The sequence below is a fragment of the Bemisia tabaci genome, chromosome 1 (genome assembly GCF_918797505.1).
Source record: "Bemisia tabaci chromosome 1, PGI_BMITA_v3".
Taxonomy (NCBI): domain Eukaryota; kingdom Metazoa; phylum Arthropoda; class Insecta; order Hemiptera; family Aleyrodidae; genus Bemisia; species Bemisia tabaci.
Window position 1 is genome coordinate 59,257,441 of NC_092793.1, and position 144,179 is coordinate 59,401,619.

The 144,179-nt window shown below is 38.6% G+C and overlaps 7 protein-coding genes across 15 annotated transcripts in view; 4 read left to right on the forward strand and 3 right to left on the reverse strand.

Moving 5' to 3' along the window:
- Window positions 1-215: 215 nt before the first annotated feature.
- LOC109036678 (protein scarlet) lies at window positions 216-35,216 on the reverse strand. 2 transcript variants are annotated; one of them, XM_019051035.2, is made up of 14 exons: window positions 34,987-35,216; window positions 22,797-22,924; window positions 21,857-21,905; window positions 18,335-18,521; window positions 15,928-16,080; window positions 10,249-10,490; window positions 7,298-7,496; window positions 6,138-6,169; window positions 5,258-5,363; window positions 4,599-4,823; window positions 3,713-3,848; window positions 2,137-2,242; window positions 1,677-1,777; window positions 216-1,170 (listed from the first exon to the last, which is right to left on the reverse strand). In XM_019051035.2, coding segments are annotated over exons 1-14 (1,848 nt in total). In that variant the 5' UTR covers window positions 34,989-35,216; the 3' UTR covers window positions 216-988. The 2 variants fall into 2 exon arrangements, with proteins under 2 accessions (XP_018906580.2, XP_018906581.2); XM_019051036.2 differs by lacking the exons at window positions 21,857-21,905; window positions 34,987-35,216 and having other exon boundaries at window positions 22,797-22,923.
- Window positions 35,217-35,285: 69 nt separating this feature from the next.
- LOC109036688 (uncharacterized) lies at window positions 35,286-49,173 on the forward strand. 4 transcript variants are annotated; one of them, XM_072304428.1, is made up of 3 exons: window positions 35,286-35,637; window positions 43,639-43,739; window positions 44,743-49,173. In XM_072304428.1, the coding sequence occupies exons 1-3, from the start codon at window positions 35,433-35,435 to the stop codon at window positions 48,670-48,672; spliced, it is 4,236 nt and encodes a 1,411-aa protein (XP_072160529.1). In that variant the 5' UTR covers window positions 35,286-35,432; the 3' UTR covers window positions 48,673-49,173. The 4 variants fall into 4 exon arrangements, with proteins under 4 accessions (XP_072160529.1, XP_072160542.1, XP_072160533.1 ...); XM_072304441.1 differs by having other exon boundaries at window positions 35,628-35,637; window positions 43,639-43,743; XM_072304432.1 differs by lacking the exon at window positions 35,286-35,637 and adding an exon at window positions 39,904-40,042.
- A 1,091-nt stretch (window positions 49,174-50,264) lies between these two features.
- LOC109036669 (peroxisomal acyl-coenzyme A oxidase 3) lies at window positions 50,265-87,130 on the reverse strand. 2 transcript variants are annotated; one of them, XM_019051020.2, is made up of 15 exons: window positions 86,799-87,130; window positions 85,263-85,394; window positions 64,996-65,154; window positions 64,317-64,472; window positions 63,144-63,291; window positions 62,011-62,182; window positions 60,186-60,301; window positions 59,044-59,207; window positions 58,456-58,584; window positions 57,375-57,495; window positions 56,177-56,416; window positions 55,493-55,647; window positions 54,766-54,895; window positions 53,924-54,078; window positions 50,265-52,283 (listed from the first exon to the last, which is right to left on the reverse strand). In XM_019051020.2, exons 1-15 carry the CDS (start codon window positions 86,880-86,882, stop codon window positions 52,188-52,190), a joined length of 2,157 nt encoding a protein of 718 aa, XP_018906565.2. In that variant the 5' UTR covers window positions 86,883-87,130; the 3' UTR covers window positions 50,265-52,187. The 2 variants fall into 2 exon arrangements, with proteins under 2 accessions (XP_018906565.2, XP_018906568.2); XM_019051023.2 differs by having other exon boundaries at window positions 86,814-87,128.
- Window positions 87,131-95,452: 8,322 nt separating this feature from the next.
- Window positions 95,453-108,924, forward strand: LOC109036642 (cytochrome b5-related protein). Its single transcript, XM_072304498.1, has 6 exons — window positions 95,453-96,089; window positions 100,243-100,467; window positions 101,109-101,500; window positions 103,822-104,013; window positions 107,304-107,507; window positions 108,531-108,924. The coding sequence occupies exons 2-6, from the start codon at window positions 100,258-100,260 to the stop codon at window positions 108,826-108,828; spliced, it is 1,296 nt and encodes a 431-aa protein (XP_072160599.1). The 5' UTR covers window positions 95,453-96,089; window positions 100,243-100,257; the 3' UTR covers window positions 108,829-108,924.
- Window positions 108,925-111,281: 2,357 nt separating this feature from the next.
- LOC109036640 (cytochrome b5-related protein) lies at window positions 111,282-123,534 on the forward strand. Of its 3 annotated transcripts, XM_072304508.1 has the most exons (7): window positions 111,282-111,572; window positions 111,968-112,172; window positions 112,740-112,957; window positions 113,717-114,111; window positions 117,600-117,791; window positions 118,718-118,921; window positions 122,222-123,534. In XM_072304508.1, exons 3-7 carry the CDS (start codon window positions 112,754-112,756, stop codon window positions 122,499-122,501), a joined length of 1,275 nt encoding a protein of 424 aa, XP_072160609.1. In that variant the 5' UTR covers window positions 111,282-111,572; window positions 111,968-112,172; window positions 112,740-112,753; the 3' UTR covers window positions 122,502-123,534. The 3 variants fall into 3 exon arrangements, with proteins under 3 accessions (XP_072160609.1, XP_018906531.2, XP_018906532.2); XM_019050986.2 differs by lacking the exon at window positions 111,968-112,172 and having other exon boundaries at window positions 112,709-112,957; XM_019050987.2 differs by lacking the exon at window positions 111,968-112,172 and having other exon boundaries at window positions 111,287-111,572.
- Window positions 123,535-124,534: 1,000 nt separating this feature from the next.
- On the forward strand, window positions 124,535-129,085 carry Lamtor4 (Late endosomal/lysosomal adaptor, MAPK and MTOR activator 4). Its single transcript, XM_019051005.2, has 5 exons — window positions 124,535-124,836; window positions 125,565-125,653; window positions 126,295-126,403; window positions 127,049-127,208; window positions 128,092-129,085. The coding sequence occupies exons 2-4, from the start codon at window positions 125,585-125,587 to the stop codon at window positions 127,159-127,161; spliced, it is 291 nt and encodes a 96-aa protein (XP_018906550.1). The 5' UTR covers window positions 124,535-124,836; window positions 125,565-125,584; the 3' UTR covers window positions 127,162-127,208; window positions 128,092-129,085.
- Window positions 129,086-130,809: 1,724 nt separating this feature from the next.
- The window catches only part of Gbeta13F (guanine nucleotide-binding protein subunit beta-1), a 51,854-nt gene continuing 38,484 nt past the window's right edge, over window positions 130,810-144,179 (reverse strand). For both annotated transcript variants that reach the window (XM_019050960.2, XM_019050959.2), the window contains exons 5-8: window positions 143,737-143,989; window positions 143,012-143,083; window positions 141,860-142,076; window positions 130,810-138,389 (exon numbers count right to left, since the gene is read on the reverse strand). In XM_019050960.2, coding sequence (XP_018906505.1) covers window positions 138,283-138,389; window positions 141,860-142,076; window positions 143,012-143,083; window positions 143,737-143,989 — 649 coding nt within the window. In that variant the 3' untranslated portion in view covers window positions 130,810-138,282. The remainder of the gene's footprint in view (window positions 138,390-141,859; window positions 142,077-143,011; window positions 143,084-143,736; window positions 143,990-144,179) is intronic.

Below are 144,179 nucleotides of genomic sequence, written 5' to 3' on the forward strand. Positions count from 1 at the left end.
TCAAATTCAACCTACTGGACACACTTCAGCTTTCTTATGCGACAAAAACTAAGAAAATATATTCGAGATACATTGGACGACTGACGACATGTCCACAGACGCATCTAAAAGCTCGAAGACAAAAAACATTCCCCCCGATTTCATTTACATGCGTACATTTAACTTATAAAAAATTGAAGAAACATCACTTATACACGGAGAAAAAATGAACAACGTTTAAAATATACATATTTTTAATTGCTCATGAAAAAGAAGATAATATACACTTTACAGCTTACCATACATCTGTACAATTTTTAATTCTACATACGGTTCCAAACAACGTGAAATCAGAATTCCTTCTCTCTCCAAGTTAACATGCCTCTTCTTTGGAGTGAATTTTACCCGCAGTTGCAAGAAAAACATAAAATATTTTTCGCCACGTCGCTAACACTGCCATGTTACGGAAAAGAGCCATAAGTGCAAACTAGGATAAGCTCAAGGTTGCCAAGTGCAATAATAAGTGGATATTTTACACGGACTTGAATAGGGGAAAGTTCTGCTTTATAGCGCTATCTGGCAACAGTGTATGAAGGCACACGAGAGCATATGCTTACCGTGTCTCATACAAAAATGCACTCACGGCTCTCCTCCGTAACACGATTCACGAAGGAATACTGCCATGTTAACGACCTCTCGCAGAGTGATACGGACTTTGGGAGAATATACTCGCAAGGAGATTACAAAGGAAAATAATGACATGAAAAGAGCGAGGCTAAAATATTAAAAACACCAAAAAGTCGGGACGTGTCGAGCTCACATCGGCCGGCTTGGGGCTGGCGCGCACGGCGTAAAAAGCATAGTGGCGCCTTACAAGACCGCAGGATACTTCATGCATTGCGCGTATACAGCACGGTGTGCGCGAGGCATAGTAGCGCCTTACAAGTCTGCAAGATACTGCATGCATTGCGCGTATACCACGGTGCTCTTCAGATGCGTTGTGGTGGGTTTAGTAGGAAGCCTGCTGCTTACTTCGATTCCTGATTCCCAGGTATCCAATGGTATTTAACACTATGAACATCAAAATGAGCCCCAGGAAATCGAGCTCTATGTCACCAGTTCTATAGCCATATTTTTCCAAAACTTTGTCTGCAGTCAATAGGCACATTATGTCAGGGTTTTGCGGGCAAGCTGGCAAAGAAAAAATAAACGAATTAGTAAGTGAGCGCGTAGTATCAAAATAATATCTGAGACATTTTTGTACTTAACGTTTCCATTATTGATGTGCGATACCTCATCGTGGTAAAATAACATTTGTGCATTATTGGTCAAAAAGTGATGGTCAAAACTTTAAACTACGTATTCCTGCCACCAATCAGAAATTTTTCAGTAAGAGTTCTCTTCCCATGGAAAATATCTAGTTTCTCCACCATGAGCTATTTATAAAGCACGTGAATCATCTATTTTAAACCTGCGTCAGCTTTGGTAGTTTTAGTTAAGCAGCGAATATTGATGGCACAAACCATTGACCTACATCAGTGGCAAAATGAGTCTGTATTAAAGAGAACTTTGGTTGCCAAAACCTACACTTTGGTAGGTACGTGCCTTTTAATAGACATTATATTTAAAGTGACATTAACAAATACACAAATTGTCAGTAAAAATTGTTTTATGATTCATTGGTGTTTAAAACTTACGAATTTCGTCGACTGATGTCCACTGAAGTATGCTGAAGGCTTCAACGCCGTAATAAAACCGAGAAACATATTTCAACCATCGGAGATAAAACGGAACAGAGCTGTAACAGAATAAATAATTCAAGCATGTACATTGCTAAACAGAAAAAAGGTAGTACCTAAAAATAGTCTACTTACCATTTATGCTTGTATTTGGCCACGTACCTAGAAGGTTTTTTGTTTTGTTTTTTCTCATTGTTTTTCGTAAATTTTACGTAAGTTTCCTCTAACTAAACTATTTGCAACTTTCTTTAAATATGACATACCTAAGTAGTTATAGATCTTTCTATCTTCCTTTCTAGAAAATTCAGTTAAAGTATTAGAATTCTTTCGTGCAAGATGTGAGTGAGGATGTATGATCGGTATATCACTGTGAATTCATATCATTCAAATTTTTTATTCCAATGGATCTAACATTTACCTGAGCTGTAGAAACATGCCGGAGAAAGTATATGAAATAAAATCTAGAGGCACCATCAAAAGAGAGGCTGATGACACAGTTTCGAAGTTTGAGGACATTGCACAACCTGAAGAAAAAATAATTCATACGTTCAGTTTGCGGTTTTTGAAATACTCAAGCGACTTATGAGAGATTTGGGTGGAAAAAAAAACGATTCTAAGTTTTCATCGGATTTTTTTCTTCAGACTTTGAGACAACTTTTTCCTTTTACTTTTTTCTATACATTTTAAAAAATGAACAATAACCTCTAAAATCCCTCTTTTCCCTAAACAGGCTGTCACTTGTTCGTTTTTTACATAAGGTTACATACACTTTTAAGTTCTTCGTTTTTTCGATGTGTGCGTAAGGTAAGCTACTTTCACATTGTCTCTCTTTTAATACAATTTTGAATTCGTATATTGCATCTATATAATAATTGAAAAGATTGCAAACTTGTAGTGGCTCTATTTCCCCTTAATTTTACTTCATTTAACAGGAAGGTACACTGACAATATTGAGAGGGCTGCCATACGATGACGGTAACTATAAGTGTTAATATTAAGTGAACATTTTTAGGGAGTACTATCGGGAGGTGGTCCTCTAGGGGCGTAAATGAGGGGTTTGTCGCGGCCACAAAGGAGTCCAATACAGAAGGGCTGTTCAGCTGAGGAAGTGACTTAAATTCACCAAAAATCAAACCTCATTTTGAACGGTAAATATGGCGCTGGCAGATTTCGTCATAAGGAGTATTAACCGCCGAGTATTTTATCCTTCCATCCGCGCTAACTTATTCATACTTGCCTTCTGCGAATGTAACGAAATATTATGTTATGTTTCTCAACCATGCTTGCAATACTTTCGCAATTAAAAATAGAATTTTTTGTTGTTCGAAATAAGATCGTTTGCTCGCAATTTTATCGCGCACGGCAGCCACGTGGCATTGAATTCAAGGTGGTTGAATTCATGGGTCAGCGCCTCAATGCCTCATATCACGCAAGGAAACCTCCAGATCAATGAAATGCTCTTTTCATCACACATATTTTACGTTTTTCTTTCAGTACATAAAAAAAAAAAAAAAAAATGGCGATCCCTCCTCCCTAGACACGCGCACCTTTTCAGTCCTTTCTCGTTTTTACGTGACTCGCGCAGCGAGCACCCACCGCGAGAGGCAAAATGCATTTCCCGAAGTAAAAGCAGGAGTCATGGAATTGTAAGCAGTTGATTTTGCCTATAACTCAAATGAAGGCGCATTACAAGTTTGTTCATTTTCAATCTTAAGTTGGTAGGACGTAAGGCGGTGTTAGTCTTCATCTGACGGTATGCGGTGTGGGAAAATGAATACATGTCTACACCAATGATTTTTCTCTGTCGCCCTCCCACAATGGACTCTCTTCCCTTCTGCTTCAGTCTTTCCATTTTAAGAGTTTTTGAGCTATCTAACTCTAGAAATTGCGTTTCCCGCTAAAAGCTTCGGAAACTTCTGATTTCAAAAATTTCCTGGAATATGCAAAAATATTTTTGAACTTAAGATAAAGAGACGGATGCAAATGAAACAGACCATAGGCTGTGGCTGCCAGACCGCTCACAGCGATTGGAGCGACAAACTGGGGGAAACTCAATGTTCCGCCGCTGAAACCAGTAATCCAGAAAATTGTGAATGAGAAGATGAACGTTTCAACCGAGCAAAGCAGCACCTGTTGGGCATTAAGACAAGTGGTACGTTATAATTTTATTCTTCCATAAAATTTTAAAAAAAAAAACCAAAAACGCCGAAGCAATGAAATATATTAACAAGCCCCAATCTTTTATGGACGGATTTGAACACAATCAGCGTAACTGCACTTGACGGTATCTCATTTTCTCTCGTATTCTAATTTTGGTTAAATAAAAACAAGCAACATTCTGCCTTCAAATTTAGTGAGTACGTTCTCCGCAACGCATAGTGCGACATCCTTATGGACGATGTGGACAAAAATCGGAAAAAACACTTAACTCTAAATAATGAAGATAGTGGCACCGACATAGGAAAACCCTATGGCCCTATCAAAGTAAAACACTTGAGGAATAAGAAAATGTTATATCTCAAGATTTTTAGCGTATTTTTCGAGAAAAGTTGATACGAAGTTGGCAACCTCGAATTAGCCCTTTGTTAACAATGTAAAAGCATCGTGAAACACCCAAACTTGGGAGTGAGAGGTTGTCTTATGAATATAGGTACCTTAAGACGGAGAAGGTGTCAAAAAGTCGGCCAAAATGGCTTGCGTATGATACTTGAACGGGCCCAAAGTGTCAAGGCATGTGCGTGAGTTCCATTAGTGTGGTCGTAAATCAATTATGTATTTTGTGGTTCATTAAATTTCGAATGGAAGAGGCTTTCTAGTGGAAAGATCATAAATACGAAGAGAGAGCCTAAGAGAAAAGTAATCGGACAAGTAGGTACTTACTACGTATATTATCCTTGAAAGGTAGAATGGCCCCACGGAGTAAACTTTATCTTTGGTTTCTCGCAAGAGCACGGGAATCTCCGCTTGAAACGTATACAAAGATCGGTAAGACTGACAGAAAATTGTTTCTGTTATCACATTGTTGAAAAAGCCTTGCAAATTTTGCACTCCGTTCTGGTCGAATATGACACCCCTGTAAGAAGCTGCTATTACAAAACCTGTAAACTGCAAACGAACAAAATTATGACGAACCAAATAAAAGAGGAGTTCTGTTATCCAAAGCTATATACCTGCACCATTTTCAAAGGTCTTTTCTGTACAGCATCATGTAGGTACAAGGGAGGAAAATATTGGTGAGGAGTACTTCCGTTCAAACCTCGACTAATATTTAAACATTAGTGTGGTATACCCCCTGGCCGCTAGACGGCCCAATCTAGCTCGCACTTTCGTAGGCCCGCTTTAAAATAACACGACTCTTCTTTTAGCAGACTCGCTTCTATGGAGCCACAAAATAGAATAATTTATCATACTTATTCGTGATTGAGAATTTAAATTATAGTAAAGTCTTAAGTATAGGCTCTCTATTTTTGCCAGCAAACACATTTTCACCCTCAATCATCAATAAATAATGGAAAATTGAGAAGTGGACCATGACTTACCAAGAATGTGCAAACGCTAATAAAAATTCTATTGACATTTCTTGCTATATTCAGTCCATGCCTCCATGCCAGCAGCCTAAATTGTGTACTTGTATCTGCTCCTTGCCTGCGCATGCAAAAAAGGAACCAAGTAAGTGCTTTATTTTCATCAACAAGGAGGTGAATGTATTTAGTTTTCTTGATTTTCCTTACGGTTCAGTTGAACGAGTTTAGTCGAGTTTGGTCAAAAAATTGTATTTTATGGTTTAAACAAAAATTCCTCTCGGATGTCTGGAGGAATTTGAGGGAGGATTTTTAGCGGTATGGGCTATTTTTTTCGATAGCCGAAGGCGTAAAGTTGTGTTATAATCCAACAATTCCTTACCCTGAGCACGGTAAAATAGAATTTTTAATAAAGTTTTCTCGATACTCCAATTTTTGGGCTGAAATCTACAAGCTGCTACAACATTGGGCTGGTTCAACATCAACATGTTCTGTCCAAAAAAATTTATCCAAACACTTCGTTTCAGCATCGATACCTCTTTAAGTTTTCGAGGACTTAGATCCTTTCCATGCAACCCTCACCACATATATAAATCCTCGAATACCTAGTTGGTTTTTTACTGTGTTTATATGTAATACTTTTGCAGATGCAGTCCAGGAATTGGAAAGGAATCAGGTTGAATTACCTTTTCTGAATGAGATGAAAGTTAAGATTTTGTCACTAAGAATAGCATGCCTCCCTCACCTCGAAGACGCACGATTTGAATTATAGGCACCTTCAGTTAGCACAGTTGGGATGTTAAGTGTTTGTAAAATAAAAATAATCAAAGTAGCCCCCCCCCCCCCCCCCGGTACACTGAGGTTGAAAGAGCACGGACGATCAAAAAAACGTACTTACCATGTGTTAAACCTCAGGAACTGTTTATCTATCTGCAAAGACCAAAAAGGTAGATGATGTTAATGATGCGAATCTCCAACTTTGGTCAAATAAATCTGATCGTTATTCTTATATTCATTAATTTTAATTTGGGTGGTCATCCACCTGCAGGATACTCGATTCCTAGTTTGTAGATATGTATACCTACCTATGTAAATGCGTTTGATTATATTTAGATAGATGCAAATACATTAATAGCTCGTAATAATTATGTTCCATTAACATAGGTAGAATTGTTAAATCCGTTATTCATGACTCGTATCAGTATCGGTTCTTTTATTAACTTCATGTTATCAAGTGATTGCTCTTGACGTGACGCACAGTGGATCGGGTCAATAGGAGAGGTCGGACAAAATCTGTAACCTTCGAAAGCTTATAATTCCGTTTATACCAAACTTTGAGGTTCTAAAAGTGGTTCCATCGGTTTTCTCGTGAAATTTTCTACCATAAGCACCCCTTGAAATTTAAAATGTGACAAAATAAACATCAAAAGTTGCAGTTATAGTAAAAAATGTCATGTCCGACCTCACTAATTGACTCGATCCACTGTATGGCGATACACCTGAGGGCGAAATAGAGGCAAACTGGAGAAATGAAACATAGATAAAAAAAAGTAAACAAAACAACAAACAAAAAACAAAAAAAACGAGCGAACATGCGTCATCGGGTTTGAAAGAATATGCATGCATGAATGATGAGCTGTTATAAGAGATGAGTTTTGATACAAGACTTGACGTAGCAAATAAGAACAAATTCTCACGTGAGAATTTAGTTTTGAAATAAAAGACCTGTTGGTATGACCTGTTGGTATGGTCGTTCTTTAGGATACCAACGAGGGTACTCAAGAGATCAATTTTTTAGATAATAATAATACAATTTTTTTTCTTCAAACCATTTAAAAACCGTAAACTTTGGAGCAGGTCTCATCTACCTTTAAATGGCTTACATGGCAATTTTTTTGGAGCGACTGAGTCTCAGTAGGACATTCAGAATTGATTTCTATAGAATTTCGCATTCCGATTCTTGTAACTTGTAGGTATTCGTGATGATTTTTGACACAAAATCAGGTTGAAAATGAAAATGAAATGCAACAGGAAAAAATATGAGGACATTTAGCTTACCTCGTGCACTATCTGAGTATCATTATAAACTGTATTGACTTCATTGAATTTTTTCTGGAAGATTTTATAAGATTCGGAGGTATCAAACAAGTCGCAAATTTGGTAGACCTCCTTCTTCGTTCGCGTGTCTTCTCTTATGCTAAGCTGTGAAATAAGGAACTCGGCGGTGTTGTAAGCTTTTGGACAGACCATTCCAAGCCTAGAAAAATGTAATGCATTATCTAAGAGTGCATCCTTCCGGTAATAATTGTGTGAAAAACCGAGGGTAATGCGGAAGACGCATAATCCTGCAGGGTGGGAACTATTACGAACTTTTTAAAAATAAAGATCTTGCGTGCCACGGAGATTTGCAATTTGAGAGCTTCATCCTGAAAATTTCGCAGGTAATATAATGGTTTGAAAGATTATCTTAAGATATTTAGATTATTCCGCAATTAAAAAAAGTCATGGTCTAATTTTAACGAGATGAAAAGAAATTATCCTCTCTTACCGTTTTTGGGCAGATTTCAGCTGTTTAAAATTGCAGTTTATCATCTTGTTAAATTTTTCTTGTTTCTAGTAAAACTTAATAGAATTGAATAACTTCTATCGTTTATTATTACCACTGCCCGCCTCTTTATCTACTCAAACGCGCCATGAACAAGTAGGATCAAATACATTAGCAGTGCCATGAATTTTTACCCCTCGCACAATAAAATAAGCACAGTGTAACAAAAATTTTAAAATAAAATTGCGATTTTCCTCCATTAAAATGCACATCATTCGATTAATGAATGCCGCTTCTAAACGGTCAACTAATAGAGTTTCATAAATCAGGAAAATAGGCAATTTGGAATGCAAAGAAAAATTAGAAATTATTCCCGTTTTATCGTCATAGATACAAGGAGTGAGGAGGCCTTCAAAATAGTAAGTACGCAAAATGCACAACAATCAAATGTGGGACGAATAATTATGTCATGAAATCGCAATGCATTGGACCTATGCTTCTTTGGAAACAGCGATGCAAATCGATGGTGAAACTGCAGAAATGCGTACCTCGGTTTATTTCTTGACAAGGCCGGATTTAGGGGTGGCCACATAGGCCGCGGCCCATGGCGGCAAATTTAGGGGGCGACAGATTTTACAGTTTTTTTAAATGTAGCTATAAAGAAAAATCGGATTCAGAAAAAAAATTACAAACGAGAAAAGGTGACAAAATTTCTCATTTCCTGAGAGTATATATCTAATTTTATCGTCTTTCTGTGATTCCATAGACAGCACCTTTAACTAGTCGAGTTAAGACTAAGAGAGAAACCGAACACGGAATTTGGCAGGGAACGGCGCGGCGGCGCAGAGAGCAATGATGACGAGATCTTGAGATGAAAAGGAGAAGCCCTCGGCGCGGCGCACGGCGGTCGGCATGAACACATATTAGCGCCTACAAGACTGCATGAATACTTCACGCATTGCGCCAAAGACAGTGCGATCGCTGCGGATAGCAGCGGGTGGCGTGAAACGCAAAGCGCCTACAAGACTTCATGAATACTTCACGCATTGCGTGCAGCAGCGGTCGGCGTAAAACGCATAGCACATACAAGACTGTAGGAATACTTTATGCATTGCGCCAAACACAGTGCGGTCAGCGCGTTATTAAGCGCGTCAAGTTAAAATTATTAAACCACATTTATGTTAGTTCTTTCATAATTTTTTCGTTCATTTCATATAAATGGAAGGCCTTGTCCAAAAAGAGATAGGTTTACGGAACTTAATTTTTGCGCCAAGTTCCGTGAACTTTTGCTAGTAGTGTTGACAGGGCTTTCGCAAAAAATGTATCCAACACGAGTAAACGCGTCTCATGCACCCCCTCCCCCTCCGGCACGTTCACTTGATGGTTTTTATTGATATTTCAAAACGAATGAGAAGGGAGCGGCAAAATATAGGCGGCCCATGGGCGGCAAGTAGGTAAATCCGGCCCTGTTTCTTGACATACTTTTATTTTCTACATGGAAAACTACTGGACGTCATTTTTTGGAAATTTAAGTGATTGTTCTTCTCTTCATGGAGAATATTCTGTGAAAACTTCAAACCATGGTGTTGGTTCGGCCTCCTTTCATAAAATAAAATAGGAGCGGAGATTTCAAAACACTGCACTGCAACCGAAATACGCAGTTTTGTAGTTTCACCGTCGAAATGCAAGATTATTATTATTGTGTCTTTTTGTTCCTCAGTCGGCCACTTGGATTGCATTTTGCAAGAGGGAACCAAGAGCATTCCAAAGTCGCTAAGATTAAGCAGCTTTTTTTACCTTGTAAAAGTAAACTAATCATCTAAACAAGTTTTATCCTTACTTTAAGCAAACTATTAATTCAAGACAAAAATTGCCTTTTCAAATTTACTTTTTGCATGATTTCAGTGATTATATTGCACAAGATGTAAGTTGCACGATGCTAGCAACAGTGGAATGCTCTTGGTTCCTTCTTGCAAAATGAAATCCACTTATAGTTACGTTTCAGCGTTTAATTGCCTTCTTGATTCTAAAATCGAATCATTTGCGATCAGTGTTCGAAACTCACTTTTGAGTTTTAGGAGCCATCTGGCGCATCAAGCCCGAGGCGCCATTGAAGATTTTTTAGGGGCCGTATTGACTTTTTGCCAATAAATTACGGCGCATTTAGTGAAAATATAGACGCAAGATGTTTTCTTAATAGAACTAGTAAGTATAGTTGTAACTTGGGGAAGACAAAAGCACAAATGATTAAATCGTGAAGAATAGAAAAAGCTTTCACTTGTGATGCTGAAAGTTTCGAATAATAACCTAATACGAAAATTCAGATTTTTAGGGGCCACGTTGGCGCAGAGCCTTCATATTTTAAGCGCCATGACCGATTTTTTAGGTGCATTTGGCGCGTTGGCGCCTGTGAGTTTCGAACACTGTTTGCGATGAATGCTACTTTTCCTTGATGTAGACTTACGTTCTGAAGTGGTCCAGAGCGTCGTTGATGGCCCCCTGGAAGGCAACACGGCCGCCGGCGACCATGAGGATGACCTCGTCGAAGGTCTCGAAGACCCCAGACGTTGGCTGGTGGATGGTGCATACGACTGTTTTTCCATTTTTCGCTAGGGAGCTCAGGCAGGACACCATGCTCAGAGCGTTGAAGCTATCCAGACCGGTTGTCGGCTCGTCGCAGAAAAGAACCGGTGGGTCTGTCAGCAGCTGAAACCGAAAGTTATTATTCATCTTCATATACAGCACCTATACCTATAGATCGCATTCGATACATCAAACGGGTGAGGTTGTATCGATAGACGCTATTAATGGCGCGTCATCATAGGGATTCTCCATAATATCGAATTGGATCAAAAAATAGCATTGGTATAACTCCTTTCAATGCTACGTACCAATGCGAAAAAATCGATATATATCGCTTTTCTATGACGTGGCACTAATAGCGTCTACGTCGATTGGCTCAAAACATAAACATAGCCTCAAGAGTCAATGAGGAATCGGACGGAACGAGTTTTTTTTGTGATAGATTTTTGATTCGTATGAGTACTAATTGGCCAAAAGTAGTGAAATTGCTACGAAATTTCTCATTTTCAGCTTTTCTAACCAAATTCCTAAAATTTTGGTTTGAAGTCATGTTCTGTTGTTTTGAGCCAAACGATACATCGAATCACTATTGAATAGATCCATACAGCCATGAGTCGAATCTTTTAAAGAAGGAAGGTGCATTACAAATATTATACAGTGCAACAAAATTATTGCAATGAAGTTACGATTTATTGCAATAAAATTCTGATAGGTATTTATGATATGAACTTGTGTAAATATATTTTTACATCATTTAGTCAATAAAGGCCGATTTTCAAAAATCAACAAGATGAGTTCCATGTATCAGAAAGGGACGCAATTCGTAATGCAATGAGAAATTGCAACTGAGTTTTGAGTTTTGAGTTTCGTTGACGTCGTGATCGTTGACGCCGTGATCAGATTTCATAAGAATCAGAATTTTTTAATTTTGGATGATCATGGCGTGAACAAAAACTTAGAAGAACTGTTTGTTGACGCAGTAATCGTTGACACCATGCTACATAATCCCTACGTGAGTGGACGTATTTATGCTAAAAGGAACTATGTTGCACGCACACCCTATTCACATAATTCCTCTCAGCGAGAACATGTCCATGTAATCTCCTACCAAAATTTCGAGTCTGCAGAAAATATTTAGTATACGTAACTTTAGCTTGAGGGTGTTTTTTTTTTTCTTTTTTTTTTTCTCATTGGGTCTAACGAGATAATACTTCAAATCAATTTTCCTCCAGCCTGAGTTAGAGTACCTGTATAGGGAGAGTAGCGACAGATCTGAAACTCCGAAAGTCCATCAGGCCTTCACCGATGCCTCCGCGAATAAAGTTAGGGCCCAAAATGGCAGCCAACCTATGAATTTCGAATGTCCAGAGCGATTTACAAATACAGTTGTTACAAGCCGTCGTTTAGAAAGCATGTATTTGGCTTACTTTTTGCATAAATTTACTTATTTTTGCGAAAGAACGCTCATTTATGTACATTCTTAGCCATCTTGGTTAGAATTGAAATCTGTAGGCTGGCAGTGAAATTTTGTGTGTTAGAAGTTGCTCAGAAGGGTGGCTGCACTTTTGGGCCCTAAGCCCTCCATGAACCGATCTGTCGCTACTCTCCCTATACAGGTACTCTAGCCTGAGTCAGAGTAACGTATTAGGTACTCCCTCCCTATACGCTATGAACACTGTCCATTGAGTCCTCTCAGAAGCGTGGCGTGCTTTGCGATGTATCGATTGATCTGTCAGTAAACTCATGGAAAACTATCGATAAACAAGGTGTTCGCAACGAACACCCCAACAATCGATTCTTTACCATAGCTTCAAATGGAGGTATATCGATTAATCGATTATTCACGTCTCGCCACTAGTCCTCTGATTTTCTTCCCCACGATTTTCAAACAAAGCAATCAAAATGCAAATGGATGGAATGAATTGCTCGATTCGGACGCTCAGCTGACAGACCCGTCAGTTTCTGTTTCTAGCGTAATAAAGTACTCAATCGTACGGTTCATCATTTAGACTCAAATTGGTTGAAAAATTCGATTACGTAAGTAACCTCTATTCAGAGACGAGGCCCCACCATTCTCGCTGTCGATACCTACTTATGAATGCCGAGGAAACTCAGCGGATCTCCGCGAATATGGGTCCTCGTAGGCTTACGTAATCTGATGGTAGCAAGGGGGCAGTGCCGAGTGCAGTGACCTCATGTTTTATCCATTGATGTTGAGAGCTATGGAAACGTGTGAGACCGAGTTACCCATTTACTGCCTTCCTCAACAAACCACGAGTTGTGCCCCTCTGACTTGAGGAGAGTTGAACATTCTTTAGTGGCCAATTCCTATGGTAATTTTCTCAACTTCGATGGGTTTCTTTCTCAGGTTCTACCGAACTTTTTTATTTTTTCCCATTGTTTTGTTTGATTTGATTTCTAAAATCCGTGTGAAAAAGTTTCATGTGGACGCTATTTATTTGATTCTTGGTAAAATTTTTAAATGAGGTAACTATCTTATTTTTAATTCGTCCGAATCGACACCGGTCTTTTAATAATTTGCCAATGATCGAATTGGTGTCGATCGGTTCACAGCGACATGGATTCACGAATTTCTTTTTCGATCGACTCATATCGATCGAACCCATTACACCCTTTTTTTTTTTGAGGAAATCTCTCTGATGTGGCCTTCGATGTACTTACTTTCCTACGAGAGCTCGAGTGATAACTTTGGTAACCTTGGAGCCATGCACCCGTGCTAAAGAAGAACGCCGTATGAACATTCGAGAGTTGCCACATTTTCTTCTATAAAACGTTTATTTCTGAAGCAAGTCATGAATATTTTTCCTTGAAATTTTCAGGATCTTCAGGTAAAATTGCGCACAAAATTTTCTGAAAAATTAGAAGGAAAATATTCAAAATTTTACCAGAAAATTCGTGTTTTATTAAAAGAAATTTGGCAACGCCTGGAGGCTCATACGGCGTTTTTCCTTAGCACGGCAGCATGCGTCAGCCACTTCATTAAGATGCTTCTGGCCTATGCGCTTTGGCTCACAATCAGACTTGAGGAGCGGAGTGCAGAGGCGTGTATGCGCTGCTTGCCTCGTTACATAACCCATGGCTCGCATGACCACGTTGTCGCTCAATTAAGAATTATGATATTTGTTCCATCAGTAATGATGCACTTCGGCTCCCAACGAAACGTCTCGTCACGGCAAGGGTTTACACGCACCGAGTTTGCTTGACGGCGTGAAAAAATCGCACACTTTACTTTGAGTCGTACGGGGGAAAATGCTGCGTTTTTAGTACGGTTTGGCAACTATACACATCCGGCCGCGGTCGTCAAAATCACGACGCAAGCCTGCGAACGGATGCAGCTTCGTAGCCGAAGGACCAGGGATATCTGCATTGCCCGGCGAGACTCTAGCTTGGGCAAAAGTTTGAATTAAAGAATTCGGATATGTTCTGAGCGAGTTTAAATTAACTTATCGGAGACGCAAGTCACGTATACTCGACGGCGATGCGGCCTATGGAGTATGTTGGTAGTGTAGTGGTATGGAGTATGCGAGGAGGATGCAGTTGTATGCAGTTGAGTGCAGCGGAATTGTGGGCAATGAGAAAAACGCACTCGTTATCACGAGAATACGGCTCTCTTTGACAGTATCTTCTTGCGCTGAGGAAAATACTCGTGCGTAAAGAAAGCTGTTTATTACGTCGAGTAATTTAGTTGTAACAATGTGTCATTCAACACGTCGGCGACCCACGCAAACAATAGTTCAAAAAACGTTTTTTTAGACTCATTTGCACCATGGACATACGAAAGGGGGAGGGGAGGGGGTCTGGCACCACCAGAAATGAAAATAGTATCAACTACCCCCCCTCCCCAGAAATTCTTGATGGTGGAAAAAACACTTCGTCGGGGATGATTATCTCTTTTAATGTAGGAGTCTTCAGTGAAAACACCGTGTTCATTCAGTTGGTAGATATCTTCTATCATTATCATCATGGAAGCCTACAAATGCGTCCAAATAGAATTGAAATTCCATAAATTTCCGAATCTATCGAATGCAACAATTTGAAAGTATTCTTTGCTGAGAGTAAGAAAATAAACGTAATTTTTCCGCAGAAATTTATGGAAAATCTGCGTCACGGAAGCCTCAAAATGCATCCACATGGGTTTAAAATTTAAAGAATTTTCCGGGAGAGGCCTCCAACCCCCCTTCTCTGGATGGAGCGGGATTCCATGCCCCCCAGGTCCCCGGTGGTAGGGGCACCAGGCCCCTCCTAACAAAATGACCTACGAATGCCTTTGATTTGCGTTTCCCTGGTAAAAATTGGCAGTAGAATCAGTGTTCCAAAATACCATAGACCTACAGCCGGCTGTAAGATTTCTATAGCCGGCAACACAACTTCTTATAGCCTTTTATAGCCAATGGCGATTAAGCAACAGACTGGCGAGAAAGTGTATGCTAACCGTTACTAATTACGGATGCTAGGACTTGGTGAGTTTTTGGATTACCGCTCTCTTTTTGGGCCGCAGTATCTTGATTTAATTTGCGAGGAAAGCTCCGTACTTTTGAAGGATGCCTGCCATTCCTAATATGTTGGAGCGCCTTCAATTTCGTATGATACTGTGCAATACCTTCGGTGTGAAATATTTGCTTCAAGCGCCGTGGTACGCTGCGGCGCGGCGTGGCGGGCGGGCAGCCAGCGCTAAACGCGCACTGGCGCCTTCAAACCTAACAGAGATACTTCACGCATTGCGCAATGCGTGAAGTATCCCTGTTAGGTTTGTAGGCGCCAGTGCGCCGCCGGCCGCTCCGCTTTGTGTTAGACTCTATTATTTAATGTCGTGTAGTCAGCGTTTTTCAACTCATGACTTTGAAATGTTTGCACACTCTGTATGGATTATTCTCATTTTAATTGATGAAAAAAATATGTAGTAAAGGAAAATATAATGTGCGTTTTGTAAATATTAAGGTGATTCCGTACAAACTTAAGGATTTACAAAGCACACGAATTTCTACACAATTTCTTATAGCCTTTTATAGCCGATGGCGAAAAAGCAACAGCCAGGCAATAAAGTGTAAAGCCCGGCGATAGGAACTAAAGCCCGGCGATAGGAACTACAGCCCGGCTGTATAATTTTTTATCGCTTCGTGTAGCCCGGCCGTATGATTTTTCCACTGTCTACAGCCAGCTATATGATTTTCTATCGCCGTCTTCAGTCGGCTATAAGAACTCCTATGGTATTTTGAAACGCAGCTCTTATCGCCAATTTTTACCAGGGTTAGATTTCCTCGCTAATCTACGCGCCAATTTACGCGCAAAGGAGTCTAAAAGTATGTTTTTGAATGTTTGTTACGACAAAAATAAATTCATTCAATTTCATAACAGTTTATATGAGCAGCAAACGGTCAAAAAAAGCATTTTATCGAATGTCTGGACGGATATTCAAAGTGACCAAACTAAAACAAATTTTGACATACGTATCTGTAGATTTAATGATAGAGCACAAACTCAAACTTTAAGAAATTTTTGAACAAATGAAATAAGCTTAATAAAGATCACGATTCCGTACCTGAACCGCCAGTGATACTTTTCTCCTTTCTCCACCAGACAGGAACCGAAGTTGAGAGTGCATGCACTTTCTCAGTCCAAAATCTAAAATTAAATTGTTGATGATCCTATTCCTTTGGTTTTCTGACACTCTAACGTCCATTCGCAGACATCCCTGCAACCAAATCCATCGCCGGTTGAGCCATCGAAAATTATTCATGGAAAACTTACGATGAGAATTTTTAATGTTGGTAATAATCTTGATGTGGGGAATGGTATGAAATAAAATTACGAGCATGCATGCATAAACTGAGAATGCAGTTTGCTAGTTCATCTCATCAATTTATTGTTCTAAAAATACCAAAAATTGAGTTTTTCAGCTTAAAAATTTCATAATTTTCCAGGAGTAGACCTACCTCCTCAGGTAAAAGTCTTGGAGGGGGGGGGGGGGGTCGACTGAGTCAAATTAGGACCGGGGCCCACCGGGCTGATTATTGGAATTGATAGACACAGGTTTGTACACAGACGATAAATGGGAAACGGAGCGATTCTATAGGTCGAAACTTGCGTTATATAGAATACAAGTAGAAAAATGATGGACTGCAATGATGAAGTATAGGATCCTTCGTGGGTTGCCGTTGGATAGTCTATTACTTAGCTCCCTTTGTCCATTGCAACCATTCGTCTCCACCGCACCGGCTCGCTTCATTTGGGCTGTGACCCTTTTTTCCCCATCGATTTGTCCATCAATTGGACGTATTTCTATCAAACAGACCTATGTGGAGGTGAGAAATATGGGGTGTGCTCGTTAGTTCTCTGGCCGTAAGAGTGAACGAGAATAATAGAGCGCCAGTGACGTCAGCGGCAATGCAGAACCTAGATCCGCTCGACGGGGAGACGGTCGTCGGGGCGCTTTAACTCATGAGCCCTGTCCACAACGTTCTCGTCCCATGCCCGCGGCTCATGAATTCCGCATTCAGTTGGCACATAGTACTGTTTGATAGAATGTAATATCCTGCTTTTCCAATTCTTCAAAGGGAATCGCGCCCACTTTTACATTGCTTCTTATGCAGCTTCGACGAGCACACCCCATATTTTTCACCTGCACATAGGTCTGTTTGGTAGAAATACGTCCAATTTAAATAACGAGCCGCCAGACCCCCCTCTGCAAAGCTACTACTTTCTAAGGAGGATTGACTGAGTAAAGTGAAGCTCTTGCATTTGTCAGGAATTTGCAATTTAAATACGGATTCCAATGTAAAATTTTGCGAGAAATACAATAGTTTCACTGCGGTTTTCTAAGAAACAAACTCCAAAACTCAAAAAAAGCTCTCAAAGTTGAGGCCGTTATGGAGGCGTATCCCACGCTATCCTGAGAGTCCACCTTTGTAAGTCAAACTCTCTATGCGAAGATAGGGAGTAAATGCATGAACAGGGTTACCACTTTGTTTCGGGACTCCTTATAACTGAAAACATGGCAACCTTGCTGATGTATTCGCTCCCAATCTTTGCATGGAGAGTTTGACTCAATATAGAGACTGAACCCTCCAGTGGACCCTCAGAATTGTATGGATATCTCATCTCCTCCATTGCGGCCGCAACTTTGAGAGCTTTTTTGAGCTTTGGAGTTTCTTTTAGAGAAAACCAGGGACGCCATCGTGTGCCTCGCGAAATTGTGCATCGTAGTAGGTGCTTGAATCACACATCCCCTTACACATGAAAGAGCTCCATTGGCACTGGGGCCCAGCGGTCCGATTACTGAAAATGATAGACAAAGCTATAGACAAAGATGACAAAAGGAATATGGAGGGATCCTATTGGTGGAAGCGGGTGGTTATGCAATGGACAAAGGAGGAAGACTTACTAACGGCAACCCACACGGAGAAAAAAACTTCGTGCGTGGGACCCGAAGTTAAGGTCATATGGATCTCTGAAGTTTTCGGATCACGTATCTAAAAACTTGAGGTCCAGCTGTCAAAGTTCGGGTCAGACATATGAAGTACTTCGATATATACCGGAGGGTTTGGGTCACACATCTGAAGTACTCCGATACATACCGAAGTGCCTCGATGTCTGACCCGAACTTCGGCAGCTCGACCTCAAGTTTTCGGATGCGTGATCAGAAAACTTCAGAGATCCATATGACCTCAACTTCGGGTCCCATGCACGAAGTTTTTTTCTCCGTGCACCAGAGACTCTATAAATTTAGTCCATTATTTTCTCCCTCAGTCTCTATGAACCACAAATTTTGACCAATAGGATCGCTCCGAGCGACCCCACGTCTTCTTCGTCTATACCATTGTCCATCAATTTCAATAATCAGCACGCTGGGCTTGAATGGGGGGGGGGGGGGTGTCCCGAGTGTGCCCTGCGGGTGAGAAAAGGTGAGGAATGGTGAGAGGCTGGCAGAACGTACCGGAGTAACGTACCATGAACTGCAAATGCTCGAGGACGGTGAGGTTCTCGACGGTGAGGTCGGTCTGTGGCATGAATCCTGAAATCCGAAGCATGAGCTCGGGCTCAACTGGTCGACCGTTGAGCAGGATCTCACCCCGCCGCTCGTTCGCCGATGATCGCCCACTCACCGTTGAGAGCAGCGTTGTTTTCCCCGCACCGCTGTAACACAGTCACACACAGAAAAACTTGTTATAGGTTTTTTTGCAATTCTTGCAGTTTAGAGAGTAGATACGGAAAATAACAACTAAGCGCTGAGCACTAGCACTCTCAGTAAAATAGCACTAACTGCAGTATAGGGCCAAGCCATACACTGCCGTGATAGCGAAGAGAGTATAGTAAGTGCAAAAATGACGTTTTGAGAAAACGGGCTCAGAAGCTTCTGACCGGAAAATTTTATTGAAAGAAGTCTCCGTTCTTTGTTAAATTGCCACTAATCGCCCGAAAGGTTCCTAGAAATCGTTCGGATGATTTGACCCTATTTAGGTATTCACAGAATTTTCCTGAAAATTAGTATATTATTAAATAAATTTGGCAACGTACGAAGGTTCTTATGGTGTTCTTTCCTAGCAGGGCAAAATAGCGGCTACATGGGCCGTAAAGAGCGCCAATCATGTGGCAGGAAAGTCAGTGCAAGGAGAATGCGCGTTTAAATGGGAGCTCAAAATACGCAAATCTGAACCTCTTTTTATGGGATAGTAAGCCTTAAAGAAAAGTCTGGGAAAATTCTTGTAAACTAAGGGCACTCTCATACATTTCAAAAATGCGAGAATTAAAGAGTATTTGAAGCAGTTGATAACCGATAATTTTCAGAGATTTTGAGTTTGGCGATAGTGTTCACATTTTTCAGGTTGAATCTGAGACTCCAACTTGGGTCCGAATGAAAAGAAATTGCCATTTTTTTTCCTTTTTTTTTTTTTACATGTCTTTTTATACATTGAGCCTAGATCACTGAAAAGCAGTAATTAGCAATGTTAAAAGTCTCATTTTTGACCAGAAATGTGTACTCTTGGCATTATCTTGATCCAAAATTAATCTGTATTCCTCAATGCGATTAAGCCTTATTTTTCCGGCAATGGGTGAGGAAGAATGTTCCGTAGGATCTGGTATTTTAGCTGCAAAATCTGCATCACGGGTGTTAGATGAAAACGTGGCGACGCGCCGCAGAAAACCAGAGCACAAAAGAGCCCCTATAAGGAAAAGTGTCTACCTTAATGAGAAAAAGATATTCATGGGGCGGCGCGGAGAAGACAGATAGGCATCAAGAATTTCAGACATGGAGAGCACTCAAAGGTGCATGACACGGTAGAAACGAATATTTGCGCGGCTGAACAGGAAAACGGTTCACTTATATGCTTTTGAAATAAATAAAAAAATAAATAAATAAATAAAAATAATTTTGTTTGCTTGGGTTGGTCGGTTTCGAATTGCCGCGCCTTAATATTTAACTGGGGCTAGGTAGCGTTGCCTTCTTAATTTAAAAAATCGTAATTTTGTATATTTATTTGCAGAAATACTCGTAAAAGAAATAATTGTTCAACATTTTAGTCCAACGCGCATTTAAAGAATGATCATGGAAGTTGTCAAATTAGGCTACATAAATTAACATTCGATTTGAAGGATTAATTTTTTATACTTAAATATGTCGCATTTTATTCCGGATTTTTACTCTTTTATACTAAAAGCACGAGGTAAACGCTGCAGAAAAGCAATGACAGGGTAAGAGATTCGATACACAGTTTTTGGCTAGGTAGGTAGTCTAATTTTATTATCTCCTATTTAGTACGTTGATGCGAGGCAAACGTATCTTTTTTTGGCAAGAAAAAAACAGCGAACACTTTTAGGTGTGTATGCAAAGTAACCCTCCGATGAATGCAGAAGCTAATATCATTTTCGTGCCTAATTTCAGGTCGAACGACGCTCAATTTTGAACTTTACATCGATTCTCATGGATTATAACAAGTTTCAGCTGATGATGCGGAATTGAAAACTGAATTTTCGGTGTCAATTGTTTGCAGAGTTTGCTTTGGTGCAACTTCGTTCGAGAGTAACATTTTCTCAATTTTTTCTAAAACGTCCCTTACTTACTTTCTTCGTTTTGGGTGGGGGCTTCGATCGTAGAGCTGATACAAAATTAGGTTGGAAAAAAAAGTTTGTTACAATTTCTGGGTTGAATTCTGTTCTTCCTGCCCCAGTTAGTTGATTGCATGGTCATTTATCGAGTTCATTACTCTATGATCTATTAAAGGTGATTATCAAGTTATGTGCTGACCGATGTGAGCTTGCTTACGCTTAGTATGCGTATTGTCACTCCTCTGACGAGAGGACGCAATCATATTTTCAAGTGAGCCCAGGAAAGCATAGAGTTATACAGGGCCGGATTAAGGGGGTGGCCACATGGGCCGCGGCTCATGGCGGAAAATCTTAGGGGCGGCAAAAATTTTCAATTTTTTAACGTGTAGGTAAAAAAAAAATCGGATTTATAAAAACAAAATTACAAACGAGAAAGGGCGACAAAATCTCTCATTTCCTGGGAGTATGGTAATTTCTAATTCTGTCTCAGTGATACAAAAGACAGCACCCTCAATAAGTCGAGTTACGAGAGAAACCAAACACGCAATTTGGCCTAGAACGGCGCGACTTAGAGAGAAATGATAACGAGGACTTGAGATGAGAAGGAGAAGCCCTCGGCGCGGCGCGGCGATCGGCATGTAACACATATTAGCGCCTACAAGACTGCACGAATACTTCACGCATTGCATCAAACACAGTGCGGTCATTGCGGTCAGCGCGAAACGGATAGCGCCTACAAGAATGCATGAATACTTCAAGCATTGCGCCAAACACAGTGCGGTCAGCGTGAAACGCATAGCGCCTACAAGACTGCGTCAATACTTCACGCATTGCGTCCAACACGGTGCGGTCTGCGCGGCGGCGCGGCGGCGGAAGTCAAAATAATTGAACCACATTTATGTTTGTCCTCTCATAATTTGTTCGTTCATTTCTTGTGAATGGAAGGCCTTGTCCACACAGAGATAGGTTTACGGAACTTAACTTTTGCGCAAAGTTCCGTGTACTTTTGCTGGTAGTGTTGACAAGGCTTTCCCAAAAAATGCGTTCAACACGAGTAAATGCGTCTTATGCACCCCTCTCCCGCTGACAAGTTCATTTGATGGTTTTTGTCGAGTTTCATAACGAATGAGAGGGGGGCGGCAAAATACAGGCGGCCCATGGGCGGCAAGTAGGTGAATCCGGCCATGGAGTTATACGGATGGGAGGGCTCACTTCAAAGTTTAATTGCACCAAGTTCTAGCGGACAGATAAGTCAAAGATACGGCTTCAACTGTTAGCAGATGAAAGTACATGAGCCCTAGGAAATGCATACTAAGTTCACAGATTTATCTAATGATGCGAAACATTATGGATCCTTCTGTTATAGAAACCAATTACAAACAATGCAAATAAGGATAGGTATACGAAATTGTGGCGAAACAGACCTGGCTCCCATAATGACAGTCAAAGATCCAGCTCTCGCATATCCACTAACTGGAAAAAAACATAAACATAAGGGTGTAGAGATAACATTATAACCGGAAATTTTCTGATTTCTCTATAGTTTACTTGAAAAATTTCAATTGTATGCAGGTTTGGGTGAAGATTGAGAAGGTCTTTCCGTAGGTAATTTTTTTCTGTGGACAGCTTCTATACGAAAAATGGGGAATGCTCTCAGACCGAAGGGGCCAATTTTATAGTCTTTACATTTTTAGAAAACCCATGGAGAGAAGCGGGTGGGGGGGGGGGGGTTGAATACAGACTGGAATCTTTTTAAGAGACCGCCTTTATCTTGTGATGTTGATTATAAAAGAAAGTGAAAAAGAAAGTATTTAGCACAAATTTAAAAACAGCTGTCAGTCTACATATTTTCGAATTTTTAAGCCACCATTTTTACATTGAAAACACAGACAAAAATCCGGGTTTCGCTTGAATTTTCTTCCTTTAATTCCAATAAAATAATTGCTTCGGGAGAGTTGTCAAAAAAAAAGTTAGTACTCTCCTCAGCCGTTTAAAATGTAGTAACCCTCCCCTCCCCCATTCTAGCATATTTTCCCGACAAGGTAGTACAAGGTAAGTAGCGTCTCATTAATTTTTATTACAAGGCTGATTGTTGAAATCTTGTGTGTGTTTATTAGATAAAGCAAGACAAAGGAGAAATGGAGGTATGTGATTGGTTTGACTTTCTTCAGTTGTGCTCAACGTGAAAAATACATTATTAGTTCAGGTTTCAGTTTTGAAAACTCAGTACTCAGAAGATCTCATAGATGTTTCCACAACAGTAAATAATAACCCTATAAACTTCGCTAAATTGCTCACATCACCTGAGATCCACGCCAAGTAAGCAAAGGTCATCTCAATGAGATTTAAAAAAATGTAGATTACCTGAATTAAGAAGACGAGTTCTTTGTACTTTTTGTTGTTTAAAAAGTCCGTCTGCAACCTTCCTATTCGACCATACGCTGAGGTCCTTCCACGATATGCCCACATCCTCTTGAAGATGTAAAGTCGTCCTAAAAAAACACCATAAATGCATGAGATACGCCCATTTAGACTTCAACTTTCATTGATTTTCAAATAGGTATTAAAAATAAATAAAAACAACTAAAGCATGCAAAGAAATTGGATCATGTGCCTACTTTTGAAAAAGGTAATATTATATAGTCCCTCCTAACGCTAGATTCTACGGATGAAATTAATGCTCTATACCAACTCACACTGTATTATCGACTAAATTTGGTGTAAGGCGCCGATACAGCTAGTACGCAAAAGTGATAAGTATGGGTACTGTCGGTGTGCAGCACTAAGTTTGTTAGCCGAGTTAAAATCAGATGTATCATTGGTACGGACCGACTCTTTTTCGAAGTATAATTATAGGGGAAGAATTAAAAATGCGATTGAATGTATGTTGAGCTGCACGATGCCCATTATTGGCGGCACCGGCCTTTGCTTTTAACAAAAAAAGCAACAGCCGGATGGAGCAGCAACGCTATAATAGGTGTTGGTAAATCTAGATTCAAATAAAATAAACCGGACGAAAAAAAAAGTCTAAGTGAATCCAATCAATCGTTGACCAAACGGACTTTTTGATAAAGTTGTTTGAAAGCGACTCGCGCCGATGTTGAAGCTTTCTTCATCAGCGAGCAACTATTTTAACTCCCAAGAGGTCCAATTGCATATCCTCCAAAATGAAGGAATTTTGAACTGACGACGCAGCGATTTGTGTTCTTGGGCACCGCCGCGCGCCGCGGTGTAAGTTTTGCTGTAAGTTCACTTTAACCTTGAGCAACTATCTCTACTCCAAAGAGATCAAATTGCATATCCAACGAAATGAAGGGGTTGGGAAGAATCTACTGTTTCGCGATACTTTTCTGATGGGTAAGTTTCTGTTTTGAATGATACCGACGACTTGCTTCCTTTCCTTCGTACTTCAAAGTTTGTCATCATTTTTAACTTCCCTGATCGAAAATCCGATTGTAAAATTTTAAAACGCAGGGGATAAAGTTTAAATGTGCCGCAGCTGAGCAAAGTGGCTTAATTGCCTTGAGGTGAAAACCCAAATTGTTCAGTACAGTGAGGAAACTACTGCGTTGGAGCAGGGGAAACTCTCTAAGATTGCCAAAAGCACCGGCAAACTTTAACGGCGATTCTCTTAACCCTGGTAAAAATTGGCAGTAGAATGTGTGTTCCAAAATACTATGGACCTAAAGCCGGCTGTAAGATTTCCAATAGCTTCTGTAGCCGGCTGTACAATTTCTTATAGCCTTTTATAGCCGATGGCGATTAAGCAACAGCCAGACAATAAAGTTTATGCCAAACGTTACTAAATACGGATACTAGGACTTAGTTAGTTTTTGGACTACCGCTCTCTTTTTGTGCCGTAGTATCTCGATTTATTTTGCGAGGAAAGATCCGTACTTTTGAAGGATGCCTGTCATTCTTAATATGTTGGAGCGCCTTCCATTTTTTATGATACTGTGCAATACCTCTGGTGTGAAATAGTTGCTTCAAGCGCCGTGGCACGCTGCGGCGCGGCGCGGCAGGCGGGCAGCCAGCGCTGAACGCGAATTGGCGCCTACAAACCTAACAGGGATACTCCACGCATTGCGCAATGCGTGAAGTATCCCTGTTAGGTTTGTAGGCGCCAGTGCGTCGCCGCTTCGCTTTGTGTTAGGCTCTAATATTTAATCTCGCGGAGTCAGCGTTTTTCAACTCATGATTTTGAAATGTTTACACACTCTGTATGGTCTATTTTCATTTTAATTTATGAAAAAAAAATGTGTTTTAAAGGAAAATATAATGTGCGTTTTGTAAATATTAAGGTAGTTCCGTATCAAACTTAATGATTTCCAAAGCACACGAATTTCTTCACAATTTCTTATATCCTTTTATAGCCTATGGCGATAAAGTGTAAAGCTCGGCGATAGGAACTATAGCCCGACTGTATACTTTTTAATAGCTTTGTTTAGCCCGGCTATATGATTTGCTCCGCTTTCTACAGCCAGCTATATGGTTTTCAATAGCTTTCTACAGCCAGTTATATGGTTTTCAATAGCCTTCTTTAGTCGGCTATAAGAACTCCTATGGTATTTTGAAACGCAGCTCCTATCGCCAATTTTTACCGGAAATTTGTTGATTTTTCATGTTTCATGTGTGGTTACTTAAGTTACTTCTCGCAGTTCACTGATTTGCGGCTTATCAGTAGACAATTATTGATTGATAAAACTATGATGCAGATTATGTTTTTTTTTTTTTTTTTTTTTTTTTTTTTTTTTTTTTTTTTTTTTTAAATCAAAATGAATTTGTTCTTGGGGAGGGAAACGAGAGTTCTCTGTGGAACTCATCCTGCTATCATTTTTTACAATCATGTAGAGGAGGGAGCGTCATTTACGAGTGCATTTGCAGCTCTTTCATTTTTACTCCCAACCTCACACTCAAACTCCAAGAAAGGGTACTGCCGACTCAAAGGGTATTTGGAGATTTTGTGCAATGCTGAGAAATGAAACGTGTTCTTGTTTACCTTAAGCACAGTGGACATAAACCCCTCATTATAACTAACTTTTTTGACGTTCTTCGGCATAAATAATGGGAGGGCAAAGGTGCTCGAGTCGTCATAAGAGTCAGGCTCATGATGTAATACAAGTAGATGCGCGCAGAACCCGTAAGTAATTACTGCAAAACTTGTTCCCAGCATAATTGTGGAAGTATCAATTAGTTACCGATGAGCGACAGCTCGCATGCTCCCTCCAACCACTCGCACTAGTCAGATTTCACTCTGAGAGAAAATTCACTGGGAGCAGAAACAGTGGCACGGAGTGTTTTGCGATGTATCGATTGATCTGCCGTTTAAACCTATGGAAAAAGATCGATAAACAGAGTGCTCGCACGAACACCTTGGTAGCCGATTCTTTGCAGAGCTTCAAAAGGGAAAATATCTAGTGATTGCCACGCCTCGCCACTGGTGAGAAATATTCAACTCAACATACATTAAGTACATACAATCGTACAAAAAATGACGTTTTTATTTGTATCTTTTTAATACATTCTTTTAATATTATTTTTTTTTCCAGAAATAGTGTGGAGACAGATGGTTGCAATAAAAATTGCAATGTTAGAGAGTAAAAATGAAACTAAAAAACAGCGAACTGATTAAATCAACTAAAACTAAAATCAACTAAAAAACTCGAATTCGGTTACGTCTTAAAACGCCAGACTATAGTTTCGGGAGCTATCGCTTCCCATCCTCAGTGAATGTTGACGAGTCAACATTCACTGAGGATGGGAAGCGATAGCTCCCGAAACTATAGTCTGGCGTTTTAAGACGTAACCGAATTCGAGTTTTTTAGTTGATTTTAGCTTTAGTTGAAAAATTGCAATGTGTTTAACAAAGACTATGTAGACAGTATCGTGATCCTTTGACCCTTACTTCGTCTGTACACTACTTGTTCAACAGACAGCAGTTTCAACGTTCGAATCACTGAATTAGTCTTGAAAAAAAAGGGGGGGGGATGCTTCACTACCATGCACGGGTTTACGTTGATTGACCGAGGAACTACAACGATCTGGCAACATGTAATCAAACGTCTGATTAAGACTTCAACATGACAGATGACGCTAGTTTGCTAAGCTGATTCGTTTTCACCAACGAGAGAGATGCGTAGATGCGATCTAATATCCTGCAACATTGAAATTTTATATTTTTACTGGCGATGAAATTTAACACAAAAATTATATTCAGCTTCAGAACACAGGTGTGATTCGTCATTCATTTTAGGGACTGTCCATACGTTACGTAACGCTTACTCGTGCTTTTTGAGCATCATCATTCTTGTGTGGCGCTTTTTGTCTAAAAATTACGTAACGCTTGACACATACCTACACGAGGCAGAAAACTTCGGTTACAAGGATCGAACCTCGGTTCAGATGGAACGCAAAAGTTCGGTTACTTATCGAAATTCTTTTTCGTAGAAACTGAACTTCGGTTAACAGATAGGTAATCGAAATCATGGCTAAAGAATGCAAATCTTAGTATTGCTGAGTAAGACTTCAATTACCAGATTTTTAGGAAATTTCAGTCATCTGCAACGGAAAATTCGGTGCGAACCAAAGTTTCCCTTTTCATATAAACCGCGTTCAGCCGAAAGGAACCAAACCCATATCATTTTTTGGCAAATTTAATTGGGCAATTAAATTTTTTTTATAGAGACGGTTGTGCAGATTTTTGTGCGAATTTCAGTGAATTTTTTGCGTAGCACGAAGCAAATTCCTGAACATTTTTAAAAGAATCTGCACAAAAAAAATTTCAAAACTCTCTGGTAAAAAATTGATTTGCCCGTTAAATATGGCGATAGCTGATGTGGCTTGGCTTACTTTGACTTTGGTCATCAAAATATAGCCGAGGGTGGTTTCCCGGCGATAAATTTTCTTAACGCAATAACAACATCTACTACTACCACTAAAAGTCACTCTGATAGCGCTTCTGTGCGCTCTGTGACACCCAATCGCCACTGATAGCGATCCTGCCAGAGTTCCTCCGGCAGATCGCATCTCCTCATTTCCTGCCTTATACCCCCAATCCACGATTCAGCAAGGCGTCCTTTACGATTTCTGTCAGGGGGGACTCAATCCAGAACCTTCTCAATAACAGAATCTAACTTTTTTTATTCGCCGGTCACTGACATCTCACGGAATGGAACGCGGTCTGTCATTCGGATTGACTACACTCGGCATATGTCAATCGGTCTAAGTTAAGATGGATCGGCCTAAAAGCGCGCTAAATAACGTAATTGAGATATATCGGGGTATTTAAAGATTAAACTGTTCAAACCGGGATGAATCTGAGTGCACTATACTTCATCAAAACCACCGAAGACGACTCGACGGACGCAAAAATAGAGACGTAACGCCCTGTGACGCTTTGTAACATTGGTAATGGCTCCTATCATGCGTAACGTTAAATTACGTTATTACGGATGCTCCTTAGTTCCCTCTTAAGCGTCCAGCCCACCAAAGAGGCTCATCGATGGAACTGTTGACTGCTGCCTTTCAAAGATCTTCGGCCCGATATCAACTCTCTTTTACAATATCTAGCGGTAGCCAGTATATACTAAATTAATAAAAAAAAAAAAAAAAATTATTTTGCGCGTTTCATACTATACGGCATTAAATTCACGAGGTCGAGGACGAATAATTTTGGACGAGACAATTTTTCGCTGGAAGAGCTAGCTATTGAAGATCTGAACTGTCAGTTCATTTGGCTCAGACGAAACCTGTTTCCTTTATTAATTGATACATGCTCCAATGCTGGTACAGCTATTCATCAACGTCACTTCTGCACGTTTTTTTAACATAAACACCAGTGTATTATCATTATTCTGCAAGTCTCCCCGAGCGGTATTAACTTCCAAACGTCTATCCTCTCTCAGAATCATGAAATGGTTCTCTTGTGGTGGCGGCACCGGGCAGCGTGTCCATTGTAGGTATGTGTGTAATCCGAAGAGAAAATCAGGTATGTCTTCGATAAGGCCGCGGACAACTATCTTCATACCTAATGCACACATTTGAATCGACTTCCAAAGGGCTGATTGTTGAAATTGGTCGACAAAGCTATATATACAAAGAAGGCAAAAAGGATCTAGAAGGATCCTATTGCTGGAGGTGGGTGATTGTAAAGGACAAAGGAGGTAGGTAATAGACTAACCAACGGCAACCCATGAGAGACCTTTTAATTAGGTAGTCCATTATTTTCTCCCTTAGTCTATAAGAACCACCCATCTCAACCGATAGGATCGTTCCATACTCCTTCTGTATTCTTTGTCTATAGCTTTGGCTATATCATTTTCAACAATCAGCCTGCAGGTGGCGACTCCCCCTGATGAAGTTTAGGTTAATGTCTACTGACATGTATATGTAAACAGAGCTGGATTCACCTACATGCCGCCCATGGGCCGCCTGTATTTTTCCGCCCCCTTCTCACTTGTTTTGAAACATCAATAGATCGTATTCGACAGTGGTTCGATGTATCGTTTGGTTCAAAACAATACAACATAACCTCGAACAAAAATTTTAGGATATAATTTGGAAAAGCTGAAAATGAGAAAATTCCTAACAATTTCACTTCTCATTGCCATTTGGTACTCGAGAGAATAAAAATTCGATCACTTAAGACCCGTTACCTCAGATTTCTAAATTGACTTCTGAGGCTGTGGTTACATATTGAACCAATCGATATCAATATAATGTCACCTGTGTGATCTATCGAATACGATCTATAAAAACTATCAAGTGAACGTGCCGGTGAGGGAGGGGTGTATGAAACGAGTTTACTCGTGTTCGGCACATTTTTTGTGAAAGCCCTGTCAACACTAACAAAAGTTCAGTTCCATAAACCCATCTCCGTTTGGACAAGGCCTTCCATATATAAAAAACGAACAAAAAATTATGAAAGAACAAACATAAAGGTGGTTAAAAATTTTAAATTCCACCGCCGCGCCGACCGCACTGTGTTGGCGCAATGCGCGAAGTATTCATGCAGTCTTGTAGGCTCTATGCTTTTCAAGCCGACTGCTGCTGACCGCAGTGTATTTGACGCAATGCTTGAAGTATTCATGCAGTCTTGTAGGCGCTATGCGGTTCAAGCCGACTGCTGCTGACCGCTGTGTATTTGACGCAATGCGTGAAGTATTCATGCAGTCTTGTAGGCGCTATGTGTTTCATGCCGACCGCCGCGCCGCTCCGTTCCAGGTCAAATTGCGTGTTTGGTTTCTCTCTTAACTCGACTAATTAAAGGTGTTGACTTATCTCTTGTACCACCGAAAGACGACACAATTAGAAACTACTATACTTTTACTCTCAGGAAATGAGAGATTTTGTCGCCTTTTCTCGTTTGTAATTTATTTTCTGAATCCGATTGTTTTCTCTCATTTTCTGATACCTATATTCAAAAAGATTGCAAAATTTGCCGCCCCCTATTTTGCCGCCATGGGCCGTGGCCCATGTGGCCACCCCCTTAATCCGGCCCTGATGTTAAATGAAGTATTTTGAAGTAGAGGTTTCGTTTCTTGATAGGTTTCTTGTTATTAGATAACAGATTGCCTGAGAAGAGGTTCTAGACTAGGTCCTCTTCTAGCAGAAAGCGTAGAGGACGCCCTGTCAAATCGTGGATTGATGGTATAAGGCAGGGTCGCTACCAGTGGAGGATGGGTGTCGTGAAGCGGACGGAAACGCTATATAAAAGCGACATGTTACTTAGTTAGTTAGGTTTTGTTTCTTCAGCTACTTACTTAAGCCGCGGAAAGTGAGGAAACCGTTTTTGAAATTGAATCGGCGTGCATCTAATTAGGTATCCACAAACAATTGGCCTAAAGAAACTCCATAGTTAATAAGGTCCAGACTTTTCCCCATCTGTACGGTGCACCAAATCTTAAAGAGTCACACTTTCAGTGAGCGATAATGGGAGCAATTCTGAGAAAATCACTCGTGCCAAAGAGCGTGCGAAATATCCCTGATAAAAAAATAGTTTCTGGCGATTTATGTGTCACGATTAATTGAGTTGGCTGCGCGAATCGTGGTTTTAAATGCATTTTGCGGCTGTTCGCGCCGGCATTTAAATGGGAACTGGTTTGCGAACATATATTTTAATTCAATGAAAGGAGAAAATGAAGATAAAAAACCTAATAGAGAAAAAGGAAGAAAAATTGCACCTGGTGAGAAGTGACGTAGTGACGAATATTCATTCTGAAGGGAAGTTGGAGAAGAAAAATAAAAGACAGTAATTTTCTTGAATGAGTGCTGACCTAATTCACGCAAGATGGAATTTTAAAACCGCTCTCTTCGTGGAAACAAATACGATGATATTACATCATAGCCACCAGTCGTTGTTTCTGTGATGCAAAAATACTCATTACGAAGAGAAAAAATTCATTAAGACCAAATTTTACATTTTAGAGTTACAGTGTTTGGAGCAAAACTAGGTAACGCTGTTAATTTCATTCATTGTCAATACTCTCTTCCTTGCATCCAGATTCATTAGAGTATTGGCGTATATAAGCTAAAGTTTAAGCCGATGAGCAGCGGAAGCACACGCAGTAGAGCTTTCGCATTTCAATGAGTAACTTTACCCGCAAGTGCAGTCAACTGAAGTTGGTGCAAAAAGATTAGACCGCAACGCTTGATCAAATCTGCTCATGCACATCAACACCCAGCTACCGCTGAGATCAGATTTGCCGCGTCACTGGTTAATCGTAATTGAGCCTTTAGAGGGATTTTACAGCCCAGCCATTTCTGATACTTCAAACGAAGCTCCTACGTCCTATTCTGCCGTGATATGGAACAACCTCGTACGGGTACGCGAATATTGCCAGATCTCGGATAAAATATATATTTCCCGGAAAAGTTATTATTGCGAAACAGCGGATCTCACACACACTAGAATAACTTTTGGCAGACTGGATTGTAATGTTGGTGCCTCAAGAACCGACCCATGGTTGGTTCAAACTTTCGTGACGCGTAAAAAGCTCGATTATTCCTTCTACTTCAAATCGTGAACCAATAATTAAGGAGGAAACATTGTTGCCGCATCGCGTAAAAGCTGAACTGACGCCATTTTTGTGCTGTTTCGACCAGTGTGAGGGCGCTTCTAGGGGGGAAAAAGCTAAAATTCCTTCAATTTTTTGGCTATGCAACACGAACATCCACCGAGCATTAATAAGTGCATTCAACCGTTATTATGAAAGTCACGTAGCGACATCAGCGCATTACTTTGATAGCAAGAAAAACCAAATCGCCTTCAATTTTCCGACTATGCAACACGGACACCCACCGAGCACGAATAATTGCATTCAAGCTTTATTATCAGCGTCGCATCTATCGGCCGAGACTAACTATAAACGCTATCAGTAGATGGACTCGAAAGACATGTATTCCGAGCATTGGCGAATCTAAGTTGAAAATGTAATTAAATGAACATCACTGTGCACCATTTCAGACAATTTCAAAGCTCAAAACACACAGGTAATGGACCAATAGATAATGTAAGACAATAGATACCACAATACCGACTTCCAAATTTTCGGGTAACAATTTGAAACTCTTAATTAAAGCACACTTTGCAAAACTCCATCACATTTAATGATAATAAAAATATAAATAATGTACAGTAGGTATGTGTAATCGATTGTAATACATTAGCTACTCAATATTTTAAAAAAAATGGGTGCACTTTGTGTTACACACTGTCCCTATGTTAAGTAACGCATTTTTCGGCATTTTTTACCCCCCTCCTCCTTGTAACGCTTTTGTGACGTAAGTCCCTATTCTTTAACACGTAAAAACAAAATGGCGTGACGCTCTCATCAACTCCCCTCTCCCTGGAACGGTAGGTACGTAATTTAGGGACGGCCCCTGAATCCAAACTACTTCAGTAATTATTTTGTGACGATAAAACCCAGTGCGGATACTTTGCTACATTGATCAGTAAGCGTGAGTATGACTTTACGGTAATAACTTTTTCAATGTAGTTAATGTACGAAGTATGCGCGATGAGGGAGAAGGGGCAGTGAGATGAGAAGAGGAGCCAGGAGATGACGCACAGTGGATTGAGTCAATGGCTAAGGTCGGACAAGAACCTTTTGACTGAAACTTTCTGTATTTTTGATGTTTGCTTGGTCCAATTTCGAATTTCAGTGGGTGTTTCATACTACAGAAAATTTTACAAGGAGACCAATGAAACCAATTTTAGACCTTAAAATTTTGTTTTATCGGAGGTTAAGCTTTTAAAGTTGTCAAAGTTTGTCCAACAAGTCCGATTGACTCGTTCCATTGTGTGACGGTTGGTTGGAGGCTACCTAGAGGTGCGAAAGGAGGAGCCAGAGAGCGAATAGCTAGTTTTGCGATGTTCAGGCTGGCATTGACTTGGTCATAATATATCCTCGTGTAAATGCATCGTCATCAATCGAGTTATGAGCGAGCAGCGAGATTATAAAAATGAGCAATTCATTAATACGAGGCGAAGTGAACGTCATTACAAATCTATGTACAACTTAAATTTTGAAAAAAGAACCTCTCTTTGTCATAGACACATTTCGACGGTGTAAGTCGGCAATCACATAACTAGGTTTGCAACGTCGCAGACTTCCTGTCATACTTTATTTTTTAAACGGGGAAACTACTCAACGGCAATTCTTCATATCTGTCTTGATTTTTCTTCTCTGTACTAGGAAAATTCAGCAAAAACTTCAAGGAATGAAGTCAAATTGTTCTCTTTTAAAAAAATAATATAGAGACGGAGATTTTCAGACACCGCGAACGAGTTATGTGCATGGCCGGATTTACCAACTTGCCGCCCATTGGTCGCCTGTATTTTGTCGCCCTCTTCTCATTTATTTTGAAACATCAATAAAAACCATCAAGTGAACGTGCTGGAGGGAGAAGGGTGCATAAGACGCGTTCACTCGAGTTGGACACATTTTTTGCGTAAGCCCTGTCAACACTACTAGCAAAAATTCAAGGAACTTCGCGCGAAAGTTCAGTTCCGTAAACCTATCTCTATGGGGACAAGGCCTTTTATTTGTAAGAAATGAACTAAAAAATTAAGAAAGAACAAACATAAATGTGGTTTAATAATTTTAACTTCCGCCGCCGTGCCGCGCTGACCACACTGTGTTTGGCGCAATGCGTGAAGTATTCATGCAGTATCGTAGGCGCTAATATGTGTTACATGCCGACCGCCGCGTCGAGGGCTTCTCCTTTTCATCTCAAGTCCTCGTCATCATTTCTCTTTGCGCCGCGCCGCTCCAGGCCAAATTACGTGTTTGGTTTCTCTCTTAACTCAACTGATTAAAGGTGCGCAGTCTTTTGTATTACCAAAATACGACAAAATTAGAAATGAATGAACTCTTAGGAAATGAGAGATTTTGTCACCTTCTCTTGTTTGTATTTTTTTTCTGAATCCGATTTTTTTGTACCTACATTTAAAAAAAATTGCAAAATTTGCCGCCCCCCCCCCCCAATTTTGCCGACATGGGCCGCGGCCCATGTGGCCACCCCCTTATAATCCGGCCCTGGTTATGTAATTGCCGACTTACACCGTCGATTTGTCTTAGATTTACTTGAACATCGATGGTTAAAGTCGAAAAATGCGTTTCTCCGATTGCGACTTAATAGATAGCCGCTAATACTTGATGTTTTTCTTGTCTCGGCGGAAATGAAAGGTTTAAAGTCTTGATTTAAAATAACGATGGATTTTAAATAAGGATACCTACCTACGCGTTCGCAGACTTTAGCCATCGATGTGGATGCCAAATTGGAGGTAAATCTATAAATACTTAAGTTTGCGAGCCTTGAGCAAGTGGTGCTATATGCACAGGCTCTTATCTCTTAGTATAAAACACTATACGCACTTTTAAGAAACAAAAAAGAAGAAATAACGACCTGTCAAGATGGTGTTCGATTAAAATTATTTTAATTTTTATAAATGGAACAAGTCCTTGGTACTTGGCAAAGGACATGTCTTTTAGACCCTGGGCGTTTCCACTTGAAAATGCTTATAGGTGGGTATAGGTCATGTAAAATTTACATCCGTTTTCATAGATGAAAAGAGTAAAAAATCAGGGATCAACTTTTTTTTTCACCGACTTATAAATGCAGTCCTGTCAATTTTAGTATAAAGTTAACGAAATTTGACGTGTTTATGCTAAAAAGGACTAGAAGCGAAGGAATTATATAAACCAAAAAGAATCATGAAGCACGTAAATCCTGTGCTTGTTCCTTTTGCTTTGATTTACTCGTACATAGTTATTTTAGCATAAATAGTTCGTTTCTGTTCATTTTTCGATGTAAAAATAATCATGATATAAAAATGTACGCACTGTAATATATGGATTATGTAATGCTTAAAAAATTAAATTATATAAATGTATAAGTTGATGAACTTTTAATCAAAACACCGTGTCTTTACACGGTGTAGGAACAACGAATATACAAAATAACGATAACGACTTTTCGTTACTTTGTATATTCGTTGTTCCTTTTTTTAAGTGGAATTAAGTTGTAAATTACAAAATAATTAATTTCTCACATTTTGTCCGCAGGGCCCGTCAAAATGCCGTGTTACATAAAGCTCGTAGATAGGACAAGCACGCTCATGTTGCATAAATTCTCTGGAACACAGGAATATCCAAACGCAGCACTGATTCACACACTTTGACACATAAAAAACAGCACTCCAGGGCGAAACACACGAAAATGTAATCCTGATTTTACCAAGACACCGACGCGGAGAAGCTAGTTCCAAGAAGCGACTTGTCGTAGGTTCGAACTTGCTCTGAGCCGGAGACCTGTTACTTGGAGAAGAATTCGGTCGGTGGCGCTGGCGCTGCGTTGCATAACTGGCCGTTAAAAAATTACGCTTCCTTTGCGACTTGGCTCAGGATCATGTGCTACGTAGTGTCTGGTACCTACATCAATGTCCTTCTCAAGGTGGTAAAAACATAGTGTGTCCCAGACCATTTGGCATTTGGACGTATGTATGCTAAATGGAACTATTTGCAAGTGGAAAGATGGGGTGTGCTCTTCTTGCTGCCACCAATAGGATCCATCCATATCTATTTTGTATTATTTTGTCTATGGCTTTGTCTATCAATTTCAATAATCGGCCCGTTGAGGAGCCCCGCGCGGCCGAGGGGTTTTGGGACCGTGGAATTTGAAATCTTTGGGACTCCTCTTGTAAGTAAGTATATTTTTCTGTGCCTCTACGTTAGTTTAGCGACCTTGCATGTGGTGGGGTCACATGCCTCGTAGTGGGGGCTCTTCCCCTACCCTCCTCCCGCCTTTAGGGGTCAGTATGTTGGACTGAAACGGCCGCCAATTTTGAAATTTATGGTGGCGTTTTTGGTTATACTATCCGTAAGTTCTGATTTTTATACAATCATTTAAAAGTTCCCAGGAATTTTAAAATCAGATTTTCAACCCATCGTTAACTCTACAAGGAAAATTCCGGCACAGGAGATTCAAAATGCCGACATTCGAATTATAGCGAACTCTCCTCGGTTCTCCGGTTCCCGGCTTCGTCCGTTCAAAGTAATAAAGAAAGAAGCCCGTTGCGGGTGATCTGGATCACCCTGTAGAAGCAAGCGACCGCGTGTTTGTAGGAATGAACAGTATTTAAGTCTCGTGAAAAATGACACATTCTTGAGCATATTCAGTTGCATCTCGATATAGGTAACGTCCTTTGAAATAACGTCTTTCCCGGAAAAAAAAAAAAAAAAAAAAAAAAAAAAAAACACGTTCATATTTGCAAAAATAGCGGATTTTTTCCGTCTTAACTTGTACCAGTTATTAATAAGTTCTGCATATAGGTAGGTAATTTGAAGGTTTTTTTCAAAGGAGCTTCCAACATTCGTTGATACTGCTTCCGGACTTCATTCTTGGCAAAATAGTTTATTAAAAGAAAACCAGCGAGAATTCGACATCCTTTTTTGTCAAGGCTGGGTGTTGATTGAATTTGCGCAGCTGCAACGTCCACAAGAACGTCGAGCGTCGTGGCTGGGAGAGCCCCCAATTGTCATACTTACGTGCTATATAAATGCATTTCTACTCATTTATTGCACAACGCGCTATTTGTCATAGAACGTGGACAATGCTAATGAAGAAGGCGTTGGTTAGATTCTTTCTGTATAGGTAACCGAGTTCTCTCGAAGGACAATAAATCCCCTGTGGTTGACCACATAGACAATGCGTCGCGTCGCGTCGTTTTTCCGCGTCGAAAAGAGCGAAACTTCAATTCAACTTTGCGCGATTTTCACTCACAAATCTTATTTTCACCGGGAAACTGTAGCGCGTTTCTACATGAAAATTTTATCAGTTTTTCTTCCGACTACACGCTAAAATCAGAGTACTTTAATTTGGACAGAAAATGCAGTCACATTCTTATAAAATATTTTATGGTTTCAGTTAATTATGCAACCCCAGAATGGAGTTGCGTTCTTTCTTAATGAGAGACGACGTATTCTGTAACCGAAGACGTCTGTTCCTCAGAATTTACATGCAGCTGTAGTATTATTGGCAGGATGTCATGAGTGGCTGACAATTGTGGGGCATAGAGGACAAGGTGCATAAGTGCAGTTTCTGCTATTTCAAGATATACACATTTAAAGTTTTGAAATTACATAGATTCTTACGGCGGAAAGAAAGTTAAAACTAACTTTTTGATGCTTAAAAATTGGATTTCGGGAGCTAATTTTTACAAAATGTGCATACTAAGACTAGTTTTACATGACATTATAAATATCTTAATTTTTTCAAAAGCTGAGCTTATGCGCCTTGTCCTCCACTTGCCCATCAATTCTGCGTGTGCGGCCAGAAAACAATATAAGTAAATCTGAGTTTTTGCTACCATTATTAGTATTAGTATGAATTTACACTGGATGGCTAACAATATGTGACTTCCCATAAATTTTTTCGGTCGAAATTGAAACGAAGAAAAATATTCCACTTCAGTGATGGTGAGATACGAGAAATGATCAACCAGGCGGCGTTATGTGCTACTTACAATCGTTTACTATCTGACTCAGAGGCTTATCGCTGGATTCATTTGTGAGCAATGAAAGCAAAAGATGATTGAAGGGATTCCTTGATTTAAGAGAAAGGGAATGTTTGCTCAATGACAACCCTTCTTTATCGATTGAAAGACTTGGAATTGTAGTCATCTTGCTCGACTATGTAATAAATGACGAATATTGACACAAATGAATGACGAATCAAGTGCGAATTAAGAACGAGTATAACGCTTCGCTGATTTTATCTTTTTCCTCATTTCTCACTGTTTTTTCCGCATGGTTAGGTACTAAGTTTTTGCACTCCAAAAAAATCTCCGACAGAGGAGTTAGACGATAAAACACTTTAAGATCACGAATTTTGGTTCGCGACGCAGCATCTGTTGCAAAAATGACTGATCACTGATATTATTTTTTAAAAAAAATTGTGTACATGACATTTTTTTGCCACTTACGAATATTTTGTTAAAGATTCCTTACGAAAGAATCTGGTAAGTAATAGCTATGATATCGGGTACAATCTGATCGAGCTTTTTCATTCATCACAGTCCCGCTTAAATGCCTTGCTGAGGAAGTAAAAGAGGGTAAAACACATTTTAAAGTGTCAAGTGCTGAGGGCTGTAACAATACGTACGCACGCGATCATTGAGACAGATCAGTTAGTTGACCGGTTCGAACAGGTTTCTTACGAGCTGCGAGCTCCCATGCATGTAAGCAGAGTTTCTAAGACACTGCTCTTGGAGTAATGTCCAAGGTGGTCAAACTACTTTGTCACAAGTGCACACCTTTACGAAGTAATTTTTACGGAGCCTTCACATCGCTCTCGGCTGCCTGCAGAACCCAAATTTAACTATTCGGTTGTGGATTCTTGTTAAGAGACAATAACCGTAAAAGGAGAAAAAAAAGTCGTCTCTTCGTTTTTGGTCCAGGTGACAGAGATTTTTGGACTTAAGAGCATAAAGAAGAAACAGGTATTTGAAATTTTACCAAGACTCTTTTTCTACCGAATTCTTGGGTTATTGGATGCGAAAATCAATTATTTTGGACCGAATGTATCGGTTACCTGAGCGGGGCGATTATTGAAACTGATAGACAAAGCGATAGACAAAGATGACATAGGGGGTATAAAGCAATTCTGTTGGTTGAAATGGGTGGTTCTCATCGACTAAGGGGGAAAATGATAGACTAACTGTCGGGTTTCTCGTGGGTTGCCGTTACTTAGTCGATTACCTACCTCCTTTGTCCATTGCAACAACCCGTTTCCACCAATAGGATCCCTCCAAATCCCTTTTGTCGTCTTTGTCTATCGCTTTATCTATCAGTTTCAATAATCGGTCCGCTGAAGGAGAAATTTCAGTGTGCCTTATAAACTGAAAATAGGGCGGGATTTTTCTCCCGCATGAACAATTTTCGAGTCGAGAAACGACCCAACTTGAGTTGTTGTCGCGTTTTTCTTTTTTGAAGGCGATTATATATAAATAAGTGCATGCCCAAATATTTTTTTATGTATATAAGAATGGAAAGTTCTTAAAAAATTCGTTGAATATCTCAAAGTTGAGTCGTATTGGAATTTGACAATTAAATTATCATTCGAATTTTCTACAGCAAAAATGAAAATGTGCAACCATGAACAGAAAGTGATTACGCTACGAGCGGACATATAACGCGCAAATTACCACCAGTCGCTGTCGCTACCAGTGGATGAAATGCAGATATGGACGTATTTCTACCAAACGGAACTACGATAGTTAAGACATAAGAGAAGCCATAAAGAATATGGCCATAAGCCATAAGAAGCCTGAGAGCCATAAGAATATATGAATAACAGGGCTCACGTCATAATGCACAATTCTCCGTTTGACAGAAATACTTCCATATGATCCTAACACCTTGATGCAACTATTCGTGCTCGGGAGTTGTCCTGGCTGCATACGCACAAAAGTGAAGGCGCTTTGGATATCCTTACCGAACACCGCTGTGCGCGTCACGTTATCATTTTTTGATGCGCCTGTCCGTTGAAATTTCAAAGCGTCCAATCGCATCGAATTTTTGGAAATGAGGTGCGTGTTTTTTAATTCACGATTTTCCTAATATTCTCAATGTTCGAGCGTTTTTCAGCTCCTTCGCCTCAACGAAACGTACCTACATGGTGATATTTTTTCCGACAGAGATTTTTACTTTTTTAAGTATTTCTCAAACGATGCCTAATAATTCAAGTGATCATTAAAAAAAAAAAAAAATGAGAGAAATAAGTAATTATTGTTGTTGTTATTGTTGTCAGTTGATTGGCCTAATTCAAAAAGTTAATTACTTTTAATGTACAAAAGAAAAACGGTGCTAAAACAATCAACACTGAGGAGCGGTTAAAACGCTGATGATTTTGATGTAAGCTGCGAGGCGTGCGCGTGCTTGCATGTATTTCTATTTCTATAGTTACAGAAAATTAACCTTAAAATCCGGATAAAACTGCATAGAAACTTCAACAATTCAATTAGTATTTTGATATTCAATGTCTCTGCTGTAAGTGAAAATGATCTGTAGTGTAAGTGAGCCCGGAAAGATTAAGAAATGGCTTTTCAGGTGAGTTATGCTCTAATTTTTGTGTTTCAATCAGAAGAAATGTCTTACATCGTTGTTCCTAGACATATCAGACAACCTCACTTCAAATTCATGAACGAAGCCTTGTAATTAGGTTGATCACAACAGGTTTCCACTGCACAGAGGGACTTCAGAATAATTGGTGAAAATACCACTGTACAGAAATCAAGGTGCATACTTCCTCGGATTTCAATCCTTTAGCCGCATACAAATGTTCTTAAATCTTCATTCACTCCGGAACATCTATTAGATCAACGGCGATGTTTCCTCAAAAGTGGCAATACAATTTTTCCTCCATTTAAATCCACTGAAAACATCGATTTTAGGTGAAGCAAGGTGCCTCACCAAGAATCGATTGTTTTACATACATTTAAATAGAGGAAAAAGAGTGTTGCCGACTTTTAAGAATCGCCACTGCATTAGATGAGCCTATCAAAAAAGTGTCCCCTTTTGGAAAACGCGGAGATTCCCTTTAAATCCATCCAAAGGTAAAACCGTAAATGATGAGAGAATCCTCCAATGAAAGTTTTGGCTTGTGTTCAAAGCTCTTTCGACAGTACAATATTGCAAAGTTGCATTTTGTACTAATGAAAATGCTAATGTTTTCAAAATGTTTAGTAAAAAAAAAAACAACTTGAATCGATCTTCTTTCTATTTTCTGTGGCACGATTTCATCAGTTGACGTTACTCGGGTCCAGGCTTGGCCGCAAGTTTATGGCGGCGGAAAAACGCCATTTGACGATCCAGACGTTACCAAATTTATCTGATATAACATTATTTTAAAAGAGAGTACGGAATACACTCCATGGACATTTTCAGAATCATTAACTTAAAGTGCGCTGAAAATTCTCTAAACACTTGAAAATGAGAGCCAACAAGTTTCTCCGGAAATTCGCACGCGCTGAGCGCACTATGTTTGACGCAATGCGTGAAGTATTCATGCAATCTTGTAGGCGCTATGCGTTTCATGCTGCGCTGGCCGCACTATCTTTGACGCAATGCGTGAAGTATCCATGCAGTCTTGTAGGCGCTAATATGTGTTACATGACATGCCGACCGCCGCGCCGAGGGCTTCTCCTTTTTATCTCGCAAGTCCTCGTCATCATAGCTCTCTGCACCGCGCCGCTCCAGGCCAAATTGCGTGTTTGGTTTCACTCTTAACTCGACTAATGAAAGGTGCTATCTCTTGTATCACTAAAAGACGACAAAATTAGAAATTACTATACTCTCAGGAAATGAGAGATTTTGTTGCCTTTGCTCGTTTGTAATTTTTCTTCAAAATTCGATTTTTTTTTTTAAAAAAAAATTGCAAAATCTGCCGCCCCCTTGATTTGCCGCCATGGACCGCGGCCCATTTGGCCACCCCCTTAATCCGGCCCTGCACACATTCTTAAAGGCGGCGCGGCGCGCCACAGGCCACACGCTGCTGCGTGCACTGCTTCACGGACAAGGGTGACCGGAGCGCCTTCCATTTTTTCATATGCAACACGCACGTTCACAGAGTGCGAATATTTGTATCAAGGCGTAATTATCTACAACATTGAATGCATTGCTTATGTCGACTGAGATATTGGCATAAAAAGCCATGTATCATCTTATTTTACTTTAGTGTCATTTAAAAATTAAAAATTGGCCTTTTGAAAAATGCTAATATTTTGAAGTTCTCCGGTTAAATATCACCTTAGATCGATCTAGTTCTACTTTATGGGGCTTATTTTCATCAGTGCATGTTCCTCAGGGCTCAAAACTGTTGTTGACACTACGCTCTATCATCAATAATGAGACAGCGTTGCGAAATTTACACAAATGTCCCAGATCACCCATGCCGGGCTTTTTTTCTCGGTTATTTTAGATCGTATGATGTTTGGGACGAGGGAGTCAAATCGTAATTTGTCTGATCCCCCCCCCCCCCCCCCCCCCAGCAGACTTAACACGCTGTTAGAGTAAAGTCTCTGGTCCATTCATATTATATAATCAATCGAGCAGTAAAAAATGCGGAGACAGACTTTAGTAAAAAGACGGTGCCTAATGGACTGGTAGCGCGAACGCAGTGGACAAGCGGACGACAGACTTGCCAGCTATACACTAACTAGAGCTGACAGTGAATAGAGTAGAGGGGCTCCATTAGTGAGCGTCTTGTCAAACAAACTTCGTAGGAGATTACACAGGCTGACCCTCTTGGTGCACTGCCTTGTCACTAAGAGTTAATGTAGCTTTGGCACGAGTGCGAGGATTGGCTCCAACTTGACGACCTTTTCCTTGGAAGAGCAACGATTGTTGCATAGCCACGCAAATGTAGGCGCTCCATACGGTGTGAGACTGCTTCTTTCTACTACAATACTCCGCGGAGAAATTGAGTGGTTTCACTGACAAGGAAGTTGAGAGTTATTTTCGTGATTTAGAAAATAACACGTTTGGAGCCGAAAATTTCTATGAAGCGTTTTCATTATGATAACACGAATGAGCTTTAGTCTGACAGATTCAGATTGTGAGACGCCTTACATAATTATAATTATGTCACGCATTAGAAATTGGAACTGGAAGGAACAGAAATAGAAGTGGAGAAAAAGAAGAAAAAGAGGAGGTAGGAAAACTGAGAAGAAAATAAGGTAAAAGAAGAGGAACAAGACTATTTTTTTATCTTCTTCTCTTTCCTCTTCTACTGCCTCCTCAGTCTCTTCTTCCTCTCGTTTTCCCATCTTCCTTTTCCGTCTGTCTTTCCTTCTTCATCATCAGCCACCTACACTTTTTTCACCTTCTTCTTCTCTGTTTTCTGATTTCTAATGCTTCAACATCTAACATTAACTTATTGGCCTTAAGGTATTGCATATTGAAATGTACCTGAATCTAAAAGATCTGTATCCATTGGGACAGGGGCTCTACCATGCATGAATTCTTATGGGTTCCAGGATCCGTGTCCCGATGGAAGTAGTTTTTTATGATTTAAATACGTCCAGTTTGTTTTTTCAAAAATCCCCTTTTAGGTACAATCCTTCTTCCGCTTGATTTCATCCGATAAAGTGATTCTCGAATCTAAAAGACCTAAGTCGGTAAGATCTGAGTTAAAGTACTTTAGAATATAAAGATGAAAAATTAAGCTATGCTTTCAATATTTTTGAACCTACCCTTGGATAAATTTCACTTAAAATTACATAGATTTCGAATCTTACTGAAAAAGGTACTTGAAGGTCATAAATCTGTAATTCATACCCTTTCGTTTGAATTATCAGTATCAGCAATTATGGACCTTATCAACAGTTAACAGTCAAAGATTTTGAGTCTAATCATGAAAAAGTTGATTGAATCCAATAGAATTGTTTAAAATGATCTTTGGACATGGGATCCAACCAAAACCAACTGCACACATGATTGTGTAAGGACACTTGAGTGTCAATCCACGAGTGGCACAATCATACAAATCATCAGCATCTGTCGTTTTGGAAATCTGTCTTCCTCTTCCTAAGGCAAAATATTACTACTAGTCTCGCCTCCACTACTACTTACTGAAAAAACATGCCAGTTCAGTCAGAATAAAAACTTAACAAAGAACATTTAATTCAACTTTAATACATTTTCAGATGTTGATGGAAGGATCATGCGTCTATTTTTTACCATCACGTCTATTCTGCTACAAGTTGTCACGTCACAATTGAATTCAACAAGTTCACCTAGTCCTCAGGTAGGTAAGTCAAAGGTGACCAAGGTTAAATGGGTTTTTTGATAAAAAAACTTTCGAGCCAGGGTAGGTAAGCAGATATAACAGTGCGCAATACATCAAATTACATAGAGGGTGAGTCAGGGGTCGTTCATAATGCTAAAAATCAGATTTTTCACTCCCCTATTCTCCATCGTGACGCACCCGTAACACAGGTGTGTGTGTACCCCTGCCCTACGCCTACGTAAGTAACGTAGTTTGAAATACCCCTCCTCCCGGTGGTACATCGATGCATAACGCAGGTTTAAACCCATCCCCACCTATAGAACATTAAATATTTTATGAATGGCCCCTTATGAGACACTCAAATTTCAAAAAATATCTTGGAAAATTTACCATACCCATCAAAAGCGGAAAACACAAGACATATTTCAAACATATTCTCTTGGAGGACTAGTTATTTTCGTTTATTTTATTTAATGAGTTAATTATTTATACTTAAATTATTTAAGAAATAAGTACGTTCATTAATTTTCTTCATACAAGGCAAGCTGCATGAGGAGAAACTGAAATAGGTGCTTTAATTCCAATACCATAACTTTTGCGGAGAGCCTTCAGCAGTGCTGCACAAATAATTTGCCACCAAAAAAACATGAAAATTTTAAGACGGACAATGCAGAACTGATCATTCATCAAGAGTTTCCCATACTTTTTCTTGAAAACAAAGAGAGACGAAAATATTTAAGAATGTGAAGTAGCTAAAACCTCTTGTTGGAAGCTAAAATTGTTTGATTTTAATTCAAAGTTGCACAACATTGACGAAACCACTCTAAACTTGACCTCCAGACTAATAAAGAATACTTCAAGCTCAAAACTGGGATAATTCCAATTTTTAGACTAAACATGACAAAGATCAAAATCCTGAAAATTTTTCTTTCTGCACTTAAGTGTCTTTTCCTGTGCAGGATAACGTTGTTTTCTAGCTTACACGAAATTAACTAATCTAAAATGTATCAACTTTTACCAGGAACAAGCAAACACTACGAACGAAACGAAATCAGACCTTGATAAAACGACTATCATGCTCTCAGCTACTGAACTTCCTCTCCAAGTATCTCAACCCTCCCCTCCGTTTAGGCAAGGCCAACTGTCAAAATACCAAAGCGTGATTTTAGAAGGTGGGCTGAAGCTACTTCCTAGAGTATCATCGGCTGCTAAGAACACTTCACATCCACCACGGACAAGGCGGCAGTCAGAACATAAAATCAAGTCAGGAAAAAATAGTCAAAACAAATCGGAGGCAGAAAAATACAATAGTACTACTCTGAGAGACAACGAAAAAAAGAAGGAGGTGAACTTACATATAAATGAAGACAAGGTGGTAGATAGTCAATCTCCAGCCAATTGTGATATATGTGGTAAAAAAAAGAGATACAAACAGCGATTGAACAAGACAGAGATGGAGGTGAACTTACATATTAATGAAGACAAGGTGGTAGATAGTCAATCTCCAGCCAATTGTGATAAATGCGGTAAAAAAAAGAGAGACAAACAGCGATTGAACAAGACAGAGATGAGTACACAAGACAAATTAGAGGAAGACGAGGAGTCGAACATTGAAGGTGATGACTACGAAGATGATGACAATGCAAATGATGAAGAGGAAAATGATGAAGATGACACCCATGACACGTACGAAGAAGATGATGTTACCGAGAATGATGATACAGTGAATGATGAAAATGAATCACACAAGTCAAGCAGTAAATTTAAGAATTTGGAATCTGCGGAGGTTGAACAAAGCTCGGAGAAAAGTCTTAATCATGAGAACTTCGACAACACTGATGAAAGATTACACAGAATTAACAAGAGTAGCTCTTGTACTGCAATGATTGGAGAAAAACAGAAAAAACTAAATGGGGAGGCGACTCAAAAAACTGAAGACATAGAAAACGGAAATTATCAGGCAGCAACAGACAAATTAAATAAAAAACAAACGAAAGTTACTGGGAGTAATATCAATAACAGTAGTGTCAAAACCAAAGGAAAATATTTCAATATTGAGGCAACATCACAGTTGTATGACATAAACCCAGGTCCGGACTCGACAATGAAAGGGTGTGTTGATGGTACGAAAAAACGGGGAAACAATACCAATGAGAGAGAAATAATGCAGAAAAAACTTAAGTCAAGAGACAAGAACAAAACTCTAGCCCGTGCTCGGGATTTTTGCGCAAGTACAAATAAAATTGGAGGTCTTGCAAATTTGGAGAAGGAGAAAACAGGGCAAGATGGGGTCCATGATTCCCAGGAAAAAGAGAGAGAAGCGAATCGTCGGGCAAACACTGATGTGAGGGAGGATAACCAGTGTCGCATCAAGGGTGATAAATGTGATAAGAGGGTGGATGACCAGTATCCCATCAGATGTGATGAATGTGGTAAAAAGAAGAGAAATAAAGGGAAGAAAACAAAATGTGCTATCGACTTAGCAGAGCACAGAATAAAAAATCCATCAAAATCAAGCAGCTCTATAGAAATAAGACATGAAAACACAGCTTCAGTCGAAAAAAGTTGCTCATTTAAAAACAAGGAAAAAGACAGAGAAAGTAATGAATCAAAGAATTTTAATGATGAAAATCGTAGAGGGTTAGCAACGGCCCAAAAAAGTGAAATAAGAAAATTCATCAGGAGCAAATACAATTCTGAAAAAGGATCAATGAGTACCAAAGGTTCAGCTTCGTCAAAAAATGAAGAAATGAATGATGTTCATGAGAATCATGAGCCAAAAGAAAATCCTGGAGATATAAATGAAATAAACGGTCAAGAGAAACCCAAGAAAAAGAAAAATGATAATAATTCTAGACTACTCATTAATAATGGAGCAAAAACAATTGATCGTCTGCAAAGAGTTGTGCAAAGTAACTCGGATGGTCAGGAAGAAAAAAATAAAGCTCTCCGAGGAAGAATTTTTCATCCATCAACACAAGAAAATTTAGGAGAACAAGGGACAAGCGTTTCTGTATTGCCTGCTGAATCATCTCATCAGAATGAATCTTTAACCACATTATTAGTAGAACTGAATGAATGTATCACCAGTGCACCCACAGCCAAATTCGTCACAAAATTCACAACTACCAGTGATAAGAGGAGCAAAGGAATGTCTATGACACTACCCGACTCAAAAACAAAAGAAACTACTGACCCTTGTTCAGAGGGTGATGTTGCCAGAGTGACAAGACCAGAAATTACAACTTGTTTTGAAAATGACCCAAGAACGTTGGATGTCTTGCGGTTAAAAATTGAAAGTTCCGGTTCTAAAGTTGAGGAAGTAAACTTAAAGAAAAACAAAGACACCTTAACATTAAACAGCGTCCCATCCACTATACTACATCCATCAGATCTCTGTGCTGCAACAGAGCCAGGGTCATTTGAAACTAAAGATGAATCACTCGCAGAACAATCTGTAAGACACCTGAGTTGTGCTGATAAGATGAAACTTGGAGAAATACTGAAACAATCAGGTAATAAAGACAAAAATCGGAAATGGCTAAAGCACGATGCAGAGACAGGAAAAAATACTTTTAAAAAACCGTACCAAATGTATCTCAATATGCTTAACTTGCTCACAAAGAAGTCTGCGAGATCCAGTGCCAAAAAATTGAATGACATACGAATGCAGGAGCAATCATCTGATCAAGTAAGCCCAAAAATTGCCTTGCAAGAGGAAGCAACATTAGAAAATAATACTGCTGAGGACTATGATACAGATTCACCTCAAGTCCACAAGAGCCAGTCTAGCAGGCCAATCATGCTGCCTCCTGATTTAGGAAATTCTAAGTCCAATAATGAGATTTCTCCTTCTGATGAAAAAAACAGTGTCGATTTGATGCTAACAAAGAAAGCAAATGAAAGGTCATTGATTCTGCCTACTGACAGAACAAATCTTGAGGATCGAACGTTAATATCCTCTCAGTTCAAACCTAGAAAAGCTTCCCATCTTCAATACTTCAGGCAGCGTCTCTTAAAAGAAGATGAGAGGGAAAAGTCGAAAAAGAGAAAGAGTAAAAAATCGAAAAATGAAAAAGAACCATCAGTTTATGAAGACTTGGTTGAAGAGAGAATTTTAGAATCTAAAACGGATGATACAAATACGGGTGATCTTCGGATGACAACCGTAGGAAAACCACGGAGTGAAATTAAAGCCCTTTTACATGTTTTACGTAGATCAAAAGTAAATAAGTCTCCTAAATACTGTCCAAAGGATACAATTACATACTTATCTAAATCTGCTATGAGTGATGGTGATGGAGATAGCTACGATATGAAACAAACATTCCATGGAGAAAAAGAGGACAGGTTTGCAGACGTAAAGACCGAGACCGAAGGAGAAGAACCGGCTGAGCAGTATCCACTAAAGCAGCTGAAAAAGGAAGCTATGAGGGGAAAAAATCTTGAGGACGAAACTGAATTTAGAACTGAGCCTAAGAAATTCTTCAGTGAGCAAGGCTTCAACAGTGTAAATAGAGCTCATATTAGACAAAGAGAAAAAAATATCAAATATGGATTCAATGCTAATAGCAGCCACCCTAGACGTAACCATCAGACCAAATTTAGGATCTTCAAACAGCTTGTGCCTCGTTTTGTTTTCAAAGATCCTTGCACAAAGAGCTTGGATGAACAAATGAATCATCATAATGGATTTTGGCACAAAACAGTGGACCTAGGGTTGAATGATGATGCAAATTATTCGAAGGAATCTGTAAAAATGCTGGGTAAAAAACCTAAGAAAGTTTTATTAGTTCAGAAAAAGAGTCACTCCCGCAAATTTCCTGACAAGGAAGGGAGACGCACAAAAGAAAGCATTGATCCTGTTTCAGCTTTGGTACAGCTGATGAGAAGTGAGCAGGAAAGTGAACACAAAATGCTGTACAACAGACAGGTTGAGGATGAAGTTTAGAATGATTTCAGTGTAAGAGATAAAAATGACGGAAATAATTGACATCTTAAAACAGCATTAATGACTTGGGAAGACCAGATGACAAAAAACATACAATATTTTATAGATCTGAGAGCCTTGAAATACATTTCAGAAATTCTCAAAATACACAGAGAAAAATTCTGGCAAAGGCAGGTCAAATGAAGAGGAAATCAACTTTGTAAATAGTACCTAGAAGTAAATTAAAATAAGATTACATACTTGACATTAGAGAAGTCATTTCCAAAGCTCAGTTAAGGAGAGCGTATCTCTGATCGCAGCTTTCCAAAGCTCCGTTTATGTTTATCTTTCTATAGCAACTAATCAATAATATTTCTTTTAATGCTCTATGAAGTTGTTCCACTGTTTCAAAAAAATTTACTGAGAATCTCAAGGAAACATTATAATTCGTTTCTTCATAAGGAATTGAACATATTTGGATAATTTGAAACATTTCTACCAAAAACGAATTTTTCGACTTTAGCCATCTATTTTTTCTTCTTTTTTCATTTTCTGTCAAAACTTTTACACATGCATTTTTTGACAACTTGATAGTGGTGGCAGTAAAAACCTGTAAACTAAACCACAGGAGAGTCATGGTTTTCAACTTGATTAGTATTCAAGTATTCAAGGCATTACTATGGTAAGTAACACATGATACGTCAAGCCTCAAACCAGGGATTGTTCTGTATTATTGAGAAGAGTTCTCTTAAAAATTTGATTGATAAGAAATGAGACTTAAGCTTCTTGGCGCTTGCCTCATACCTCACATCTAAGGCATCTATGAATCTTTCTTGTCTTGATTAAAGTCTGCCAAAGTTCTGAAGGAAAATTAAGTAAGATGATAGGTTGTGTAGGGATCCAACTAAAGAAATCCACCAAATTTTATGACCCCAAACTCACAAAGCCAAATCTCTTTTGTGGTCAACGTGAAGTCCATTACCTTAAAACTGCGGATTTTGTCAACGTTATGAATTTCTCCGATTAACATCAACATACACAGGACACCAAAAAAAAAAAAAAAAAGAAAAATAAAAAATCAACAAGATAAGAAAGAAAATATGATAAAATATATGAAATAGAAAAAGCCTCCTCCTAAAAATTTAAAATTTGGATAGGAGCTTCAACTTTCAGGATAATCCTCCCTTTGCTCAGCTTACCCCCAAAGGAGATCAGAAGAGCTATGAGGTGATAGAATTTAGACTTCTAAACCTTGGTTGCTTTCTGTTCCTAAAGAGATTATGTCAAATTTGCAATCGAACAGCAAGTCGTTACATGATAAAATAGCAAAGGCATAGTCTTCCCCTTCGATGGATTATATTTTGACAGGGAAACAAGCTAATGAAAACTTTCTGGAGCCAATTTAGGTTAAAATTCTTAGTTCCTAAGGTGAATTTCCTACTCGACAATTTTCAGGGTCTACAACTTTGGACCACTTAAAAAATTGAGGAAAAAACTTGGTGCAGGTGGCCTGAATTACCCTATACTTCACAGCAGTCAGTTACAGGTAATACTGAAGACCTGACAGTGATTTCTTTGAAATCTAATAATAATTTTGCAATAAAAAAATGAAGTGAACAATAATCAATTTTTTATTCACCTTGAAAGAGGGATTTCTAAATACACAAACAAATAGACAGAAGACAATGACTAATAATAATAATAATAATAAGAAAAAAAATTAAATCAGAAAACGATTAAATTATGGGCACACCATCAGCATAAACGGTGCGAGACGATTTTCATAATTGAATACCATGGATCTGCACGCTATAAAGCCTTAGTGAGGTGGGATCACAGTCTATATAATTATGTATAGCAGTTGGTTGCAATTCATCTCTTGATGAGGTAGCGCTACTGTATTAATGGTGCCTGCTCATGATAGTGCTCTCGTAAGAAAAATTTGGAGCTGATTTTACGATAAATTTGTGCTTTGTACACAATTAAATACAGGAATGAGTATGCCAAAAAAATAAGTTGAAATAATTTTAATCCTAAATACTGAATCTGTAGATTGAACTGCTCTTTCTTTTTTGGGAAAAATGAGGGATCCTGAAAATGACTCATAAATATGATTTATTTAAAAACTTTACTGATCGCAGAGAAGTAAATATCTCAGTCTGGGTTACTCTCATCCTTATTAACTGATTTGCAATTATCGATATTAAAAGTGTATAAATTTAATTGTATAAATTAATATCAATTAAAAATCATGAGCCATCAACCCCCCCCCCCCCCCCTTGTATGACCTATCCATGTCAAAATTGTAATGCTCCCTTTATACTGATAGGGTGCTGTAATTTACCGATCTTCAACAACAATAAAATTTAATAAAGACAACAACGTTAATTCAATTAAGTAGGTTAAGATATACTTAGCACAAAATTACAAATGACCTAAATTGAAAAATTACGATGATGCCTTCATGTAAAAATAAACTCTGGGTGAAAGATTTTCATTTTTTTATTTTGCATAGAATTGGAATTATTGAAAATTCAATAAAACATGAACGTTAACTTAACACTATAATACTGACTATATATAAAATGCCATGATACTGTTGATTTTAGTTGGACTGAATTGACAGTGTTTGTCTAGTCTGAAAAGTTGAATCCTGGATGAACTCACTTTTTACGCTTACAAGAGAATAGAATGGAATTTAAATTAAATTAATGATCGGAGGAGATTAGAATGAAATGACTGTTGTTATCTATAATGCAAAATTCATTGCAAGAGGCAGTAATAGCTTAATATATCAATAGCCAAATGGAAAAAATGTTTTATTCATTCCAACGATTAAAAATTTCTGATTGTGTTTCATTTTCTCCAAGGAAAACTAATCAAAATTTATACTTGCAGTTTTGTGTGATTGTCATTGAATTATTAAAGAAAATTCCTTGAAAAAGAAACCTTTGGTTGGTTTTCATTTCAGAAAATAAAACATGTGCTGAAACACACAAAACTGCGACCTAAAAACGCATTTTTCCACTTTAGCTATTGATAAATAACCAGCCTACCATTCCCTGAAGTTAAACCTCCAATTTGGTTCAACATTATTCCCAATTTGCTGAACACGCAGCGAATTAATCCAGTTTGAGTGCAATTCTAATTTGAAAACTGGCTGGGAGTCCACGTTTTGAATCGTGCAATCTTGGTCAAAAGTTTTGAATATCCTAAGAGTTTAAATTATTGCATTATTTAAAAATTCTTAGCGTAATTACATCACAGTTGCTTATTGACTGTGTCAAGTTTGTAATACTGAAACTACAAGCTACTTAATCATTACATTTGTTTGACCGGAGGATGGAGATTTGGCATTAAAACACTCTGACATGGTAGGAACTCCATCACTGAGAGACACTTATGGATATTAAACAGGTAAATACAAGAAAAGAGAAAGCTTGTTCAGACAGTCAGAAAATAAATGGGACAAGTCGGCAAATAGATGAGTGCAAGTATAAAAGATTAAATTTAAAAAGCACATACGTTCTGAGCAGCTAGAGTTTGGATTTCATGGCAATCTCACTCCACCATACAGGTCTTTCTGCAATTCCTCCATGCTGCGTATATGCTTCTTCAAGATGCTTATAAACCTAGAAAAATAAATGGAATAAGATCAGATATGCAAAGATTTAGTATTTTATGATAAATGATGGAAATAGGCATTGTGGAAACTTGGCAGACTAGAACTCTCTTTGGCGTAAGACAAAGACTGCCCTCTCAGAGCATCTCTCTCTGGACGGACAGCTTCGAGTGAACATAACTTTTGTTTGGTTTGACACATTTTATACTCATCGGAACGGCGACACCAATACCTCAATTTAGAGTTCATCAACACTCATCAGCACAAAATACCAAGAAATTAGGTGCAGTTAAATTAAAATATTATTAGAAATGATGTTCTTTATGACCTTTTGGGTCAATCAGCATTTCGCATCAAATTTTACATTTGCCCAAGTCAAAAAAAGGGCAGGGCTAAAAGGTGAATTTTTCGGCACTGTCACACAAATTTCCTTGTGGGGATGTGCTACTGTTACTAAGGGTTTGGTCATTTGATTTTTATATGTTACAGGATAACGACCTACATCTTAAAAGCGTTACAGAGGGGGAGGGGGAGTTAAAAAATCCAAAATTTAGCAATACGTATTTTAGGAATGGCTCCTATTCTCAAAATTGGCACAACGAAAGTTCAATTTTCAAAACTCATCATGCTCAGAAAATCGAAAAAGGACATCACATCGATAATATCAAAATCTAGCCATGCAGCTTTTCATGCAGGGTCCTTTAGGATAGAATTTACACAAAATAAAAGCTTCCAATAACAAAAAGAGCATTCAGTCAAAAGCTGCTTATGTCTAGGAACTAGACCTGTGCCATTATGAATTTTTCAATTCAATTACAATTCGATTACGATTAACGAAGTCAATCGCGATTACGATCACGATTACGATTAAAATCGGGAAAAACTGAAAAAGTAAAACAGACTGCAATAATTTTTTTTTCTTTTCTCTTTTTTTGGTGACTATAAACAAAGTTATTTTTTGGCTTTCATGACCAAAAACAAAGTTGAAGTATATAAGTTCTTGAAGGTATTTTTCTTAAAAAGTTTAAAAGCTGATAGTTTTTCTCCGATATTTTATTTTCTTCTTTCACTTGAGGTTGACTCACTGTCTATTTTTCCAAAAGATCCTTCCCACTCAAAATATACTGGACTTCTTCCCCGCTTTTTGGCTCAAAAAGAATGGAGAAGATCTTTTAAACTGATGATCTATACTGTCGGCCTCTCCAATAAAAAGTATTCAAAGAACTTTTCTCATCGACGTGAAATCGCGGCACAAGCCCGATAGGAATATTTTCGCAGGGTTATCACTATTTTCAGTGCGAGTTTTTACGGCTAGGGGCTAGCAGTGCACTACTGTAGACAGGACGCAAATTCGAACAAACGCGGCAGGAGTTTCAAATTCAAAATGCGGCGCGAACCTGGACATTCGTGAAGTCAAATTAATCAATTCAATCACGATTAATTTCTCAAACCGATTACGTTTACGATGAAACAAATTAATCGCTATTACAATTAATGTTTGATCAATCGCACAGGTCTACTAGAAACCTTTCAAAGAGATTTTTGCAGATTCATAGGTTAAGATTTGCAGAGTCTTAAAAAATACTGAGTTTCACCACTTAAGGTAAATGCCTATGAGGAATTAATCTGAAAATTAGTGGAGGAACTTACTTCTCCGTCAGCAAAACCAAGTACAGAGTTGAGAATAAAGTCAGGAGGAGCAAATGCATCAGCTAATGCTACAGCGTCTGGTCTTAAAAGCTGACATACTTCCAAAATAGCTTCTGAGGTCAATTTTGATAATGATGGACCGGATGCGTAGCCACCTGTCATAGGAAATAATCATTGGATTAAGTGGTTCAAAATCAATGAGAGCTCAGACACATAGAAAAAACTACCAGTTACCCTACCATATGTATATCACACATAATTCTATGTGTCACAAGAAAATTTACGGCAAATAATTTCTCTTTGTACGGAATCTGTTTTAGTACACCTTGAGATTTGTATTCTTAAAAGTCTTTAAACGTTTTTCAAAATCCAGTTAGAAAAATTTAATTTCAATTTTTGAACCGACAAGTGCTAGGTATCAATATGAATTTCCTTTGTAAAGTATCCTTCTTTTACAGATAACAGAGGCATCTGCTTCTGTGATTGTCTTCAAACTTTAAACTATCGAGAAAAAGTTTGATTAAGGAATAAAAATAGATGAAACCCAGGAATTTAATCTTCAGCTTATAAAAAAGCGAAAGGTTCCAAAATGCCAATTGTGCTCCTGATCTGGAATTTCAACTTCTCAGCTGAATTTTTGATTGCCTCACAGGAAGATAGAAAAATATCAAACTTGCCCTACCTATTTTAATTTATTGAACAAGGTTAAACAAGAGAGAAAAAGGGAACATCACATTAGAAAGCTGCCTCCGCCTAAAATTTGCCTCTTGCTTGCCAAAATCCATAAATCAGGAGCAGCGCATTTTTTGCTATCCTTTTGTTTTAGTCAGAAATTGTTTTACCTTCATAGAAAACACGAAGATGCTTCTGAATACATGTTAGGCCATAAAGGATGTGTAGTTTTGCTAAGACTGGTCGTAAAGAAAGATCTGCTTCCTGTATAGATGCAGCAAAATAGTTGAGGACGGTATTCTACGAGAGACCAAAACATTAGATTAAGATTAGCATTGAGCGGGAAAAAAGAAGTCTTTCGCAATATTTTCATGATTTTCCTCAGAATGATATGTTGTAGTATAATCTATAAGACACACTTGGACACGTAATAGGGTTTATAAACTATGGTAACCATGGGCACTTCTAAACTTTCATTTGTTTTTAACTTAAAATTTCAATGCTGACTATTAAAATGGTAACTCTAATTTCACGTTTTGGTCATGACTAGTGATTTGCAGAGATGCATTTTGTCAGAGTGAGTTAGTAACATACTGCTATTACGAATCTATGGAAAAGCAGTCTAAACGCTCTAAAATCTGCGGGCTATCAGTTCAATACATACGTACAGCTAAGAATAGCGTGGCTTGGCGCATAGATTGCAACGAATGTTGATGCACACTCATTATTCACAGAAATATTGATTTTTTAGTTGTTTTTCACTTTTATTAATTTTTATTTGTCCAATTTAATTTTTCTTAGTATCCTCATGTAATTAAAAATTAAAAATGTCATTAATTACAATAAAGTTAAAACACATAGAAACAATGAGGTAAAGATTAACAAGTCAATGATTACCTCTGCAAAAGCTAATGATAGGGTCTGTGCATAAAACACTTGGACATTATTTTTAGCCATGAATGCGTTTTCACCATCATCCAAAGAGGACGCCAACCGTTGTTTTGTTTCTTTTATTAGCCAGCACAGTAACCATTGGTAAGCTTCTATCAAAACTATAACATATCAAAAGATACTTGCTATTAGAACAGACTACAGTCACATAAAGTAAACTTTGTAATTACATACTGGCAAATTTTTTTAATACATATTTTAAAATATTGAAGGAGCTTCATGAATTTTTTGTGCAGAAATGAAGTACAGACAATGCTTGATCTAAAATTTTGCGAAACAGTGTTTTACCAGTTGCAGCTTTTGATTTTCCAGTCGCTGCAGAAGTATTAAGATACGCAATTTCCTGGAACCAGCAAAGAAAATTCACGGAAAATTTCAATTAAGACGATTGGTTTGTTCTTCTTTAAAAAAACAAAAGCAGAGAGCTACAACATTGCAATCTAAAGTACGCATTTCTTGGCTTTAGCCATCAATAAAGTCTTGGTTCGAGATACTAACAAGAGTAAACTTCAAACCCTGCATTAATGTCATTTCTTAAAACTTCTTACAGCAGAAAAATATGAATTTACATGAATCTGAAAAAAAAAAACAAAATTCTAAAACCTTGGGTCATAATAATTTGTCACTTACAATCTACCCTTAAAACTTCATTGACAGAGTTCGCACTGAACTTGAGTGATAAGTTGCTTTCAAAATTTCTAAGAAATTCCAATTCTGAGGCTGGAAATCTAGCACTGTCAAAATCTAGATCTGGAACTTCATCGACTGCTCTAAGTAACCATCTGCTGGTTTGTTGTAAAAGAACATGATTGGCACCCTCATAGGTTACGCAAGGGTCATGATTTGCCCTGATGTCGCCTAGTCGAGCAGCTGTAAAAAAACATCATGCCATAAAGATTAAAAATCATCAAAAAGGCAATGGAAAAATTGGTTCATGGATCTGGCACATATAGTGATTATTAGCTGAAAACATCCATAATAAAAAAATTCATGACTTCATCATGACATTATCTAGTTACAGAAAATTTGAATGAAAGAAAGTGCAGACAGGTTACACAACAGGATGCCACAATATGCAAAGAAAAGTTTGTCGTCTTTCATTAAAGTTTTCATAGTTTCAATCAAAGCTATAAAGGAATGAACCACTGGGTACAAAGTTGGGCATGCTGATACATGTTCCTTGACCACAATTTCACGTAGAAAACGATTTGCTCAACAAAAATTACTGAAATTAACTCCTTACCAAGATATTTAATGTTTCTTGGTGCGTGAATTCAAACCTCCCACTAATGAAAAATCAATGATCCACGTTAATCAAATTGCACACTAAACATCACCATGGCAGTCTCTGCAATACGAAAATGTGGCAAGCTATATCTTGACGATTTGGCTCAATTATAGCAAATTGTTAACACTTTGAATAATACAGGGTGGGAAAGGGACAATGCTAAATTGAGAAGCCTGCCAAAACCATTGGAAGATGCGATGTGACTCATGTAAAGTATTGCGTTTCTTATGACCGGGCAATTCAAATTTCCCGTTACTAATGTAATATAAAAACGTTCATATCTTATTTAGGAGTTGATTTTAGTAATTTTTGATGCAAGAAGTGTGTTTTACATGAAATTCTGATTAAGAATCATGTGTCAGAATACTTAAATTAGTACCTTGTCTAGTGGCTCACTGAAATTGAGTGAGTTTGCAAGACAGTTAAGTGGGTCAGTAGTGAATTCTTAGACTTTACATGACCCAATTACGTAAAGTTGGAAACATAAACAATATTCAAAACTGTACGAACTTTAAAACTTAGAGGGAACTAAGAGGGTACCTTTGTGATATCCATGACCTCCACAAGCTTCTCGACACTCTTGCACCGCATCTCTACATGTCCAAGTTAGTAAGGCTTTACAACAACAAACGATAGCGTGTACAGCACTAACCATTTGGGACTGAAAAAATTAAAACCATAAGTAAGATAAAACAATGCAAACTTAAAAATTTGATAATAGAACATGCTATTGTTAATTGGTGTTACGACAGGCAGGAACAAGAAATTACCTACCAAAGACTTTAAGGTAAATAGAGGAAGGAATTCACCTTAGATACATTGCTGTTGAGTTCTGTAATTTATAGATGCTAAAATAAAAACTTAGTTAAGAATCTCTTAAAAACTGATTTCTTCAATTAATTGGTTTAATCATAGAGATTCAACTTCCTTCTAAATCTGCATGATGATTATTCTTTAGGTCAAAAAGTAGATTATCTTAAATAAAAGGGCAATGTCACTGGTGGAAACGCGAAAATTCCTTGATGTTAGTTGATAAACTCAGTGTGATCCAAAAGTCCTGCACCACCCCTATAACCTGTAGGGTTTCCACCCCTTTTTAAGGTAATTCCTTTAAAATTTTGGCGAGTCCCAAAAATGGCCTGACCGCACTCACAAAATTTTAAGTTTCCATCTCAATTTGTTCAAAAGTTACAGGGATGATGCCTAGTCCTGGTGTTGCAAGACTTCCTGATCACCCTGTATAGTTACTTTTGATACTAACCTGAGCAAAACCTGCCCTAAATAACTGTTTTGAAGCAGTGCATCTGCTGACAGTGCACGATTTTTACTACTTCATGAATGGACATCACCTCATTCCCTCATAACAATGCACTGATCGACGGAGAGAAATTATCAACCTACCGCTTGAATGTGGTAAGATTCAAGCGCTGTGAATTCGGATGAGGTAAATAAATGTGGTGGTAAACTTTTTCTGTGATCACTTAAAGAGATTAAAATAAAATTACAATCCCCTATTACTCATAACTAAAGGCTCTCAAGCAAATCCTGGTTCTCCCGGCATAGGTTCTGTTTACAAAAATGTTCTGTTTTCAAGCAAAATAGTGAAGAGAGGATCACTTACAACAGTCTTAATGGTATCTTCATTGGCGTTCATTGAAAATCGAACAGTGTCTGCGTATATCAAAACAAACTTTCGGACAAAAGCTCTCTGAGCATAGGCTGCTGCCAAGAAAGGAAATAATCGCCATTGCTGAGTGAAAAAGAACAAAACAATGAGAATAGAAAGTGAATAATAACAAGATGCAGCCACACACAAACTGAGTGATGAACAATATGAGATACGAGTACGTTCACTGCCTATAAGGTGTAATGGTTGATAATTTTCAGTCAGGAGACTTCATCTTTGAAGAGAGGACTGTACGTAACTTCTTTCCACTTTATCTCTTTCAACATTGAAACTAATTCTCTGCCCACTTTGACTTGGGTGAATTAAGTTTTTTTAGCAAGCAGGGAAATTAAATTTACAAACATGAAACGTACCAATTTCTCACAAACAATTACAAAATTGAAATTTTTAGTTAGTCGGCTGTTTACAACTTAAAATGTTGATGAGAATGCATGTGTTGAGATGCTTGGTTTCTGACCTTGTCTAGTGATATATTGATAGAAGAGAATGCTAGCATTGAAACGTAAAAAAGGAGGGGCTTGCCTGCAATTGGTAATCCAATAAAGACGTCTCAGTTTTATTATCATTTGAGAATTGCGTTCTGACTCCAGAGTAGCGAATGGCAATTACAGTTGCGACTGACAAAGAGCACACACTTTCTTGCATGATTCCAATTCTTCCAGCTGATAAGGTTTCAAGAGCAGCGCCTGCTCATCACCAAAAAAGAAGGTAAAAAACGCAGTTGTGGCAAAAAAGCATTGAGAAATTTCTTGACAGTATATAAATAGAAGTAAAAGATAATTATATCTTTTACTTCTATAAATTAGATACTTATACTTACAACCATTATGTTTGAGTATAGAGATAGATTTTGGATATGGAATCGTTCTTTGCTAATTAATTTTGAATTTTTTTTTTTTTTTTTTTTTTTTTGAGAAACTCATTACTTTATATTTTGTAGAAATATAATTTGACATACATAATTCCTAGGCAAGTAGATAAAATATAGATACTGACTGACTGGGTAAATTGGAGTTTGAGAATACAGAAAAAAGTCCATTTCAGAGGGGATTCCGAAGAAGCTAAACTTAGTGACTTAGTCTAAGGCAAGTGCCCATCAAAATTTGGATTTCTTGATGAAAAAAGAGGGTGAGGGGGATACAATTTTAATTTGTGAGAAGGATGCCTAAAGAGGAAGAATAACAATAATGAAAAATAAAAAAAAATAAAAAAAAGAAAAAAGGGGGATTGAAACATTCTACAATTAAAAAACGCCAACTGAACTGAAAACATTAAAATAGGATGGGTACTTTAAAGAGAACTGAAAAGGGGATAGATGCTTCCTAAAATAATAATAGAGGAAACATAACACAAGTTTCCAAAGTTATTTACTGGAATATTATCATAATCAGGAGAAAAATTCTCATTAGTGGTGCAAATTTTTAAAAAATTAAAAAGAATAACTACCCGTCTTCTACAGAATTCATGTCCATCAAAAACAAGAAAGAGATTTAAAAATACTAAAGAAGTTAAAAACATCGATTGTCTATTGAAATAGTGAGAGTTAACTACAGACATAATGAGATCAGCTCCCCAATAAGCGATGAAGTTCTGCCTGTTCTTTAGTTACTCCAAAAGCTTATTAGGTGCAAATGGAATAATATTGAATTGAAAGAAATGCATACCAAGGATTTGCTGAGGATTTTGAAATAAAGATTCATATTCTCCGCTTGGAGTGATGTCACCAGTGCGGTTTAATAAGTAATCTTTGGGTATGCGGTACTTCCGAAACATTATAAACCTGCCACCAAAAACATGCGAAATCATTTTTAATCAAAGTTAACTTTCACTGGAACTTATGGCAGGAAGATAAATTTGTCACACGTAGAACACATGGTTAAAGCTCAACTCATGGTGATTACAAATTTGAGAGGGTACATTACACAACGAACAAAGATCAATCTAATCCTTTTCTCCTTCCCTCATTGACTCCTTACAAATCAAAAGTACTACACACACTCTTTGGGTTTGAACTACCTTTCCTAACAGAATTTGAACCAGATAAAACTATTAAAATGGAGAACAGTTTAGTTGACGAAAAGTATTAATGAAAGGAGTAGGTTTTCAGGAGCTATCGTTTGCAGGCAAATAAAATGAGAGTAGAAATAGCTCTGTACCGCTAGGTTTCGTTTAAACTGCTTGTCTTAAACTAAGTCACCATTTGATGTTCGCTGCTAAAAAATTCCGAAATGAAAGAGAGTTACAACTTATTTAAGGACTACCGACAAACTTTTGATATTTATCAAGGAAAAATCAAAAAATAAAAAAAAACAAAACTGTGCAACATGTGTCCGAAATTCAAGATCCTCATACAATGTTCTGAATTGTTTACTCCTCACTGTATCCATGTGACTGTAACTTTCAACTATCACACCCCAGAATAGATAGAGAAATCCATTTCGATAAAGTTAAAAAAAAAAAAAAAAAAGGCACCGAGTCACTTTTTGGGGAAAAAAGAGTCCAGAGTAGTTTCATATTTAGCTAGACATGAAAGAACCCCGCACAGAGCATGGGCTCAGCGGCTCTCTATGAAAGTCGATGAAACTTTAATAGATTGATATAAAGTTCATAATTAAGGGAAAGCCAAAAAATTAGCTCATTTTAGCGAGTAGAAGCCGAGATATTCGCAATTGAATCGGGACTATTTTCTATCATGCCGCAGCATTCCAAGTCCCCTTTCCTCTCGTTGTTCGGCGTTCTCAATCAGACCTCACGTCACTCACGTGTAGATAGGTGCTTGCTTATGCGCTCGGCCGGTGCGAATGCCGTACTCCCTCCCTCTCCCCGCATCTGTCCTTTCTGTCTCAGCTACTACATTTCAGATTAAACCGGCCGGCGGCGCCGGCAAGGGAGAGGTGTGAGAAGCAAGGAACTCCATATCGCACAGCCCGAACGGAGCTTCCAAAGGAAAGGAGTGAGTGTAAACAATGCGACATCGTAGTTACCTACCGTGGGGAGAGGGGGTTTCCTGGCCGAAGTGCTCACGCAAGGTAAGACGACACGGAGAATTTACCTCCGCCGCACCGAAAATAGTCCGGGTTCAATCGCGAATATCTCGGCTTCTACTCGCAAAAGTGAGCTAATTTTTTGGCTTTCCCTTAATTATGAACTTTATATCAATCTATTAAAGTTTCATCGACTTTCATAGAGAGCCGCTGAGCCCATGCTCTGTGCGGGGTTCTTTCTCCTGTTGAAGATTTCAAGTCAAGAAAAAATATTATGAGCCTAAAATTAGTTGATAATCTTTGTCCTTAACATTGAGTCTTAGGAGTCTTCGGTGTTGAGTAGTTCTTTATTTAAAAAGTACACGATGAAAGGAAATTTGCAATGTCACAAACAAGATACATGATTTGGGAGTTTCACCATCAATATGTGATCAAAACATTATCAAGCACTGCAGCATTCTTAAAAATAATTATGTATCATTGATCAAACCAATTGAAGACTCACCCATTATCGATACCATTCAAGCCTGCCTTGTCTCCCATATCCCCAACAATAATACCAGGATATGGGTGCATGGTGTACGGGTCCCGAATCGGCACTATGAAGACGTGAAGTCCATGACACTGTTTTCCTACGACTAACTGAGCAAATAGTAAGGCATGGGTGCACTGTTTTCCTGAAAGAAAAGACACGAGTTTAATCTAAGTCTTAACATTTAGAGGAGCTACAAAAATTGGGTGAAGTTGATCATTTATTGAAATAAATATCTCAATAGTTGTCGCAGCAACGTCAGACAGATACCTGACAGATGACACTTGTTGGGATACACTTTTGAACTTGGATGAGATAAAGATTTTAAAGCAAAAATTATTGCCTATGAATCTATGATCCTTGACATTTCAGGTCAAAATGCTGGCTGATCTAGTTTGCAGAGTGACCAGAACATTTTAAAAAAAAAAGTGTAAACATATCGATGGCTAAAGAACAACACCATCTGACTAATAATTTTGGCAAAAATGAGTTACCGCTACAGTATAAGCTGATGTTTTTAGTTTTTTCCAATGCTGCATGGGAACAAGGAATTGACACTGTAATGAATAGAAAAAATTGCAAACTTAACCTCAAAATTAAAAAAATGACAAAGATTTTCTTCATCCTAAGAGAATGTCCGTTAGCAGATAGGCGGTATCGTTCCTCGGCCATTGATACTATATAAAATAGAAAAAACACTAAAATTATGGCTTGAATACTAAAAGTAACAGGATGTTGGAATAGTGCAGGGTCTATACTACTCCATGCAGAGGAAAGAAAAGGAAGAGAAAAAAGTATTTGAGTTACAAAATGAACACTAATGAATTTCAGTACAAGACTCAGGGGGATGGTGTTCGCAAACTGAGCTTGATCCGCTGACAAACTTTGATAATTCCAATGTACCCGAATTGGCTGGACACTCTTTGGCCTCAGTCTTGCACTGAAACTCTTCAGAGTTCATTTTGTGACTCCAACTTTGATTTTTTGTTTTTTCTGGCTTTGATCCCCACATAGCAAAGAGTAGAATCAGCATTATTCTACCAACCTTTTACTCATGATATACTTTGAATCATTTTCCCAGAGATACAGTATGAAATAATGTTTACCTAAATTTCCTACCCAACATTTTGCTGCTTTGAAGCAAGGTGTGTTGATGATGAATTCTTTTGTATTATGATCATAGGTAGCTGTTGTCTGAAGACTTTTAGTATCGCTTCCATGAGCTACTTCTGTCACAGCTACGCAGGCTAAAATCTGAAAAAATGAGGGAACAAAATGAGGAGAGGATTTAAAGAACCTTGGTGATGGCTTCACCTAGTAATATAGACCTGATGAGGATACTCTAGAAAAGTAGCTTCTTTGAGTGGAAATAAAAAGTACACACCTTGTTTGGACTGCCTTATGCAGTAAGGAACTACTATTTTGGGTCTGTAAAAAAGCACGTATCTGCTAAGGGAACCTACTGATACTACATATGTTGTTTCTTTGTTCTTTATTTCAAAATGAAGTCTATACACATTCTCTAACCGCTTTAAAAGTAAAAACGAAGGAGGCTTTTTAAGGAATTTAAACATTGAAAATTTTATTCTGAAATGCATTAGAATAACTGCTTGAACTGTCTGTGAATTTTTCACTAATTCTAAAAAAATCACAAAAAATTGCAAGGAAACATTTTGGTTGGTTTTCCTTGAAGGAAATAAAACATCATGAGCAATTTAAAAAAATTGGAGTTGAGTTAGGCATTTTCTGTATTTAGGCCATCAGTACCTATAATGAAAACTAAGTTAACACTAAAACGTGAGACATGTTTTTAATTGTTGTTTTTTAAAATTTTCTAACAGGTATCTGGAACTTGATAATGAACTTGTACACGGAGTAATCCTAAAGTCTCGCACCATCCCTACAACCCTCGGGGTTTTTGAACATTTTAGGGAGTCCCCTTAAAATTTGGAGGAAAGGGGAATCCCAAAAGTCATTTTCTTTGACTTAGGAGCACTTTTGAGTCTTCATCTTGATTTGTTTGTCAAAAGTTTCAGGGTTGTCAGATGCTTGGTGCTGGTGGTGAGGGTCTATGGGGTCACTCTGTATTAGAGACTACAAATTAAGAGATCCCTTAAAATTGGAAAGATCTAATCGGAGCCAGCCAACCATACCCAGAACAATAAAACGCAAAAAAAGAAGAGAGAAACAAAAATAAAAGAACGAGTTCTTGAAACCTCTGTTTCAGATGCATTTATCAAAAGAGAATGAAAAATTTGTAAAATGGTGGAAGTTGTTACCTTATTTTGCCAGACATCCTTGATGAAAGAGCTATGCCTTTCTGTGCCAAGATTTTGTACACAAATGCTGAATAAAGAGACACCGAGAGCAAATTTAACGGATAAAGAGGGACTCAGGGTGTTAACAGCTTCATTTAGAGCCATTAGGTACAACAGCTAAAACCAAAGAGAAAAGAATTAGAAAAAATGAGCCAGAAATAGAAAGAAAGATAAGATTGAAAAATGCTTGAAATGAGTGTCTAATTTCAAAATGACAAAGGACGCCTTCGACAAGAATCATCTTAAATTAGATAAAAAGACAATCTAGCATGAGAAGTAACCCTTTACAGCCCCTCAAGACTTAACATGGTAAGTAAGACATACATTTGTTGTATTAGATGGTCAAAAAAAGCTTTAATTTGGTAAAAATGGATACCATACCATCTACCAGAATCTATGGCGTTTTCTGAATTTTTGATCTGGAGCCAATAATACAATAGGTACTGATTGTAATGAACAATTACTAATTGCAACTAATTAAAGATTAAATTGATAAACTATTTAAGTTTTGGGAATATTTAGGTTCACATAAAAGCGTATTCCTCGAACACTCAAGGTCTTTCTCCCGACCATTAATTTATCGTGGCTATTTTAAGCTATCCCACAATAGGCTTACTAATTCAGGGATTTAAAAGCTTACTTTTTTATCGTAGGAAACCCCATTGACATCATTAAAAAATTTTGATTCTCTTATCCTCATCAGTTGTTTGGCTGTGATCCTTTTTTCTTCTTCTGAGCTCAAGACTGTCGGTTGCGAGTGGAAAAGAGGGTCAGACTCAAGAAACGACCATATAGCAAGCTGAAACAGGGAAAAGGCGAGATAAGTCTCCTATTACTCTTCTACTTCCCGAATATTAATTTTTTTAAAAAAAAACTATGCACGAGTCCATCGGATATTTTATCGGCCTTCAGGCGTTGCCGCATTTCCTTTCATGGGATTCAAATATATTTGAATGGTTATAAATATTTGAATCGGTGAGATCGAAAACACACCACCTTGATAACTCAAAAACGCGCAACTTTCATTAAAGACGGTCAATTTTTATGAAGATGATTGAAGTTAGCGCATCTGTTTCAACTTGAACCTTTAAAATTTCCTTAAATGTCTCTCTTTCGGCACCAAACAACTTTTTCTTAGACTACTTTTTTCATCTACTGAGCAGTTTTGTGTGTGTCTTGATTACTTTCATTTTTCCGAGTTGGTGTGTTTTCGTTCTCACTGATTCATTTGTCTTCCGATTTCTCAAGATAATTTTGTTCCCAATTCGAGCTAAATACCTGAAAATTTCAAAGAAAAATTTGCATAACATTCTTCCAAAATAATTTTTTTACCACGAGAAATTCGGCAACATGAGATTGTCAGGGTTGCCTCAGAAATTGGAAAATGAAATTCCCTGACACTTTCCTAATTTCTCTCTCACGTTTTGGTAAAATTCCTTGACAATAGAGGATATGCCAAATGCTTAAAAGGGCATGATTTGAAACAGTTTTCAGCCAAAATTCGTTGTTTGAAACGTCAAACTCATTCTATAAAGGAAACATAGATGACTTGGCAAGTTTTCCCTGACATTTTCGTCATTTTCCCTGACATTTCCAGGTTTTCTCTGACTTTTTAAAATTCCCTGACTGTGGCAACCCTGGAATGTTCACACGGCGCTTTTCCTTAGCACGCCACGATATTTGCTATACTACTATCCGACGGGAATACTATCGGATCTCATTGACTGGAGCTCGGGCGGCGCGCTTAAATGACTACTTACAGATCAGACACTCATACATGACGCTCCGCGATAATTTCATGCTCTTGCTAAATGGAATTGAAAATCCCTGATGAGATTATACGCAAGGCCATGGCTCGGAAGTGGGTGCTTTGCGCGCCTGCGCGTAAACCCAGACAATTAACACTATAATATCGTTTTAATTATATTGTTTTCTCATTGTGAAACGATCCAAGGGAAATTATTCACAGAGTTCCGCGCCATGCAATTACTTATATGAGTGAATGTGATAAAGTAGAGTGGTAGAGTGGAAAAATAAATGAAAAATCTATACCATGAAGCAAAGGGGAGAGTGTTGCATCATTCGGTGCAAAGAACACCCGAAAATTCCGAGTATTGACTCCTTGGAGCAATTAGCCGCAAGATAAGGTATGAATTTATTGGGCTGCGTTAAGCGGAAAGGAACCAAGCCACATCACATCAGCTATTGCGATTAACTGGGCAATTCAATTTTTCACTTGAAAATTGTGGTGCGGATTTATGTGCAAATTCCAGTGAACTTTCTGCATAGCACGGAGCAAATTCCTTATTTTCAAAGGAATCCGCACAAACGTTCTCGAGTAAAAAATTAAATTGCCCATTTAAATTTTTGGCAATAGCTGATGTGGCTTGGTTCCTCTCTGCTAAACGCAGTCCAATAGGACGTATTTCTGCCAAACGGAACTATTTGCGTTGAGACATGATCCCTGAGACCCATAGGAAACTTGGAAGATTCTGCATCCCTGTGATTTTCTAGTGAGGGACTCTGTTCCTAGTCGGGAGGTAGCGGGAGAAGAGAGCAGTTTTCTACGCAGGATTTTGAAATGAAAACATGTGGAATTTTGTCTTAGTTTAGGCCTCGTCTAGTGGCCCTTTCAAAGTTCCAAGCCCAAAACGGAGAATCCGAGAAAAACGCTGTTGAAAGTTCGCTGGCGCTGCCATGCCGCCAGCCTAAGAAACGATTCACTTCGTAAGCCTATGGAGAATTCTCTCGAATAGAGCCTCAACTTTGAAAGCTTTTTTTAGAGTTTGGAAGTCAGTTTCCGAGAAAACTGGTGACCCCATCGTATGTGCTTCACGAAATTTCACAAAGGAAACAGAACTTTAAGTGCAAAGCCCCGTCGCATACAAAAGCTTCATCAAAAACCCAAAAAAAACCCCTGCGATTCTCACACAGAAATCTACGTAGAATCGTCCCCAAGAGCTCAATGCGGGCCCCGCGTGGCAAACTGTCAGGTGCAACGTGTTTTAACATTGTATGATGTAGGTCATTACATGACTCGCTAGTCTGACGCGCGTGCCCGACAGGGACGAATGCGAACCTGCACATGTGCTGAATTGAAGAGACGGGAGTCAAGTCATTCTTCGGACAAAATTACTGAGGAAACTACCTCTCTCCAGTAAGGCCATGCTGAGGGAGAACGCCTTCGCGCTTCGCTGGGAAAATAGTGGATACTTTTCTTCAAATAATTTTATTGGCAGTTTAATCTGAGATATCTGACACTTCAAGGAAGAATACGCATGACTTTCTTCAAAAATACACGTTTCATCCAAGGATATTTGTCGATTTTCGAATGTTAATACGGCGTTCTTCCTCAGTATGACAGTCGCTTTTCAGTTCAGAAGACTGGTCCGTCAACTGAGCCCTCAGCTGCGCTGGCGAACCATCCCCTTTACTTCGGTCGACAGAGCTGAACAGGGTGTCTACAGGTTTTTGAAAACCAATGTCAGGACTTTTTCAGGACCTTTTCAGAACTTTTTTTGGACCATCGGAGTATTTTTGCCAAGTTAGGGTCTACAATTACTGCTTATTTTAATAAAAATCGAGTCCATCCTCATTAAAATTGCTGATGGCTAAAGAAATCCATGATATGTAGGTATAATCGGGGACACTTTTCTACGCGATACCTACACTTATACTCGCGAAAACCGTGAATTTTTAAATTTTTCGGGACCTCGAGTTAAATTTCCGGACTTATTCGTGACTTCGGGACCGGTCATGCAAATTCCGGACTTTTTCAGGACTTTCGGGACCTGTAGACACCCTGGCTGAACCACGATCTCTAGTTTAATGAATCAAGGGGTCTGTTTAACTGCAGATGGAAAAACTTCAGAGGTGCCCGGGTGCCCAGAGTCCTCGTTATCAGATAAATCCTTAACAAAAGGTGACAGAACCGGACAGGGAGTCTACTAAAACTGGCTGGCAAGAAATCAGTATACCTCTACAGTACTTTTTCAGTCCTTTCCGCCACTAGAGGTCGATACTCATCCGCAAATGCGAATACTTGGAAAGCCTACAGAATATTGGAAGGCCGCAAAAAAAATCAAAATAAATCATTATAATTTCGCGAGATCATGATTTGGTCCCTCGCCCATTGCGCAAAATTGTACGGAATTCTGTCCAAAAAAATATTAAATTGGATCTTTGGTGGTGAGCTTCGGTGGTGAACAGCACTTTGGCGAATTGCGGACGTCGAGTTTCTATATTCTTGGAAGGCTTCCAACAATTCCTGCAGTTTCCAAGCTCTAGTGTTCCAGCACTTCCAGCCACCTTGCGGGAGTAACTTTGTAACAAATGTCATTTTTAGAATCCTCTCTATTCTAACAAAATCATTTTTAAGACATTTTTGATGGACAGTGTGAGGAGGGGGATTAAGACGGTCGATGGGCTGGAGTTAGGAAAGGGATTTCAAAGTCCGTTTCTGATTTGCTGTTGTTGTTGATGTGGTACCTTTTTTTTACTCTTAATTTACTTTCACCAATTGCAATTTGTTTCGACGATTTCGCAGGCCGTGAAGCGGCCCTTCGGAGGCTGGGCCGCGCAGCGTCCGGCGTCCGGGGGCGGAGCCACCTAGTAATCTATTATAATAAGTGAAGCTTTTGCGAATTTTAATCATTGATCATTTAATAAATATAGTGCAATACTATCTGACTAATAAGCGCTCCAATTTCCACTCATACTTCATAAAACAGAAATCACTTTCCTTGGACAGTGCTCATGCAGCCCTGATATAGCGATTCTTGAAAAACTTGGAAGGATATCGACCCCTGCTTACCTAAAAAATTCTGTACCTCCTCGACAGAAAATGTCAGTACTTTTTCAGTGCCTCCGAGTGACAAAATTAAAAAAAAATCTGAAATTACCTCGCGAATTGCGATAAAAATGACGTATATAGCCACTGAATGAAGCAAGATCAACTAACTACACAATCGCGATCTAGCAAAGAAAGACTGCACGGCGAGCATTTTCCAGGTTATCTTGAAAACACGCGTGGCATGGGGAGAAAAATTTGGGACCTTTCAACGGAATTTCCATACTTGTTCAGTGCCGATATCCGAACCGCTCTTAAAAAATCAGTACAATTTCCGGATTTTCCGGACGAGCATCTGTGGGCTGATCATTGAAATTGGTGGACAAAGCGATAGACAAAGAAGACAAAAGAGATGTGAAGGGATCCCATTGGTGGAATCGGGTGGTTGCAATGGACAAAGGAGGTAGGTAATGGACTAAGTAACGGCAATCCATGAGGGACCCGATAGTTGGTCCATCATTTTCTCCCTTAGTCTATAGGAACCACCCATTTCAACCAATAGGATAGCTCCATACCCCTTATGCCTTCTTTGTCTATCGCTTTGTCTATCAATTTCAATAATCGGCCCGCAGGACACCCTAACCGGACCTTAATCACAATGCAATCCTTATGGAGCTTCCTAAGGTAAGGAACAGTTTCAGTGGGCTGATTATTGAAAGTCATAGACAAAGCGATAGACAAAGAGGGGCAAAAGGGAAATAAAGCAATCCTAATGCAGGGTTGCCACAGAATTTAGGAAATTATATTCCCTGACACTTCCCTGATTTCCCTGACACATTTTCGTGAAATTCCTTGACAATTAAGGAAAGGCCAGATGGTTAAAAAGACATGATTAGAAAAAGGTTTGAGGCAAAATTCGTTGTTCAAAACGTCAACCCCGTTCTGAAAAACAAATAAAGATGACCAAAAAATCTTCTCCTGACATTTACGTCAATTTCCCTGTTTTCGAGGTTTTCCCTGCCTTTTAAAAATTCCCTGGCATTTCCAAATTTTCCCTCACTGTGGTAACCCTACTATTGGTGGAAGCGGATGGTTGCAATGGGCAAAGGAGATAGGTAATAGACTAACTAACGGCAACCCACGAGAGATCCAATAGCAGTCCATCATTTTCCCCCTTGTTGTTAGTCCATAACAACCACCCGTTTCAACGAATAGGATCGCTCCATACTCCCTACGTCCTCTTCGTCTATCGCTGTGTCTATCAATTGGACGCATTTCTGTCAAACAGAACTACGTGCATTATGGCGTGGGCCCTGTTACGGATGTATTCTTATGGGTCTCAGGGCTCATGTCTTAATGCACATAGTTCCGTTTGATAGAAATACGTCCAATTTCAAGAATCAGCTGGCTGATCCAGTTACCACATTCTGGAAGGTTGGTCTCGTAGGTAAAATGCGTCGGGCTCTGCCCGCGGAGGACAGGAAGCATATCATTATCCGTAGCGTAGACTAGACCTTCGCGATCCCGTGAAGGCACTTTGATTACTTGGTCCTCGCGCTCCCTCGTTCCGTCGCCCCTCTGACGTAAGGTCGTACCTCAAATCTCACATGAGCCCCTGGAAGAACAGAGTTATGCGGAGAACAGGGCTCATGTCGGCGTTACGATACGTCCGACACGTCGCACAGTGCGGCACTCCGTGGACAAAAATCGAAAAAGTCGTCAAAATTTTTTTTTTGAAAATGCACAATTTTTCTTGATATTCATGGTGAGGAACGTTTTTCTGACAAGGAATGATAGTTTATTTGTGATTTTCATTCGTAGATCACCATGGATAAGCGGGAAAAGTTGAAGGAAAAATCTCGGGAATGAATTTCCCCATTGAAAACATATGGGGAAAAGACTAAAAACTTAAAATGACTTTTCTCGAGAAATACTCAAAATACTCCTGGACGTTGACATTTTCTTATTCCTTATGTATCCTACTTTGATCGTGCCAAAGGGTTTTCCTATGTTGCTGCTAATATCTTTGTTATAAGAAGTTAAAGTTTGGGTATTTGACGTTGTTTTTACATTGCTAACATAGGGCTGATTCGAGGTTGCCAACTTTAAATGAACTTTTCTCGAGAAATACTCAAAATACTCCTGGACGTTAACATTTTCTTATTCCTTATATGTCCTAGAATGACTGTGCCAAAGGATTTTCCTATGTTGCTGCTAATAATTTTTTTATAAGAACTTTAAATTTGAGTAATGAGTGCATACGGGGATTTTACATGGGTAGCATAGGGCTTATTCGAGGTTGCCAACTTCAAATGGACTTTTCTCGAGAAATACGCAAAATATCCTGAGATATTAGCATTTTCTTATTCCTTATATGTCCTAGAATAACTGTGCCAAAGGATTTTCCCATGTTGCTGCTACTTTCTTTGTTATTTGAAGTTTAGTGTTATGTTTTCAACCTAAAATGCATCAATTTTTGAAGGCGGCAACATACTTAGTACGGGTTTTCCCATGCGGGAATTCCCAAATCCCGCTGGACAGCGTTCATGGTAAACAAAACAAAGTTGTGTCTTGTGTGTGTGTCTCGCTTATCAATAGATACAATCGTATTTAGCTCAAATTATATGCATGTGCCGAGGTAAATTCGCTCAGATTTAGCGAGAAAATTGTGATCTATTTCGTTCAGTTAACCGGGAGTGAAACACAGATTAGCTAGCACTAGAAATGTGTGTCTTGGGTGCTAATAAGTACTTGGAGATTTGTAGATTTCGTTGTCCATTCTTAACCATGGTAACAAATATTTACACCTTCTTATTTCAAATGTATAAAGCTTCCAGACAAAGTGCGGATATCTATCTACCTTTACCCGGCAGAATGTATGATTTTCAATGTTCTCACTCTCAGTGAATAGAATGACCTGACATCTCAGGCCACAAAATGTTCTTTTCTCATAATTGAATGAAGTAAGGTTTCTCTATTGTTCAGGTAAAGTTTGCCTTTACAATTTACCTCCTTTCAGCAAGTGAAATTTCTTGATTAGTGAGTATTGACTGTTACGCGGAGGTCAGATAGTGCGGTACATTAACAGTATAACCTCTAATTCTCATGAAAGCAAGATCCGTTGCTCAATTCAATAGTAGCTGTAAAATTATTTAAACAAATGGCATGATCACATATTGTGCTTCAGCTTTGTTTAAAAATTTAGCAGTGATAATTCATCTATACCCACTTATCGTCATATTGAATACTGTGCGCGTTAATCAAGTCATGTTCGGTGCGCACCATCCTATACAGTTCTTAATCGTTCCTTAGTTTTTGAAGCTCATAGAAGGCTGTGCTCTTTGAATGGGAGAATCAGTGGTGTTTTCAATCATTATGAGAATGAGTGGAATAATTCTGAATGTGGTGTGTGACTAAATACTTACTCTTGAGTATTTTTCCTTCTGGTTTGTCCTCAGGACATTTGCGTGGTGAGTTTCATTTTCTTCTACTCAATAGAAAATTTATTTCCTCCTTTATATTTGAGCAAATCAGGGCCTGCATTTCGTTTCATTCAGGACCCTTAATTAGGAAGTTAGGTGTTGAAATGCTTAGTTCCCAATTTCTGCATTCTTAAAATTACCATTATTTCTTGCATTTTCATATCATGATGCCAACCATTATCAGTCTAGTCATGAATATATTCCCCTTGATGATTTGAGAGGGATTCTGTTTGTTATAATATGTCATGCCAAGATTTGACCTGTATCATGTTAAAACTCATTTGCGCTGCAGCACAAATCCTATGATGTCATAATTTCTCATGTAGAATCACCATTGCCCAAAGCGCAGAATGCTTAAGCGCATGCGCAGAGGTTCAGAAAGTGCCTCCACGATGCTACATCACTAATTAATGGATTTAATTACCTACTGCTGCCACTGACTATACTTTGGCGTCAAATTAAGGGAAATATATTTCAGGCTGTTATTATAGGCTGCATTCATTTGGCCAAAAACAACCGTTTTGGGAGACGGCATGTGTGCTCGTCACTTGGTTTGCAGTGTTCTTCATACAAGTCAGTGATAATTAGGGTGCTTTTGATTCATTTTAATGAATCATGCAGGTATGTTGTATTCAGAAATCTGTAGAGGAACCAACTGTGACTTTGCTCATTCTATGATAAAGATCAAGAAGGTATCTTTGGTGCATGGAATTATTATCCTTCCAAAAATACAAAATAAATATTTAGTTATTTCTCATCCAACTTCAGTTTTTTTCATGAAGAATGAACAAATTGAAATCTTGCGGCTCATAATACTTACCTCGTTTTTTTTTTTTTTTTTTTTTTTTTTTTTTTTTTTTTTAACTACCATACTGCTTTTAAAGCCATAACTTAAGTCCTAGAGAATTTTAGGTTGTAGAATTGGATTTTACGGAAGAAATTACATAAGAATTGATACCTCAAAGACCCGTATCCGTACAATTCAAATTTTGTATTTTTGAGAGGATCATTTTGAGGTTTTTTGGCATCCATCTTGTATTTGAAGCCAAAATTTCAGTCCTAGAGAATTTTAAGTTGCAGAATTGGATTCTATGGGAGAAATTACATAAGAATTGATACCCCAAAGACCCGTATCCGTACAATTCAAATTTTGTATTTTTGAGAGGATCATTTTGAGGTTTTTTGGCATCCATCTTGTATTTGAAGCCAAAATTTCAGTCCTAGAGAATTTTAAGTTGCAGAATTGGATTCTATGGGAGAAATTACATAAGAATTGATACCCCAAAGACCTGCATCCGTAGAATTCAAATTTTGCATTCTTGAGAGGATCACTTTTAGCTTATTTGGCAGCCATCTTGCTTTGGAGCCAAAATTTCAGTCTTAGAGAATTTTTGGCTTCAGAATCGGATTTTACGGGAGAATTTACATAAGAATTGATACCTAAAAGACCTACATCCGAACAATTCAAATTTTGTATTATTGAGAGGATTATTTTGAGGTTTCATGGCAGCCATCTTGTTTTTGAAGCCAAAATTTCAGTTCTAGGGAATTTTAGGTTGTAGAATTGGATTTTACGGGAAAAATTGCGTAGGAATTGACACCTCAAAGACCTGCATCCGTACAATTAAAATTTTGCAATATTGAAAGGATCATTTTGAGGTTTTTTCGGCAGCCATCTTGTTTTTGAGGCCAAAATTCCAATCATAGAGAATTTTTGGCTTCAGAATCGGATTCTACGGGAAAAATTATTTCAGAATCAGCATCTTCTTGGGCCCATAATCCTTTTTTCATCGTTGTAACGATTTTTGTCCACATCGTCCATAAGCATGCCGCACTGTGCGTCGCGTCGGGGGAGCGACGATTCTCACCGAGTATCGTATGACGTAAACCTTACCGTTGATGCAGAACGTGGATGGCCGGCTGAACAAACTCGACTTATTGAAACGCACGTCGCATCGCGTGTTGAGAGCCGATGAAATCGTCGCCCTCCTGACACGAGAGCCTAACTGCACTTCGCGATGGTCCCTGCCGTCCATGTAACTCAATGCTTTCCGGAGCTAGTCGAGAGGTAAGGTTACGCTTTTTTGTCAGTAGAGCGACGAAATATTACGCGATGCGCTTTTACCGATTTTCGAGCCACCCCTCCTCCCTCTTAAAGACTCTCCTTAATACCCATCTTCAAAGGAATCCCTTCGACAGCCCTCGAACCCCACCCTGTTCCTTTGGAGGCTGCTCGAGCGGTCCCCAGTCTGTTTTAGACCCGGTTCATGGACGGAAATGGGGTCCCCCCCCCCCCCCCAGAAAAGTACTTGGTCCATCCCAAGAACCGTGGGGGATTTTGATGGGTAAGTGCGTGATATATTTTTCATCTTCGATCTCGTAATTGGATCAATTTTTCGGTGAGATCAGCTCAAAATTGCTCCTACGACACTTCGATTTATCAAAATTTTCCAGGGGCGGCCCGCGACCCACCGAATACCCCTTCCAAGCAAGGGAAGTACCCAGAAACTTTTCTTGGAGCTAGGGGAGTCCCTCAAACCCTCCTTAAGTGTCATCTTGTGCCCCCCCCCCCTCCACGGAACCCCTTGCTGAGGTACCCTCCTTCCTCCTTCCACACGAAAAAAGTTCCTAGTTCCGCCCATGGCCCAGTTCTGTCACCTCTCCATCAAATCTGACAGGTACACTGGAAAAAAACACATTGGATCTAGAGTCCAGACTCTTAAAAACACCGACAAGAAAAAATACTCTTGATTCAATCAGATCTAAGCTTAAATCAAGAACCAAGCCTCTTAATTTGAGCGGATTTCCTTTTCGTTTAAGCTTAAATCTGATTGAATCAAGAGTCCTTTTTCTTGTCAATGTTTTCAAGAGTCTGGACTCTAGATCCAATGTGTTTTTTTCCAACGTACTTAGAGTACGGAGACAATACACTTTAGAGACCACCCATCGCCGAATTCCCTACGTTACTTTCGAAAGTCAACGCTTAGATTCGCCTGATGCTGATTGATGATCAAGGGGTTGAGCAATTGGTTTAAAAATCTTGACGTAATTTGCAAAAACTCGCCCAGCGACTAAAAGCTCACCCAGAAATCCATCAGTCTACATTAGGCGAATGTTATTTAATTTTACACTCGACAGGTTGATCATCAATCATTATTGGGCAAAAAGAAGGGCTGATCTCCGAGTTTAACGTTTACCCCAACCTAACATACCTCCATTTCGATACCGGGCTGTGTAAAAAAGCAGTCGTGTTTTGTTCGAAAAAACACAAATTGTTTCTGTTTTTTTTTCCTTGTTTCTTTTACGCAATTCTGAACAACTAATGAAAGAGCTATTTCATATTTTAGGTTAGATAACAGCGTTGTCTTCGGCAACAACATATAAACGACTTGCTCTGATCACGTTGTACTTGATGTACAACAATGTTGCTTTAGTGGTTCCCAAGCTTTGTGCGCGAAAATAAGCCCCGCCCCCCACAACACAAAACAACATAGAACAAAATGCGATTGTTGCTTTTCCGAACAAAATACGACTTATTAAATGGGCACATTTTCGTCGATTTCAGTACCATTGGAGGTTGAGTTTAACTTAATTTCATTTACAATCAGTAAGCCCTGTGCATTGGAAGATAAAAATTGATAGAGTCCATCGGATGCGCGGGGTAGATAGGACGGCTTTCCTTCCGAACTTTTGCCGATGTGACACACAGTTCAACTGCGTTCAAGCGGGAATTGAATTATTCCTATCTACAGGAGGCTGGAGCTCACTTTAGCTATGCTTTCAACACGGCAAAAATGTCAAAGAAAATCGACAAGGCCCGCGTGTATGGAGGCTATTTCAATTCTAATCTTCCGTCGCATTCTTAATGCGCAGTGATACAACTATTTGAACTCTCCGGAATGCGTGAGGTATCACGCCGCATTTGAAGGCGTTTTCAAAACAGCCAAGTTCCGGTATCCGGATAATCGTTTTGCATAGTTCATATTATTTTGTTTTATTCCGTACCACTTGTTTATTTTTAATCATCGTATAAAAACCACCCATTTGCTAAATATAATTCTAGCTGGAGCGAGGAGGCTCTGGAAACACCGAATTGAACCTTGGGTGGTTTTTGCCACGGCTCACAGTGGATCGAGTCAATCAAAAAGGTCGGACATGAAATTGTTTACTAAAACTGCAAATTGTGATGTTTACTTCGACACATATATAACTTCAAGGGGTGCTTCTAGAAGATAATTTCACAAGAAAACCACTGGAACCACTTTTAGAATCTTTAAATTTTATATAAACGAAGTTGTAAGCGTTTAAAGTTTCCAAATTTTGTTCGGCCTCTCCTATTGACTCATCCACTGTGCGGCTCCCTGATACAGGACTTCCAGTTATTCGCGCGTGTCGACTCAACTTCCCAGATGAGGAATAGACGTATCTTAATTTTTATTCAAAGATTAAAAAATATACTGACACTAATATGTTTTTCACGCGGAAACGGCAGCTCAAACTTCATCCAAACTTTCGCTGATTTTTGACAGTTTTTCGTTGAAAAAGCTGAGACATTTTCAATATAAAATGTCCACTGGTTCCCGGGTGAAACTAAAAATTATGAAAGGAAAATTGGCAAAGTTGTAATTAATTTAGTTACGTTCTTTCCGGTTCCGGTGCACTAAATATTATTTTTCCAACGTTCATTTGGACGAAATTTCCTTCTCTTTCCGTTCCATAAAATCCTGATTCAAGGGTTGCCACAGAATTTGGATGATGAAATTCCCTGACACATTTTGGTGCAGTTTCCTGACAACTGAACAGATGCCAGACATTTAAAAAGACATAATTGGAAATAGTTTTTGGGTAAAATTTGTTGTTCGGAACGTCAAACCCACTCGAGAAAGCAAATGAAGGATTTTTGACGATTTTTCCCTGACATTTCTAGGTTTCCCCTAACTTTGAAATTCCCAGACACTCCCCGGTTTTTCTGGTATTCCGAGACCCTCATTCCTGTGATTCTGATCACCCTGCCAAGCAGCATCTATGATGGGATGATTTTATCCTACTGAAGTTCTGATCGTGAACTTGAGAGCCATACGAGAACGTGAAGTGACTCCTTGGTTTTAGTTCTACCAGCGCGATTTTCGGAATACCCGTAAAGTTTTTGACGTGACGAACGAAGGGTAATGCGATTTTTATCTTTGGAAATTTTCCTGGAATTTGCGCGTAATGGACTATTAGAATGAGTCTGCAGTATGTTTTATATGTGCTCATCAAAGCTGCGCGCGGTGAAGATCTCAAATCAATGATTCTTTTATGAGATTTTATGAGGTACCTATTAGCCGCTTTCAGTTGGAATGGACCACTGGAATGATCCAGCAAATCGGCAACATTGTTTTTCTCCATTTGGATTGCATTTTGAAAAAAAGGAACCACTAGCATTGCAATGATGCTAAGATTGTGCAACTTCATCTTTTGCAATAAAATTGCGGAAATCGTGAAAAACTATGAAATTTAGATGGTAATTATTGTCTTAAATTTACAGTTTTTAGCGAATAAAATAGAAACTGGGTCATTCCACGTCAAGTGTACCAGGCTCGGAACCCGACCCCCTCCGATTTGGCTGAAAATTGGTATACGGGGTCTTTACATAATTTTAAGAAACTAATTTGAAGGGTTTTCCCATCCGACGCCCCGTTCGCGAGATATCGACCCCCAAAGATGGGGTGAATTTTAGCGATATTCAAAAACGCCCGTTTTAGCGATTCTCATTTTCTCGACTTCCCTCTCTTTGACTCTCCATAGCGAGACTCTGTATCAATCCATCATACTTTGAAAGAGTGTTTCTAGACCAGTTTTTCATTTAGATTCTGAATATGCCATCGAAATTTAGCTAAAAATTATTCTAATGGCCGTAATTTAGGGTTTTTTAAAATTTACGATTTTTTCGCCATTCAATGTTCAAACTGAAAACTCGAAAAAACTGTCTCTCAGATTTTCGATTTTTTATTTTTTACTTCAAGCTTAGGATGTATACTTTCGGTTCATATACTTTTTTCAATGGAACTCGGACGGTTAAGGGCCTAAAAAAATTCAAATAGGCCAAAAAAGGTCAAAAATGGTAAAAAAAGACGAATTTTTACATGTTAATCCAAATCTTTCGATAGTAAACTCTTCAATTATCGATATTTTTTCCCTTTCTACCCTCTAATATGTATAAAATCAGACTAGCAACGCTTCCCATACATTCACCGATCGATTAACGGCCTGAGGGAAACCGGAAACCGACCAAATATCCTCGAAATTTACGCAAAAAGGCGATTTTTCACATCGTAACCGATGCATACCATGGATTGTAACTGCAATTTCTAATTTTCTCTACCTATTTCAACCTTAAGGTATATACTTTCGAGTAATAAACACTTACTAACGTGCATCGATGGGGCACGGGTCTAAACGGAAATTAAAACCGGCCGGAAATGCTCAAAAATGACGGCGAAAAACGATTTATTACACGGGAACCGATGCATCTCCTGAATAGTCACTGAAGTTTTAATTTTTTCTCTTTACTTCAACCTTATGGTGTAATCTTTCGAGTACTTAACACTAATAAAAGTGCATCGATGTGTTACGGAGCTAAACGGAAATGGAAACCGGCCGAAAATGCTCAAAAAGGCGCGGGGTTTCCCACGGTAATCCGAGCATCTCATGAATAGTCACTGCAATTTTAATTTGTTTTCTCTTCTTCGAACTCAAGGTGTACTTTTGAAAAGCTTACATTACACATTATCCATTTATTGGTAAAATATCTAAAAAAAAAATCGAATTAGAAATAAACCGAAAATTCAAAAAAAAAAAAAAAAAAAAAAAAGGGCGATAAATGACGTTGAATAAGTGGAGTTGATTTGAATCGATGATATGATTTAAAGGAGCCGATGCTTGCATCATGAAAATCGCCGATTATAAACTTGACGGTGGAAAAATATGATGCACTTCATCGATCTTTTGGAGGACCTTTCTAAAGGTAAAGGCAGCCTGACACTCCTTTAGATTGATATAATCCACTCCGTAGATTGATATTTCACTTCCTCTAATCTTTTCTCTCCTGAGCTATAAGAAAGAGAAGGTGGCTCAGAGTAACTGCCCCAGGGGTCGGCCTCTTCGTTCTCTTTTGATTGAGCTCAGTGGTCAAGTACGGCCTCCAGTGATGCGGTCAGGTCAAGTCAAGACCTTAGGTTCCTCTTTCTTTTCTGAAACTCTGGTTTTTATGGTTTTACTAGCCGTTCTGGACTTGCTTTGCGCGTCCGTCACGGCCAGCCAAGGGGCTGCGCCCCCTTGACCCCCGAGCACTCGCTACGCGAGTGACATTCGGCTCGCTCCGCGAGCTATTTTTCTCAGTGATTGGGCATTTGAGCACTAAGATGTATACATTTTGGAGACTCTGGAGGCAAAGATGATTTCGTCACAGAACCTTGTTGCCGGAGCGTGCCATCGTTTGCACATGAATAGATGTGTGGAGATGAAGCGATGATGGGGATCGATCATTTCTTCACAAACGCGTTTGATTGGGACGTCATCCCATCGGGTGGCGGAAAAAGACAATCCATGCATCTCCTTCCGCGATTTGACTTGCTGAAGTAGCAAAAGTTCATCTTTACCTCTTAAGAAGATTATCGGTGGCGTAGGGGTCTAAAAACTGCTCAACGATACTATAGTTCGAGTTCCTTTTTTCTTATACTTTCATCGCATATAAATTTCTCTGATGTTTTTGTTTTATTCTCTCTGATTGCATAATAGTAATCATATCCTCATTTCATTTCCTTTCCCTTCCCTTTTTCCCTCTCTGTAGCATCTGTGTCCATTCACAATTATTATTTTAAAATAGCTTTCCCCTGGTATACAATTGATGCTTCAAACGGAATCAATTGTTTTAATGACATTTACGGCTAAATCATGGGTTTTCCCAGGAAGGCAGCCTCTCGTTCCCCCGGACTCTACTGTTGCCAGATAAGTTGTTTTTTTTTTAAACACTTTTTCCAATTCAAATCCATGTAAAATATTCACATTTATCGTACAATCTGGCAACCTCTCGAGTGAAAAAGTAAAAAAAGGTAGAATCGCTGAAAGTCTGAATACTTCGAAGTTTATATTAATTATGGTTTTGTTCCTTGCTCTATTTCATTTGTATCGTCGCTTTTTCTTTAGTTTAAATCCGCTGTTCAAATTTGGGATTCTAAGTTTTCCAGCAAATAAATTAGGTATACGGGTGTACGGAAAGGCAGCGTGATGTCTCACCCTTTTTCAAATTTTAGCATTTACTTTTTTGCAATATTTATTGTCAATATTAATGAACGATATTTTCTTCCTGCCCGTAAATCAGGTCCAAGTCAAACCTCCAGTTCTTATTCGAACTATCTTCCTCATTTTATTGTAACTATTGCTGGAATTCTCAGTCAAGTCGAAGTCTAAGGCACACTTGGTCCCTCATTGGACATCGTCCGCCGACGGATTCCCCTCAACCTCCTCCACGTGAGAAAAAAAAAAAGTTAGGGCTAGCCGTTCTTCATCGCCTCTATTCAGAAGCCGTAGGGGTGTAATTCTTAGCTAGTTATCTTGGCTTCTAACTTTTTTGAAACGAGTGTCGGGCTGCCTTTACCTTTAGAAAGGTCCTCCAAAGGATCGATGAAGTGCATCATATTTTTCCACCGTCAAGTTTATAATCGGCGATTTTCATGATGCAAGCATCGGCTCCTTTAAATCATATCATCGATTCAAATCAACTCCACTTATTCAACGTCATTTATCGCCCTTTTTTTTTTTTTTTTTTTTTTTTTTTGAATTTTCGGTTTATTTCTAATTCGATTTTTTTTTAGATATTTTACCAATAAATGGATAATGTGTAATGTAAGCTTTTCAAAAGTACACCTTGAGTTCGAAGAAGAGAAAACAAATTAAAATTGCAGTGACTATTCATGAGATGCTCGGATTACCGTGGGAAACCCCGCGCCTTTTTGAGCATTTTCGGCCGGTTTCCATTTCCGTTTAGCTCCGTAACACATCGATGCACTTTTATTAGTGTTAAGTACTCGAAAGATTACACCATAAGGTTGAAGTAAAGAGAAAAAATTAAAACTTCAGTGACTATTCAGGAGATGCATCGGTTCCCGTGTAATAAATCGTTTTTCGCCGTCATTTTTGAGCATTTCCGGCCGGTTTTAATTTCCGTTTAGACCCGTGCCCCATCGATGCACGTTAGTAAGTGTTTATTACTCGAAAGTATATACCTTAAGGTTGAAATAGGTAGAGAAAATTAGAAATTGCAGTTACAATCCATGGTATGCATCGGTTACGATGTGAAAAATCGCCTTTTTGCGTAAATTTCGAGGATATTTGGTCGGTTTCCGGTTTCCCTCAGGCCGTTAATCGATCGGTGAATGTATGGGAAGCGTTGCTAGTCTGATTTTATACATATTAGAGGGTAGAAAGGGAAAAAATATCGATAATTGAAGAGTTTACTATCGAAAGATTTGGATTAACATGTAAAAATTCGTCTTTTTTTACCATTTTTGACCTTTTTTGGCCTATTTGAATTTTTTTAGGCCCTTAACCGTCCGAGTTCCATTGAAAAAAGTATATGAACCGAAAGTATACATCCTAAGCTTGAAGTAAAAAATAAAAAATCGAAAATCTGAGAGACAGTTTTTTCGAGTTTTCAGTTTGAACATTGAATGGCGAAAAAATCGTAAATTTTAAAAAACCCTAAATTACGGCCATTAGAATAATTTTTAGCTAAATTTCGATGGCATATTCAGAATCTACATGAAAAACTGGTCTAGAAACACTCTTTCAAAGTATGATGGATTGATACAGAGTCTCGCTATGGAGAGTCAAAGAGAGGGAAGTCGAGAAAATGAGAATCGCTAAAACGGGCGTTTTTGAATATCGCTAAAATTCACCCCATCTTTGGGGGTCGATATCTCGCGAACGGGGCGTCAGATGGGAAAACCCTTCAAATTAGTTTCTTATAATTATGTAAAGACCCCGTATACCAATTTTCAGCCAAATCGGAGGGGGTCGGGTTCCGATCCTGGTACACTTGACGTGGAATGACCCAATCTATTAATGGATAATCGGGGTTTTCCTCCAAGACAAAAGAAGTTGCACAATCTTAGCAACATTGCAATGCTAGTGGTTCCTTTTTGCAAAATGCAATCCAGTTAAAAACGTAGCTTTTACGTCTCTTGTCAAGATTCCGCAGAAAGTACGTGCATTGAACGTATTAAAACTTTCCAAAAGTAAAACATAAGTGAAAAAGCAATGGCTGTGGTTCACATGAAAATCAATTTATTAAACCCCTCGCTAGCGAAAGAGCCAACATTAACGTGGGCTAAATGGACTGCGTTTAACAGAAAAGAACCAAGCCAAATCGACTACTGTCAAATTCAACTGGGTAATTAAGTTTTTTTTTTTTTATAAAAGGACGTTTGTGCGGATTCCTTTGAAAATTTTAAAAAATTTGCTTCGTACTATGCAGAAAATTCACTGAAATTTGCACGAAAATCCGCGAAACCGTTTTTATGTAAAAAATTAAATTTGGAAATAGCTGATGTGGTTTGGTTCCTTTCTCTTAATGCGGTTCAAATTGACTATTCAGGGCAATCTTATAAGTTCGGGAAAGAATCCGTGTTTGGTTCAATAAAATGTTTCCACTCCTTTAACTTATTGGACTGTCCATAAAATGACGTAACGCTCTAGGGTGTGGGTGGGTCTTCCAAATTTTGTGATCAAGCGCGATGGGGGGGGGGGGGGGGGGGGCGGAGAGAAGTCTGGCTCAGCGTTACGTAACAGTATGGACTTAAACTGGCTTTCAACTTTTTTCCCCCTGATTTTTTTCTTCTTTTTGAGTTCCATAAATTATTTTATTGTCTTATTCTTTCTTGTTTCTTGAAACACAGAGTCTTCTAAAACCGAGGCTATGCCTTCTCTCCTTCAGTGAAAAAATTTCTGTTGAGGTTTTAGGTGAAAAGGGGGGGGGGGATGTTGCGGCAAATGTTACGTAATTATTTCGTAGGTGTCTAAACCAGCGCTAAAATTGCGTTACATGGGGTGGCTGGGTGTCAAAAACTCTTGACAAAATCGCTTTCGTGATTTATGAACAGCCCCTGGGAACTTGTTAAAAAAATGTATCGCAAAACAAAACAAAACAAAAAAAATAATTGAATGTAAATCATACTGAGATTGGTTGAGTATTCGCTCCGAGTCAATGAGACTTCCGTTTTTTAGAGGGTGGAAAGTTGGAATCCGCGTGCGTGAAAAACGCTATTTTCTTGGGTTGATACTTATAAAAGTTGAATTTAAAAATCTTTCAATGTGCTCAAGTGAAATTTTAATGAGAAAAGAAGGGTAATGGTGCTCAACTTACGCCCTCTCTGGTAATTTATGCGTGTGTTCCGCTAGTACACGGTAACACATTTTCCAGGAATATCCGCGCTCCGAAAAACGAAGCAGATACGAGTTCCGTAATTTCCGCTCGTAGTTCCGTATTTTTTGGTTCCGGCTGCCGCTATTCCGCAAAAATTCCGAAATAGTTTTTGGACCTTTCTACAGTTTATGAGTTTTACTGAATTGCGGCATCTGCGACCAAAAATTTCAACTGGAGGGGCAGATTTGTTCTGGCTGCGGGTATTCCCGAAAAATTTACCGTGTAACACCGAGACCCGTGCTAGTCTGATTCACCTCAGGTAGGGAGAGACGCTACAATTCCCTGATTTTTTCCGATTGTCCCCGACTCGACGAACCCCCACCAACCCACCCCCCTCCTCCCCCCGGATTTTTGCCAGTTTAACAGTTATTCCCAACTGTGATCAGCCTGTCATGCCATGCACTTACATGAATCACACTTAAGATGTATTACAATTTACACTGTTGCTGCTTTAGTGTCATAATTCATTGCTTATTTCCGAGAAAAAGGAATGATCATTATTACTTGGAATTTTGTGGAATTTTCTTAATCTTGAAAAGAAAATTCGATGGATAGGTATTTTACATAATAGCTAAAAAAAAGGCATATTTAATTTCACTCTCAGTTTGTCTTAGATGACATTAAATCCTCTAATGGACACATGCACGTAGAAACGTCTGTCATATTCTTTGTGGTCTACAGGGGGCTATTCAAGTATTACATAGGTACATACTTTAAGTATTTTTGTCGATTAGACTACTCTCCTGAAGGACAAGCCCTCAACTCCCGTTTTGAATTGCGCAAGACTGGCCTGACACCCCCTTTAAATTGAGAGAGGGTGTCAAACCCACATCAAAACACAAAAATACTATTCATAATTAGAAAATAAAGAAAGAAAAAAATATTAAGAATCCTTTTTAAAAAATGGACCTACTTCAGTGAAAAGCAACAAACTCCATATTTCAAACCTAAGAAGCTTTTGGAGAGAATGACTTGACTGCTAAGTATTTGAAAATCTAGTGTGAATAAACGCAGTATAATAAAAACAGGAGAGTGTCAACTTAATTGACCATAAGACGAACCGTAATATGAACAGTAGCAAAGCAGTCCCGACAAATAAGAAAATATTTAAAAAGTATTGAATTCATTTGAATGATCTAAATGAGAAGATGAGTGTGATGCATTGAACTAACTTTTACTCTTAGGTAAGAGGGTTCTTCGACATTCAAGCGCATTAATTTCCAGTCAAAAGTAGCCTTCTTCCTTTCTTCACCCAAAGGGCCTTCAGGTAGATCCATCACCATTCCGACATCGCATGCCTCAAACTGTAATAAAATGTAAAAGCACAGATTCATGAATGCTAAAATTTATGACAGAATAATAACCGAATTACATTCATATTTGACTAATAGAAAGTGTAGGTGCAGCAGAATGGTGCCCTCGGGCATGCAATATCTAGTAAAATTCCTGTTTGCAAGCGAGACAGTCTTTATGGTCAAATTGTTTATAAAACTCCAAATTAAACAATTTTTTAGAGTCGACTGATGGTACGTTACGACGGGAGCAGGATGAATGTATGAGAACATTTGAGAACAACCTCTGAGAACATTTCTGGACTTCATAATAAAAATGGGATTTTTAATTTAATAGGCGAGGTTATGTTTGTTGTAATTGTAATCGTTGTAAATTGTTGATTCCTACCCTACATCTCGCACTATACTTAGAGACAGCATTTGATTGGTTGACCAACTGTTGTAATGGGTATTAGAGTGTACTTTTGTACTCTCCCCGTTATTACCACCATTACTCAGAATTGAAAACAGGTACATGAGCATGCAACAGTTGCAATACAGCATTGTGCAAAAAAAATCCTCAAATTGTGACACGAGAGACAGGCCCCCCCACCATCTAATTGAAACGGTTCATACCATTACATAAACTGAAGACTCGGAGGTAAGAACGACAAAGTTGAAACACTTACAATCCAAAAATGGAATAACCATGGATCGGGTGTATTGTTAGGTGCTGGCACCTGAGGTTTTCAAAAACATTCCTGTTCCTCTCAGTGCCATGACCACAAACAATGCTGTTGCTTAAGCTACGCTAGGGGAACACTATTCAAGGGCGTTTTATGATGTTGAAAGACTTAAACTTATGGATGAAAAAATTCATCCTCATTTTGATGGATGTTCATTTCTCAGTCACCAGCATCTTACATGGATACCATATATAATTTGAAAATGCTCTTGGGAGCGAGCACTTGATGTGGTTTTCAGCATGTTTAAGTACTGATGCATCAAACACATGAAAATATAAAGTTGTTTAAGAAGCTGTGGGGTTACCACCAACAAGCAGAATATCTAATTTTGGTGAAATAAATTCTAACTACTTGGCTACGTGGGTTTTAGAGTAGCGAATGAAAGGAGAGAGCAGGTGCACATGGGACCTACTAACTTTTTGGCGGAGATGAAAAAATTTAACACGGTAAGTAAATTTTCTCACAGAGATTAAAGATAAGTAGCTGTAATAGTTAAAAGATCACATTCTGGCCGAGGCTTTCACTGGGGAGTGAAATTCTAGTAAGAAGGGACTGAGTGTTTACATAACCAGAACAGGATGCAAGAGAAATGTTGGAGGAACTGTCTGACATCCAATCCTGTGGCACATTGACGGGCATGAGTTAACTAAGTGTTTAATTAGTTTCAAATGACACGTAAAATAATACATACTGATGAGAAACTCACTTTGCACACTCCTTCAACGTTTTTGGAGGGTAGAACAGGGTAAGACTCCACTTCGTCGAATCCACCCATCGTAGACGCGTGAATTGATGACAGGAGGAACTGAATAAAAGCAACAAACTTTAGACTGAAACCTCAAAATTTGACAGGTTTGAGTAAACTTCTGCCTGATTTTCAGAAAGCGAAAATAACAAGTCGGAAATTGACTGCACGACCGCACCAAAACAAATCTATCCTGAGACGTTGACCGATAACGATAACGAAAAACCGGGTGGCGTGAAAGATGAGAGATTGAGCATTGGATGAGCGTGCCGGCGACTTCGGTTTCAGTGTTTTGTCGTATAGAGTGCGCTGCTATGCAAAAGTACAACAAGTTGTATCGGCTCAGTTTGAAGGAAAATTTTGTTTGATAAGTGGCCTCGTCAAGAGTTTGGGACTATTATGGAGGGCCAATGGCCGAAGTGCAAAACTATGTATTTCCGTTTGCGATGTTGCAAACTTCCTGTCATCCTTAATTTTTCTTTAAGCTCGCCATCGTAATTCCTTGAAAACTTCCTTGATTTTACTTCTCTTTCAGCAGAAAATTCTGTATAAATTTCAAGCTAAAAGGTTAACTTGTTTCTCTTGAGAAAAAAAAATAGGAGGGGCAATTTTGAAACCCAGCCATTGAGATAGGTGGTCTTGATTTTTAACCATTGATATGAGTAGAACAGCTTCAACGTACTACGGGCGAGTCTATTTTGTCTTATTACTTCCTTACTACTGCATACAAATCATTTAAAACTACTTATAATTCTCATCACCGTAAGGCCGTATCATTTTTAGAAAACAACTATAGTGACTACTTGGGGCGCCGCGAGGTGTCACTAGTTTTGTTTAATACTGGGGGGGGGGGGGGATCCAAGTGAAAACTGTCCGCTTCTCTCAGTTTTGACATTATTAGTTTGACGGATGTGCCATCTTATTTTTACTTTTTCAAGGAGTGTTGATTTCCCGTCTGAAAAAGGCACGATTAATTTTTATTGAAAACAATCCCAAAAAAACTAGATAGAGAAAAATGTATAGCAAATATGAAAAAAAAAATGAGAAAAAAAAACAGTACGATTCATTTCACGAATTCCACTCACGTTTTTCCTCACATTTTTCAGCCGTGAAATAAATTCTTGTAAAAAAAATATAAGTAAAGACCTCGTAAAATGTTTGAGGTTGTAATACACACTAGTTCACATCAGTTGTGCTGTGACGTCACAAGGGTGGAGCGATAGGAGGAACGGAACCAGGCGCCGCATTGCCGAAAGCGTCAAAATGAAGAAGATAGGGGAGAGGAAGGAGGAAAAATAAAAGGAAATGTTCGAAAAAGGAAGAAAAAAAGAGAAAGAAACGAGGAGGGAAGTGAAAAACAGGGGAAGAAGGGCAAGGAAAATGGGTGCGAAGATGGTAAGGCATTGATGTGGGGGCAACAGGCGCCTCTTTGGGTAAGGAAATTACCCTTTGGAGCTTAATTTAAACAAGAGGGCGCCTTAAGGTGGGGGATTTTGTTGTTTCAAAATCACCACTCCCTTTGTATTTCTATTTTTTTAAAGAGGAACAAGCCATTTCTGTAGATTAGTCAGTGATGCGGTCAGATGAGATAATTCTTTGATGAAGCGCGTCGACACATGCAAAACGCCTTCATTGAGAGAAGATACTTCCCAGCTCGGCCCCAGAGGCCGAATAGTTGCATCCTTTCAAAACCCAATCAACAATGTAGCAGCGTAGATTAGTCAGTGATGCGGTTGAATGAGATAATTCTCTTATGAAGCTTGTCGACACATGCAAAACGCCTTCATAGGGAAAAGATACTTCCTAGCGTCGCTTCAAAGACTGAATAGTTGCACCACTTCAAAACCCAATAACACTGTGACGTCGTAGGTTAGCCAGTAATGGAGTGGGTTACGATAGTTTTTTAATTAACTGCGTCAACGCACGAGAAGCGCCTTCATTGGGAAAAGATACTCCCTAGCGATGCCTAGGAAGTCGAATAGTTGCATCCTTCCAAAACCCAGTTAACAGTGTAGCAGCAAAGATTAGCCGGTTGTTGGAGATAATTCTTGTTTGGTTAATCGTGTAGACGCATAAAAGGAACGTCTTAGTTGTGAAAAGATCCTATGGAAGATGAATATATATTTCCTGTAATTTTCAAAGGATGGATTTACATCCATTTGAATGTTCTGAAATAATCCCTTCGATAGGAAAATTTTTAAACCTTTCAGACCAATTTGAGATGTTGAAGTTAGGACCTTTATCAAAAAATTGAAGGGAAACCGAGACATTTTTAAGTTAAAAAAATAGGCATAAAGTGAGTTTATAAAGCTCTATCACACGTATTCGTTTTAAAAGTGGAGCATGGAGAATATAGAGAAACAATCATTGGAATAAGACCAAAAGTTTAGAGGCATTAATCTGTTTTCGAATGTAAAATAAAATAAAACCTGTCCTTCAGAAGAGGCGTTCAAGTATTCTTCCGAGGGCCAAATGCAAAACGGAGAATTTTAAAATTTTAAGCTATAGCCCTTCTACCAGAAATCGCTACGAAGAATGCGGACTATGTTGGTATTTTGATCCGATAGCCCGTTCATAATAGTAGGGCGGATAAGGGGAAAAAGTTCCCAGAATCGTGCATTTCTGGAAGAAAGCATGAAACTTTCAGGATATCATCTTTACCTATAGAAGGTTCAATTTCGCAAGTGAGCCCAAAATTCTGAGGCCATGGGGGCCGGGGGGGCAGGGGGCCCTGATTTCGCTATGTTTTGCCGAATTTTCGCGTTGGATCATCGTGAGAACGCCGTTAACAATGTAAAATGTAATCAAAACTTGTGTAAACGTGATTAGTAGGTTCTCTCAAACAGTATCCTAAAATGCTATCACTGTCCGATCCCGGAGCACCCCTCAAAATGCCTAAAATTCAAAATGGCGCCCATAATAAGGCCTCCGGAATATCGGTATTTTCACTTGTGCATATCCTGTCATGTGAGGTATCATTTTCCATGTAATTTTGGTCGCAGATTTCATATTTGAAGTCAAAACAACCCCCCGGTCAAAATTGGTGCCCCCAATCCAAGATGGCGTCCAGATTTGAAAGGCAGGAGGGTGCATTTTTTAAACTTTTACGCGATAAGGCAAGTGATATGTCATTTCCTATGTAATTTTGGTCGTAGATTTCATTACTGAAGTCAAAAGAGTCCTCCGGTCAAAATTGGTGCCTCAAATCCAAGATGGTGGCCAAATTTTAAAGGCAGGAGGGTGCATTTTTTCAAATTTTTACGTAATAAGGCAAGTGATATGTCATTTCCTATGTAATATTGGTCGTACATTTCATTATTGAAGTCAAAAAAGCCCCCCGGTCAAAATTGGTGCCCGAAGTCTAAGATGTCGGCCAAATTTGAAAGGCAGGAGTGTGAATTTTTATGAGAAAAAAAATCACGTGAGATGACAAGTGAGGTATCAATTTATACGCATTTTTAGTCAACAAAACGAATCTAAATGAAATGTAAAAAAAATCTTTTACACAAAAATGAAACGAGATAATCAAGATGATTGCCATCATGGCTGACAAGTGAAAAATGATGAGCCACTAATAGTGAGGTGTCTTGCTGATTACTGCACAAAAACTCTGAACTCAATTTCAGATGCCCTAGACTCAGAGGATGAACAATTAATAAGTACCGAAAATAATTTAGAAAACTTTCAGTCGGTTTCAGTTGGTGGGTCTCTACTCCATCGAGTGCGATCGAAGCATAGGCATACTTACGAATCCATTGCACAAACCTATGTTCCATCAAATTGATGAGCAGACACCAATGTTTCTTTGCGTTTTCAAAGTGATGTTAAACGCGCAAAATCCGAGATGATCGCTGTTCTTGCATGCGTTTACTGGTTGCGATTCAACCCCTTACATCCATAAAATAGGAACAGCAACTTTATTCTGTACGCTTTTATCTGATCCTTACCTGCAAGAATCTAAAGAAAGGTTCTTGGAACCTAATCAAAACCATGAACGGATGTAAAGAGCTGGAAAAGAGTAAATCGATGGTGAAACTGCTTAAATACTATTTCGGTTTGCGGTGTTGCAGACTTCTTGTCATACTTCCGTTCCTTCATTAAAAAATACTGGAGTCATTTCTTGAAAACTTTGCTTGTTTTCACTCTCTATGTGAGGAATATTCTGTAAAAATTTCAAGCCATGATGTTGGTTTGTTCCCCTTTCAAAAATAAAATAGGAGCGAATATTTTGAAATCCTGCAACCAAGATACGCACTTTTGCTGTTTCACTGTCGAAATATTACTCCTCAATGGTAGCCAAAAATGTGACTTTCGATGACCTCCGTCATCATATATCGAAGGAAAAATTTCCAGATTTCAATGTCTTCATTCAATTAGAGAAATTACCCTCGATATCATCAGCAATGAAGTAGGTAACATTAATTTAGGAGCTACTTTTATACTCAACTGTGGATGGGATGAAGTGATCTGGGTGCTTGTCTTTGGGGATGGATCAATAAAAACAAGGAGCTTCATCCTATTTTAAGTGACTTGCCTCCAGCTCCCGGAATCCCCGCTTAAAATTATTCGGTGTAATTGTAAGAAAGGGAGTGACACCATGCTGTACCACCAAGAAAATAATCTTTTCGTTCTTAGACTCATGCAGAAGTTCTGAAGACTCCAACTGTAAAAAATTACAGAACCGTAGGAGGAAGATCCTGAAGAGCCTGACTGGGAATGTGAATCAGCATGTGTTGATTAGGATTTTCTCCTATACTGACTGGAGAGGGTACGGCAAGAGGGTATACCCTGGAGGTATTATACCCTAATACTGGAGGGTGCGTCGCGTGAAATGTCCTTATCTTTATTGAGAAATTATATGGGCTTAAAAATGAATAAAATAGCTCATTATAGATGCTCCTGTTAACACCATTCCTACCGTGGACGGCCGAACTGATCACCCTCTTAATTATCTCGTATCATTTTTGTGTAAAAGATTTTTTTTACATTTCATTTAGATTCGTTTTGTTGACTAAAAATGCGTATAAATTGATACCTCACTTGTCATCTCACGTGATTTTTTTTCTCATAAAAATTCACACTCCTGCCTTTCAAATTTGGCCGACATCTTAGACTTCGGGCACCAATTTTGACCGGGGGGCTTTTTTGACTTCAATAATGAAATGTACGACCAATATTACATAGGAAATGACATATCACTTGCCTTATTACGTAAAAATTTGAAAAAATGCACCCTCCTGCCTTTAAAATTTGGCCACCATCTTGGATTTGAGGCACCAATTTTGACCGGAGGACTCTTTTGACTTCAGTAATGAAATCTACGACCAAAATTACATAGGAAATGACATATCACTTGCCTTATCGCGTAAAAGTTTAAAAAATGCACCCTCCTGCCTTTCAAATCTGGACGCCATCTTGGATTGGGGGCACCAATTTTGACCGGGGGGTTGTTTTGACTTCAAATATGAAATCTGCGACCAAAATTACATGGAAAATGATACCTCACATGACAGGATATGCACAAGTGAAAATACCGATATTCCGGAGGCCTTATTATGGGCGCCATTTTGAATTTTAGGCATTTTGAGGGGTGCTCCGGGATCGGACAGTGATAGCATTTTAGGATACTGTTTGAGAGAACCTACTAATCACGTTTACACAAGTTTTGATTACATTTTACATTGTTAACGGCGTTCTCACGATGATCCAACGCGAAAATTCGGCAAAACATAGCGAAATCAGGGCCCCCTGCCCCCCCGGCCCCCATGGCCTCAGAATTTTGGGCTCACTTGCGAAATTGAACCTTCTATAGGTAAAGATGATATCCTGAAAGTTTCATGCTTTCTTCCAGAAATGCACGATTCTGGGAACTTTTTCCCCTTATCCCTACTAAACCATTTTGTTCCGGAACACTTATGCATGGCTACGGTCGAGGTGCCGCAAGTGATGTCGTGAGAGATATATCAGCCGTGATCCATCAGTGGCGTGAATTGCGATGTATCGATTGTTATGCCATTTAAACCTATTGTAAAGAATCGATTATTAAGGTGTTCGCAGCGAACACCCTGTTTATCGATACTTTTCCATAGGTTTGAATGGCATAACAATCGATATATCGCATATCGCAAAGCACGCCACGCCACTGTGATCCATCCGCTTCCACGTGCTATAATTGCGCATGAGAATTCAGTATCCGATTAAAACAAAGAGACATACGGTGTCGTGTTGCATGAAGTACTTATATCTTCCTTACGTAAAAACTCAATAGTTTCGATAAGGACTTCCACTTTTAGCTCTAGGAGGAAAACAGCTCGTAAAACCTCAGAATTAGTCATGAAGCTCGAATTTTTCTTGCAACGAGTCTAGATTGGTTGCATCCTCAATTTTTAGCTACTTTTCCACTTAATCAGGGCGGAATACAGGACAATAGAGCGGCAAATGACGTTGAATTTGAGTTAACGCAGCTTCATGGGTACCCCTCCTTCCATCTCTCTCACTCCAAAAATGCACTGAGTGAAAAAATACCATGACATAAGAAGGGCTTTGCAAAAATGCTATGAACGGCATCAACTAGAGTCAGCCTAAGTACTTTGGAAGGTATTTATCAGTGGCGTGGGCGTGTTTTGGATGTATCGATTGATCGGCCATTTAAACCTATGGATAAGTATCGATAAACAAAGTGTTCGCAGTGAACACCTTAATAATCGAGTATCTACCACAGCTTCAAATGGGGAAATATCGATAGATCGCAAAGCACGCCACACCACTGGTATTTATGCTAAAAAGAACTATGTTGCACGTAAACCCTAAGCACATAGTTCCTTTTAGCATGAATACGTCCATTTGACGTTACCTAATTTCGTATCTTCAATCAATGTAAAAAAAAGAAGCGATTTCTTGCACTAGTGAGATCTGGATATCTATCAGCGGGCTGATTGTTGAATTTGATGGATCAAGCGACAGACAAAGAAGACATGGGTAGTATGGAGCGAGTCTATGGATTGAAATGGTTGTTGTGAATAGACTAAGGGAGGAAATGATACCAACTATAAAGTCGCCTGGGGGTTACTGTTATAATTGGTCTATTTCTATTATCTACCTACCTTCTTTGTCCATCGCAACCACCCGCACTTCCACCAATTGGATCCCTTTACATCCCTTTTGTCTTCTTTGTCTGTAGCTTTGTCTATCAATTTCAACAATCAGCCCTCTGGCCGATATTCTAACGAACTTTTACACACGAAACATACTTACTGAGATAGAACCAGAGATAATCTATAACCGGAAATCTCACCACTGGTCCATGCGAAGTTTAGAAAAAGCGTCAATAACAGTTTGTTTCTGATGTGTTAAGAGTAACAGTATTAATAAGAGCCTCATTGAGACCGTAAGACCCAGTTTTGTCGTAGGGTTCCAATCTCGTGTGAGGCTTTTATACTTGTAGTACCTATACAACGATTACGGAAAATGTAATATTTTGTGCCTCTGCACTCGAGCAATAGAATGAATAAAATCTTGGATCTAGGTGCGTCACAGACCGGTCTCAATCCGGTCCTACAAAGTGATCGCGACACACAATGGACTCATTACACGAATTTTGAGGACTGACTGACTTACATGGGTGGAACTAGGGGGGACGGAGGGCGTACTCTCTCCCTAGTTATCCCCACTCAAATACTGCAAGGGATTTTGCTCAAAAAGTGCGTGATACATTTTTCATCCTTGTAATCATTGCTCGATCAATTTCTCGGTGAAAACAGCTCAAATTGCTCCCGAGACTATTTAATTTTTCAAACTTTTGCCGGGGAGGCCCTCGGGATCTCCCTTAGAAGCCAGGCAAACCTGGAGCTAGGGAGTCCCACAGATGTTCATTAATGAGGTGCCTTTCTACCCCCTTCCCCACAAAAAGTTCCCACTGATTCCACCCGCATACTTACATTTTCTTTATTCTTTATCAAGGAAAAATGTATCCCTCTAGAAAATCCTCCTACTAATATAGACTCGGACTTTTAAAAGGTTCATGTGTAATCACACGAGTCTTATGCTGTGATTTAAGCCTTAGCCAGGGGCGCACTGGCCCAGAAAGCTAGGCAGTGGCCACTCCCTAAACTTGAGTCCTTTCTGACAAATTTTTTTGTGCCCCATTCGGCACTTTCTGAGAATTCTCGCCGAACCGCTCAGGGCTTCATCTGTCTAAGCTTCTCCCGCCTTTATCAGGAGGCCCCCAATTATTCTCTTCTCGGTGGGAACCGCCCCCTGGCAACTTTGGAGCCAGCCCCTCTGACTTCAAAATGAATTGATTACGCCAACGAAATTCAATTTTTTGCGGCTTTCTGAAAGTCAGTAAAACTGTACGTGCCTTTCCAATTCCGATGCGCGCTAAATATAATACCTAACCTTCGCTTTTCTTTTTTTTATAGTGTCCATGATTAAATTTAAAATTCGACGGTACTCGGGCTGGGTGGCTCTCTGCCCACTGCGCGCGCGTTGGCGGAAAACCCAAAGCGGCAATGTTTCCATAATAATGAGATCGTTGTTGTTGTTGGATCAGTCATCAGCCGGTCAGCATTCGGTAGCGCCGCGACGCTCCACCACGCCGCCGCCGCGACGCGACGCGCGAGCCAGTCTTAACCTCGCTCTCTGCCAAGGGCACTCCTGCAATCCGCGCTTTTCGAACACCAGCACGCGAACCGACGCGACGCATCCGAACACGAGCCGGTCGCATCATACGCGTCTTGGAGCCGGCTACCGGTTCCATTACTAATTTTTGTGTGTATCTAGTCACTTTTCGAACGATTTCAGTCGGTCTCAGCGGAAGAAACTCTTCTCATCCTCTGAGAGTTTTCTATGTATTCATTGAAAAGCTCAACTTGAGATGACAAGTAGCTTTTCATCGACTATCTCGTCGGGATTTAGAATAATACCTCATTAGACTCAATGAGTATGTTTTTTTCCTCTCTTTTTTCTTGGTGACACTTCTTCGTACTCCAAGCACTGATCGTGGGTGTGAAGTTTTGGTGAAACGCTCATCGTGTTCTTCATTTTTGATATTAATCCGATTACTTTCTTCGTAAGCGGGCTACTATATTATATACTTAGTGTTCGGTCATTTTTAACTGAATTCCCAGCATAAACACAGTGAAGTAGTGATATCTACTCGAAGTTTTGAAGATCGCTTTGATAGTGGATAAATTGTTCTATTGGCGTTCGGGTCAAAAGTTCACACGCACTGAATAAGTAAGTCTGATACTTTTCCCATCACCATATTTCTTAAAAGTAATTATGTCATAAATTTTTCAATTTAATCACCTTCTTTACCTGCGAAATCACGTGAGATTCGGATTGTATTCGTAGTTGTTGACGAGGCCACAAGTCTAAGTCTCATGATTATCTCAGTATGGGGATGATAATATTGCGGCTTTTGAGTGTCCACTTTTGCCTGCCTTCTCAATTGAAGGCGAACCGAATGTGCTGCCTGTCTCCCGAGAGATTGCTTGCGGATATACGGCATTTTGGGTCCCTCTCCTGAGGTATAATCGTAATAATTTCGCTTAAAATGGTGGGAAAAAAAGATTCTTGCGACGCTCTCCGCGTGATTACAATTGTTACCGGCAAATTGTGATTGTCAGGGTATTTCAGGCAAATCCTAAGAAATTATTTAGACTCAATCTAACCCTGAGCACACAGTTCCTAGGTTGACTTTTATTGTCTGAACTGGGGTTTCCCCATCATACCTTGTCAAGAAGTAACTATATTCATATTTGTCACCCTGGTAAAAATTGGCAGTAAAATCTCTGTTCCAAAATACCATAGACCTACAGCCGGCTGTAAGATTTCCAATAGCTTCTATAGCCGGCAGCCGGCTACACAATTTCTTATAGCCTTTTATAGCCGATGACGAATAAGCAACCGCCAGGCGATAAAGTGTATGCTAAACGTTACTAATTACGGATGCTAGAACTTGGTGAGTTTTTGGACTACTGCTCTCTTTTTGGGCCGTAGTATCTAGATTTATTTCGCGAGGAAAGCTCCGTACTTTTGATGGATGCCTGCCATTCCTAATATATTAAAGCGCCTTCAGTTTCGTATGATACTGTGCAATACCTCTGGTGTGAAATAGTTGCTTCAAGCGCCGTGGCACGCTGTGGCGCGGCAGGTGGGCAGCCAGCGCGAAACGCGCGTTGGCGCCTACAAACCTAACAGGGATACTTCACGCGTTGCGCAATGCGTGAAGTATCCCTGTTAGGTTTGTAGGCGCCAGTGCGTCGCCGCTCCGCTTTGTGGCTCTAATATTTAATCAGGCGGAGTCAGCGTTATTCAACTCATGATTTTGAAATGTTTGCACATCCTGTATGGATTGTTCTCATTTTAATTGATGAAAAAAAATATGTATTAAAGGAAAATATAGTGTGTGTTTTGTAAATATTAAGGTGGTTCCGTATCAAACTCAATGATTTCCAAAGCACACGAATTTCACACAATTTCTTATAGCCTTTTATAATCGATGGCAAAAAAGCAACAGCCAGGCGATAAAGTGTAAAGCCCGGCTATAGGAACTATAGCCCGGCTGCATAATTTTTCATCGCTTCGTATAGCCCGGCCGTATGATTTTCTTCGCATTCTACAGCCAGCTATAAGATTTTCTGTAGCCTTCTTTGGCCGGCTATAAGAATCCCTATGGTACTTTGAAACGCAGCTCTTATCGCCAATTTTTACCAGTCCACACTATCTTGCGGGGCAAGCAACCTTTACCACTAGTTTCACTACATTTGCCATCTTATTTTACCGTTTTACCTTGTTAAATGCAGTTCAAATCACATTTTTAGTGGTTTTTTTTCTATTTTATTTTTGTCTGTGATAAATATTATCCCTTTCTGGCTCAAAAGTACTATTGTATCAATATTATTTAAATTGTAATGGGACAATATAGCTTCGTAATTATTCCAAGTAATATATTGCCCTCTACTCCACTGCAGGGTGGGTACTTTTTACAGTGTGATCTGGGTTATCCTTCAGTAGATAAAAATCTGATAATGAAACCTCAATGGCATAGCGTTACGAATTCGTAACAACGTATTTCCGGGGCTTTCAACAATTGAATCTTTCCCCTGTGCCATGATTTTGCAAAATTTCATTAGTTTTTTCTTTTTTTGAAAAATCGATTCCCTTAACTTTACAATTTTGGAAAAAAAATTGTAGTCAATTTTTTTTATTCAAGCTACAAAGTAGATTAGTGTCCCATAGAATCTGAGATCCAAAATTAATTCATGCCTCAGACGGTTAAACGCGAGCAACAATTTAGACTCTACAAGTGTTGTCTGCAGTTTGCATCAAAGAACAAATTGATTTGTGCCTTTGGCAAGGGAGTTGAAATTGAAGAAAACTTAATATTATTTGAGGAATGGCACCGGCGCGCGGCGCTTGCTATCGCTGCGCACCACAATAACCCACTTTCTATCTTTTTCCTTTGTATTGTTTGTCTGGAATATTGCCGGCTCGTTTCGAATATTCGCAAACAAATTTCAGTGCATCCAAGAAACTTGCTCCTTTTTAATGTTCCTATTTTTAAAAATTGATCAAAGAAAAAGAAAATTGTATTTTTAGCAAAGAGGTGTATACTGAAGCTAGCTATGTATATTTTCATATCAACTTTTCAATCAAGTAGTAGGTATGCAAATTCAGTGATCATATTCTACAGACTTTTGGAGACACCCAAGTCACACTAAAAAAAGTCGCTTTATTTTTTTATTTAGTTTCATTTTTTCTTATAATGCACGATCAACGGCTCTTTAATGACAAAAAAATTCAACCAATAAAAAATTAGTGAAATTGGGCTTATGCGTAAGGTATAAAAAAGCTTGTCCAATCCCTACCAATCCTTAATAGCGCATTTAAATGAGTTTTTTGTTGCTTGAGCCCAGGCTGATTTTAAAATTTTACAATTAGCTCTACTTGAGATTCAGGTAATGTTTGGGTTGGGCGATTGACCCACACCCACGCAGGTGGGTGGCTGTGTGTCACTTGCTGTCCGTCGATAGAATCTTGCCAATTCGGCGAGGTGAGACATTGCTCTCACAATCGGTCGGCCAAAATCATTCGTTACGTCACAGTGCGTAAAGTTCATGACCGGTCATTAACAACGTGACGAGCTTGCATTCATTAATTATTCCTTATCTACCAGTGTTTTTTTACCGTGACCAACTCCGCGGCGCGGCGCACGGTGGATCGAGTCATTAGGAGAGGTCGGACATAATTTAGAAACTTTAAACGCTTATAACTCTGTTTATACAAAATTTTGAGGCTTTGAAAGTGGTTCCATTGGTTTCCCCGTGGAAATTTCTTCGGAAAGCACCCCTTAAGGTTTAAAATATGACGAAATAAACATCGAAATTCGCAATTTTTGTCAAAAATGTTGTGTCCGACCTCTGTAATTGACTCGATCCACTGTGCGGCGCGGCGCGACGGTATGGAGGAGCGTGCTTCTCTTACACTTAAGCGTTGACAATTTAGGTCGGTTCTGAATAACATTCGAGTAAATCATAGGCGGACCCAGCAGGTCGATTATTGAAATAGACAAAGACTAAGATTATTATAGACAAAGCTATAGACAAAGAAGACATAGAGAGATCCTATTGGTGGAAGCGGGTGATTGCAAAGGATAAACGAGGTAGGTAATAGACTAATTAACAGCAACCCACGAGAGACCCAATAGTTAGTCCATCATTTTCTCCCTTCCGTCATCATTTTCTTCTTTCTATAAGAACCACCCATTTCAACCGATATAGGTCGCTCCATACTCCCTATGTCTTCTTTGTCTATTGCTTTGTCCATCAATCTCAATATCAGTCCACAAGGGAGGGTGGCGTGTGCCCCCCCCCCCCCCGTGTGCTCGAAAAAAGGGAGAAGAAAAAGGGGGAAAGGAAAACAATATGGAACAAAGGAAAGAGGAAAAAAGACACTCATATTTAGTAATAATTCCATGACTAGATTGAATCAAGCTGCATATTAGAGCTTTAACATTTCGACAATTTTCTAGAGGAGCCCCCCCCCTCCCCTCCCCTCGTTCTGTCTGGATTCGCCCTTGATATAAATTCATTGTGATTTTATTGTATTTTTATTAATTCTAAATTGCATCGTGATCAAGAGTGGAACTTTTGTTTTCCATTATTTACTCCGCTTTCCCACAAAATCATTCTCCCATCAGTATATTTTAATTCCTCTGTTACAATCTCACACAAGGCAGCATTGATTACACTCGAGTTCAGCGAAACCTTGCCTGAAGTACCTTTCTCCAAGAAAAAGTACGCAAGTCCTCCTTTCAAGTGTTGATAATTGTGTTTGTTTCTCGATTCGTTAGACACTTCACTGATGTGACACGTTTCTTTTTTAGTATCTCTGGTGCACGATGGTTCAAACAAAATTGCGGAGCTGGCCAGAGCTAAAAGATCCAGAGTATTTGAAGACGAATTCTTTCGTTACGGTGGAGTCTTGGATTGAAGGGAAGCAAGTGGATGATGGCGCAGAAAAACTATGGCGGATACACGATAAGCTCTATGATTTTACGGAATGGATACAGAAGCATCCTGGCGGGGAGACTTTTCTTCGAGTGAGCAAGGTCTGTAATCGATTATCGATAATTCCCCATTTGAAGCTATGGTACAGAATCGTTCATTGAAGCGTTTTTTGCAAACACCATGTGTATCGATCCTTTTCCATGTATCTAAATAGCGAATCAACGATAGATCGCAAAACACACCATGCCATAGTCTGTGAGCAAAAAAAATGGGATTTATGCATACCGATGATCAAATTTCAAAACCACTTATCTCGTTCCCGGTGTTTTAAAATATGTACGTTCCTACTTGTCAGGGATTTTTGAGCCCACACACTGATAAAAATATTAGTGTTCTTAAGTTACTTTGGTTGGTACAGGGAGCAAAACACAAACCAACACAAATTTTGTGTTAATTCTAGTAAGGTTTGCGGTGAATTTGGCGCATAAAGTAATGGAGGGACTGGGAAAATGCATTCCTCCGATCGCGACGTTCGTATTTACCACTCGTTTTTCATTTAATTTCTTCAAGCAAACCATCTGACAATTTTTTTGTGGAATTGTCAACCGAAGGCTAGGGTTATTTAGGACCAATAAAAAATTCGAGTTTTTAACGGTCATTTCGACACTGTTCTACGGATCATATTTACCTGGGATCGTATCGTGTACTTGCCACTAACAAAGTGATCTCTCCTTATTTTCAGGGAACAGATATCACGGAGCTTTTTGAAGCGCATCACGTATCCGTAGCGGCTGAGAATCTCCTGCCTCGGTTTTACGTCAGGGAGGCTCAAACGCCGCGCAATTCCCCGTACACGTTCAAAGACGATGGGTTTTTCAGGGTCCTGAAGAGGAAGATCCGCGAGGAGCTGCCCTCCGTCCCGAAGACGGTGAGACTCAAGTCCGTCCTCATCGCGGACAGCGTCGTCGCCACGGCCCTCGTTCTCCTCGTCATCGGCTCCATCATGAAGAGCTACCTCGTCGGACTCGCCGCAGGGGTCCCTCTCACCCTGGGAGTCATCGCCGCCCACAACTTCTTCCACCAAAAACCCAACTGGAGGAGATTCTATTTCGATTTGACTTTCTTGTCGCATAGGTAAAACTACACCTGGAAAAAAAACACATTGGATCTAGAGTCCAGACTCTTAAAAACATCGACAAGATAAATTACTCTTGCGATTCAATCAGAATCTAGCTTAAATCAAGAGCCAAGCCTCTTAATTTAAGCTGATTTTGTTTTGATTCAAGCAAAAATCCGATTGAATCAAGAGTATTTTTTCTTGTCAATGTTTTCAAGAGTCTGGACTCTATAGATACAATGTATTTTTTTCCAGTGTAAGCTACGACTTCACCCATTTAATACAGGAATAAATACAAGTAGGTAGCATTTTTCAACCGAAAAATCACGATATTTTGAAATCATGTTGCGATTTTTTTACGACTTTTTGGCGATAAAATCGCTAGGATCATCAATACCCGAGCGGTTATCCTCGATCTTGTAGCAACTTTATTTTCATAAAATCGCGTTCAATAAAATCGAAATTGTATCTCAATTTATCATGATTTTTTGCTGGATAATATTGCGATATATCGCCGATAATGAAATTGAAATTTTATTGCAATTCACATTTCTATAAATTGCAATTAATCGACCTACATAAGCCTTGTCTGAATCCCACCTCTTCCTATCGTAAAGCCTGGTAAGTCAAGCTCAGTCCCCTCCTCAAGTCGCCTTTACGTGACATTTGAACGTAGTATATTACAAAGTATGATGATCGCTATCCTTTTTATGTACGAGAATCCTGTGAGAGTACGTCTATGGTTTTATTTTTTTTAAAAAACTAAAAGTGGAATGCAACTGAAAATGAGAATATAGCACCTCGTTAAATCGTTTGAGATTCGATTTGTTGGTGGGTTTTGACTTATCGTGGACCTAAAGCCGTCTTTTGCTCAAAAGTGGACTTTGAAATTCGTCTATTGAGCAAACAAGCACGTTGAAAAAGTCTAAAATTCTTTCCTCAACACACAATCACTCGATCTCCAATGCTTGCGTCCGGATGCACTTTTTCCTCGTTCTCTGCAACCGAGTTTGCCCAGAGAGATACATAAGAAAACCTTAGTTAAGTAAATGTGCAAACTATTATGCAGATTGTTATCAATACTTCTCACTCAAGGCCAGATTTACCTACTTGCCGCCCATGGGCCGCCTGTATTTTGCCGCCTCCTTCTCATTCGTATTGAAACATCAATAAAAACCATCAAGTGAACGTGCCAGCGGGGAAGGGGTGCATAAGACGCGTTTACTCGTGTTGAACACATGTTTTGGGAATGCCCTGTCAACACTACTAGCAAAAGTCAAGTTTCGTAAACCTATCTCTGTGTGGACAAGGCCTTTCATTCATAAGATATGAACAAAAAAATTATGAAAGAACAAACATGAATGTGGTTTCAATGATTTTAACTTCCGCCGCCGCGCCGCGCAGACCGCACCGTGTTTGGCGCAATGCGTGAAGTATTCACGCAGTCTTGTAGGCGCCATGCGTTTCACGCTGACCGCACTGTGTTTGGCGCAATGCGTGAAGTATTCATGCATTCTTGTAGGCGCTATCCGTTTCACGCTGACCGCAATGACCGCACTGTGTTTGATGCAATGCGTGAAGTATTCGTGCAGTCTTGTAGGCGCTAATATCTGTTACATGCCGATCGCCGCGCTGAGGGCCTCTCCTTTTCATCTCAAGTCCTCGTCATCATTGCTCTCTGCGCCGCGCCGTTCGAGGCCAAATTGCGTGTTTGGTCTCTCTCTTAACTCGACTACTTAAAGGTGCTGTCTCTTGTATCACTGAAAGACGACAAAATTAAAAATTACTATACTCTCAGGAAATGAGAGATTTTGTCGCCTTTTCTCGTTTGTAATTTTTTTTTCTAAATCCGATATTTTTTTTTACCCACATTTAAAAAAATTGCAAAATTTGCCGCCCTCTAGATTTGCCGCGAAGGGCCGCGGCCCATGTGGCCACCCCTTAATCCGGCCCTGTTCTCACTCGCAATTTACGTCGTTTTAAAGTATAAGGCATCTCATTTTATCAGATGAGGAAGCATAAGAAAATACTCTCAAACGACAGAATATCGTATATTATTCAGATCTGGTTCCTTTACATATTCTCTGAGCTGTACAGCGATGAAATAAGTGAAACGAGGAGAAAAGAAACAAAGAAAAGCAAAAATTTCTGTAGAAATTTGAAAATGCGTGATACGGACGACGTGTATCGTGCTCTAAAGAGTGAATTTCAGACGATTTTGACACGTTCAACGTGATTTTATAGAGATTTACAGTAAACGGTCTGCACCAGACCCATTTTTAAATAAGGGTAGATTTTTTTTGAGAATAATTTAATGTACTAATTTTTTCCATTTCAGGGAATGGATAGTGTCACATGTGATGAGTCATCACATCTACCCGAACACCAAGATGGATCTCGAAATCGTTATGTTCAGCCCGTTTCTTCAGTGGCTTCCAACTCCAGAAAAGAGTTGGATCAGCAGGCACTTGAGCCTGATTTATGCTCCAGTGGTTTACGGCTTCTTATTCTTTGCTCAGGGGATTGTTAGGTATGTTTCTCAACAGTATGGCGTAGCTAGTATTTTTTCAATTGGACGTATTTATGCTGAATGGAACTATGTGCAAGTGGAAAGATAGGATGTGCTCTTAGTTGAGGGCCATAAGACCGAGTGGGAATTTTAAAGCGCCAGTGACGTCAGCGGCGACGAAGCCGCCGTCTCCGAGCATTAACTCATGAGCCCTGTCCATAACGCTCTTGTCACGTGCCCACGGCTCACGAGTTAGCGCCCAGTTCCTTTTGATTTAATGTCAAATCCCGCTTTACATTTTCTCAAAAGGAACTATATCCACTTTTACATTGTTTCTTATCCAGCTCACCACGAGCACACCCCATCTTTCCACTTGCGTATAGTACCTTTTAGCGTAAATAAGTCCAATTGAGGATCTCCCTTAAAAACCATTCTTATGGGGAATCCAAAGTTAAAAATTACTGGAAGTCACGACAAATGACTTACCGGTATAATTTTCTGATTAAGAGGGGTTGAAGACCCTCTGAACCTACTCGGCTACTTTTCTCACCTATCTCTATCGCCCTGCCTCTTATTCTCACACTAGCACAGAAACGAAATTATGGTTATTCGATCGAGTTGTGGCTCTATTCCAAGACAGCTTCTTGCAAATTATTATGCGAGCTGTAAGACTGTTGCGTTGGGCAAAGAGGAACAGTCCAATAACCATGCATACCGTTCCAGTGTTTCACAGAAATATGGCGAAAATCGAAAGAAAAAAAAAAAAAAAAACACCTCGATGCATTGTTGGAGCGAGACTGGAGCGATTGTAAGAAGAAACGGAATCGACGCACATAAAACGCTTCATTGTGAAAAAATACTTCCTAGCGTGGCTTCAGAGGCCGAATAGTTGCATCATTTCAAAACCCATTATCATTGTAGGAGAGTACATATTAGCTAGTAGTGGAGTTGGTTGCGACAACTATTAGATTAACCGTGTGGACGCACGAGAAACGCCTTCATTTTGAGAAGATACTTTTGAAGATAATACGTGATTTCAGAGGCTGAATAGTTGCATCATTTCAAAGCCCAACTAGCTGTGTAGCAGCGAAGATGAGCGAGTAATGCGGTTGGTTGAGATAACCGCTAACTTACAACTCGCGATAAAGCCACTGATTTTAATTACGTGGTTATAGGACATTTCGTCAACGATTTTTTGTCTGCGCACCTGTTTTTTCCAGTAATTTACGTCCACACGTTTTTTCGGCACGGGAGTTTTGGTCCACGTGCCAGTTGAGACCCAAAGTTAATTGGCCCACATGTAAATACAAACGACAATTGCTCACGACGTTTTTGTATTAAAATATATAATGTCTTGGAAGAATGAGGGTTTGCTTGTTTTTTTGTTTTGTTTGTTTGGTCCAACGGAGAATAATATATAGTTGAGAGTTTTGGTAAAAATGGGGGAGCGTCAATTCCATGAGACAAAATTCACTAAAACTCTCTACACCTCTTTGGTGTAACAGGACTTAATGATCTTTCAAGAAATTTCCACCTTATCATACCTGAACCGGATAAACCTCTAAACTCTCTTTGGTGTAACAAGACTTAATTATCTTTCAAGAAATTTCCACCTTCTCATACCTGAACCGGATAAACCTCTATATTTGCCTCAGCCAAAGGCTCTTAGATTTTTCTTGTGTACGATAAGTATCTTGATTTATTTTGCGAGGAAAGATCTGTAATTTTAAAGGATGCCTGTCATTCTTAATACGTTCAATTTCGTATAATACTGTGCAACACCTCTGTTGTGAAATAGTTGCTTGCGGCGCCGCGCCGCCGTACGGTGGGCAGGCGGCCAGCGCGATACGCGCTTGGCGCCTTCAAACCTAAGTGGATACTTCAAGCATTGTGCAATTCGTGAAGTATCCACTTAGGTTTGTAGGGGCCAGTGAGCCTCTCGCGCTGGCAGCGCGCCGCTCCGCTCTGTTAGGCTTTAATATTTAGCATTTTGTAACTCATGATTTTGAAATGTTTGCACACTCTGCATTGATTATTCTCATTTAAATTGATGGGTAAAAAATATGTATCAATTTATCAATGGAGAATAATAATATAATATGTGTTTTTTAAATATTGGTGGTTCCGTGTCAAATTTAATGATTTCCAAAGCACTTTAATTGTTTCTTTTACATTTTGTGCTTTTATTGTGCTGCAGCGAGGTGTACGCGGAACCAAACGCTCAAAATTTGACGTATTTGACTCTAAAAGATCAATGTACAAATGGGTTAAAACTAAAGATTGCGTGCTTCTTGGTTTTTTTCCTCTTTTATTCATTTTTGCAGTTTCTGTCGGCACAACTGCGGCTTATTGAGATTAATGGCGCTTGAAAAAGGTTTTACAAATATTTGTCACGTTTTAAAAATATACATGTTTTCAAAATGAAGTAATAATTTCGTAAAGAAAAAATTAAAAAAATGAAAAAAAGTACATATACACATATAGGGTATATTGTACATTGAATATTTTAAGAATAGAAATAAAACCAAATATTCACCAATGACAATTTAAAAAGATGATTCAAAAGGAGAAAGTATTAACATTTCATTTAGAAAATGAGCAACCATAACAATACCTCCTTCTCTCTCAATTTCTCATTTCCATATTGTCAATATAATTTTACATATACCGACTAAAATATAACGCTTGGACCAATTCACCGTTGCTTATTTTACGTGTGGGCGCAAACTACTAGACAAAAAAGGTGCGCTGACAAAAAATCGTCGACAAAATGTCCTGAAACCAATTACGTCTTACCTGAGGTGCTTTTTCAATGACTGCCTCTTTTTGGCGATTTTGTGATCACTATTATAATAAACGAATGCTAAGACTGATCTAAAATCGTCTCTAGCCTTTAAGAAAATTCATATTTTGTAGGCTAAAGAATATCTAAATTATTGATGGGACAAGAATGTTCTGAAGTCAAAGATAGCCCACGTATAGTATCTTGAGTGCTAATTTTTTTCTTCTTTCTTTTTCTTTTTTCTTTCTTTCGCAGATTGAACTTGTTTGGTTCATTTTGATTTTAACTTTCTACAAATTTTCACCTGATACCCAAATTTTTACTGAACACCTGGGTCACCATAAAAATAACATTATATTTCGTCACTTTTGTTGGTGCCCCGACATACTTGACGTAGACATAACATAAAAATAATTATATTTTAACGTTGAAACTGCTGTATTTTTTGCTTTTAATCTCGCACTAAACTCGGTGTCTGAGGTAAAAATTATGAAAATGCGTAAATAAGTAATATGAATTAAATTTGCAGGTTTTTGAGGAAGGGCTTTCAGTCTCATGACTTGGCGAACTTGGTTGTGCCCGGCGTTATTTTGGTGGCTTCTTCCTGGGATATTATGTTCACCTTGAAACTCTGGGTCGGAGTTATTTGGGTGGCAAGCAGTATATTTTCATTCATAGGAACAACTGCAGCCCACCATGCTCCTGATTTATTCCACGAAGGTGATGTACCACGGTAAGTACTCAGCAATTTTATCTCTGATTCTCAGCCGCATACCAATGGCTCAGAGTCAAAAGTGAAACTACTACCAATGGCTCAGAGTCAAAAGTGAAACTACCTCAAGGTTGGGGGTAAAAAATGGATGCTGCATAAAGAGAAAATGTTACGTTCACTGCAAAATTAGAGAAATGCTTGTTGCTTACGAGTGAAAGGGTCTATCGTGCCATACGATATTGTTCATTCCGTATATCATGTTCCCTTTAATTTTTTGTCCTGAGCACATATTTTCAAAACGCAATAGTGTATTCCCTGCGGAAAAGACACTAAAAAATTGTTAAGAAATGTTAATGCCTGGTAAGTACTTTGCTCCCTATCCCTATCCCTCTCCTTTCTCTCCGCCCCTTCCATACTACTGACGGCATCAATCTAGTAGTGCGACTTACGTTCGTATGACGTTCATATGACGTCATTGCGGACCATTGATGACGTTAACAGGACACCTGTTGATGATATCATCGGGATATATCGGGGCCTTTTACCGTTGCCTACGTAGGCAAAGCTTTTACCTACTGGCGTCATTAGACTTCCGTTGATGACGTCATCGGAGCACAGTCCTAATATCTTATGTTACAGTGTAAAAAGATCATGAGAGTAACGCTGAGCGCATAACGCCGCAGGCGTTCACGTAGGAATCTGAAGGCGTATCCCTGATATGTTAGTGATATCATACTCCTCATAGTAACATAATCGTCAAATATATAAGTATAAGCCTTTGCAGTTATACACTTGAAAAAAATTCGCTTGGATCTAGAGTCCAGACTCTTGAAAACATTGACAAGAAAAAATACTCTTGATTCAATCGGATTTTTGCTCAAATCGAGAGCTAAGCCTCTTAATTTAAGCGGATTTCCTTTTGATTCAAGCAAAAATCCGATTGAATCAAGAGTATTTTTCCTTGTCAATGTTTTCAAGAGTTTGCACTCTAGATCCAAGCGACTTTTTTTCCAGTGTAGTGTAAACTCGTTCAATATTTTCCAGAGAGGACAGAGACTGGGGCCTACAACAGCTGGACGCGGTGGTCGACCGGAAGGAAATCAGCGGAAGTCTCCCGCTGACCCTCTTCACTTTCGGGGACCACACTTTGCACCACCTCTTCCCGGCGCTGGACCACGCGGTCCTCGAGCACTTGCACCCGACGTTCGAAAAAGTCTGCGCTCAGTTCAACGTCCACCACGAGGCCACGCCTTACTGGACCCTCATCAAAGGCCAGTTCCAGCAGCTGGCCAGAACCACGCCGAGGGTCTTCCCGCTCAAAGCCGCCGAGAAACAGAGATGAGACCTGCTGGTTTATCTGAGGAGATTTTTTCGGGAAAACAGGGGCGTCATTATAGCCGAAGCTGAGGGGGGAAGAATTTTTTCGGAGGAGATAAAACTAGAATTTATTCAAACTTCGTCTATCAGTTACTAATACTGGAGCGCTTCTTTCCCCAAATTTTCAGACCCCCAAAAAATTTTGGGGGGGCGCTAGGGGGGGTGGAAGTCAAAACCTGCGACCCTCGATATCTTCCGAACGAAACAAGATATTGAGGCCCGGTTTGGACGAAAAATCGTCTAAAATTGCATACTTTAAGATTCTAGAGGTCAAAATCCCAAAATTAAATTTTTAACTTAACTTATGTGCTTTTTTTCAGTTTTTGAGGAAAAACAATTTCTTTTAAACAGATTAAACTGAAATTTTCACATTTTTTGATTTGAACCAAAACCAGTTTTTTAAATTGTTCGTCTTTTTCCGCATCCAACGAGTGGTCGTATAAGCTGGGGAACCGAACGGTTCCGGAGATATGATCGATTGAAGTTTCCGCTCAACGCGCGCCGACCGATTTTCGCGCGCAAAAAAGTTGGATTTGACTGTTATTAAACCAGATTTAATGTTCAAACTGAGCAAAATGCATTATTAGGGACTCTTGAGGGTCGCTGAGTCCAGAAATTACAGATACTTCCAAAAAATTCACGTTTTTAAAATTACAGCTCCGTAGCGCTATTTTAGAGGCCCACTGAGCGCCGACCGGCCGCTCAGTGGTCCTGTACGGAGCTGTAATTTTAAAAACGTGAATTTTTTGGAAGTATCTGTAATTTCTGGACTCAGCGACCCTCAAGAGTCCCTAATAATGCATTTTGCTCAGTTTGAACATTCAATCTGATTTAATAACAGTCAAATCCGACTTTTTTGCGCGCGAAAATTGGTCGGCGCGCGTTGAGCGGAAACTTCAATCGATCATAACTCCGGAACCGTTCGGTTCCCCAGCTTATACGACCACTCGTTGGATGCGGAAAAAGACGAACAATTTAAAAAACTGGTTTTGGTTCAAATCAAAAAATGTGAAATTTCAGTTTAATCTGTTTAAAAGAAATTGTTTTTCCTCAAAAACTGAAAAAAAGCTTTGCAAGGAGGCCATTCAAGTACCACGTAAGGCAGTTTGGCGGACTTTTTGATTTCATTCCGCATTTGTAGGGCATCCGCAAGTAAACCTCTCCCTCTCTTACTTTACATAAAATGCCCTGACCTTGTCCTATTCATCAAAACATGACTATGAAAACTTCAATAAATTATTTTAATGGGAAAAGGTTATTTTTTCAAAGCAGGAGACTTACGTATGACAGGGCTTCCTTCATCTCTGCTTACGTCATGCCTGAACGGTCCCCAGGAGAGAGCATATCTAAAAATATCACCAATAATGCCCTAAAATTATCAAATTTTATGAAAGTTGTACAAGAAAGTCAATTTTACAGCGGGGGTCAAGGTTACTGCTCTCCCTGTCTTCTCAAAATGGCGCACTTTCTAAAAGGAACTGATTCATCCGGGAGAGCAAAGGGTTGTTCTTCGAGTAAGATTGACAGAGTTCCATATTTATCCCCACTAAGAACATTTTTAGTATTGACATTTCTAGTTGAGTGATTTATAGAATAATTGTCCTAGCTCTTAGTTCACGGAGGCAAATTTTCAGTGGATCTATTTTTGTCGAAAGGAGCCAAAAAGCATTTTATGAAAAAACGTGTATATTGTGGTGCTTATATCTACAACTTCTAATGACAGGGAAGAAAATGAATTTAAATAATAGATGCCATAAATTGTTAGTTCTGTAAGTGACGAGGTTTACAGACATGTTGTGAAAAATGTAATTTAATGATTCTTGAATTGAGGGGTGATTCGCACAGAGAGTCACTATTTCCTTAAGCTTTGTTTTTAGTGAGAAAGGAAATCAAGAGAATTAAATCGGTGACATCGATGAAGGCGTGCTGATAAAACCCAAGATCATAAATACACAATCAACGAAAGACTCGATTTATGTACTTATTTAACCGTGGCACGAGTATATAGTGCTTTAATAGTGCGCATCCTTTTGTGATAATTTGTATGAGTGACCGTGACCCATCTATTGATTTTGTTCTTTTTTTTATTATTTGGCGGTTATCTCTAAGTAGGCTGTGATATTGTTGGACTTGTTGTTATTTATGAAGTAAAAAAATATATATTTTTCGAATATAATACAAAATATTTCACGGTTCGGAACGTCCTGCCTTTTTTAATGTATGACCTTGCTAACCCATATTATGGTTTTTATTCTATCGTGTTCCCATATAGGTCAATGTGATTGGTGCAATTTTCTCATGGGACACCCATCTCGCAAAAAGTCCATTCTGACAAAAATCTTACAAAAAAATCTTCATGAATAGCTGTAGGAAATTTCGTCTAAAGACATATCATAATTTATTTATACACTTACTTCACTGAGGACAGTTTTGGATTGTCGTTATGAAGTAGAAAATGGCAGTCAGACCTTATCGCTGAAAGCGTTTTACACAAAACTTAAAAAGATAATCCAGCAGGTCGTATCAAACGAGTTAAAAAGTGATAAGACATTTTCAAACATCACCCTTTACAAAAAACAGAATTGCATTGCGCGTTGTGAGGTTGTTTTAGTGTCTCAAAGGTAATTGGTGAAATTTTGTCAGAATTTTGCGATCATCGGGGCGAAACTGTTCTGTTTGAGGCCGGGCATAGTTCTTTTCTCACGGGAGGTAAGTTTTCTCTTCATAACTGATTAGATAGAGCAGCTTTCATACTTCAACGCACTCTCGCTTATCAGCCACGAGGTTTGGAATGTTCTTAATCTTATGCTAGTACCGACTTCTTTAATGTTATTGACTGGTCTAAAATTTTTAACTGGACGAATTTATTTTTATTTTATTTTAAAAAATTCGTACAAGAGAGTCTCATAATTATTGGGACCATGCCACATATCAAGAGCCCCCCCCCCCCCCCTAGTTATAATAAGATAACAATGAAACATAACATTTTGCAAATTTAAAAATTGTAAGTATGTTTATCACCAAATACTAAAAATTGGTACCTAGATATTTTTCACTTAATACCGTTTTTCAGTTGTACTTAATGATTTGATTTTCCACCATAGGGCACTCTTTCGCTTGACTGCATCATATTTTTCGGGGGAAAATCCACAAACTCTGGGAGTGGTCGAAAATTCTGATCGTGTTTCCTGATATGCGTCAATCACAAGCATTTCAAAATAAAGATGGTTTAATACTACGGACATAGCAGTGCATTGTTTATTGACAGAAATCGTTTATCAATTTGATAGCTTCTTATCATACGGTGTTGTGAGTTATACATTCTCGTTCCTTTGCCGATTGAATTATTAAGGTCATTTTGCAGACTCGATCTTATCCATTTAATCCAGGTCCATGCATCATAATTTGCATGTTTTTCTTCTAGAAAATTACGATGAGATATGATGTAATCTTTGCACCTAAAATCGTTATGTTGTGAATTCACTCGGCTGTCGATAATCATTCACTTTTTGAAAACGGCCTCCTTCCAGCACGTAGTAGGGGGGGGGGGGGGGGGTGTCAGGGCTCGAGCCCCCTCCCGAAAGCAAAAAAGGGTCTTATTTTTCAAAAAATGTTTGAAGAAGGACCCCGAACCGCTTTATTTGGAGGGGAGCAGACCCCCCCTCACCCTCCCCCCACCGAATAAAATCCTGGCTACGTGCCTGCTGCAGTCTCAAGGATTGCACCTTTAACTTCGAGGAGATTAAGGTTGTTGCACTCCGGCGCGGCGTCTCAAAATTGCTCAGATTCCTCTTCGAAAGAATTTTTTCTCAGGCTCACTTGTGTTTTTTTACTTTAATAATTAGACTCCGGCTAATGGTAGGGATTTTGGTTTAGGAAGTCTCCCAAATATGCCTCCTTTCGAGAGAAGCTGGCCAGAGCTGAAACACCCGTCTTACAGGAAGAGGAATTTAATTTCGACAGAAAATTGGCTCCATGACAAACAGACTGACGATGGGGCAGAGGGGCTTTGGCGCATCCACGATAAATTATACGATCTTCATGGGTTCATGGAGAAACATCCAGGTGGAGCTCAGTGGCTGGAGATAACCAAGGTGAACCCTAAAGTCATTAATTCGTCACCTTCTGACCAAAGTATCTCAAGCACCATGCGACAAATATTTCCGCCGCCATTCTATTTTTTTACAGAGAATTGTCGGTTGAATCTGTTTGAAAATTTTACTGAATTTTATTAGCAGCGCAAAGGAAATTCAGGGAAATTTTCGGACAGCTTCGTTGACCTGGAATTATGAAACATGACCGAAGTTGTTTTTTAATTAAATGGAATATTTTTTTGTCCAGGAAACGCAACTTTTTGATGGTCGAATTTTTTGGGGGGCACATAAAAATACGACAAACACATTTTCAATAATCCGCCTGCTTATATAATCCGGAAAAAAGCCGTGATTTGGATCATCCTGCAGTGCAATTGTCATCCTGTCCAGCGGTCTAATTGTTAAAATTGATAGACAAACCCACAGACAAAGAAGACATTGGGAGTATGGAGCGATCCTATTGGTTTAAACGGGTGGTTCCTGTAGACTAAGGGAGGAAATGATGGACAAACTACCAGGTCTTCCGTGGGTCGTCGTTGGTTAGTCTATTGCTTACCTCCTTTGCCCATTGCACCCACCCGTTTCCACCAATAGGATCCCTCCATTACTCTGTAGTATTCTTTGTCTATCGCTTTGTCTACCAATTTCAGCAATCAGCCTGCTGTGGTCCTTTGAAGATTTTTTAAGACAAAAAATAAAAAAGTTGCTTGATCTTATCAAAGATTATTCATCGTGAATTTTGTCAACTCATATCGACAGGGCACTGACTGCACCGAGTCATTCGAATCCCACCACTTGGGCGGCAAAGCGGAGGCGATCCTACCCAAGTACTTCGCGAGAGAAGCCTCTGCCGCGCGCAACTCGCCGTACACTTTCCACGACGATGGGTTCTACCGGACACTCAAGAAGCGGGTGAGCAAGACACTGGAGACCCTCCCTAAAGAGGACATCAAAATCCAATCGAAAATCATTATGGATTCCCTCGTCCTGACTTCACTGTCCCTGGCCGTCATGGCTGCCCATTGGTACAGCTACAGGACCGCCGCACTCTCTGGTGTCTTCCTCGCTTTTGCTGCCATATGCAGCCACAACTTCTTCCACCAGAAGGATAACTGGCGGATGTATTATTTTAATCTCAGTCTCATGTCTGTCAGGTAAGCTCGTCACCAGTGGCGTGGCGTGAATGATCAACTATCGATATTTACCCATTTGAAGCTATGGTAAAGAATCGATTTATTGATGTGCTCGTAACGAACACCCTGTTTATCGATCCTTTTCCATAGGTTTAAATGGCAAATCAATCTATGTATCGCGAAGCACGCCAAGCCTCTGGCAAACTCGTCATTGGATGCAACGCCACAAGGGACTACTTATATCAACGGTGAAACTACCAAACCATGTATATCGATGTGCTACGTTGCAGACCTCCTGTCATACTTTAATTTTGATGAGATACTACTCTACGTCAATTCTTGAGAACTTTCGTGTTTTCCCCTCTCTATGTGAAGAATTAAGCTTTGTGAAAATGTCAAGAAATGATATGGATTTGTCCTCCTTCCTAAAAATAAAATGAGAGCGGAGATTTTTAAGCATCCCAAACGAGATATGTGGTCTCGTAGTTTCACCATCGATATGTAGATCAAAACAACACTGGAAAAAAAAACACATTGGATCTAGAGTCCAGACTCTTAAAAACATCGACAAGAAAAAGTACTCTTGATTCAATCGGATTTTTGCTTAAATCAAGAACCAAGCCTCTTAATTTGAGCGGATTTCCTTTTGATGTAAGCAAAAATCTGATTGAATCAAGAGTATTTTTTCTTGTCAATGTTTTCAAGAGTCTGGACTCTAGATCCAATGTGTTTTTCTTCCAGTGAACCGAAAACACAACACGAGAATGTTCTCATTAATTGTTAAATAGCAGCTACTGAACTAAAATAAGTACATGATTTTAATTAAAATATTTTTCGTAAATGATGGTTCACAAAATAGGAATCTGAAAAATCTACTCAAAGCCGCACACTGGATCGAGTCACTTAGAGAGGGCGGACATTAAAATCTTGGACAAAAACTATAATGTTTATTTCGTCACATTTTAAACTCCAAGGGGTGCTCCTTGAAGAAAAGGGGTGATCCTTAAAGAAAATTTCATGAGAAAACCAATAGAACCACTTTTAGAATCTCAAAGTTTCGTATAAACGGAGTTACATGCGTTTGAAGTTTCCAAATTTGTCCGACCTCTCCTGTTGACTCGATCCACTGTGAGCCGGATTAAGGGTGGCATATGAGGAACGGTTGTATCAGGCGCTATCGCAACAAGGGTGCTAAAATAAGAGGAAATAAATAAGATGAGGAAAGAGAGGAGAGAAAAAATGTAACGCTGTATAAGTATCAAATCTACCGCGGAGCACGAACAGTGAGCTATTCGAAAATATAGTCGCTCCGGACTTTCTACATGCTTTTACGGAACCAATAAACGATGCGTGAGTCTGTTGGATGATATCTTAAAAAAATGTACGAAAACATAGCACGAACATATTTTTTGAAGTCAAATCCATGCATGTGAGATAATTCGTGCAAAACAATTTTATCAAACTTTAATTAGAGTCTAAAAATCTATGTGTTTCGACTTTCGTTTTCATGAGAGCGGGGATTTTTTTTTATTTTATTATTTTTTATATTTTTTTTCTATTTTTCAAAAACGAGAAATGCTAATTCTTCACCTAACCTTTAGATAACTAGGCCAAGTAATATTGACCCGAAGCTTGCAAAAGCCACGTACCCTGCGAGTTGTATGAGGTCGGTGCGTGCAAGCTTTCATAGGTCTACAAGTGCATTCTAAAAAACTAATCAGATATCAAATTGAAAAAAGAGAGAAAAAAAAATCGAAAGTCAACACAACGGAAGATAGGACGGATGTATTCGGGCCTTGTTTTTTTTAAAACTTTTCAATTGAAGCCAAGCGACACCTCATTGGTAGCATTAAGCGGAGCACTGTGAATTCACGCTTCGCGACATCGCGCCTTCAATTTTGCGCATGCTACACGGACACCCATCAAGCACGAATAGTTGTATCTCTGCGCCGTCATCAATGCGCGTCTTTTCCCTTGCTTTACGTTTGAATTGTGTTCGTCTCTGTCTGTCTTATTTGAAGTGCTGCTGCAAAGGCTATATGAGCAACACGGCCGAAGAAAGGAGAGACGTAATCGGTCCTCTTTTTTTTTAACTTTTCTCCTTAATTTGAGCGAAACCTCATTGGCAGCACAGAGCGGAGCATTGCGAATTCACGCATTCCGCTATCGCACCTAACTTTGCAGATGACAATCCACCAAGCACGCATCCCTGCGCTGTCATCAACGCGCGTTGAGGTGTCTTTTATTTTTGAAATTTTAGAAAAGTAAGGGCTGAGTTTGCTCAAAATATGCTCCCGTAAGTCCAAATCTCTGATCATTTCGAAGAAAAAAACTTTTTTTCTTTTTTTCTTGGAGGATGACAATACTTTCTCTCTACCCTAGGGGAGCGAGAAAGTAAAAAATGGAAGTTCCTCAAGCGCGCTGAAGGGTGCATATCTAAAATTTAATATTTTGGAGAGTTGTGTCTTGTTGATGATTTTTTTTTTTGTGACTACCCCGAGAGATCCCAACCCGGGTCGAATTGACTCGACAATATTTGGGGGAATAACGTATGGCGGAAGAGGAGGATGGTGAGAAAGCGCGAGTGTGTCACCAAAAAGATGAAAATTTCAAAGAAAAAAGTATTTCTTGCCTTTAAGAAATAGAAATACCGTAGATAATACTTCAGGAAGTATCAAAATTGATGTATTGAAATACGGGTCACTTTGTTCCGATTTGGGACTCGGCATTCGGCGTGTAAAAAAGTCTTGAGCATCTAAGGGCTATGACTGGAATTTTGAAACTTCGAATGTGTCGACTGAGTAATAGTGCTGCGTGAAATTTTGACGGGAAAACATGTCTTGTGACTCTTGTGATACAATAACTGCTCTTTTGACCTTTGCGTCTGAGATTTAATCAAATTATAACCTGACAGTGTTAGACTAACTTAATAACAACGACATTCGATGTACCGCTGTTGATTTTTGCCACTCTAAAAAAGCGCAGTAAAACGATCGATATCAATAGGTTGTTCTGGATGAAACCATCTGTTACGTCGAATATCGAATGACGTGATCACTAAATTAGTCTATGTGAGGCTGTTGGGCTAGCAAAAACTATCCGAATCAGGAGTTATTGACAATTCACTGCGTAACACATTTTTTCTCTCTTTTTTTCCTCTGAAATTTGGGAGTGAAGATAACCTTGCCTATCTAAAGATGTGTATATACTTTTTTCAATTCGCTTTGACAGCGCAACGTTCTCTAGCGCTCAGCAAATCGCATGGTGTTTATTTCTCTCAGATAAACCCAACATCCTATCTAAATTTAGCTTAATTTAAAATCCGGTGTATAGGGCGTTCAAATCGAATGGTGGAAACTAAATGGATCAATTCTTTTGACTGAAATTAGACTATTTTGCGCTGTGCCTTTTTTTGATGAACCATTTTATGGGGCATATATTATTAGGGGAGCTTCTCAGACGCAGGCTTGACTAAAAAATAGTTTATATAATTCTTAAATGTTGAGCAGGGATTGGAGAATATCTCATGTCCTGAGTCACCATCCATTCACAAACACACTGCAAGACCTAGAGATCACTTCGTACGAACCGTTTTTCAACTATCTTCCTGACCCGGAAAAGAGTTGGGCTGTTCGTTACCTCTCATGGATATACTGGCCTTTAGTTCACGGTACAATTTTTCACACGCAAGTTGTTCACAGGTGATTAATATTTTTTTTTTCAATACGTATTCACAATAAATCGGTTTTTGATGGGAAGGCGGAAGTTCACGAAACGAAATTTTACAGTGGTAAAGTGATGGAGGTAAAATGAGGCAAAAAAAAAACTGAGTTTGTCATCAAGTAGGATGAATACGATGTTTCTAAAGTTTTCGAAAGATGGATCGATAACTGCTTGAAAGTTGTAAAAGTTTTGGCGGAGAACTTTTATGTGTCTTTTTTAAGCAAAGTCCAAATTTGAAACTTACGCCGTTTCACATGAAAATGAACGAAGACTAAGGGAATCAGGGACAGAAGTAATCAAAAGTCGGATTTTTAAAATAATAATACTTCTGTATTAAATTCTTTGCCAGTAGATCTTATCCCTATCAGTCACCGTGTGCATACATAATAATGTACGATCGTTTTTATGGAGTCTTGTGTGAAATAAAAAAATGAACACAATGATTCGATCCGAATGGTTTTGAACGCTGACATTCATCGTTACAAAATGTTCTGGCTCAAATAAAATTCCTTGTTTCTATGGGTTAATCGTTCCAGCGGGTAGATTATTGAAATTGATAGACAAAGCTATAGCAAAAGAGGACAAAAGGGATATGGAGGGATCCTATTGGTGGAAGCGAGTGGTTGCGATGGACAAAGGACTATAGGTAAAAAAATAATGACAACCAACGAGAAACCCTACAGTTTGTCCATCATGGGCACCACCCATTTCAACCAATTGGATCGCCCCATTATTCATTTATATGACTTTGTCTATCAATTTCAATAATCAGCTCGCAGATTATGATTTTTTCACTCCGGTCAGACAGTGTTACGAATAAGTATCATTAAATTTAAGGATCTTGCATCATCATAATACGCATGTATGCCTAGCGCGTCGTTGATTTTTAAATTATACTTTCCAGATTCATTCACAACACTTTCACGTGGCCGGACGTGCTGGGTTTGATAATCCCTGTTTTACTGTGCATTGCTAACGGCAGTTACATACTCTCCGGAGTTCTCATGTGGACGTGGCTAATTTTGGTCAGCAGTTTCATTTTCGGAGCCATCGACATCGTTTCGGCCCATCACCACCCGAAACTCTTCCACGAGGGTGACGCACCAAGGTACAAGTAGTGACAATGCTTGAAAGTTGGCACCAGTGTATTTCCTCCGTTTAAATCTATACATAAGAGCCGCGCGATTCTTCGCCTAAAATCGATATTTTTAATGGATTTTAATGAAGGAAAAACGATGTTGCCAACTTGCAGTATCACCTCTGGGTATGAGAGGGAACAAAATCAGCTATAGTCGAACCTCGATAACTCGAAGCTGAAGGGAAGCGATGAAAAATTCGAGTTATTGAGGTTTCGAGATTATCGAGGTTTCGAGTTAACGAGGTGTGGAGATGAAAAATTCGAGTTATCGAGGTTCGAGGTTCGAGGTTGGTGCTAGGTCAATTTAGAAAAAAAAACCGTTATTTGTTTTACGTTATCATAATAAGGGAATATTGGGGAATGAAAGTAGGAACTAATATTTAACCCCACGTCCGATCGGGGTAGGACAATGGTAGTAAGTATGCTCTTTGCCTGCTTATTTGGCACCACTGGCATCCTTCGAGTTATAGAGGTTTTTCTCCAATTCCTTCGAGTTACTGAGGTACATATCGACGGTGAAAGTCGGCAATCACATAACTCGGTTTGCGACGTCGCAGACTTCCTGTCATACTTTATTTTTTAAATGGAAAACTACTCAACGGCAATTCTTCAAAACTGTCATGATTTTTCTTCTCAATGAGAAGAAACTTCTGCAAAAACTTCAAGAAATAATATCAATTTGTTCTCCTTTATAAAAATGACGTAGAGGCGGAGATTTTCAGACACCGCAAACGAGTTATGTGATTGCCGACTTTCACCGTCGATATTTGACACATGGTAGTTGCCTTCGAGTTATAGAGGTAAAACCGCCGATTCCTTCGAGTTACTGAGGTGCAAATGAGCCTCAAATGTCTTCGAGTTAACGGAACAAATTTTTCGAGTTATCGAGGATTTTGGCCTTCTGCGGAAGGGAACGGACATTTTCTTCGAGTTATTGAGGTTTTCGAGTTACCTATCGAGGTTCGACTGTATTTCGAAAATGATCCAACTCTGGAAACCTAAATTGTACAGGAGACAATGGCAATTGGCAATAGGTTAATGATTCAAGGGAGGAAAACGCCGTTTGAGGTCAAGGGGCATACTATTCGAGGTATCTAATTGGCTAACTTTTGAGACGAGGGACTCGGAAGGAGATCAAATTTTGAGCTTTCAAATTGCAGAGCTACTGGATTGGATCATTTTCGCTTTCACTGATTTCGAAGGAGTATACATATGAGGTAAAAAGGAAGGAAAGAAATGAATTCTTCTTCTTCTTGCTGATTATTTTCATGGACATTGAAAATAAATTGATTGAACAAACACAAAAGTAGGTAATGATCTGTACTTCGACTGTTTCCTGGGAATAAGTACGACTGAGAACTCCGAATAAATTCGATCAATCCTGAGGAATCCGATGAAGATATCTTTAACCTCTAGTCTGCAGAAACCCCATTTTGAGAGTATTTTCGGGGCTACACTCCATCTCTGGAGATTTTCAATCACATCACGTATCCTTATTCTGTTTTAAAACTGGCAGTTAAAAATTCCTCCGATACTAAATGCGGCTACCTCCCCTCATTTCACCTAGCATTTTTCTGGAATTATTTACCTCGCGAAGTTTACGTCACGAAACGCCTACAAATTTGAATACATGCAAACCGTCATACATTCATGCAAACTACGTAGGTAAAAGGAACCCAATAGCGGCAGCATTCAAGCCGGTTCCAAGTCTGGCACTGCTTCTTCTCATTCGATCACTAATTTACCTGCCGTCAAACGCAGCTATTTGGGGTTTTTTTCCATTTAATTTTGTTTATAGCAATCCAAATCCTCTCAAGATACAAAAAGATTATGCATGTTGGAAACCTCACCCTAAGGTATTAAAAATTGACAGCAGCTTTTTTTTTTTTTTTTTTTTTTTTTTTTTTAATCATCACGGGCTGGTAAAATTACATGTAATTGGTGCATACAGACGATTGTATGCATTGTTTTCACACCAGGAGCCGTAATTTTTCTCGATCTATCGATTTTCCAATGCAAGACTCGACAAAAATTCGCTTCCGTGCATCCCTGGTAAAAATTGGCGATAAGAGCTGCGTTCCAAAATACCATAGGAATTCTTATAGCCGGCTAAAGAAGGCTACAGAAAATCATATAGCTGGCTGTAGAATGCGGAGAAAATCATACGGCCGGGCTATACGAAGCTATAGAAAGTTATGCAGCCGGGCTATAGTTCCTATCGCCGGTCTTTACACTTTATCGCCTGGCTGTTGCTTTTTCGCCATCGATCATAAAAGGCTATAAGAAATTGTGTAGAAATTCGTGTGCTTTAGAAATCATTAAGTTTGATACGGAACCACCTTAATTTTCACAAAACACACGTCATATTTGCCTTTAATACATATTTTTTTTCATCAATTAAAACGAGAATAATCCATACAGGATGTGCAAACATTTCAAAATCATGAGTTGAATAACGCTGACTCCGCCAGATTAAATATTAGAGCCTCACACAAAGCGGAGCGGCGAAGCACTGGCGCCTACAAACCTAACAGGGATACTTCACGCATTGCGCAACGCGTGAAGTATCCCTGTTAGGTTTGTAGGCGCCAATGCGCGTTTCGCGCTGGCTGCCCGCCTGCCGCACCACAGCGTGCCACGGCGCTTGAAGCAACTATTTCACACCAGAGGAATTGCACAGTATCATACGAAACTGAAGGCGCTCTAATATATTAGGAATGGCAGGCATCCATCAAAAGCACGGAGCTTTCCTCGCAAAATAAATCAAGATACTACGGCCCAAAAAGAGAACAGTGGTCCAAAAACTCACTAAGTCCTAGCATCCGTAATTAGTGACGTTTAGCATACACTTTTTCGCCAGGCTGTTGATTAATCGCCATCGGCTATAAAAGGCTATAAAAAATTGTGTAGCCGGCTATAGAAGCTATTGGAAATCTTACAGCCGGCCATAGGTCTATGGTATTTCGGAACACAGATTCTACTGCCAATTTTTACCAGGGATTGAGTTTCCTCTCCTCGTGCTTAGGCACTCACATATCGACAATGAAACTGCAAAAACGCATATATTGTTTGCGGGTTTACAAATCTCCACCTTCATTTCATTTTAACCGCAGAGAGCAAATTAACACAACTGCTTAAAGTTGCCGAATATATTCTTCTCGCACGGAAGAAAAAACAGGGAAGTTTCCAAAAAATGACGTTGAGTATTTTTTTCTTAGGAAATAAATTATGACAGGAAATCTTCAGTCTGATCTAATGTATATTTTTCAGACAAGACCGCGATTGGGGATTGGCGCAAATTGATGCGGCCAGAGATCGACAGGAGTTCACGGGGATCCTACCTCTGGTTCTGATTGCTTTCGGGGACCACACTCTCCACCACCTGTTCCCGACTGTGGACCACAGCATCCTCAAGTATCTGTATCCTGTCGTCATGGACACCTGCAAGGACTTCGGTTTCGACTTCAAAATGACGAGCACATTCGATTTGGCAATTGGTCAATTTCGTCAGCTAGCCCGCAACAAGCCCAACACGATCCCCCCACAGTGATTGGACTGTTAGACAGAGTCATGGACGTAGTTATTAAGGGGAGACTGCGGACTGCGACTGCCCCCCCTAGAATTTTAAATAGTATCATTTGCCCCCTCCGTAAATTTTGGACTTCAAATTTAATCTAAATTTCTTTGCTCCCAATGCAAATTGAGAAAAAAAGAAGAGACAAATTTAATAAAGTCACAATATGCACAAAATGTTTAAAAATTTTCGATGAGGTGGTCTCAAAATGTTTTTTTAAATTTTCCCGGGGAGGCCCTCTACTTACCCCAGACAGTGGCGTGGCGTTAATTGCGATGTATCGATTGTTATGCCATTTAAACCTATAGTAAAGAATCGATTATTAAGGTGTTCGCTGCGAACACCCTGTTTATCGATCCTTTTCCATAGGTTTAAATGGCATAACAATCGATATATCGCAATTCGCGCCACGCCACTGACCTCATATTCCCCATTACCCAATAGCCCCCCCCCCCCCCCCCCTCGTGAGTGTGGGTAGGGTTGGGGATTGTTTTCTATAAGTTGACCCCTGAGAATCTTCATTGATCTAGCCAAACCTTTGTTCTTACAGAGTGCAAAATTAAGCATTACACTATTTGTTTCCTTATAGACATTTTGCAATAATGCGATGGGCGCACTAAAAATGACCAAAGTTAAAATTGTCTCACCCCATCCATAGTGGTTCATTGCTCCGCCCTCTGGAAACAATCTCGTGAACGTACCTGCACTGGGACTCTCGTTGCGAATGCACGCCTCGCGCCATAGCGCCTTCAATTTTTCGGACGCAACACGGACATCCATCAAGCACGAATAGTTGTATCTCTGCGCCGTCATCGTCGCGCGACATTTCCCTTGCTTTTATTCCATATCGTGTTTGTTTTGGTTTGTCTTATTTGTATTGATGCTTTAAGGGCTAATGTTTCAGGCCATGTTGTTGGCCATGTTTTTGGAAGTCAAATCCATGTAACATTTACGTGAGATAACTCACAAAAAAATATTTAATCAATAAACTTTTATTAAAATCTAAAAATCTTTGCTTTTCGACATTTGTTTTTAAGTGAGCGTTTTTTTTACCTATTTATATTTTTTGTTTACCATTTGTTTAACCTAACCCTTAAATGCTCAAGTAGTATAGAGTCATATTGACCCGAGGTTTGCTGAGGCCACATACCCTGCGGATTGTATATACGAGCTTTAGTACATTCTTTTAGAAGAATCGGAAATCACATTTAAAAAGGGGGAAAAAACTGAATGTCAATATAGCCGAAGGAGAGATGTATTCGGGCCTCGTTTTTTAAATTATCCTATCGAATCTGAGCGACACCTCGTTGGCAGTTTAAAGCGGAGCATTGCTATATTGCGAGTGCGCGCCTCGCGCCAAAGCGCCTTCAATTTTTCAGACGCAACACGGACATCCATCAAGCACGAATAGTTGTATCTCTGCGCCGTCATCGTCGCGCGACATTTCCCTTGCTTTCATTCCATTCTTATCGTGTTTGTTTCGGTTTGTTTTATTTGTATTGATGCTTTAAGGGCTAATGTTTTAGGCTATGTTGTTGGCCATGGTTTTGGAAGTCAAATCCATGTAACATTTACGTGAGATAACTCACAAAAAATAATTAATCAATAAACTTTTATTAAAATCTAAAAATGTTGCGAATGCAACACGGACATCCATCAAGCACGAATTGTTGTATCTCTGCGCCGTCATCAATTCGCGTCTTTTCCCTTGCTCAAGTTTCAGAGGAACTGTGCCATAATCTTTTCAGAAGGCATTATGTTTGATTGAAAAAATATTTTAAAGAACCACCAGAGTCCAAAATCGAACTTATTTAAAATTTTCGGAGCAAAAAAATATATGCAATTTCACTTTCCCTGGCCCTCCTAGTCAATCCGCCTTGGCATCGCGAAAACCGCGTTGTTACGAAAAGTCCGTCAAATTAAATTTAGCGGGCGTCAGATTCTTGTATTCTATTGGTAGTTCAGTTTTGTCTCTGCACAAATCAGCACAGACTATCTTATCACATCACCCACAGTATATATTTGTTTAGGTTATGTTTATTTTTTAAGTTCATTGTGGTTCATTCTGTTTTGGAAAATGCATTCAATCGATGAAATTAAATGAATCTAATTAAAATCAATAAGAAGTATAATTAGAGTCGATTATAAGATTAGAGCGTGCCGGTGGCTTGAGTGGTCGAATGAATACAGTTATGTTTTAACAATTTTTCTATCAAGTTTTGTGCGATTCAGACCCTCTGTCTACAGTTCTTCCTCTGCTCAGAACTCTTTCTCACGGCCGAGCCATATCATCTTAGCAGCCTATCAAGAAGTAAGTTTTTAACGCTATTGAATCAATCTTACGTACATCAGAGCATCTACCACAGTGCTCTCTGGCCCTCTGCGATACTTAACAGCCCAGCGCCTTATCCTCCCACAGCCAGGGAGATGGCAACCTTCCATTTCAGTTTGTTTTTGAATCAATCAACAATCATGGAACCGTGAAAGTCTAGACTACTTTCATTTGACCCTTTGTGATACCCACCTCGAGCCTGTTGAGAGTGATCACAGCACATCGGGTTTTTGTTCTAGAGGTAATGTTGGGCTTGTCTATAAGTAGACACTCATTTACTTCTGACTCATTCATGTTTCCGTGCACAGTGGTCGACTCGCCCACGGTCCATCCTCGATGGCTATCAGGCAACTGCAATTTAGTCGCTTGCAAATGGAAAGTAAGTAAACAACTGCCAACTTATCTGACGATACTTGCATAAATAAACTTCCTATATTTTAATAGGGCCAATTAGGATGATCTCTAGAATATAAGTAAGTTTATGGAATGTTAATCCAATTCATCCCAAAATATACTTGATGTGTTGCAGATAAGTTTGCAGTTGTTTAATTTCTATTTGCAGGCGGCTCCTACTTTCTCACCATTTAGCAGCAACCAGGTATTGATAGAGGGTGACTATGTCGCTGTGCGAGCATATATAAATCAGGCAACTGCCCATTAGACTCCGATGTAAAAATTAAATTTGATGTAAGTACTTTTTGTTTCAGTTCCTGAAACCTCAAGAAAGATGAATTTAGAGCGCATACCGAATCAGACAGGTTATTTGGTTCTCACAAATGACGGGGCAGTTATTGCTGTAAGTTTCTCAACACAAGGTTTATATGTAGCCTAAGCTTAATTATTTGGCAGATTACTAATCCCTGCTCATAGTTGGAAAAGCATCAGTCAGAAATCACTTTACCTTTCTCAGTGGTGAGCTTTATTACTGAGATGTTCAAGTTGCAAATCTAGCTGTAAAATACAGTATAAAATTGTATGTCTCTTTTTAGGCTTTTACAAGTACAGTAGCTAAGTACGCAACAGTGGTCCAAAATGATTCATAAAGTGTTCTCATTATCAATGTGGATATCCCCTTTTCCTTACGCTGCTGCCATTAAAGGTGCTGTACATTGGATCCATTTTCTGATCTAAGGATTAATAGCTGGCAATTGTCATCCAATGTACCTACAGCACCTTTAATGACAGCAGCATAAGACAAGATTTTAACAAGAAAAAAACAGAAGAGTTTGCATTTATTTCCTGCCAGCTTGAAAGTCTGGCGTATAATTTATAAAATTTGTTCCAATAAAATCTTCCAGCTTTCACTAAAATCAACTTAAAAAAGTGCGACTAAGCGATGTAATTGAAAATGATTCTTTTAGCACAACAATATTACAATTTAACTATACTTTGTAATAAGTGAAATACTTCATTAAAACATACCTCTTTTCTTTTCAGTCGGGAGGTGATCTTGAAAATGCAGAACACACTGCTAACATCATCAGTGAACTGGTTTCTCTTGCTGATAAAGTACCACCTCATAAAGAAGGATATAAAAAACTGACAGGTATACCTTTCAAGAATAGTAATTTACAGTGAAATTTTGATTTTTCAGCATAATATCAGTCCAACTGAATACATTAGAATTTTTAATTGTATAATATAAATGCAACAAAATTGGTTATCCAACATAATACATAACGAGAAAACACACAAAAATGGGGTACAAGCTAAAAAAACGACAACTAAGTAGGACGTTTTGAGCTTTGAGCTTAATATGCCCTCTTTCAACCGATTAACAGGAACAGAAGAAATTACAAATTATAAATACATGAGTTGTCGCTTAACGGTAAGGCAAGAAATGCTCCGCATATTTATCGTTTTCTCAACTTGTACCCTGTTTTAATGTTTTTTCGTCATGTAATTGTGTAATTATTGATGATAATCCTACAACGCACTCTAAAGCCACTCTGCAATGCCCAAATGCATCATGTGCCTGTTTTCCCAAAGGTCAGTGGGCTTATTTGATCCTCTTGGCTGATGCTTTGCATCAGTTGTTCCCATCTGTCTATCTTGTTCTGTCTTGTTGCAGTAATTTTTTTGACCTAGTATTACTTTCTGTATATTGCTGTTAATTTCTTTGCGGGGTTGGCAAATTTAAATTTATGCACTGTAAACCAGATTATTCATTTTTTTTTTTATTTCTTTCCAGTGACTTACTCAGATCATTGCTACATAATTCTCCTGTCAAATAAGAAGCTGTATGTTGTGAAGAAAAAATTGCAACCAGTTTCTACCAGTAGTCGAGCAGAAGCTGATCAATGATTTCAAGCTGAAATCCAGCATCTAAAAGAACTGCTGTCATTTTGGTGGTATGAAATTTTTCACAAACATACTGATTCAGTGATAATTTAAAAGTAATAGTTAGTATGTGATTCGGGAGTAGTATGCTGATTTGAAGGTGGTTTCAGGCAAGTTCAGGCAGTTGAGAGTGTGAATGACCTATCAAACTGTTCATTGTATCGGGCATGTCTTCAAGAAGAAAATCTTAAAATTCCCTGTAGATTAAATGATTTTTGAGGAAGTTTAACTAATAAAAACCCTATTGAAAAGATATCAACTGAACCTTGATAGAATATCCAGAGATTAAGTTAGGAAAGTTTAAGGAAGTTCAGTTAGGTAAGGATCAAACTTAGATTATCCTTTTATGCTATGATATTAGTGGGAGCTGAAATCGTCCTTTCCACAACTCAAGTAGAATAGAGATTTTTATTGTTTGTAGTTCTTATTTAGGACAAGGTCAGCAATGATGCTAATTGTAATTAGCCCAGCCAGCCTTTCTGTAATAGCAAGTTTTAGATGTTTGGTTAAGGTTGAGCAATTCATCTTATAGACGCGGCCATTAATATTCGCAAATGACAGGGCAGCAGAGGCAATTGCCCTGGTCGGTAAATTTTGAGGCAATGAAGTAATGCTGAGCCATTGAGATGAGATTTGACAAAATCATTTTTAAAAACTCTCGAATGCCATTTGTACAAACTTTCACTATTACAAAGGCAGGAAAATCCTACTTGCTAGTTGCCAAAAGTTAAAACAGGACTTGTCCCTTTAGAATGCATGCACTTTTTCAGTGGTGGACACTCGTGTGCTCAAAGAGAGTATTGTTTTTTTAATTACCAGCAGAGCTCCTTAATCTACACTGTAATTATGAACACGTTCAGATGAAATTACCAAGAAATGTCGATCTGTTTGCAGATGGAGTTGCCTAGAGTTATTCAAAGGAGGCTGAAAAATTTTCAGTATTCGGTCAAGAAGTGGCCATTTGGGGATCACAAAATTTTAATTTCAAGAAATGGTTGGCTGTAATTTTTGGAATCCTGTTACTTGCACTGTTGATTATACAAGTTAAAAAACACCGAGGTACATGAGAATTGTTTATTTTTTGTTGAATGAATGCAAGTATGAAAATGAGGCCTACGCAAGTTGTATATGTCTCTAGTATTATTATTAATTGTTTTTGTTGTAAGAGGGCAAGTGTATACATGAGTCGCTCTTCTGATTGCATTGCCTCTTGCAGCAATCAAACTAATCCCCCTTGACCTTGAACATGTGTGAATACTTTTTTACTTTTTCTATGTAGTTCAAGTTCTTCCTTTCATCATCAAAAATACAATACATTTTAAATGGCTTATCTTAGCAATGAACAATGGAATTTGCATGAATTATTATTTGAGCCCCTGGAAAAAATATAGGAGATGGTGGCTAGCAATTACACTGCTAATGGGAGTCTTCATAAAGTTAGGTCATTCAAAGTGTGTATCAGTATCATGCCTTTCTGTAGTCTCCATCTCAAGATGACGGCCTTGCTACCCTCTTCCATAATTTCTCTTTAGTTCAAGATCAAACCAAAAAATTTCATCTTTTTTTAGAGTGTGTCAAATCTGCTCTCATAATTCCTGAATTTACAGTCAATGTTTGATTGAGGATGGCATATTCATTGTTAAAAACTAGAAGTAGATGAACTTCCTCGGTGTAATAGGAATTGAACAAGAAATTTAATTTCCTGAAATATTAGACATCAGGAATTCATCGGGAAGTCAATCGATAAGCAAATTGATGTTTGTATTTCATGATATTGTAATTATCGTCGTTATTTTAACTCTGTTGTTACTTTCATTTTCTGTGCTGATCAAAGCATATTATTGTCATACCTGTTAGTGAATAAATTTATTTTCTCAACAAATAAAAATTATTATTCAACCTCACCATTGCCCTAAAAGGAGGGAAAAATATATTATAGTTTAATTATGATGCAAAATTCATTCATATAAACTACTAAAAACTTCCTACTCAAACTAATTTGGAGAGCATGCATTAAAATGGAAGTACACAGTTGAAACCGTCTCCTCCCAGCAGGCCAATAAATGAAAGTCTATGTCAGCCAACTAGACAAGCTAAGATTAAAGTGAAATGGAGTTACTTGTTCGCTTAGCTTTGTCAGTCATTCTCTCTGTGAGCATCTATTGCGCGGAGTCAACTTGCATGTTTGCTTAGAATGGATGATCGCTTGTCTAAACATTTTTTTCCTTGTCCATACATACGGCAGGTGTGTTACAAATAACAATTTTGTGGTTAAAATTAAAAGCTTTCCAACCGAGCGATCATGAAGCTGATCCTCTGTAAAGTGACCCAGGGAGTCTGGTCCGAATCTTACAAGTCCTCTGGTTCTCACAATGGACCACTAAACAAGGTACGAGTTAAAGGATTCTGATACATGTTTCTTAACCTGAATTTCACGTAGAACACGACTCGCGCAACGAAATTTACTGAAATCAACTCCTAACGAAGATATTAACGTTTTTATTTCACATTGGTTACGAGAAATTTGAACTGCCCGCTCACAAGAAACTCAAAGCTCTACGTGAGTCAAATCGCGCACTACAACGGTTTCGGCAATCTTCTCTATCGAGCAATGTTCATTTCCCACCATGTGTAGTTCAAACTATAAGCAATATGCTATACCTGAGCCAAAGCGTTAAGATTGAGATTGCCAGATTTTTATATCGCAGAGACTGTCATGATAAACGTTTAGCGCTTGATGTGAATCACTTAGAATATTGAGTTTTCATGAGCGGGTGGTTTGAATTCACGCATCAAGAATCAGTAAATATCTTCGTAAGGAGTTGATTTCGATAATTTTCGTTGTGCGTATCGTGTTCCACGTGAAATTTTGGTTAAGAAACGTGTATCAGAATGCTGAAATTCGTACCTTGTCTAGTGGTCCATTAGAGGATTAGCCATGTGGGTGAATAATCAAAATCCCTCATTTCTGGAATCAGAAGGCCTTGTGAATCCTCAGGACCATACGCAAGCAATTCCACACCCCAAACCATGTAAGATAAGTTGCATATCCTAAACGTTTTCTTCATGTTAAAATTCGAGAAAAATTCCCCTTAAGTCCTCGGGGGATTCTGATTTTTGATGATTGACTCGTATGGCCAATTCCCCGTTTGTGAGGATTTGTTGGAATTGTTTACTTTAGACCAAAAAATTGAGCTCCTTGGATCATTTTCAAGAGATTAGCTACAAGTCTTCTTAATTGGAGAACATCTAATGTTGACGGCGAAATTTTACTCCATTGGTAAAATTTACCCTGTACCCTGCCAAGTTTTTAGTGTTTTCCAGGAGCGAAGATCTATAGATGAGCGACTAATCCTACTTAGTTTTGGGTATTGAATCAATAGCGTATTGTCCTCCTCATAGATCTAACTTTTTATGCCAGAGCTAATATTTTTGTTTCAATAACTGACTTCATTGTTAATTGGTGCCACAAGTCTCCAAGTCATTTTTTTCAACTTCTATTTCATTTACATATGTTGAAATAAGAACAATGTAATTTTTTAAGTCTCATTAGGTATACACTGCCAACACTTGCAGATCTGTCATGAACGTAAAATTGAAAAACGAACAAAATTAAGTTAAAACAGAGTTTAATTTTGATTTGGTGACAATACAGTATAGTACAAAAATTTAAAATACATGGTCGAAGGTACGAAAGGGTCATTATTCTGAACAAGGAGAAAAGGGGACGTGGTTGCCGTGCTTAAGTCTTACATTTTATTTTCATAGAATTTCCTCGATAATAGAAACAATTATTTACAATACCGTGAATTTTTTCTTCATCTCTAATGATCATCATTACCTATTGAAAATAGCAAAAACATCAAACGACCGAAAAAAAAGATAAAAAGAAATTACACCTTGATAGAAATAATGATAAATGGTACTTTTATACCTACTTCACAACTACTATAATATTTTGCAATGTTTGGGAGTTACATTTTTTTTCACAAAAGCTTAGGGAGAGAAACAATAATTATTACTATATTCATAAGTAAAAAACTGGCAGAATCCGTATGTTTTAAAATAAAATTGAATGGTAAATTCAGAATAGGTAAGTAATCAATTCCATCGTTTATTACGTGTTTAGAGTTCGTATTTCTAATAAGACAAGAGAAATTCAACAGCAGGATGGAGCCTAATTAAAGTAACAGGATGAGGAAGCTCACCCATCCAATTTTACAAAAGATTTCATCATTGAAAAAAGGCCTAAACTACAACGTAATTTATCATAATAAATGCATAGATGTGCACACTTATGGTACGAACAGGGTTAATTTTGGGTGTTCAATTTAGAGTATGTATATTTGGTCAAAAAAATCCAACACTGGTCCAAATAATAGATTAAATCAAATTTTTAGCTCATTTCTTGACGCTTTGCTTGAAAGGAATCCTAAGACCAACACTAGAGTATCAAAGATAAAAAAATACAGGGTTGCAGCTGCAGCATGAGCCAAGGTTAGCTCTTACTGATAAACACCCACTTCCAACAGAAAGATGTGGATGAAAAGCTGTTGATAATATGATACTGAAAGCGAACATAGAAGCTTTTGCACAAAATACTCTTGAATTTAATAGAGTACAAAATTGGTAAGGATTGTAAGATATGACTCCTTCCGCGGCATTAAAGACTGTTATTGTTGCAAGGTTCTACACTTTACTGAAAGGTTTTAATCGCATCGTTTTCTGATACTTAAATTTCTGGGATTATTTTGCTTCCACAAATTTACTAATCAGAGAGCTGTAAAAGGCATTGCACTGATAATTGTGCCAAATTCCTCGCTCTTTAGGGACAAACTGGATTCCCAACGAGGTACTGCTGGTGTGAATATTTCGAGATGGAACTCAATAGAGGCTTAATTGCAGCTTATGGGACTGAAAAAAACTTAGAAAACTTGTAAATATCAAAGAGAAAATTGTAAAAAAAAACTGGTGAAATAACAGAGTTAAGAAACATTTTTTTAAAATGTTTTACGTTAAAATGCATCCTTGCACTTTTAGTAGCTTTTTACCGCTCTATTTTAGTAAATTTTAACATAAATTTGAGACTGAAAGGACGAAAAGGACTTCCTAACTAAAACATGTTCAAACAATTTTCTTTGTTTCTTTAAAATCCATCTTTGACATTCAATGGTACTGGGGTGGGCCGAAGGTCCCTATGAAATTCCTATGTACAAATAACAAGCTGATGTTACATGTTCATTTATAAGACATTTCCGCTTTTGACGCACTTTCACAGAAAATTTTAGCTAATTTAGGAGTGCAAGATAAAAAAAATGATTACACCGTGAAATTTGAATAATTCAATTTGAACTAGCAAGGAACCAATATTGGTACGGCTACCTACGTAACAAATTTACAAGCTTTCAAAAAACTATCAGTTTTCAAACAACCTAAAAAAAAGTCAGGGGATAGGAGAGAGAGAGTAAAAAAATTATTTCGGCGAAAGTAGTAATATTTGCTTTATATGGTCCCATTTGATGGAGAGTATTTCAAAGCTAGGAGTATAAAACTCCCCATCACAAGCCCTTAAGTCTTTTGGGGATAACTGGTAAAAAAAACTGTTAAGAAAAATGCTTACCTTTGGAAAAAAACAGAACAAAAAAATAATGAAATAGTAGTCAATGTTAGCTTAAGTATTTAAGAGGGAACATAATGACAGCGTTAATTGAGGTACTACTTACACGCAGAAAAAAAGAAATGATGCAATTTTTTGACAGCAGACTTACCTTCATTCACATGCTATAATGAGTCAGAAAATGGAGTCAAGCCTCTAGAGAGTAGACACTTCTTTTTCTATTTCAAAACTGTCCTGTTCATGCTGCAAAACCTTCAAGCACCCACATGCCCGGCTTCATTTCATGCTGCCAGGGCTTTGTCTTTATATCTTTAAAATTGTAGAATTTCTAAACCTAAAAATTAGAGCATAGACTTTGCTGAGTGCTGCTAACAATTGTGGGCTCAGAAAGCTTCGCACAGCTTTGTAAGTTCAGGAATAGCTTTTGAACTTCGATTAGGTTCATAAACTCTTGCGTTTCTGTACATTTGAAAATAGAAAGAGACTTCATTAGGATGCTCCTTGAGACCGCCTAGACTTGAAACCACCCCAAGAATTCCTTATTCGCTTTGAAATTCCTGTACTGGAGGCAATTTCAAGGAAGTTACAAGGATCATCTTGAAATTGCAAGACTAAACATGCTTTTTGTGTGGATTTCCAATGACAAAGCCCTAAGAATTGTATGATAAAATTTGAACCTCTTACTTCTTACTATTTCTTGTCTCCGAAATCCCCAAATACCTTGGATTAGTTTACTCTCCGTTGAAATTTGAGCAATATATTTGGAAAGGGAAAATACAAAAAAAAAAAAAAAAAACAATGCTATGAGGGCCTTACCGATTGGAATTCGCATACATAATTCATGTCATGGTATGCAAGTCATACAATACATGAATGAATGTAAGTGCTATATCTACCAATAGATCACACAATATGCCTCTCCAAAAAATACGCACGAATACACTATCATTACTAATATGATATGATACAGAGATTGAGGTAAGAAGGGATTTTGGTATATCTCTCCCCAGACATGTCTCATATTTTCAAGTTATGCTTGTGCGCCCAATTTGAATCTTAGTGTTTTCTCCATGTGGGAAATGCAATAATAAAGTAAAAACAAAATTAAAATGCTTTCCTCAAGAGGCATGAGTCATCAACTGTTTTTGAAAAATAACAGTCAAAATTTGTTATTGCACAGTGACATGGCTAGAAAGTCTAAACCAACTTTAGGTCAATTTCTTTTTAGATAAAATTATTAAAGTTACATGATTAGAAGCAGGATGAGCCTGAATATGATTAATTAGGCAGGAAGTGAGATTAGAGCTGTTCATCTTCGTTCGCATGAACAACCAAAAGTTGTTTAATTTTCTGGAAATTGCATGTCCAGTATAACAGTAATGAAATAAATATATCGACGGTGCAAGTCGGCAATCACATAACTCGGTTTGCGACGTCGCAGACTTCCTGTCACACTTTATTTTTTAAACAGAAAACTACTCAACGGCAATTCTTTAAAATTGCCATGATTATTCTTCTCTGTGCAAAGAAAATTCTGCAAAAACACCGAGGAATTATGTCAATTTGTTCTCCTTTAAAAAAATAACATAGAGGTGGAGATTTTCAGACACTGTAAACGAGTTATGTGTTTGCCGACTTACACCGTCGATATGTTATCCTTTTGATGTTGTTTGCTTTTGGGAAAAACAAACATCAATAGGCGAACACATATCTTATGCTTCCAGCATGAGATACAAAAATATGCGGTTTGAGATATTGTATGCGGTTTCTGCGAAAGATGTGCAGTGGTATGCAGGTATGTGATTCAGTCACATGCCGATATTCACAAAACGGAGGCCCTGGCTGATGCTACGGTACAATTCTGATGTAATTAGTTCATTTCAAGAGATGAAATGATAATTCTTTAAAAAGAGGCAGATTCTTTGGGTGAACAGAAACAGATTACGTCATGCTTAATTCCTACAAAATGTGTCAGAAGAATATTGTAGCTTATCATTTCTGTTTGCAAGCCAGTGTAAAGGTTGTAGCCTTTTTTATAAATGTAGTTGAAATACTGATTTTCTCAAGTAAGTAGACACCTTGACTTAATGAGTTAATGGGTGTAGGGTTTAAAAAAATACAGAAGACTTGTGAAAGTTCCATTTTGAAATTTATTTGAATTTTTATTTTCATTTTTTTAAGTTTATAAAAACATTTACAAAATAATAGTTGGTACGATAATAAATTAATAATTTACTTAAATAATTGAATTTAGCTAACGACAATTAAGTTAAAATATTAAAACAACGATTGGAAAAATTAACAAACTGAAAAGAAATACGTTACACTGATACACTCCCATCGAAAATGCAGGGTGTCTACAAACAGAGAAAACCAGAGTTCCCTTGATTTAGAGTCCAAACTGGAGACCTGGGATGCCCGCGACTTGCCGAGAGGCAGGAGAGGAAGGTGCCTACAAATTTTTGAATCCTTCGAGAACCTAGATAGACTGCCATTCTGTAAGGATTAGAGTCAGGAGTAACATGTTGTAAATTGTAATCATATAACAAGAATGCAAGGAAACAGAGGAGATTAACTACAACTGGACGTCATTGAGCAAAGGAGCTCCATCCACAGTGGCTTCCTGGAGGTGATGAGTAACTGCGCATTCTCTACCTGTGGCAGATAGATGTTTCTTCAACTTGCATACGCAGGTTGGAACTTGTTTGCTCAACGACATCCAATTTACCTCAAGAGAGTATATCTTATTCATCAATGAGCAAGATCATTTTAAACTGAATAGGAAAATGTCTCATTTCTGTCTTTTTTAGAATTTGGATGAATGTCTATCATTAGAAATTTATAGATTCTAGTCGACTAACATGTCTGGTTTCCACAGATACGAACATGTTAAACTAAGAATAATTCGAGAAACTGTGTACGTCTGTTGCAAATTTTTTGAATTTTTAATATAAAGATGACAATTGATGATCTGGTTCCAAACCTTGTAGACACCGATTAGAGATTTTTGAAAATATATTAATTTACAAGGAATATTTTGAGACTGCATGATTTACACTGAGCGAGTTTGATTTTGCAATGCAGTACCTAAAACATTGAGGGTGTTTTGATCGAACAGAGTCTTGCCTGGTCACCTCTTGGGATTTTCTTCCAAATATTTTTAGTCAACAGCTGCATACTTAAATACAACACTAGTCCATAGCTGAGTTCAAGACTCCGAATTCCGAGAGTATTCTCCTTTGAGAGAGCAACTGGACTTTTTGGGCACACTAGAACTTGAATAACGTACAAATTTTACCTACACGTCTATACAAGTATAAGTAAGTTAGGATGAACAACATATGATTCCTTGTGCTTGATACGTTGCAACAACAATGAACACATCTAAAAGCTTATTTACAAAATCGTAAACTTATTTGTTAGGCTGCAACAAAGAACATGATGGCAATGGTAGCTATGCAAGAACAAACTCGCCCATTGGTTTCTTAAAAACTTGGGAACAAAGAGAAAAACAAGATACAATTTTTTGAACAACTAAGCGATGAGCTCACTCACCGGCTTTACAATAGGTACAAAACAAGAAGTGATAGATAGTTCCTTTGTAATTACAAAAAAGTTCACGTTTCAGAACGAACAAGTCTTCAATGCTTTAAAACTACACGTTAGGTGATTCATAACTTCATAAGATAGAGACAGCATCAATTCTGAGTTCTGAAAATCCTCAACCCTCCTTCGGTAGGAAGCACAAGAGGAGAGTTAAAATACAGAAGATTTTCAATTTGATAAGCTTACTGAAAAAATCTTTGACTATACATTAAATAGAGCTGATTCAAACTTTTAATTCCACAGGTCAGGAGTGAACTAAGATTATGATTACATATTATACTGGCCATCGAAATGGAAGTTCTTCTCCCTCCTTAAAAGGTTGATGCGTTCCATCTTCATTGAGATTTACAGGAGATAAAATATGTGCATAATGCAGAAAAAAATGCTTGAGAGTAAAACTCAACTTAAATTAATTGTGCGAAATGAATTTCAGTTCGAGTTTCACTTTTCATAAAAAGATAGAAAAATTACACTTCTACATAATGGATGTGACTATTTTAAAAAAATCGAGTAGGAAAAAGCATGATTTAACTACAGACTCTTAACATTCTAAATCAAGACTTCTCACCTTAAACTTTGATTGTGTAATTTTTTTTGCGAATATTTCAGTTGGCAAAACGTAAAACCAAAAATACATGAAAAGCAGAGCAGAAGTCACTTATTCTTGCCATGAGGATTAAATACAGGATGAATTCACACGCAAAAATGCATTAAAAAGAGCACAACAGACAAGTTGGATGATTAAACTATGTATTCACAAGAATCTGCTTGTCTAAAAAAAATAAATCGCACTCCCAAATTTTTGAAGTGAAAGTTTCCTTCTCAAGTATCAACTTTGGATGTAGTGAGAAAAGAAAAAATCACACAAATTTTTGTTAAATTTTGACATGCCTCACTGAGAGAGAGGGGGTGGGAGAAAAATTTGAAGAGCCGATCAAAGATCTTGTTCCATTTGTCATTTGAACTGGGCCCTCAATGAAAATTTATCATTTTCCAAGCATTGAAGAGCGCCCAATATTGTCTGGGACGCCCAAATATGGTCAAGTTTTTATACCTGGCCCCTGTGTAACAGCAGTATGGTTATGGCCAAACCCAATCCCTGAAAAAAATTAAGAGACTTCATTAGGGGCCCACTTCCAATGGCAGGTGGAGTAACCTTTTTTCTTCTTCCCTTGGTTAGGCAATACTTGATTGAAGATATTCTGACCAGATTATGTATCCCGATCAGGATTTTGGTTGATTTGATTCATTTTTTTCTTTTTAGTGCATTGCAACATTCTGGGTAAAAGAAAATCAGCTGATGGAAACAAATGACAATTGAAAAAAATTATAATATGTTGAGATGAAATAAATTAATTGGGGGGGGGGGGGGGCAAATTTAAGAAAAATAGGACTAAGGGGAAATGTATTTGCTGAAAAAGATCATTAGAGGGAAAGTAGCTGCGAAAATATTAACAGTGATAAAAACGACTTCACTTACTTTACTGACTTACTAACTTACTTACATACTTACTTCAATCAATAAAATCAATTATCAGTACTGAATAGATAGTGCTTAAAAATAACTAGAGAAAATTGAATTATTTAGTAGTAAAAAAGAAAAAAATGTTTCAATCTTTTGTTTCGAGAGCTAAATTTTACTTTAGACTTTTGTAAATTGGTTTAAATACAAGTCAAAATTGCACGATTACATAAAATAAGTCTGACGAGAGAAAGGAGTGGAATCGTATCATTGAAAAGTATAAAAAATCAGTGAGTGAGAAGTAAATTCAACTTGGCCATTTTAAAAAGGATAAGAGCTCTGCCAGAAAATTGATAATACTAGCGATTTCATTACAAGAAAAGTCTCAAGATTTGAATTCCTAATTCCAAATTCGTAGAAAACTATCCCATGAGCCAGTTGCAACAGCCATTCCATCCTCTGTAACTCCTAGACAACTTACACGATTGTCATGTCCAGCTAAAATTCCTGTAAAATAGAAAAAAACTGGATTAGTGCAATTCCAGAGTGGCTCCAACAGGCAGCATTCAGCAGGGAGAAATTAAGCTTTTATTTATTTATTGTTGGGGGGGGGGGGGAGAGGTAAGTCAAGGGTACAGAACATTTCAAAACGCTGATAATTGCTGTGTACAAGCATTATAGCCTCACAGATATGCTCCCAATGGGCCTGTTGCAAACTTTTGCTAGAGCAAAACTAAGAGTTGTTTCTTATAGATAATGCCTCAAAAATCACGATGAGCGCATCGGCAAACTCTGAAATGCACTCATAACTTCACAATCTGCGTAAGAAATTTGCGGTTTTTTGAGCTTCCCGCTTCAAAAACGATACTACGGCACAGGTGAACATTTTGTAAGAGGAGTCGTTCCATCGTCGGCAATAATCATCATAGCCGACGCCAATCCGCCAAAACACGTTTGATGGGACGAGATAACACCTGAACTGGATTAGACCAGATAACAATCGGTGTGTTAACGTTCATATTTTCCACGCCCGAATTGATTGACCTTGAACTCTCCTTGAATTACGCGCGGAACTGTGTGCAAGAGTCGGCCATGATGAATATCGCCGACGATGGAGCGACTCCTCTAACAAAATGTTCACCTATGCCGTAGTATCGTTTTTGAAGCGGGAAGCTTAAAAAAACGCAAATTTCTTACGCAGATTGTGAAGTTATGAGTGCATTTCAGACTTTGCCGATGCGCTCATCATGATTTTTGAGGCATTATCTACAAGAAACAACTCTTATTTTTGCTCTAGCAAAAGTTTGCAACAGGCCCATTTGTCTCAAAGCTAAATGTCTGCTTTTGTGGTAAAATGTTCAATGTTACGATAAAATTTATAGTTTGCCCCACTTCCTTGAGCCAAAAAAAAAAGGTTCCTAGGATTAGAAGATTGGGAATTTTCTGCACTTCTGAGGTAAGAGAGTCAATTTCGTTTGTTGGAAGGCAACATTCACTAATACAGCTTAAAATTCCTTTTCCTAAATTAAATTTGACATTCTGACATTTTGAGAGGAATCAATAATCACGCAGCTCTTTTCTGATTCGTAAATACATAGTGGTATCCTCCTGATTGATGAAGAGGAGACATCTCATAAATAATGGGTCAGTTGCACTGGACACAGAATCGTGCTTGGATGATTGATTCTTGTAGATTAGCTGTAAATAATAAGATCTACTTTAACAGCAACTTGCTACATTCAATATTCACCAAGAAATCGAGCTTTGAAAAATTCAGTTTCTGATGTCATCCACCGTGGTAGTGACACCCTTGGTTTCTTCCATTTTGCTTTCATCCGAGTTTCATGCTGCACAACCAGTGCAAATGTATGTCACACCGACTGATGAAAGTAAGGTGGAAATCCGAGAATGTCATAACTGTGGTGGATGACGTCAAAAACTCGACTTCTAATGGGGCGATATCTCTGTTAATACTGAACGTAGAAAGTTGCTGTTTAGACGAATCTTATTATTTTTAGCTTATCTATAAGAATCAAGCATCAAAACACGATTTGGATATGTGCTGAGTACAGACACAGCACATTTGACCAATTGGTGAATTTCCTTTTGAATTAAGTTTTTTTCATCTTGAGTGAGCGAATGAAAATTTCCTGGAACTAAAAGAATAGGGCGCAAAAGTTTTTTTCATTCATAAGAACTTCTTTAACTTACTACCAACAAGCAGAATCCAAGTTCCCTCCGGTGAATTTATTAGTTTCTTAACTCGGGTTGAACATAACATAAGCATTTGAAGAAAAAGTTGAACATGATGTGAGGATGCAATATTCAATTTTTAGTAAGAGTCAAAAATGAATTGAAGTTCAGATAAAATCATATTAAGTTGGCCTCACAAATGATGTTGAATCTGCACTAAAATATTTTTGAGTCATTATTCATAAAAATGCATCACAATCGATACTATTGGATAGTACTGCTTTGGAATATTTGAGTGGAATTAGTGTTGGGTCGGATCTTAAACTTATCTGAATCCTAAATTTTAACTTTCGAATCCTCAAATTCAAATCCATTACATATCCTTCATTTTTCAGAAACTCAGTACTTTTTTTCATTTATTATGCAGGTAAACAGATACTGGTTGCGATATCTCGATGCAGCAAGTATTTATTCGGATATTTACTGTTCGAGAACGTTCTGGAATGAGTCGAAATTTGAGATCAAGGGATTATATCAATATTCGACGCCATTCAAGAATCGCTGATATTCGGCTTCATGGCGCGAATTTTGAAATTTTGCAGGATTCGCGGATTTGGATTCAGGTTCGAGCATCCACAAATCCACCGAATCCACGTCCCAACACTAAGTAGAATGCTAAAAAATTCAGATGACTTAGAATGGCATAATTTGAGATAAGATTTCTCCTCCCTGAAGAGTGATGCGGTGGCCAATAGTGATACCTTAAATGCCACCACGAAGTCTTAAAAGAGTGAATGAGAGGGAGTCTACAAAATGTAAGAGATGAAAAAAGCTACTCACTTGTAATTTTTTACAATAGTAAATACAGTAGAAAATAGAAAGTAATCAGAGAGAATTTGTTAACTTCAAGGATCGATTTGATTTGGATTTGGCCCTTTTGGAAATAAAGGGCAAAGAGCAAATTTTAAGGAGCTACCTTTAGTAGGAGAGGTATGAATTTTTTCTCAGCCCTATCTTGCTAAAATTGAAAACTGCACAGAGCAGAAGATATGGATGTGTGGGAACGTTGGCACCATAAAATAACGAGAAAAGTTAAGATAGTGAGAGAAACATAGGGTACAGAAAGTACTTTGCCTTCATATTTTTGAGGAAGGCTTCACACTGTTATCCACATAGGACTGCGCGCTTCACTATTTTCTTTGCATAAAAGAGCGCATCACACAGTTTCCTTCGTAAAAAGTAACGTGCTTTGTTCTTTCTTTCTCAAGAAATAACCCGTATAATTGTTTCCTTCTCAAAAAATTGCGCATTCATACAAATTACAAAGAAATAATACTGAAATCAAAAAAAGAAAAATCCTAGATGCCTTTTTCCTTCACATTTTCCCCCTTTACAGATGCCTTCACATTTCTCCTGAGATTAGCAGATCCAGCATTTTCTGCACCCCTGAGAACTCCTGTGGCTTCAAGTGGCTTAAATTCAACCAGACTTGCGTAGAATTCCTCAAAATCTTACTATTTTTACTGTATATTTAACTTACTGTAATAGTCTAATTTATGGTACCAATCATGAGCCATGAAATGTGATTGGTTGATCAAAATTTCTACCTCGGATTCTGGATTAATTCCTGGTGCAAATTTATAACAATCTATTTTTTTTTGCTCTCTTTACGATGTTCCCTCAATAGTCTGCAGCTTGAATGTATACACTTTTTTTTTCTTTTATCTCTCGACCTATATCTGGATATAGAAATATTTGCATTAAAAAAAGAAAAGAGTACATACCTGCTCTCTCTGTTTTCATAGAATCCCAAACATTACAATTAAAATCATCATAGCCAGCTAGTAGGAGGCGGCCAGACTTTGAGAAAGCAACAGAAGTTATACCACAAATAATGTTATCGTGAGAATACATGGCCAATTCTTGGTCTGAGCGGATGTCAAAAAGTCTGCATGTTGCATCATCTGATCCAGTTGCAAACGCCCAACCATTGGGGAAAAACTGAGGAATAAACACAATGAGATGATAAATATCAAGTAGTAAGAGGTTTCATTTCAGCAGTATCTTCGAATAAATATTGTGAAAAATTATGTATCATAATCGTAAATCATAATCATATTTGTAATCATAATCATATCGTAATACATGGGTCATGACCAAACCCCATGACCCTTTTTAAAATCAAAATCAAGGATTTTCAGAAAACATCTAGTTGAGAAAATAAAGAGCTCAAAAAACTTAATGGAAGGTCTTAAAGAAAGCATAAATGAAAGTAATAGTGCATCTTAATTAGCACACATTTTTACGCCTATTTTGAAGGGGGTGATTTCATTCTCAAACTTACTGAATTTGATCTAGTGCTTAGTCTGATTTAAGTAGACTTCGATTGAGGTTTTAAGCGAGGAGTGAGTTTGAAGCAATTAATGAGCAAGGAAAATGCTCATTTTACAGTAAAAAATTTGATTTGGAAATTTTCTTACTCACCAAATAATTCTAAAAGTAAATTTTGAAGAGAAAATCAATATCATACTGTTTGGTTTCCAACCCTGTCAGGTCAGTAAAAATTACACAAAAAGTCAATGATATTTACAGACTTTTCATGTAACACAAAGGATTCTCTAGAAACCCTGAATTTGGAAAAATAAATGTAAGAATTCCAGAGGAATGAAGCAAAACACGCAAAAACTGAGTTGAGCAGTAGTATCATGTGACTAACAACGTCAAGAAATGGCATACCTCTTAGGTTCATTCCTTAGGTTTATTGTGAGAAACCTTAAAGGTAAATCTATAATTTTTCTTTCAAAATTCACACATTTCCCTTATAAACATAAGAGATCTCTCAAGATCGGTGCTTTTTCAGTGTGATTTTTTTTGTGGGCGTCTATACCATGAACCTAAAATACACATTTAGTATTTTTAGAAAATGAGGAGCATACCGTGACTGCATTGATATCTGACTCATGACCAGGGAACGTTTGCTTGCATGTTCCTTCTCTAATATCCCAAAGCTGAAAACAAAAGCAAATGAGAATTAATTGGCTTTGAATTTGTTGGATTCAAATAAATTAAACTGTACAAAATTAAGTGGAGCTTTACCAGATGGGCCAGTCCATTTATTAAGTATCAATGGCTTAAGCTGAAAATGGCATATATTAGATTGAAATGTTGTAAGCGTACTCTGCAGTTCTATTTTCTCGAAGGAAAATCAACCAAACAACAATTTGTAATTTCATTTCTTGGGATATTCTTCACTTATTTTGAAGAAAATCACACAAAATTAAAAGGCAACATTTTGATTGGTTTTCTTTGAAGAGAATAAAACACCAGAATGGATTTTTCAACAATGCAATCCTCTTTAAATGGAAGAGCGTACTTCTTGGGAGGTACATGCTATCCTATTGAGTGCGCTTATCTGATATTTTTTATTTTTGCATAAAAGGAAGTGAGAGTCTGCTCATTTGACAGGTACTTCCTAAAATTTTTTCAACTAATTTTTTCCTGGAAAAACAGCTTCCATATGGGTGTGATTAAGACTTAGAATAGAGCTTTACGTTTTATTTCAGTTTTTTTCAATATTTAATTTATTCAGTGGCTGGGGATTCAATGTAATCTCTACCTTAGATTTGAAGTTACATGTCTAGACGCCGATAGGCCCACTCACCTTTGCAGAAGCGTCACAAGCACCTGAGACAAAAGTATGCATGTCGGGGGCTAAGGAGAGTGACATGACATCACCAGTGTGGCCGATGAATGAAGTGCACTGTTGTCCTGTTTCTATATCCCACAATGCACATGACATGTCGCCGCTACTTGTCACTATTTGGTCATCGTTCAAAAATCGACAACATGATAGGTATCCTGTATGACCAGGCAGTTCTCGACTAACCCGCACTGTTCCTTCACGCGTTTTCAGACTGAAAATATTCAGAGATTCAAAATATAAGAGACCAAGATTCAAAGTAAAAAGAGTTGCAATTAAAAAAAGGTATGAAATCAAATCTTAGTTCAAGGAACAAAAGAATGAAATGCTTGATGCAAACCGTTGTTAAGTCCACTCACACAGTTATGTTGTTGTTTCCTTCTTCTGCAATGGGTCAATTGCTC

What these genes read in the sequence shown, in the direction of transcription:
- Lamtor4 (XM_019051005.2), top strand. Translation starts at nt 125,585, where the DNA reads ATGAATTTAGAGCGCATACCGAATCAGACAGGTTATTTGGTTCTCACA. An exon ending in ATGACGGGGCAGTTATTGCT is followed by an intron (nt 125,654 to 126,294) that starts GTAAGTTTCTCA and finishes TTTTCTTTTCAG; the next exon opens with TCGGGAGGTGATCTTGAAAA. An exon ending in AGGATATAAAAAACTGACAG is followed by an intron (nt 126,404 to 127,048) that starts GTATACCTTTCA and finishes ATTTCTTTCCAG; the next exon opens with TGACTTACTCAGATCATTGC.
- LOC109036642 (XM_072304498.1), top strand. Translation starts at nt 100,258, where the DNA reads ATGGTTCAAACAAAATTGCGGAGCTGGCCAGAGCTAAAAGATCCAGAG. An exon ending in CTTTTCTTCGAGTGAGCAAG is followed by an intron (nt 100,468 to 101,108) that starts GTCTGTAATCGA and finishes CCTTATTTTCAG; the next exon opens with GGAACAGATATCACGGAGCT. An exon ending in CACGAAGGTGATGTACCACG is followed by an intron (nt 107,508 to 108,530) that starts GTAAGTACTCAG and finishes AATATTTTCCAG; the next exon opens with AGAGGACAGAGACTGGGGCC.
- LOC109036688 (XM_072304428.1), top strand. Translation starts at nt 35,433, where the DNA reads ATGTATGCTAAATGGAACTATTTGCAAGTGGAAAGATGGGGTGTGCTC. An exon ending in CTTTGGGACTCCTCTTGTAA is followed by an intron (nt 35,638 to 43,638) that starts GTAAGTATATTT and finishes ATACATTTTCAG; the next exon opens with ATGTTGATGGAAGGATCATG. An exon ending in CAAGTTCACCTAGTCCTCAG is followed by an intron (nt 43,740 to 44,742) that starts GTAGGTAAGTCA and finishes AACTTTTACCAG; the next exon opens with GAACAAGCAAACACTACGAA.
- LOC109036669 (XM_019051020.2), bottom strand. Translation starts at nt 86,882, where the DNA reads ATGGGTGGATTCGACGAAGTGGAGTCTTACCCTGTTCTACCCTCCAAA. An exon ending in TGAAGTTTTAAGGGTAGATT is followed by an intron (nt 55,648 to 56,176) that starts GTAAGTGACAAA and finishes GATATGTTATAG; the next exon opens with TTTTGATAGAAGCTTACCAA. An exon ending in TATCATTAGCTTTTGCAGAG is followed by an intron (nt 54,896 to 55,492) that starts GTAATCATTGAC and finishes GGTCTCTCGTAG; the next exon opens with AATACCGTCCTCAACTATTT.
- LOC109036640 (XM_072304508.1), top strand. Translation starts at nt 112,754, where the DNA reads ATGCCTCCTTTCGAGAGAAGCTGGCCAGAGCTGAAACACCCGTCTTAC. An exon ending in CTCAGTCTCATGTCTGTCAG is followed by an intron (nt 114,112 to 117,599) that starts GTAAGCTCGTCA and finishes AATGTTGAGCAG; the next exon opens with GGATTGGAGAATATCTCATG. An exon ending in CACGAGGGTGACGCACCAAG is followed by an intron (nt 118,922 to 122,221) that starts GTACAAGTAGTG and finishes TATATTTTTCAG; the next exon opens with ACAAGACCGCGATTGGGGAT.
- LOC109036678 (XM_019051035.2), bottom strand. An exon ending in TTCCTGAGGTTTAACACATG is followed by an intron (nt 5,364 to 6,137) that starts GTAAGTACGTTT and finishes TTGCATGCGCAG; the next exon opens with GCAAGGAGCAGATACAAGTA. An exon ending in TTTCAAGGATAATATACGTA is followed by an intron (nt 3,849 to 4,598) that starts GTAAGTACCTAC and finishes AATGCCCAACAG; the next exon opens with GTGCTGCTTTGCTCGGTTGA.